Raw genomic sequence first — 143,810 nt, forward strand, 5'->3', positions numbered from 1 at the left:
CATTAGTCTCACCTCTCTTTCTGCAGTCTACCCACACTCTGTACTGGTGTTATATTTGCAATGTTCTCATGATTACCTCAGTCCCTTTCTTACACCTTTTAAAAACTCCCTTTCTCCACAAACTACACACACCTTTCCTGATCTGGTTTCCATTCCCCTCGCCCCAGTCCTGGTTCTTGCTACATATAAAACCTTAAAGCCCTACACCCTAGGCTTCAGCCACAATGAACATCTTGCCTTTCCCTGAATATGCTCTGCTTCCATGTCCATGTCAGTCTTTCTGCAATGATATCTTTACCCTTGGTCTTATTCAGTCTGCATAACAAATCACCATGGACAGAGTGGCTTATAAAACAGAAATTTCTCACAGTGTCAGAGGCTGGGAGTTTGAGATCAAGATGCCAGCATGGTTGGGTTCTGATGAGAAGCCTCCTCAGAGTTGCAGGCAGCTGCCTTCTCATTGTATGGAAGAAGGGTGGGAGGACAGAGGGAGCTCTCTAGGGTCTCTTTTACAAGAGCACTAATCCCATTCACATGGGCTTCACCTTCATGACCTAATTACCTCCCCAAAGCCCCTCCTTCTAATAGCCTAAATTAGAAGTTAGGATCTCAGTATATGAATTTTGGATGGGACACAGACATCCAATCCACTGCACCCCTCACCACCAACCGCAGTCCAGTTGTATTGTTTTGTATCATGTCATCTGTTCTACTTCATTGTACCTAGTAAGCAGCATGGTCTTATCAACACTTTTTAACCCCTAACACCCACTACAGTACCTGGCGTATATTAGTCTGCATCTCAGAGTCCAAGCTAGATGTTTCTTCTAAGTGACACGAAGGTGGGTGGGAGCATAGAGAGTGGCCTTGTGAGAGGCACTGGGGATGCTCAACCGAGGTCATGAGAGGACAGTTCAGCCAGGAGTCAGGATGCCCAGGGATAGCAGCTGAGAAATTTCAACTCAGGAACAGACACCCAGAAGTAAGAGTCCAGGATTTTACCAGGCAGAAAAATCAAATAAGAAAGCAGGTGGAACAGAAAGCAGGATACGTGCAAAAAATAAAAGCCAAGGGACTGTAGCAACCTGGGAGGATGGGCTGGACAGCACACAGGGCACAGACCAAGCAAAGGCAGAGCCAGGAATTCTGGGCAGTCAAGAACTAGGTGACTGATGGAAAGGATTGGCCAGAGGTAGCCAAGTGGACAGGTAGCCTGAGGACAAAGACTGCTTTTGAGGTGCTGGCTCGGAGCGATCAACCTGCCTAACATCTTGACTCAAAAGCACTCTAACTCAGTGCAACCAGGAAGATAAATTACCTTCAATATGAGTATCTTCACCCTTAGAAATTCTTCATCCTTTGAAGTCGTATATATTATTTTTTAGAACAATTTTATTCAACACCAAGTCTGGTGAATGAGATGGGTGACCAAGTTCACAGACACTCTTTGGGGGCAGAAACAAGGTGTGACTATAAAGCAATAAGATTGATTTTCCTCTGTGGCTCCAGCTTTAAAGGCATTTCAAAAGAAAAGTTCCCTGGAATCACTGAAGACCTTAAGATTTAGAACCACATCACAGAAATAAATGAACAGCTTCCTAAGGTGACTTCTTCCAAATGGTACAGAATATACTTGGATTCATATTTTAGTGTATTTTCTTAAAAATCAGTCACATTACCATAAAGAGCTTTCCCCTGCAGGTACACTGTAGAACATAAGGTCCAGTGATGTTGGGCAAAATGTTTCTGTAGTTTTTAAGTTTGGAAATAATGAGCTGAGTAAAGTCTTTTTCCTGGAGCTCTTTTCCTGGTCTTTTATATGAGGGTGCACACTATGCCTCCTCCCGTATGCTAAGCACACTTTGTTCACGATTTGACCCTTCACAGAGCATCTCATAGGACAGGGATTCCACCGAACACTCTTTGGCAAAGAGCTCCTGCAGACCAGATCACATTCTAAGTCTTAGGTAAGTCATTTCCCAAAATACTGAGTCAAAATTGGACAGCAAACTTCACAAAATTACATAAAACATTTCTGTGCTTCATTTTCTTTCTTAAAAAGTGGCATAATAGTAATACCAGCCTCACTGATGTATTGACAATCACATGCATTCATATATGCCAAGCACAGTGCCTGGCATACATTAAGTGCCCAATGCATGTGAGCTATTTTTATTTTGACTGATGCTAAGGAGAACAGAGAACTGGCACTTAGAGCCTGAGTGAGAAAGTAAAGTCTGAGAAACTAAAAATGTGTAAAAGAGAATATACATGTGTGCACGAGAGAAAAAAACACTGTTGACACCAGGCAAGGAGAATAAAAAAGGAAGGCAAAAGCAGTCCATCCTATCCCGTGCCGGGATTCAAACACACTTCGCCATAGCACAGCCAAGAATCTAAATTACCTTTAATATGGGTACCTTCATCCTTGGAAATTCCTTATTCAGTTGAAGCTTTAGGCACGAGTTATTCTTCACATAGGACTGTGGACAGTATAGTTCATGAGTTCTCTAACTTTTCTAAGCAGAGCCTGCTGATTATAAAGTCAGTAGCCTTCTGCAAAGTACAAGCTGAGAGGAGATGAGAAAAGGTCCAGTGGACCAGCCAGCAAGCCCAGGGGCCTGCCACTTGTCAATTAAATCCCTGTTTATCAGAAACATTCCTTCAGGTTACAGCGGCAGCTTCCCTGGGCAAGTCCCAGAGGGAGCAGAGAGGCCCGCATTTGAAAGGAAGGGGAGGATGCAGGGGGGAGAGAGCAAGAGAGTGGAAATGTGGGTCATTTTCTACCCAGAAGAAAAGGTCCATGGAGGGTCTGGGCAGCCAGCAGACCACAGAAGGGCACTGGGTGTGTTGGGCCCGAGAAAGTGGAAAGGATGGAAGGGGAGATGAAGGGACGTGGCCTGGAGACCATGGGGGTGCAGGGCTGGAGGCATCCGTCACTCTGTTGGTATCCAGGGCTGATTCAGTTGACCTGGCTCAGATCCTCTTCTTCGCTCACCTTCAGGCATGTCCTTACCAAGGCTATAAGAACTAATTTTATAATGCAGACATATCATTTTTTGGCCAAAGATAGGAGAAGAATAATCCCTTGCTAGGACTTTTCAACAAGCCTTCCAAACCACTTTTTAGACTCTACAGAAGCCACTGACAATTTTGCTTTCCTGAGTACCTATTCTGTGTTTTGTATCCCTTAGCTCACTTAATAAAAGAAGATTCATTATTATTTCCATTTTCAGAGAAGGAAAGAAGATCAGAGATGTTAGGTAAGTCTATTCAATATCACCCAGTTAGGAAATAATAGAGCTGAGAATTAAACCCTAATGTGTTTTACAAGTCCATGATTCATTCCATCAATGGACAAGCAAACTGTCTCCTTAAATTTGCCTGGGATTATAATTTGCTGAGGAACATTTGCTGAATACTTGGTATCACAAAGTGTTTACCAAAGAATCTTTGCCTTTTTTACTACACTGATGGACAGTGACTACAATGGAGTATGGGGGGGACTTGGTAATAAGGGGGAATGTAGTAACCACATTGTTTTTCTTGTGAAGCCTTCATAAAATTGTATATCAATGATACCTTAATAAAAAGATAAAAAATAAAAGAATCTTTACCTTGTAGAGACAACAGAGAAGAATAAACAAGTCAGGGAGATAAGCCAGAAACCCCTAAGTAGATTGCTCCCCAAATTCAAACCAATAATTGCTAAAGGCTATACCCATAACCTGTTGCCACAATAATGATATGCCCTACAAACCACCTTGAAAATGAAGTGACTTCAGGCAATCAGCATTTGCACACCTCATGCATGTGCTGGTCAGTGATTTAAACTGGTCCCTGACTCCCATGCCTGGCAGTCAGAGCAGTTCAGCTATTCTAGGATGGCCTTCTCTGGGGTGACTGGGGCAAGCTGTCCCCCCTCCTGCATCATCCTCCAGCAGTTCTCCTGGGGCACGGGGCAGTGGGGCAGAGAATCAAGACAGCAATGATAACGCATGTCATGCTTTGTCAAGCCTTTGCAAATATCCCATCTGCCAAAGCCAGTCACACCAGCTCAGATAAAAGGTAGAGAAATGGACTCCAAACCTATGATGAAGAAGACAGCAAAGTCACATGACAAAGACCACAGATACAAGGGGGTGAAGAACTGAGGCCAGAAGTGCAATCAAGCCGCCACGAGAGCCACTGATGATTATAATCAAGTCATCTCCTACCTAAAAGGTCTGAGCGCCTGCAGTGTGCTGGGCCCTGTTCTAAGCACTTCACATACCACCCCCATTTTATGGATGAGGAAACTTAGGCTTAGAGAGGTTACCTATGTAGCCAGGTTAATTATGCAGCAGTAAATGGCAGAGCCTAATTTAAACATGGGCATAACTGACTTGCTTTTTCTCCCAGTTTGGGCTTTATAGACAAAAATATTAGAAAAGTAAAAGGCTGATTCAAAATTAAAAATAAGTTTGAAAAACAATGAAATGTTTTATAAATTCCAATCATAGGCTCTACATTTTTAGAAAGATGTTTCACAGCTATTCTTTAATATTTGATCAATAGATCAAGTCATGAAACATTATTGTGGGATATAAATGCATGAAAACAATGTTACAGATAACATAAATACCAATTCTTTTTTTTTTTGGCCTGGAAGATAGGGACTACTTTGAGTTTTATATTCTTGGCAAATGATTTAAAAGTGCTTGAGAAAATGTGCTGATATGGTTTTACATGTACAAATTCAAGAAGATATTACAACTTATCTTTTTAAGTGAGCTTAAAGTTTCTCAAGTGGTCAGAACACCATTGCATCAAATTTAGAAAAACTGAAGTGGGACAGTCACAAGCCACACCACTTGCCAACACGGTCCATTAGATTCTGTTCATTACTGCGGGGCATTTGTTACCAAGAATAATAAATCACTGGGACTACAGGAAACCTGGCCTCTGAAATAGATCCAGCAGCAAGACTCAGCACAAGCTTTGATCAAGACAAGCCCCACACGGCTAAGAAGTTGTAACTCACCTTTGGCAACAGGATGCTTCGATTTCCTTTTCACACTTTTGTTTCTTATAGCCCTTCACTGTGAGATTGTATCACTTAGGTTTGTGTTACACTCCTCCAACTGCCTGACAAAGCCTGGGAAGAGGAAAATCCTGAGTCATGAATTACTGGCCTTGTAAGGAATGCTAGAGGCAGGACGGAGCTAGGCGGACTTTCAAGAAAAGAATTCTGAAATTGGTTTCCCGGTTGGACCTCTGTTGAGGCCACAGACTGATTGATGAGCCCGGATGGCGGCATAGAGACAAGTCGGCCACAGAGCAACAGCACTGCCACTGGATAGCAGAACAAGGACAATGAGTGTCCCGGGTCAAGTGCACGCCTCAGAAGGTAACCAGCCAAGCAGTCTTGCCAGCACTCCACCCAAGAGGGCTGGTCATCAGGCAAGGAGAGCCCACCAAAGACCCTGTAGAGCAAACCATCAGCCTTGGAGCTGAACGTGTGTACACAGCAATCACAATCCACAGCCAGCTCTCACCCAACCCCCCAAAGAACCCCCACATCCGCCCAGACGGAGCCAGCAAGGGGACTAAGCATCAACAAGACTGCAATCTCTGCCCTGTTAAGTTAAAAAAAAATTTAAATAATTCCTATTCCCTCCTGCCATCTCCAGGCCCAGAGGAGCTCCAAACACAGCGGCAGGAGGTGGGGGGAGGAAGTATGTACAGTCACCGACCACGCTTTCCCTCCCCTTCTCACGCCCTTCAGAGCCAAGTCTGGCCCAGGCCAGGAGGGGGCAAGACAGACAGTTAAGCCATATTAAGATGGTTTTCAATTATCTTAGACTGGACTGAAGTTATTAATATCTGAAAGTGGCTAGAAAGATATGGAATAAACCTAAGATGTCACTGATGGATAGACATGGGAGACTCAGCTGATCATGGTTGAAGGCAATGATTGGAGAAAAATAAAACAGTTTCATCCCTGTTCCCTTCCTAAGTCAGACTTCTAAAGAAATTCATTACTTATTAGTTCAATAAATTAGTTATCTGGGTCCTAATTTTTTCCTCTGAATATTGAAGCCTTTGCAGTTCTGACATCCTCTAAGAGCCAGGCTCTCTGCTCTCCACACTCAGATTTTCATGTGAAATGCAATGTTCAAATATGGCAGGTAATGTGTAAAATAGCCATGTCCCATCTTCCACTGCAGGTTCTGCTATAGTAAACAAAACCACCAGAAATGAGTAATGAACACTGACCGATGTTTACCAAATGATCCTGAACCTCACCCCCTGGGAGTGTGAGGCACTAGGCCAGGTGTCAAAACATGATTAAGTTTGGTCCTGCTTTAGAATAAAATTAATTTCTCAGTCTCTCTCTCTTCAAGTCAATATATGCAGTCAGTTTTCTGACAGTTGCTTACCAGATACAGTGACATTTTACAATATTCTGCTTAAGTAGTTAATAATGCTTCCTGTGTTGAGGTTTACTTTTGGGGGTGTTTTCAGCTTTACATGGGAGGCAATAATGGGCCATTGGTCTCCCGCGAATAGTTACCAAGTCACTTGATGATTCCTCTTGTGCCTGTTTCTGCCTTTATTTAACAGCGATCACAGAAACTTCATTCTGAGAATCCCTTTCCCTGGTGAGAGCGTACTGCATTTTTTATAACTGTCTGGCAAAAAGTACATACATTCATGGTTGTGATTAAAAGGAATCCCACCTGAAATTATTTCATAAAGGAAACCATCCTTAGTTTATTTTCTTTTCTATAAATTCTATTTCCCATTCATTAGGCTGGCAAACAAAATGAAGTTTGGTTGATATTTTTAATGCTCTGTTTTTACTTGAGCTAAGAAATACCAACACCTCAACTGCTAAGGAGGATGTTCTGGAAGGAGGGGCCCCCCCAGGCTCTGGGATGGGTGAAGCAAAGCACACTGAAGGATGAGTCTGAATTGTATCTGCTTTCCCAAACTTAAAGCCTAACAACTGACAAGGAGCTCGTGGTGGTTTGGAAGACAGAGGTCTTTTCTAGCAGGTTACCCTTTATGGAAAAAAGAATTGAAGGCGATGGCCTCACTGAGATAGGAGTAAGTGACTTAATAGCTCAGCCTCACATCCAGGGAAGGCATCAGAGCATTATGGGGTCTGTGTCATGGAGGACCCCACAGAACATGGGGATAAAGAGGCCACGGTTTTCACCCAGATATAGGCAGGCGACATATTGTGTAGTGTAAAACAACCCGGTTTGTAGACTGGGCTAAGTTTTTCTTCCTTGAAATTCTGATCTAACTTAACATTTGTTATATAAGTGGATTTTGGTTTGCTTCCTATTATTTAAGCAAGTGATAAAAGATAGATGCAGCCCATTTTTATTGAATGATCAGCTCACCCAACCCTGGAGCCTGGGCCCAAACACTTTTTTGAATGGTTCCTGGGAAGATAAGGACCTGCTTCTCATCTACTGAAGCTCGTGAGAGCTGGACACACATGTACACTCCCCGCACTCTCAGGGAGGGGCTCAACCATTAAAAGGTCAACTCGATCAAGAAATCCATATGACTCAGTGAATTTAAAACACTTTCCAAATACATAGCAATAATAGATAAAACCCACCCAAAAATGATATTAGCATGGTACTCTGCCCACTATTGAAGAGGAATTCAGGTATAGTAGGGGATTAGGAAAACACTCTCACCCGTATATTACTAATTGTTCACTGCTTCAGCTGGGAGGATATATTTTCATCCAAGGACACAGCTCAAAGTTGTTCTCTGAATGTCTCCTTCTGAGTTACTCTCAGTGGATACCTGGAAGGTAGTAGCACAGAATTTAGACCAAGTGCTTCCTTTTGATTACCATAGATGAGACTAAGCAGATTGGAGTCAGGTGGACAGAGAAGCAGAAAGAAAAGCCTATTGTGAACATAGAACTAGGGGGATTTTTTTCCCCTTAAAAGTAAAAATTTAAGTGAGCAAGGCAACACCAGAAACTCTAAACATGTGCACAGCAATAGGATGTCCGCTAACGTACCAGATTACTGCTTCTGGGCCTGTGCTGCTAGACCAGCAGTCGCCACTTGGGGTCACTCTTTTACTTTGAATCTGCAAGTGCCCCATCAAGAGGCCCACCCCCTCCCACCTACACTTTTGGGGGAAGTGATCTTGCCTGTGTGGCGTGGCGGTACCTGGGCCTGTCCCAAAGACAGTAGACCAATGGGCCTCAGGTTTTCTCACTTCCCAACCTAGAATGCTTCCATGCCATGTGTTAAGTGTTATTTAAACTAATTTTTCAACACTTTTCATTGATTTTTCAAAGTAAAATACGAAGAATGAGCAGTAAACCCATCATTCGTCACTGGGGAGGCACATTGGGAGTATCTCATCTCCGCATGAAAGCCACACTTCACTGGTGTCTGACTTGAGTCCCAGTAAAACGGAATCAAGTCAAGCTAGAGAGGACACACTCATTTATGGGCGAGAAACTCATGTTCCACAGGAGTAAAGAGGCTCAGCCAGTGAGTAGGTTGCAGAACTAGAACTAGAACTCTGGACTGTGGGCCTCCCACCCCTGAATCCCTGCCCCCATTTCAGGCCAGCTCCACCTCTCCCGTTAGATCTACCTGTTAGGTGAGATGTTGGTCTTTTAAGCAACTCCACCCTGATCTGCAGCATTTTCTGGGGGCCACATTATAGGGTCAGCCTTCCCTCCATGTCCCAACATCATGTTTCCTTATGACATCAGGTCCAGTCGTTGTTCATAAACTGGGAGATAACGGGTTATAGGTGACCTCAGTCCTCACTCCTCATCTGGCCCCACCAGATTTTTCACAACTCCACGATGTAACAAGACCTTCCCGTGTTATTCTTTCACTGTACCTTGTCTTCATTCTTGGATTCAATGACTATGAATGCTTTTCCTAATTGGGCTCTGATTCCTCAGGATGGTAGGTTTCCACAGCTCACCTCAAGTTAACGCTCCCCCCAGACTGACCGGGGTTCAGGCTCATCAACCTGATCATCCTGCTGTAGCATATTTTGTTGACACCCCACCCAGGTCACCTGCACTGGGCTGGCACGCCCATCCCCACTGTTGGGAATATGGGGAGCTAATGCCCACGGATGGCCCATTCTCCGGATAATCACCCCTGAATAAGAGCCCCTCCTCTGGAGGTGGAAGGGGAAGGAGAGCAGGGAGGTCCCAAACCTGTGACTGTCTGAGGCAGTGAGCACATGCGGCCAGCCCGTTACCTCCAGGAGGCAGAACTGGTGTGGGGTTCATTTCCTTGACCCTCTCCTCCCCCGTGGACCACGCCAAGACTGGCCTTTCCCTGAGCCCACATCCTCCCTGTGAGCCCTTCTCCTTCCCCTCCTGTTCCCCTCCCTCATCCACAGGTCCCTTCTTGAAGGATTCTCCTTCACCAACTCACTTGTATCCAAACCTCCGTCTTGGACCCTACAGTCTAGCAAACTCCACCTAAGATATACCTGGCCTGGCAAGTTAACCATTGGTGGGCCCAGACCTCATATAGTGGGGCTTGGAGGGATTTAGAATCAAATCTGTTCTGAGATTTACTAGCTACCTAAAATTGGCCAAATTATATAATCTTTGTAAGCTTCCATTTCCTCATCTCTAAAGGAGGAAACAAGTAAAGAATTGTGAGAATTAAAGAATTGTGAGAATTAAAAGTTACAATATTGCTGAAAGTCACCACTTTAACTTAAAGTTCCTAGGCTAGTGTTGAACACATTTCCTCTAACATGTTAACATTAGTAATAATAGTAGCTCATCTTTATTGGGTATTTTCTATGTTCCAAGTTGCAGGTTAAGCATATTACATTCATTATTTCATTTAATCCTCACATCAATCCTCTGAGATCGCCCTATTGCCCCATTGTACAGATGAAGAAACCGAGACTATAATTTGACCTAAGTCTCACAGTTTGAAGGGGCAGAGCCCAGATTTGAAACCAAGTAGTGGAACTCCAAAAACGGTGTTGCACTTTGTCATCAGGGACATTGTATCTGCTTCCCGTAGCCACTTCTTCCCTCTCACTTGCATTCTCATCCCTCAATCCTGCTGCCCACTCATGACACCCACTCATCTGTAGCACCCACAACTAAACACCCACATACCTTGGGTCTCCATCCCCCAACAAAACTCAGCACCCCTGCATCCTGTTCTGCATTAACTGACTCTGTTGGACCCAGGCTTACAGTTCTTACATAACTGAAGACAGTGGTTCTATGTATATCAAGCTCAAATCACTTTTGTGCTTCAAACATGCCCTTTGAGGACATTGCCACAAGAAGTGCATAATGTCCTAATTTCAGGCATCTTAGTGGGTCAGTAGAAAACATATTTGCGGGCAGGAAGTTTATTCCCAATATCTCATAAATCCCCCCATGTTGGTGATGGCCACTTTCTCTCTGTAAAACATTAATAGCTGAAGTATCTCAGAGGGATTACACACCTGATCACGAGGGGATCAATTTTTCATTAGCCCCACTGGACATCTCCCATTCAGTCATCGCTGCCGTTACAAATATTATGTATTCTTTTTTTCTTTTAAGGCAGGAAACATGTTTCTATTTCTTAAAAGCACCAAGGTCAGTGCAAAAGGGAAAAAAAGAAAGATGGAAAATAGAGATTATATAATGTCCTGTCTCTTCTATGTCTCATTTTATTTTAATTCACTTGCATGATTATCTAGATTATGCTTAAGCAGCAAAGCTTCCTTCCTTTGCATTTTCCTTGCAGACGTTTGTATTAGGCAGAGGAAAGAAAGGTTAAGAAAAAGTTCCTCTGAACAAATGAGTCTTTCTATGAAACTTTTCATTAGGCCCACGGCTCGCCGATTCTACTCGGAGAGATTCAAACAAGGGTCACACTTGACCTCAGCCCTCCTCCACTGGGGTGGAGAATGGGAGATCGGCCTGGCCTTCAATTTTGGAAAGTCAATTAGAGCAGAAGTATCCAGAAGACATGCTTATATGGATTATGCATAATGAAATGGGGCCTTTAAATCTGTCTTTTTCTTTCTTTTGTTTTATCCTCACAGGGAACCCGGCAAGTTTCCTTAATAATCAGAAAATATGCTTAGCAATTCAGAAAAGCATTATAGGATCACACTTCAGATATAATGGCTAAAAATCACAGTAAATAAGCCAGAATAGTTGCAGAGTGAAACAAAAGAAATCAGATAATGAAAGTTAGTCACCTTGGATCATTAACTAAAAAAAAGAAAAACAGCAGGCATACAAACAGCAGCATCGTCTCATTTTGGTTAAAAACTGCAGATACGTATGTATATGCATTTTTTCAAAAGTTGTGGGAAAATATGTAATAGTGTTACCAGTGGTTATCTCTGGGCAGCAGGAATATAATTGTTATAGGTTGAATCATTGTGTCCCCCAAAAGGAGATATTGAAGTCCTAACGCCCAGTACCTCTGAATGTGACCGTGTTTAAAAATAGGGTCATTGCAGAGGTAATTAACTAACAGGAAGTCATACTGCAGCAGGATGGGCCCTTAATCCAAAATATCACAGTCCTTATAAGAAGAGGAGAGAAGCACAGGGGAGCAACCGCCACGTGAAGACATAGACCCATGGGGAGAGTGTCACGTGAGGACAGGAGAGCCTGGGGAGACGCCTCTGTAAGCCAAGCACTGAGGAGGGTGGCCAGTGACTGCCAGGCTCCAGGAGGAGGCGAGGGAGGGTTCTCCTCTGCAGGTTTCAGAGGGACATCCTGCCAGTGCCTTGATTTTGACTTGTTGCCTCCAGAACCACGAGCAAGTAGATTTCTGTTGTTTTTATGCCATCCAATCTGTGGTAGTTTGTTAGGGCAGCCCCCGGAAACTAAGACAAGAATGCTTTCAGACTTTTGCTTATCTGTAAGTTTTTGCTCTCAACAAAGCACCTATGTTAGGTTTGTAATTTTTAAAAGGTCATTTTAAGAAAGAAGGAAGGGAAAGGAAGGAAGGAAGGAAGGAAGGAAGGAAGGAAGGAAGGAAGGAAGGAAGGAAGGAAGGAAGGAAGGAAGGAAGGAAGGAAGGAAGGAAGGAAGGAAGGAAGGAAGGAAGGAAGGAAGGAAGGAAGGAAGGAAGAGGGAGGGAAGGAGGGAGGGAGGGAGGGAGGGAGGGAGGGAGGGAGGGAAGGAATGCGTGAGACTGATTTTTTCATCATTAACCACCCTGGATGGTGCCATGGGGTGTATTAAATAAAATAATAAACACCACAGGGGAGCACAGGAACAGAGATGCCAGCAACAGCTCCTGGGGCATCTCTTTATCTCCCCTGGCCACTCCATCTTCCTCCACATAGTTGCGTCTTACCCTCTGTTGAATTCTTCCAGCTACTAGCAGTGGCCTTTCACGTCCGTCAGTCAAGCCCTGTCCATTCTTAGCCCCGCTGCCCCAGGGCCCTGTTCCTGCACGACATCCTCTTTGTCATCTGCTCATCAGTCATTGATTGAACACTACTCTGGGCCAGCCACAGGCTGGAGATGTGAATATAAGTACGACAGGCCTTACCCATGCAGAGGTCACGGTCCAGTGGAGCAGAAAGACAAGAAGTGGGAAGTCCACGGGAGCGCAGGCAGTGCTCTCTGTGGGGAGGCTCGCAGGGGTTCGGGCCAAGGGTGTCATGGGAGATGGAGTGACGCCCCTTAGGCCAGACTTGGAAGGGGCTGGGGTCTAGGGAAGGAGCTAAATTTTGAAACACAGGTAAGAACTAGTCCAACAAAAAGAGGAGAGGGACTCTGCAAACAAAGGAAGAAGCAGAGCTGTGCTGATCCAAAGACGTGAGAGACCCAGGGTAAACGTGGAGCAAGCTTGGGGTTCAGCGGGGCAATGGTGAGCAGTGCCAGCAGCGAGACCCAGGGGCCCAGGGCCGGACATGGCAAGGTAAGAGCTCTGGACTTGACTCTGCAGGCTTATAAGATCAGTCACATTTTTAAAAGATTAACCTAGGAATAGTGTGGAAGACTGTTTGCAAACAGCAAAAATGGAGGCAGATGGAATCATTGGTAAACTGGGCAAGAGTGAGTGTGGCCTGTGTGAGAACAGGAGATGGAGAGGCTGCCTGCAGCAAGGTGACTGAGATGGGGATGCCAGAGCACATCTGGGTATAAATCCTAGTTCTACCATTTACTTGTTGGTTTAAACTGGGCAAATTATTTAGCCACTTTGCACTTCAATTTTCTCACCTATAAAATGAGAACAACATAAGATTTTCCTTATTGGGTTGTGGTGAATATTAAATGTGCCCCATGCTAAGAAATTATGTGGCATGTATTATATATTCATAAATGTTATTGTTCTTGTTCACACACACGCTGTATGTATGTGAGTCAGTAGGCTTTTGCGAATAGACGTGGGACATGAGGGATAGGGACTAACACAGATGTACTTCTGGTTTTAACCCAGGCACGAGTGGTTACCTGCCCTACTCCACTTTGCCCAGCTAACTTCATTCAGGTCTTCTTCTAGATATGACTTCCTCTTAGAAGCCCTCCTGACTGCTCAAGTCTGGATTAAACAATCCTCCCATCTGTTCCCATGGCATCATGCACTGCCCGTCACAGCACTGACCCCGTGGCCCTGTGACAGCTCGTCCACAGTCTGAATGCCCTACTGAACTCTACACTCCATGAAGACAAAAGCCAAGTCCATGGTGTGCGGCACTATATTCCCAGTGCCTAGCATAGTACCAGTGTCTAATAGATTCGTGATAAGTGTATGAGAGTAATTTAATTAATTAATTAATTAATCCAGTTGAAGGGGAGAAGATGGTGAACTCAGGTTTGAACATGTCCAGATTGAGGTACTTGTAAGATATGCAACTGAAATGACCTGATAGATAATTGGACACAGGTGTATGGAGCTCAAGAGCATGTGTTTGGACTGCAAACAGTCAGCCTTAGCAGCCTCTACAAGGTAACAGAATAATAAAGGACCCAGGAAGAAGGAGTCAATGTATTAGAAGAGATTGAGTGAGGGGCAATAGGTTGGTCTGATGTCTTTGCCCTCTGAGGTATCGCCCTGACATTTAATAAAACTAATAGGAAATCTCTTATGGTAATAGGGATTGTCACAAATTATTTTGTAGATGGAAATCTCCTACAGCCCCTCAAAAAAACCCATATAGGCAGCCATTTCTTCTACTTATTCATTAGCCTATCTCTAGTAGATAATACTGATTGATTACTTACTACATACCATGCACTATTCCAAACACTTTACATGTACTGTCCCATTTAATCCTCACACTGCTGTGAGGCAGGTCTGATCCCCATTTCACAGATGTGGAAACTGAGCTACAGAGACCTAGTCAATTGTGGCTTCCTCTTCACCATAGCAGTAGCTCCCTAACTACATAGAAAACCAAATTGTCTAGTTGCTAAAGTCAACTGTCCAGCAGAGGAGGAAGTTGCCTTAGTTGATAGAACCCACATGGTTTATGTAAAGGGTCTGAGGGTTTTAGCCATTAAGATCAATGCCCTATCCTCCCTTAATAAAAATTCCTCCTCGTGACTTTGTCCATTGTCCATGCTTCCCTGGCACCCATTCCTGGCAGCTGATTGAACACATTAAATCAGCCCACAGGAAGAAGTCTAACTCTATTAGTCATTCTGTAAAGATGCTAAGTCTATTTATTTATTATGAGTTATTCATAAACATCAAGACTACACTCTATAATTTAATACCACCTGCAATGGTTCCTGAAAGTGGCAATATTTTACCACTACGATCTGATTAATTGACCTGTTCAAACCGAGCTCCAAATCAAGCATAACTTCCCTTTGACAGAGGAGTATTCATCTTCATCTCAAAGCCAGCCTTCTCCACTCATCAGGGGAGAACAAAACAGCTCATCAGTGGGAATCAATTAAAATCATCTGAAATAATACATACATTCCACTACAGAAATATCTATATGCTCCTAATACTTCCTTTTTAAAACAAATGTATATATACAAAGGAAGGACACACTTCATGATTTCAATTATATAATGTATGAAAACATAGAAGCATTTTTCCTTGGTGGCCAAGGCAGGGAGACCCCAATACCTGGGGTGGGGCATGAGAGGGGCCACTGAGGGGCTGGACATGTTCTGGGTGTGCTGGTCTCATGGCTGCGGTCACATTCTGAAAATTCATCATATGAACAGTTTACTTATATACATTTTACTTCACTAAAATGTTTGCCAGAAATGAAGGAAATGGAGTAATTCTTAATTAGTTAAACCTCTAGCTGACATTGCTGCCTAAGAATGCTACTATCTCAACTCTTCGACCTCCTAGATGCATTTAGATGGGCAAGTCACATTAAACGAGCCTTGATTTGCTCACTTATAAAATAATACCTATTTCACAGATGAAATATGACTGTACATATAAGCAATATGTATAGTTTACATATATAAACAAGGTATATATATACAATGTTAGCTTGTGATTTGCTGTGCAATTAAGCATGTTACTCTTATTATAATTATTACACAATCCTTATTTCCAACAGTGATGCACACCACTCTTCCTGACATAGCCTAAGCAGAGATCAACATGCTGATTTTTTTTCTTTAATTCCTATTTGGGTCATCCATGCAATAATGAGAGGGTTCAACTAAGTATAGATACCACAACTTTGCTACTGCCTATGAATCTTGAAATCTAATTGCCCATGAAATTCCCAGGTAAGGCCAACCTCTTCCTTGGGTGATTAGCAGCCCCTTACACAGGACTCTTCCAGAACTTTTCTTCAAGCAATGAACTACCTTTTGAACGTGAATTGTTCCTGTGATTGACAGTAGAGAATACGGTTCATACTGTGATTATTTGGAAAAGAGAATCCAGTAGAACACTCTCTGCCATTAACACCTTTTCTGAAATTGCCAACTTTTCCAACCTCTCACCAGAGAAGCAGGATCCTTGATGAAGGAAAGACAGGTTTATATCCCTAGAAGACCACTGTCTATCAGTTGTGTGTAGAGAGACATCTGGTCCTTTTAGTACTGGGGTTACCAGTCTGCTGAGAGCCATATTCAGTCCTCATGGAGAACACTGTGAACTCCTAGGACATTTTTCCCCATCAGAAAAAAATCTCATATCTTATGGGACGTGAATTGGTTCTCTTCCAAAGCATCTCAAGAAGCCCCCAAGGGATGCCAAAGCAGCTGGCGCAGGGCCCACACTTTGTGAAACACTAGTCTGCTCTCAAGGTGTGGAACTGCATCTGGCCTGAATGATTTTGGAAGATCTTGAATTGGTTTGGCAAGAATGTAATCTTGGAGACACTAGTAGAATCTGTGCATCCATTTCAAGGAAACAGTGCATAGTTTCCCTCAGTGCCCAAAGGCATTCTCCAGTCCCCGGAGAAAGTCTCAAAGAGCTGAAAACAAACACAAACCCGAGATAGACACTAAATGGAAAAGAATTTATTGCCAAGAGGAAATTACCGTCACATGGACGGTAAATACTCATGCTGCAAATTATCCCACTAACCTTTTATGTAGACCTACATGGGAATCAAATGAGACTCTGTAAGCACCAAATCTGGAAAGAAAAAAAAAAGGCAGTATATGAATTCAGTATTTAATGTTCCAACCTGGCTTAGCACATCCATCTCATATAGCAGAAGCATCAACTCTCAAAATGCAACATCCTCTCTACTGAACCCAGTAGGAAGCCAGCTCCATCCTTGGGAATGGAGATATTCAAAGGCTAAAACTCACTCCAGTCAGAACTGTCCATGTATGCTGAAAGACACCACATTTTCCTATATTTCCACAAACAAGTGCCTTCAGATTGACTTGTTATTTTTAATGATCTCAATATAGTCAAATAGTTTGCATTCAGCAATATTCATTCCACAAATGATTATGAATATGTGTTAGGTGCTGAGGGCACTACTGAAGAAATCCAGTAAGTTCCCTCTAGGCTTACAGTCTAGAGGCTGGGAAGGGTTCATGGTTGGGGCAAGTATGGTAAACAGTGCATACCATCCTAGATCCCCTTATCGGAGATTCACAATGTTCAACAGGAGTAAACAGGTCCATTAACTCTCTTTCCCATCCTGTCTTAATCTCACTGGATGCTTTTATCATGGTGTATCCATCAACTCTTCTGGAAACCTGAGAAACAGTGATAAAGATTAAAATAGCTCCAAGAATTCAGGAAAATCTGAGAGCAGTAAAGATGCTATAGTCAGGCTCACATAGAGGAAATGAGGCATGCCGGGGTAACTTAATTCTTGTTTTCAGACAAGTTTGCCTTCAAGCATTAAAGATGAGTTTCAGTCTCTGTTCTACTAAATCCTTCAATGTAACAAGCTTGGAACTTAGTTGGCTCCCCAAGGAATCTTAGATCCAAGCTCCCCTGTACAGCAGGAGTGACCACCTCTAGCTCTGGACCTGCAATGAGGCAGGAACCTGGATGAGGCAGCTTGCCAAGGAGGATGGGGAGAGGCTGCAAACAGAAGTCACCTAGAGCCGGTCTGGTGGCCAAATGAGGCAACCCATCACAGACAGGATGCCAGGAGCTAACACTTCTCCTGCCACACCTAAAATGCAGAAAATCACCTCACCTGGAAAAATGTATTTGATCACTTCAAATATGCTGATGAGCCCCATAAAAGGAAAGAATTATTCATTCACCAGAAAGAGGTACTTTTTTAGTTAAGAGCAATTCCATGATCCTTCATTATTCTACTTATGAGTTTTTCTGCCTAAAAAAGACTTTAAATACTATCTAGCCTAGTGTTTATGAAACTGTTGATTGCAACCACCTATGAGTGAAATCAGTTCAGTGAGTCTCAACCAGCATTTTTCTCTAAATGAGATAGAATGGAATGGAATGGATTAGAGAATATTAGAGCATCAGATACACCAAGAGTAGTTATTTTTTCACAAAACTTGTATTTATGTTTATATACCTATTCATATATGTATATATGTGTACTGGGTTAGAATGTGAAATATATTTCTTTTTATTGAATTATCATTGATATACAATCTTAAATTGTTTCAAATGTACAATACAGTGATTCAACAGTTATCCATATTATTAAATCCTCATCCCCTCTAGTGCAGTTACTATCTATCAATATAGAAAGATGTTACATGTTACAAAATCATTGACTATATTTTCCATGCTATACTACCATATCTATGACCAACTTATATTGTGATTGCGAATTATTATCCCCCTCACCCTCCTCACCCATCCACCCCAACCCCTCCCCCTTGGTAACCACTAGTTACTTCTCAGTGTCTATGAGTCTACTGCTATTTTGCCCCTCCTGTTTTGCTTTGTTTTTAGATTCCACAAATAAGTGACATCATATGATATTTCTTCCTCCACCTGGCTTATTTCACTGAGCATAATACCCTCTAGGTCTATCCATGTTGCTGCAAATGACAGGATTTCTTTTCTCTTTACGGAGGAAAAATATGCCATTGTGTATATGTACCACAGCTTCTTTATCCATTCATGTATTGATGGACACTTAGGTTGCTTCCATAACTTGGCTATTGTAAATAATGTGGTGATAAACATAGGGGTGTGTATGTCTTTTCAAATCAGGGATTATGGTTTCTTCAAGTAAATTCCTAGAAGTGGAATTACTGGATCAAATGGTATTTCCATTTTAGTTTTTTAGTTTCATATGAATTTTAGATCTGTTCTAGTTCACTGAAAAATGCTGTTGGTATTTTGGTAGGGATTGTATTGAATCTGTAAATTGCTTTGGGCAAGATGGCTATTTTGACATATTAATTTTTCCTATCCATGAGCATGGGATAAGTTTCCATTTATTGGTGTCTTCTTTAATTTCTCTCATGAGTGTCATAGTTTTCACAGTACAGGTCTTTCACCTCCTTGGTTAGGTTTATTTCTAGGTATTTTATTCTTTTTGTTGCAATTGTAAATGGAGTTGTGTGCTATAATGTGTCATAAGAAATACATATTTGGTCATTCATATGACCAAATACATATTTCCCAGGTATATTTGGTCTTCATCCACAGTTCCTGAAAACACTGCAGTCTTAAAGGTGAAACAGGTGTTTTGCCATGTTAATGAGAGACTTTTGGACCCCCACCCAAGGGCAGGGGCTAGAGACTGAATCAGCCAGTAGTCAATAATTTAGTCAATCATGACTATGCAATGAAGCCCTCACAAAACCCATGAGAAGGGCTCGCTCTGTCTCTCTCTGCTGTGCTTTGCCTGCACTGCTCAGGTGGATCCTGCTTCTTGGCCAGAGAGAGCTTCTGTGCTTGGGGAACCAGAACGCCTCTACGTACCACCGAGCCAGGCCCCAAGCTCCGCAAGGATAGAAGATCCTTTAGTTGGGCCCTTGTCCTATGTCTCTCTTCATCTGGCTGTTAACTTGTATCCTTTATTAAAATGGTAAACAGAATTGTTTTCCTGCGTTCTCTGAGCCACTCTAGCAAATTAATCAAACCTAAAGGGGAGGTGGTGGGAACCTCCAATATGTAGCCAGTAGGTCAGAAACACAGGTAACAGCCTGGGGCTTGCGACTGGCTTCTGGAATAGGCAGGGTGGAGAGCAGTCTTGTAGGATGGAGCCCTTAACCTGGGAATCTGGTGCTGTCTCTGGGAAGATAGCATCAGAATTGAGTTGAGTTCTCCAAGACCTTGGTGGTATTTGAGAATTGCTTGGTGTAACTATGTGTGGGAAGACACCCCTCCCACATATTTACACACATTGAAATCAGGTCCTGGTACCCAAATAAAGTTATACTATTACTGTTGTGTACGATATTGTAACTGTTATATATATATGTAGGGAAAAAAACACAGCATTGCATTTGGTTTTGAATGGGGTGGTAATAATAACTTGTTTTCCTTATTACTCTTACTGCTAGTTCATTGTTAGTATATAGGAATACAAGTGATTTCTGTGTATTAATTTTGTATTCTGCAACTTTGCTGAATCCAGTTATTAGTTCTAATAGTATTTTGGTAGAGTCTTTAGAGTTTTCTATGTATAATCTCACGTCATCTGCAAACAGCAATAGTTTAACGTCTTCCTTTCAAATTTGGATGCCTCTTATTTCTTTGTCTTTTCTGATTGCCAAGGCTAGGACCTCTAGCGCCATCTTGTATAAAAATGTTGAGAGTGGTCATCCTTGCCCACTTCCTGTCTTTTTCCTAATCTTAGAGGGATAGCTTTCCATTTTTCATCACTGAGAATGATGTTGGCTGTGGGTTTGTTGTATATGGCCTTTATTATGTTGAGGTACTTGCCCTCTATATCCACTTTGTTGAGAGTTTTTAGTATGAATGGATATTGAATTTTGTCACATGCTTTTTCAGCATCTATTGAGATTATCATGTGGTTTTTATCCTTCTTTCTGTTAATATGGTGTATGATCTTGATTGATTTAAGAATATTGCCGGTCGGGGGCGGAAGATGGCGGCGTGAGTAGAGCAGCGGAAATCTCCTCCCAAAACAACATATATCTATGAAAATATAACAAAGACAACCCTTCCTAGAATAAAGACCAGAGGACACAGGACAATATCCAGACCACATCCACACCTGAGAGAACCCAGCGCCTCGCGAAGGGGGTAAGATACAAGCCCCGGCCCCGCGGGAGCCGGGCGCCCCTCCCCCCAGCTCCCGGAGGGAGAAGAGCAGGCGGAGCGGGAGGGAGACGGAGCCCAGGGCTGCCGAACACCCAGCCCCAGCCATCCGGGCCAGAGTGCAGGGCCCTCGATACTGGGAAAACAGGGCAGCAAGAACAGTGAGCAGGCACTGGAGGCTGGGCGACAGAGGACATAAGAAAAGCGCGCGACCATTTTTTTTTTTTTTTTTGCTTTTTTGCTGCTTTGTTTTGGCGAGCGCTTTTTGGAAGTCTTAAAGGGACAGGGACCCCAATATTAGGGAAACAGGGCAGAAAGACCGGTGAGCAGAGGCCTGAGGCTGGCACCGGAGAATAAAGAAAAACGAACGACCACCTTTTCTTTTTTTAATTAAAAATTTTTTTTTTTTTTAATTAAAAAAATTTTTTTTCTTGTTTTTTTTTTGGTCGTTGTTTTGTTTTGGCGGGTGCTTTTTGGAAGTCTTAAAGGGGCAGGGCGGGCCACTTAATCCAGAGGTAGGGAATCCGGGATATCTGGGCACCCTAACCCCTGGGCTGCAGGGAGCAGGGAGGCCCCTTATGGAGATAAATAGCCTCCCAGCAGCTCCTGCTCCAACGCGACTCCACCATTTTGGAGCAGCTGCCTGAGCCAGGCCACGCCCACAGCAACAGCGGAGATTAACTCCATAGCAGCCGGGCAGGAAGCAGAAACCCTGTCTGCGCGCAGCTGCGCAGCACAAGCCACTAGAGGCCGCTGTTCTCCCAGGAGAGGAGGGCCACAAACCAACAAGAAAGGAAGTCCTTCCAGCCGTCACTCGTCCCAGTTCTGCAGACTATTCCTATCATCATGAAAAGGCAAAGCTACAGGCAGACAAAGATCACAGAGACAACACCAGAGAAGGAGACAGACCTAACCAGTCTTCCTGACAAAGAATTCAAAATAAGAATCATAAACATGCTGACAGAGATGCAGAGAAATACGCAAGAGAAATGGGATGAAGTCCGGAAGGAGATCACAGATGCCAGAAAGGAGATCGCAGAAATGAAACAAACTCTGGAAGGGTTTATAAGCAGAATGGATAGAATGCAAGAGGCCATTGATGGAATTGAAATCAGAGAACAGGAACGCATGGAAGCTGACATAGAGAGAGACAAAAGGATCTCCAGGAATGAAACAATATTAAGAGAACTGTGTGACCAATCCAAAAGGAACAATATCCGTATTATAGGGGTCCCAGAAGAAGAAGAGAGAGGCAAAGAGATGGAAAGTATCTTAGAAGAAATAATTGCTGAAAACTTCCCCACACTGGGGGAGGAAGTAATCAAACAGACCACGGAAATACACAGAACCCCCAACAGAAAGGATCCAAGAAGGGCAACACCAAGACACATAATAATTAAAATGGCAAAGATCAAGGACAAGGAAAGAGTGTTAAAGGCAGCTAGAGAGAAAAAGGTCACCTATAAAGGGAAACCCATCAGGCTAACGTCAGATTTCTCAACAGAAACCCTACAGGCCAGAAGAGAATGGCATGATATATTTAATACAATGAAACAGAAGGGCCTTGAACCAAGGATACTGTATCCAGCACGACTATCATTCAAATATGACGGTGGGATTAAACAATTCCCAGACAAACAAAAGCTGAGGGAATTTGCTTTCCACAAACCACCTCTACAGAACATCTTACAGGGACTGCTCTAGATGGGAGCACTCCTAGAAAGAGCACAGCACAAAACACCCAACATATGAAGAATCGAGGAGGAGGAACAAGAAGGGAGAGAAGAAAAGAATCTCCAGACAGTGTATATAACAGCTCAATAAGCGAGCTAAGTTAGACAGTAGGATACTAAAGAGGCTAACCTTGAACCTTTGGTAACCACGAATTTAAAGCCTGCAATGGCAATAAGTACATATCTTTCAATAGTCACCCTAAATGTTAATGGGTTGAATGCACCAATCAAAAGACACAGAGTAACAGAATGGATAAAAAAGCAAGACCCATCTATATGCTGCTTACAAGAAACTCACCTCAAACCCAAAGACATGTACAGACTAAAAGTCAAGGGATGGAAAAACATATTTCAAGCAAACAACAGTGAGAAGAAAGCAGGGGTTGCAGTACTAATATCAGACAAAATAGACTTCAAAACAAAGAAAGTAACAAGAGATAAAGAAGGACACTACATAATGATAAAGGGCTCAGTCAAACAAGAGGATATAACCATTCTAAATATATATGCACCCAACACAGGAGCACCAGCATATGTGAAACAAATACTAACAGAACTAAAGGGGGATATAGACTGCAATGCATTCATTCTAGGAGACTTCAACACACCACTCACCCCAAAGGATAGATCCACTGGGCAGAAAATAAGTAAGGACACGGAAGCACTGAACAACACAGTAGAGCAGATGGACCTAATAGACATCTATAGAACTCTACATCCAAAAGCAGCGGGATATACATTCTTCTCAAGTGCACATGGAACATTCTCCAGAATAGACCACATACTAGGCCACAAAAAGAGCCTCAGAAAATTCCAAAAGATTGAAATCCTACCAACCAACTTTTCAGACCACAAAGGCATAAAACTAGAAATAAACTGTACAAAGAAAGCAAAGAGGCTCACGAACACATGGAGGCTTAACAACACGCTCCTAAATAATCAATGGATCAATGACCAAATCAAAATGGAGATCCAGCAATATATGGAAACAAATGACAACAACAACACTAAGCCCCAACTTCTGTGGGACACAGCAAAAGCAGTCTTAAGAGGAAAGTATATAGCAATCCAAGCATATTTAAAAAAGGAAGAGCAATCCCAAATGAATGGTCTAATGTCACAATTATCGAAATTGGAAAAAGAAGAACAGATGAGGCCTAAGGTCAGCAGAAGGAGGGACATAATAAAGATCAGAGAAGAAATAAATAAAATTGAGAAGAATAAAACAATAGCAAAAATCAATGAAACCAAGAGCTGGTTCTTTGAGAAAATAAACAAAATAGATAAGCCTCTAGCCAGACTTATTAAGAAGAAAAGAGAGTCAACACAAATCAACAGTATCAGAAACGAGAAAGGAAAAATCACGACGGACCCCACGGAAATGCAAAGAATTATTGGAGAATACTATGAAAACCTATATGCTAACAAGCTGGGAAACCTAGGAGAAATGGACAACTTCCTAGAAAAATATAACCTTCCAAGATTGACCCAGGAAGAAACAGAAAATCTAAACAGACCAATTACCAGCAACGAAATTGAAGAGGTAATCAAAAAACTACCAAAGAACAAAACCCCCGGGCCAGATGGATTTACCTCGGAATTTTATCAGACATACAGGGAAGACATAATACCCATTCTCCTTAAAGTTTTCCAAAAAATAGAGGAGGAGGGGATACTCCCAAACTCATTCTATGAAGCTAACATCACCCTAATACCAAAACCAGGCAAAGACCCCACCAAAAAAGAAAACTACAGACCAATATCCCTGATGAACGTAGATGCAAAAATACTCAACAAAATATTAGCAAACCGAATTCAAAAATACATCAAAAGGATCATACACCATGACCAAGTGGGATTCATCCCAGGGATGCAAGGATGGTACAATATTCGAAAGTCCATCAACATCATCCACCACATCAACAAAAAGAAAGACAAAAACCACATGATCATCTCCATAGATGCTGAAAAAGCATTTGACAAAGTTCAACATCCATTCATGTTAAAAACTCTCAGCAAAATGGGAATAGAGGGCAAGTACCTCAACATAATAAAGGCCATCTATGATAAACCCACAGCCAACATTATACTGAACAGCGAGAAGCTGAAAGCATTTCCTCTGAGATCAGGAACTAGACAGGGATGCCCACTCTCTCCACTGTTATTTAACATAGTACTGGAGGTCCTAGCCACGGCAATCAGACAAAATAAAGAAATACAAGGAATCCAGATTGGTAAAGAAGAAGTTAAACTGTCACTATTTGCAGATGACATGATACTGTACATAAAAAACCCTAAAGACTCCACCCCAAAACTACTAGAACTGATATCGGAATACAGCAAAGTTGCAGGATACAAAATCAACACACAGAAATCTGTGGCTTTCCTATATACTAACAATGAACCAACAGAGAGAGAAATCAGGAAAACAACTCCATTCACAATTGCATCAAAAAAAATAAAATACCTAGGAATAAACCTAACCAAAGAAGTGAAAGACTTATACTCTGAAAACTACAAGTCACTCTTAAGAGAAATTAAAGGGGACACTAACAGATGGAAACTCATCCCATGCTCGTGGCTAGGAAGAATTAATATCGTTAAAATGGCCATCCTGCCCAAAGCAATATACAGATTTGATGCAATCCCTATGAAACTACCAGCAACATTCTTCAATGAACTGGAACAAATAATTCAAAAATTCATATGGAAACACCAAAGACCCCGAATAGCCAAAGCAATCCTGAGAAAGAAGAATAAAGTAGGGGGGATCTCACTCCCCAACTTCAAGCTCTACTATAAAGCCATAGTAATCAAGACAATTTGGTACTGGCACAAGAGCAGAGCCACAGACCAATGGAACAGACTAGAGAATCCAGACATTAACCCAGACATATATGGTCAATTAATATTTGATAAAGGAGCCATGGACATACAATGGCGAAATGACAGTCTCTTCAACAGGTGGTGCTGGCAAAACTGGACAGCTACATGTAGGAGAATGAAACTGGACCATTGTCTAACCCCATATACAAAAGTAAACTCAAAATGGATCAAAGACCTGAATGTAAGTCATGAAACCATTAAACTCCTGGAAGAAAACATAGGCGAAAACCTCTTAGACATAAACATGAGTGACCTCTTCTTGAACATATCTCCCCGGGCAAGGAAAACAACAGCAAAAATGAGTAAGTGGGACTATATTAAGCTGAAAAGCTTCTGTACAGCAAAAGACACCATCAATAGAACAAGAAGGATCCCTACAGTATGGGAGAATATATTTGAAAATGACACATCCGATAAAGGCTTGACGTCCAGAATATATAAGGAGCTCTCACGCCTCAACAAACAAAAAACAAATAACCCAATTAAAAAATGGGCAGAGGAACTGAACAGACAGTTCTCCAAAAAAGAAATACAGATGGCCAACAGACACATGAAAAGATGCTCCACATCGCTAATTATCAGAGAAATGCAAATTAAAACTACAATGAGGTATCACCTCACACCAGTAAGGATGGCTGCCATCCAAAAGACAAACAACAACAAATGTTGGCGAGGCTGTGGAGAAAGGGGAACCCTCCTACACTGCTGGTGGGAATGTAAGTTAGTTCAACCATTGTGGAAAGCAGTATGGAGGTACATCAAAATGCTCAAAACAGACTTACCATTTGACCCAGGAATTGCACTCCTAGGAATTTACCCTAAGAATGCAGCAATCAAGTTTGAGAAAGACAGATGCACCCCTATGTTTATTGCAGCACTATTTACAATAGCCAAGAATTGGAAGCAACCTAAATGTCCATCAATAGATGAATGGATAAAGAAGATGTGGTACATATACACAATGGAATACTACTCAGCTATAAGAAAAGGGCAAATCCAATCATTTGCAGCAACATGGATGGAGCTGGAGGGTATTATGCTCAGTGAAACAAGCCAAGCGGAGAAAGAGAAATACCAAATGATTTCACTTATCTGTGGAATATAAGAACAAAGGAAAAACTGAAGGAACAAAACAGCAGCAGAATCACAGAACTCAAGAATGGACTAACAGGTACCAAAGGGAAAGGGACTGGGGAGGATGGGTGGGTAGGGAGGGATAAGGGGGGGAGAAGTAGGGGGGTATTAAGATTAACATGCATGGGGGGTAGGAGAAAAGGGAGGGCTGTACAACACAGAGAAGGCAAGTAGTGATTCTACAACATTTTGCTATGCTGATGGACAGTGACTGTAAAGGGGTTTATAGGGGAGACCTGGTATAGGGGAGAGTTATTCGTCATGTAAGTGTAGATTAGTGATAGCAAAAAAAAAAAAAAAAAAAAAAAAGGGCAGTTCCTGTGTGGTCTGCATACGTGGATGTTTTATTGCCCTGGTCTAGCTTGGATTAACACATAGTCTACAGGCACACACCTGATCATCTACATGTGCTCTCTTACAACACTATCTTGTATCTACCTACCACTTCAGCATTTTATTAAAAATAATAATAATAAAGAGAGAAATGTGGTATCCACATATAAATCAAGTATAAAAACCAAATCAGTATTCATATTTGAACTGACTGTTTATAGTTCATAATGTATGAGCAAAACCGAAAGTTTCTGTGATGACTGCCCTTGTACTGTTCACTATGTAACTTATTCATTATGTAAGAATTTGTTCTACATGTAAAAACTTGTTTGTTATGCCTCAGAAGATTGGAGACTGACAAAAATTAGGCTTGGGGTGGAATAATGATTGTACATTGAGCATTGACTCCCCTATACAGAATTTTATTGTCGTTAACAACCATTTGATCAATAAATATGAGAGATGCCCTCACAAAAAAAAAAAAAAAAAAAAAAAAAAAAAAGGACAGACTTCCAATGGTAAAATAAATTAGTAACCGGGATGTAATGTATAGCATAAGGAATATAGTCAAGATATTGTAACAGCCTGGTAGGGTGATAGCTGGAACCTAGAATTATGTATATAAATGTTCTACCACTGTGTTGTACACTTGAAACTCATGTAATGTAATACTGTGTGTCAACTACCTTTCAATAAAAAATAATTATTAAAAAAAAAAAAAAAAAAAAAAAAAAAAAAAAAAAAGAATATTGCCATCTTTGCATCTCTCAGATATATCCCCCTTGGTCATGATGGATGGTCTTTTTTATGTATTTTTAAATTTGGTTCGCTAATATTTTGTTGAGGAATTTTGCAAAATACATAGTATTTCTTACTATGAGCTGTAACCAGAAATATTTATAAGCCAGTGATGTACCCTAATGCCCTCATTTTGTGTAAGTCTGTCAAAGCCCAGCGTAGTAAAGCAGCTTGCCAAAGACATACCAGGGGTTAGTCACAAAGCTATACTTGGATTCTAGTGACTTCTGATTCCTTGTTCTATGTTCTTGGTACTACGCCAAATAATTTTGTTCAGAAACAATTACACTTCATTTCCACCTTTCAAAATAGCACATTCCTGCCAATAAGACTTATTTAAAGATGTATTTTCAATAACTTTCTGTTCATTTTCTTAAAACTCTAAACAAAATAGTAACATTGCCTTTTGCTGAGATCTATGTCAGATACACATGAAGCCTGAGGCAAAACCTGGAGGTGTTTAATTTTTTGCCTTGTAAACTTCCTCACTAAATATGATAGAAAATATAGTTGGAAGCACTGTAGAATTCCTATTAAACAATGTATCTCTTAAACAGGTACTATTTACAAAATAAACTATCATGTCCCATTTTCTCCTTTATGATCCAATTTTCTTGTCAGCAGAGCTTAGATGTTTTTGTCCGAAGATGACTTCTGTTGCAGTAGTGACCTTACCCCCAACCAATGAGAGCTTGTTCCAAATAATAATAATGTGATCCTCCAGGTTTATATAATAGCCTTTATATTGCACACAATTCTCTAGAGGAATTTGAGTCAGAAGAGAAAAAATCAAAAAGATAGCATTTTTCAATTAAACTGCATACTGACAAAAGTTGGTAGAGAAAAGTGGACATGAATTTTTTGGGTTTTTTTTTCTTTAAATCTTTTACAAATTATTAGGCAAGGAATCTCAAGCTACTTAAACAGAACTCTGAGTCTGCAAAAAATAATATTTATGCTCATGTTTCTGAAGAGAAATCTCTAAAACAATAACTGGCATATAGGAAAATACATGCTGACAGGTATTTCCAAACAACATTTATTTTTGTTTTGTTTACCCCCTGCAAGGTGATTTTATGAGCCATCATTTCAAAGATTTCTCTCCCCTGAGGTGTTTCACATATATGCTTTTAAAATAAAATGAAACAGATGCAATTCAAAATGTATGGAAGGGAGAATAGACAGACTAGATTTTATAAGGTCCTATGGTCCTGGCTTGAGTGATGGGAAGGCTTACCACTGCAAGGCCCCAGTCCTCCAAGTGTATGCCATGTCCGGAGGAGGAATCACCCACCTCAGTGTCCATCTCTTACCTGGTTTGTGGGCCTACAGAGCAATTGGGTCAATTTATATGATGGAATGACCTGTATAAATCACTCACCGGGCCCCGACACAGCTCCAATAAAGGCAGGTCCTGACTTACCAACATTCATCTTTCACCTGCTTGCTTTGAATACAGTTATTTGCTACTAGGATCTCATTGTCCCATTAAAAGGCAGGGCACTGCTCATAATAATAACAATTATAATTATACTCAATATTTATTGAATACTTTGTGTCAATCATTGTCCTAAATGCTTTACATATTTGAAATCATTTAATTTTCACACATTGATAAAGTAGATGAGGAAAGCAAAAATGTTTGTTTGGTTCACTGCTTTACCTCCACCACTGAACGTAGTTCCTGGCATACAGAAGATGCTCAGTAAATGTCTGCTTTGGAAACCCCCATTATGTCGTTGAAAAAAGTGAGACACAGAGAGGTCTCCTGTCCAAAATCAAACAGGTAGGAAGTGGCAAAGCCTAGGTGTTATAAAATTGAGCCATGATACATACCTAATGAATCCTAGTGTTATTCAATGGTGATTTGCAGCCAGCTATTTCTACATGCTATGTTTTTCAGAACATCCATTTTTAATAATGTTTGGGTTTTTCTCATTTAAAAGTTCTTTTCATAGAAAATTTTTTAAGTTCTGAAGATATAACTGGCAATAAAATATTTCATCCCACAAATTGAAAGATAACCACTGTTAATATTTTAGAGTGTTTCAAAATGTCTGATAAATTCCTATGAATGTAATTACTAGATTAAAGGATATGATTCCAAAAATAAGCACTCTGACCTTGAAATTGATATGACAGAGCATTCTGTCCACATTAAAAGGCAGCAATGATAGAAAAGGTGTGTAGTTGCCAATAATTCACTAAATGCCTGTTAGATATAATGTTATCATAAGATATTCCAGTTATATGCTTTTAAAATATAATGTTAACAATGTGTTCTATATTAAATAAGCAAAGCTACTTGCCCCTATAGTCAGGACTCAGTCTCCCATCAACCACTTGCATGTAGGAGCCATTTTTTTAAGATTATTTATAATGAGAAAACTTAAATAACAAATTTAAATAATGTAGAAGTGCTTTAGCCTCCTGTCTCAAAGGAGCAGGAAGATCAGATATAAGAGAGAGACGTCTTGATATATCAGCTGACACTAAACTACACCCTCCTCACTTCAGACCTAATATTCTTCCTCCATGTGTTGCTTTATGTTAGTGTAAGATTCATTAGTACAGAGGTTAGGTCACTTGGGAATGGGGCCCAGATACATATATATCCAATGGAATCATAAGCAGCCATTAAAACTGTTCAAGAATATAATATTTTATTGACATGAAAAGATGTCAACAATTTTTTTTATTTATTAAGGTTAAAAAAAATTGGCATCCCCAGGCCAGAAAATAAATACAGAAAAGGGAAATTAACACCCCAAGGGAATACCCAAGGCGCTGCAGTTGAACTTGGCATTCCTCTCTGTTTTTTCGTGGGTCAGACCTGGCTCTACACCTCCTCTGATAAGCTAAAGTTTGCCTTTTCACTTATAAGTGTTTCCTAGAAGTACATCATGCACTCCAAACAGCTTTTTGGTTGGAAACAATTTGAACATCAACACCGAGAATTATAGGCTAATGTAATAATTCTAGATCGTCTGGCCGATGTTGAAGAGCTTGGACGCATCGTTGGACAGCTTCTCCCAATTACTCTAGCCAGTGGCAAGAGGTTCTGATCTTTGGATAATTGGGATTGATAACCCTGAATTACAGGATAATCCCAAAGATTCTAAATCCTTTCATAAATATCCATTACTAAAAGAAACAGTAACAGTCAACCTTCCTAAATAACTGGTAGTAATCCTTTGTAGTAAAAAACACGAGTCTGAGGATTCTTTCCATGTTAATTCTTAGTTAGAACCCTCTGGAGAAGCAGCCTGTCTGACCCGGAGATGTATCCATTCCTCCCAACAAGTTCCCTGGGGACAAGCATCTGTCAATACAACTAAAGCCCAACCCACCCCAAATGGAGCAAAAATCAATAGCTTTGCTTCCGATCTCCTTCAACAGAGTGCTCAGAGCAGGAAAGCAGCCCATGAAAGATTAGAGATAACTGCTTTATCACTTGTCAGCTGCTTGAGCTACAGAACAATTCTGGCCACACCTCTGGCAACCCTAAGTTCCCTAGATACACTGCATCACGCGGAACTCCACGGGATCACGCAGCTTGTAATGCCCCAGCGGGAGAAACAGGCGAGGACCCCATCACCCGTCTCAGAAGCTTCCCCGTCCTCCCAGCTCTTAGGCTAGAGCGCACACCCATAAACCAGCCAGGCAGCCCCATAGCAAAAAGGAAATTGACGTTCCAGGGAACCAATCAAGTGTATATTTAGTTTCACTTCTGAAATGCTGTTACCTGTGGCTGTTAGTTCTTAAAATTAAAAAAGAAAAACACAAAAGAAAAATAAACGGAAGAGTAGCTGAATGTTTCCAGCAAGTATCGCATCTCCAAGCGTCAGCTATTTCCCAAGGGGGAGAAAGAGGACTTCTTGTCCTGAAATTCCAAGAATCACTAATGAGGAAGCCTTAACCTCTTCTGTCCCATTTATGAGAAGTTGCCTACCCCTAGACCATGGCTATGCCAGCTCAATTACCTTCAAAGATTTATCCCCATGATACTTAATCTTCCTCTATATCCTATCCTTCCAAATTCTTCTTGCCACCAACTCTATCTTTGAAACCCTATGGGATATTGGGTATGATATTTTTAAAGAGAATTACTGGGAGAGGAAAGTATTTAATGTTGCACGAGAAGCACCTGAGCGCCATATTTCTATCCACAGGGATTCATTTTCAGCTCTCTGATCGGAGTGTTACTTTTTCCATCAACAGTGGTGAAATCCCCTTCCTCCGATCACTAAAGGTAGATCATGGGAAACACAAGGGCAGATGGCCAAAGTTTTGAGAACAATTGAAGTAGAGGATGAGAAGACTGAAGGGACAAACAACCACTATCCTGTTCTTGGAATAATAATAAATCAACAACTGACAGGTTCCTGGAGGTCCTAGGCTCCAGTAAGAATATAGTAGATAACTATTGTACATAAAATAATGTTCGCCTTCTCCTAAAAACAAAACCTTAGTATTTTCAGCCAACTGGAGCCACAATAGAAGCAAGCAAAACCTCTGGATACACCAATATGGAAAAAGAACAGTACAAAAAGTGTTTCAGAGGATAACCACTATTGATGTAATGGGAAAAGACATGTCCAGATTAGACAAGGCCCCTTCTCTTTACATTCACTCATTGCTTCCTATAAGAGGAAGAATTAGACCCAAGCCCTACTGTATCACTTTTAATTTGTTGTACATAATTATTTTAAGTGTAGAGAAAACTTGTGTAGTTTTCACCCCAGTGTATGAGTTCAGTCATTACAAACCAATATATTTTCACAAATTTCTCAGACTACCTCCAGATATCATGAAAGAGATATCTGAATATGGTGGGTCCAAACGACTACAGCATTCAAGATTCTAGGGCCTGGAGGGGAAGGCATCAACTACACAAAGAATGATAGACTAGAATGCCACCCACCTCCTAATAAAAACTTGAGTAGGGTTTTAATTTGTCTGGGAATGCTCTTTGCATTTAGCTTAGTACTTGGATGCCAAAGATGAGATTCTGATTCTTCTTTCTAAAGCAAGGCCTAGAAAAAAGTTCTATTGTGGAAAACCTCATCTGCTTCTATGAACACGCAAGGCTTCCAGCAAAGGGGAGTTCCTTGTACTGAGTCCACAAGCAGGGTTAGCCACAGAGATATGCAACAGTCTGAGTTTTAACTGGATACTCAAAGCTGTTTAATGAAACAGCCATAGTTTCTCCTTCTCCTCTTGTCTTTTAATGCTTCTAAGTGCTTTGCAGTTACTAATACTCAAACATGGCCACAATTTCTTGGTCAAATACTTATTTTTATTAGTGATATTAGACCAACCATGTTACTGCTACCTCTCTGAAAAGAGAGAACCAATCAGCCTTTTACCTATTTTTTGTAGATACTTTGCTTGGATGTCACATGCTAGCTCCTTTGTAAAGGTATCAGGAACTGTACGGTAGATCCCTAAGTCTTTCATCCAACAAGCTTCTGTGGAATACTTTTCTGTACTAAGGCCCTAGATGCATAAAGGTGAGTTAAAAAAAAGGACCCTGCCCTCCAAAAAATTCTAGAGGAAAACAATTAAAAACACAGATTGCACCATACAAACATAAGTGCCATAATAGAGAACTGGACAAAGGCCGTGAGAACACAGAGAAGTTAGTGATCTGAGTGGCTGGCCCAATGTGACTTACCAGTTGTAGAAAATATTTTGGGGTCTGAGAAGGATTTCTATGCCAGTGCTTAGGGTTCCCCAGGAATGTATCTGCTTTCTCTTGGCAGGGTTTTCCTGCCAGAGAGGATTTTACCGGCTCAGATAAAACAGAATACCACTCTTACTATTCATCAGGCTAAGGGATCATCTTTCTTTGATTCACTTTTAGGCGTTTCCTCTGCTCATTCAATCTCAGTGAAGTCTTTGGCTTCATAGTAATGTACAGCAACAGGGTTATATATGAATTGGTAGATGAATAAGAAGAAGTCATTCCAGACAGTAGACTTTGAGAAATTAGAATGAAATGGGAAAAAGAAATGAGGAGGGTAGTCAATGAGCTCTTTTAGAAATTTATTAATAATGTGCCCAAGACTCCTGTCTGTGCAATCACATCTCCATTTATGTATTATATGCCAGCTCAGAAAGAGGACTGTGAATCAACATTTGAGTCAAATTCTATTTTAAATGTATGCCAGGGCAATTTAAAGAAATAATTTAGTAAATTCCCTTGTAAAGAAGAGACTCTTTTACAATGTGAATGATCACTTCCTCATTTTATGTCTTGTAAGTTGGAATTTTGTCTAATTTGCTTAATGCAAGGCAAACTGCACCTTCTATTTTATGTTTAAAATGTAAGTAGTATGGAGGAAGTGACACACCGGCAGACTTTATGTCCACACACATTCTAGTCATTAGGTTCATGAGATTGGTTGTGATTTTGGATAACGTGCCCAAGGTAGAACAGTATCCCAGGTAACAGGCAAACTAGGAAGGTGGAAATTCTGCTCCAGAAAACCCTGGTTAGGAAGGAAGAAAGGGGACAGAGAAAGAAGGAAGAGGGAAGGAGGAATTATCAAAATCAGCACTTTTCAAACTTTGATGCATATGTGAGTCACCTGGATTTTGTTAAAATGCAGATTCTGGTTTGGGAGTCTGGGAGGAGGGACAGAAGCTCTGCATTTATAACAAGTTGCTGGGGATGCCAATACTGGGGGTCCACTAACCAGACTTTAAGTAGCAGGGATCTAAGCTGAATTTCTAAAATAGATGGTTTAGATGCATATCTTGTACAATGCAATCTCTCAGTGACTTGAACAGCCAAACCATATCAGTGAGGGAAAAGGAGTGAGAGAAAGAGGGAACTCACCTAGCCATTTTCTGTTCCTCAGATATTCTTCTATTGCACTCCTTCCCCAGCCCTAGCCTCTTTTTTTTGGTTAAGGGTGGTCTCTGTTTGGAGCAGGGAGTCAGTTACCACATTTTCAGAAGAGTCTTCCTATTTCAGAACAGCAACAAAAAGGCAAGCTTACTGGAGATGGTCAAAGGGTTTAGCTTTGATCTCATGCAATAGCATTCCACTGAGCCACCCTATGCTCCCTCTCTCAACAAAATTAATGCAAGGCCTTTTATTCTGGCTCTCTCTCTCTCTCTCTCGAGATGTCTCTGGAATAGTGCTGGATACGTAAAGCTTTTCCTTTGAACTTAAGGCAAAAGGATTTCAGAAACCCCAGAACACCTCTGAGCTCCAAGCACTGTATCAATTTTGAAACTATGCAACCATAGTTCTATATTTTGAGAAACACAAATTATAAATATGCCTTTGCACCAATATTTTAAAAGCCATCACCCAAGTAAAGGCATATAAAGAACTTTCCTTTATCTGGGCCTCAGGATAATGTCTACACCTTGGTTTTCTCAACAGCCAAAGAGAAATCCATGATGAGATAAACCTCACAGTTATTATAAGGCTCCTATTTCTACATGGTTTAAAGAACTTCCTAAAACCACAAATCAACCATAACTTCTCTTCAGTAGAAGTAAATTGACAAAAAAGTGCTGCTTAGAAATTACAGACAGCTCTTCTTCCAAGCTGAAAGCAAAGTTTTGAAGTAGAAATAAATCAGTGTAACAGAATTGTTGTTTCAAAGATAGATTAGGCAAAAGTAGGTATACGATAGCAAAAATTCTTACAAAGTAGCATGCCATGTCAATTAATTCTACATTTATTTCTTCTTAAAGTCTCCTGTGTCATGTATGTTTTATGCTTCAAAGAAAATCTGGGGTAACACAATACAATTTCAATCGCCAAATTCCTTTTCCATATAAAACCACTATAAATGAAAATATAAATAAAACACTCAAAGAATATATATATTCACTTAGGATAGATATCAATATTGTATATACTAATATACCCTGTTAATGCTTATAAAAATTAAAGATATACAGGGAAAGATACAGGAACATAAATTTTATGTTAAATTTTTTATTAACGTGGTTTTCTTTATTGTAAAATATAATCTGAGTGTATTTCAATAGATGTGACATAACTGCCCTCTGGTGGAAAGATGGGATTCACATTTCAGGCTGTACTGTTCTGGCTCCTGCAACAGAAATTTGCCAGCAACTAGAGGGACATTTTTACTGAACTAGCAGAAGAGTCTGATTCCCCCCTGACTGGATGTTAAAAAGACACATCCTGGGATCTTTCAGAATAGTCAAACTGGCTTGGCAAAGATACAGTTTCATGAGCAATGAAGAAGCCCTGGGTAAGTGTTCATCCCATGAGAGGTCAGCAGGTGCATGACAGTGTCCTAGAATCCGGGGGAAGGACTAATTTGGGTACTGCAGGCATTCTTCACTCCACTGACCTCTGACCCAAGGAGCTCCAGTCCTGTGGGCTTGTGTTAGGGTGTTAGAAAGCTGAGGGCTTTTTAAATAAAAACTGAGAGATCTATTTTCAGTGTAATTTTGGGAGAATTTAGCAGTGCCTTAGAACCCAGAGGGTGTGACACAAAGCTGAGAGGATGTCCCCTCACGTTATCTGTCAGCACAGTACAGCACTCTCACATCAGGAGGGCCTGCCATCAGGTGGCTCCCGCAGTAGCAGTGCTTCAGCACAAAGCGGTGGCTGCAGGGCCCCTTGGGGCCAGCACAGCACAATGCGCAGGTATCAGCGGATGGTGGTACTAAGAGCGGCTCCACCAGCAGAAGTGCTGGAACCAGGAGCATCACCAAAGCCTTGGCAGGAAATGTCAGCAAGGGTTGTCAAAGGGAAGGCAAAGGAGAATGCCTTGCAGGGGCTAAGAGGATTGTATTCATGAGCCACAGGAGATAGTCTCAGAAGATTCCCTACAAACAACTGGCGTTGGAGATCCTGAGACTGGAGGCTGGGAGAGAGCCAGAAGAGTAATATTCATTATTATTGTAAGCATCTCTTTAAAGCTCAAGCCAGTGTGACCTAATAAAGCTACATCAGTCTTATGCCCAATCAGGAAACCTGTGCACAGTGTCATGGAATTCAGCCTGGTGATTCACCAACATTCAACACAAATATTGTTGCCAGTAAGAGAGCATTAGTTCCATTGAACAAATTAAGGAAACAGAAAGGCTGGGAGAAATGAGCTTGGATAAGATGGAACAACCTAGATCCCAGAAAATAAACCCTGAAGGATCTTCACCTGTCTAAACCTCAGACACACAGAGAACCTGTCAGCATCTCACTGCATTTAATTATTCCCACCACTAGAATTTGCACTGTGAGGATATTTCAATAGAGCTTTTCATTCAGGTATCTGATCTCTCTGTCCCTCAACTCTTTATCACCATTCACATGAAACCTGTCCCTCCCTGACACTTCAGAATGCCATTTCCTTCACAAAGTGTGGCACAGATTAAGGGACCACTGCGTTTTAAAAAAACATATTTCTATGAGTGAAATATTTTTAAGGCACAGAAGGCAAATGGCTCGAAAAACTCACATAGCAATCAGGCTTCTACTTCACACTTCACGCTGTTTCCATCCATTGCTTCAGAATGAGCAGGATGTCAGGATTATGCCAGGAAGAGGACACATCGAAATCACAAGATGCCCAAATTCTCACCCATAATTCCTGCTTTACCCAAGTTTCCTAAAATAAGTATGTGTTGTTTTTAACTTCAAAATAAGAACACAGAACAATATTTCACAGTCTCCTAGCTTAATTATCCTTACCCAAACCATTTCTATTTTACTCTCTGTTAACTTAGGACCACCGCCAGTTTTGACCAGTGTCAAAACCTCAAGTTTTGCAGGATTTTCCCTCTCCCTTTTCCTGACCTCCTATATGCAGATAGTGTCTATATTTCTTTTGGATTTGTGCCTAGTCACCACATCCTGTGAACCCTCTGCTCCAAACAAATAGGTCTGTCCTGAGTCCTCTAGACAAGTCATTTCATGGTCCTCCGTCGCATATCCATGCTCACTCCCTTCCCCACCTTCAGCATTTCCTCCCACCGAGTCTCACCACACCCGACCTTCCTCTTCCTTCAAGGCCCAACCTCATAACAATGACTCTCTTCTCTGAAACCAGGACATTTATGTATTGTCAACATTACACATCTGACAGTCTTCATTAGTGCCACTATGTGTCCCAGTTTTCATGGTACAATCCTGGTTTAGACCTGTATGCCTGGTGAAATACCCCCTTTCATGCTCAAAAATGTATGTATGATAAAACATGATGACTGTACTTATCAAACCCACCTCTGCAAAAATCTCACCTCCTTAGGTGGACTGTAAATGACTCCATGACAAGAACTTTATCACATTCCATTGCACCCCTCTGCACACGCCATACATTTGCCCTTAGCAGCAGCTCAAACAGCTCCTGAAAATCAACTGGTCTTTTTATCTTTATGGACAAGCCAGGAATGCTTATTTTGCTAATAAACAGTCTACCCAGCAGATAATCCTACGGATAACCACGCCACAGTCCCCTACACACACACGAAATCTCGCCAGGGTACAGGTCTAAGCTCCTTCCAGGGACACCATCTTTATAGTGTCATTCCAGGGGGGTGGGGCCCAGGGTGGGGTCTTTTGTGCCTTGGAGAGCCCAGAACAGCATTGCAAGATTTTGTCCTTTCTAGACATTGGTCTGAAGCAAAACTGTAACAGTTTGTCATCAGTGACACTCATTTCCTCTTTTAGCATAACCATTGCCTCCTTCGTTCACAAAACAATTAATAAGCATCTGCTACACACCAGACACCATGCAAGATGCTGTGGACTGAAAAAATAAGCAGACAGTCCTTTCCTTGGGAACTTGGAATTTGTGGCAGAGAAAGACACCCAATCAAGGCACTGCATGATACGTGCTAGTGATCAACAGATCACGTGATAGGGGAACTCAGAGCAGAAAGCACCTAATTCTGATAGGTCTACTTGATGAGTTGGAAATGGTTTCACTGATATGACAGCTGAGCTGAGTGTCCTCATAGAGAATTAGGAATAAAAGATACACCTGGAAGATTATTGCAAAAATATGTCCGAGAAACATGAATCAGTCAAGTGTGCAACTAACATTCCAGGCATGGGCTCTGGATGTGGAGGGGGAAAGGTGCAACAAATGAGGCTGGAAATGTAGACTGGAGCCAGACAGAGCCTTGGATAACATGCTAAGAGTTTGGGGCTTTATCTTCTAGTCAAAGAGAAACCAGCAAAGATTTATTAAGTTGAAGCATGGTGTGACTAGATTGATGTTTTAGAAAGCTTGCCTTGCAGAGAGCTCCAAAATTTATATGCAAGGGGTTAAGGGCTGCTTTCCTGTAAGGAGAGTTTGGATGGGGAGGTTGTGTTTGCAAGTAGACATGCCACTTACACTTAGAGCGCCTGTTCACGTGGGATGGCTGGATGTGGGTTTCATGGGGACTATGAAGAAGCTGAAGCCCTCCAAGTCAGAATGATCATCCATTCTACTGCTTTGGCACCCATCATGTATGCTCTTTGTCATTGGCTGGATTTTGAGGGGAAAGAAGCAATAGTGATGGGGGGAGATTGAAAGAAAGAAAGAGAAGCTTCTAGCATGGGCTTCCAGATGGGTAATGGTGACACTCATAAAGTTGGAGAATCCAGGAGACTCACATTTGGGGAGGTATGATGATGAGCTTGGTTTGGGACATGCTAAGTGGAAGTGTTTGTGGGCACTCCAGATGGAGAAATCGAATAGAATGGTCAGTGTGAGAAATCAGGGAAAAATATGTTCTGAGATGGAGATGGCGCTGTTGTCAGCATAAGAGAACTAACTGGAACTATGGGAAAGGTTGATTTCATCAGGGAAAGGATGATATCATCCATATCAAAATGAAAAGGAATTAAGGACCATAGGAGGCGCCCAGGAAAGCAGACTGGACGGGAGGCGTCAGCCATCACAGCAACTTTGATCCGCTGGTTGTGTCTGCTTGGAGCCCACGAGGCGGATGCTTAGGGCCACACTCCGGGGCCAGGTGGACTCACAGGGTTATTAGTGGAGGAAGAGAAGGCTCAAAGTGGTGGCGGCCACCCCAGATTAAGGAAGCTTCCAGACACAACAGTGCAAAGAACAGCAGGGAAGCACATCAGAAAGGAAGGTTCAGTGGGGCCAGTACCCCAGGGAGACCATAGGGAGGCAAGAGCTGAAAGACAGGCGCTGGGACTTGGGCCTCTGACAACCTTCTCACTGAGAACTGGCTCAGGCAGGTGGCGGGGGCAGAACCGAAGAGGGCAGCGCAATTAAGGGAGTCAAAATTACCTCAGTGAGAAGAGACTGAGCCTCTAGAAATTCCTCAGGCCCTTCTTCACACTCGACAACGTCCACCTTGAATCTCGGCGGAGGTTGTTCACCCCCACCGACCATTTTAGTGTGCGCCATGCTTTTCTATCATTCTCTCCCGCTGTGCCCTAAAGCTTAACTATCCTTTGATAATATAATGAGAGAAATTAGGACTTTTCAAATTTGAAAGACAAAAGCCAAAGGGTATATGTATAAAAGGACACGCACACGCTCACAAGCTCTAAAAGAACAAAAGAGGTGAAGTGAGGCAAGCAGGCAGCGGCCTCTGCCCACCTGGGATGAAGTTTGGGAGGGACAGCAGGAGAGGCAACCCCCCAGGTTCAAGCAGAGCAGGTGAAGGCAACATATTTGAAAACATTCCTAAATTTCAAATTAGAGCTGCCTTTGATTGCAAATGTTTAAACTTATATTAAAGGAAAATGGCCATCAAGGGGACTGCTTGTGGAGCCAGGCTCAGCGTGAAGTACCAGGACTGTTCCCTCATTAGAATGAAGTAGGAACAGAGGCCGGGATTGAAACCTCAAAGATTCAGCTCAGAGGCCCAGTGCTGGCCATTTTTTATGCTGCACTGACCCCTAGAGGTTCTCCCTTTCATTCAGAATGTGCTGGGCACTTGGCCCAGGAGAAAAGAAATAAATAAAATAAGGAAAAAGGTTGCTTTGCTTTCTTAATGTCAAAAGGGGTGTGAAAAGTAGGGAGAAAGGAGAAAGCAGGGTCTCACTGACAAGTGTTAACAATGGAAACCGCATTCATAGAAGCAAACTTGGTCAGTGTATTTCTCATACTCCAAGTTCCTGCAGCTAAGCTTGCTCCAGTATCAGACAGATTGGAAACAAGCACTTGCATTGTAAATATGCATCTTAGATTTCCTGCTCCACGCGGCAGCTGAGACCCTAGGCCAGCTTGCAACAGTCCAGTCCCCTCCCAATACAGGGAAGGCAGTGGCAAGCTGATTCCCTGTTGCACGCCCAGGGCCACCGGATTGCCACATCTCTTGCATCACGACTCGCCTTGCTTCATTTCTCATCTAAAAGAGAAGGTCGAGTCACGCTAACATTGCAGTAGGGTGGGGGGAAGAGAGCCACAGCCTGTCAAGCTGCCCCGAAATACTTAATGACACTTCTGGCAACTGAAATTCTGATTTCTAACCCACGGGCCACTCAGGGATCTGTCCCCCTGCAGTAGAGGAAGAAAGGTAATCAAGCACATGGGATACTGGGGAGCTGACACCCCAAGTCTGCAGGTCTGACTTTGGGGGATGGCCAGTTTTGAGGGTGCATTCCTGGTTTGCAGTAAGGAAGTAATCCCACTCCGGGCAAAGAGTCCAAGTCATCGAAAGGATACGTGCTTGAAAATTCAAACGATCCACAGTCATGATCAAAGAAACTACACAGTATCACACCTGGGGACAAAGGAAAAGGGAAGGGCCTTTGGCAACAATAGCTTTAAAACAGTAACTTGATCACCCTTTTGAAAGACTTTTTATCCTGGAAGCAGCTCAGGCCTACCTTAAAGGTGCCCTGCTCTCCCAGGACGTCTTGGGTTTTAAAGTGGCTTTGCTCCTGGGCATACGTCTGTGCTCAGGGCTACCTGACTTGAGCTGAACAGTGTTCCCCAGAGGTCGTCAGCTGCCCTGGGAGGTCACTGGATCAATGGGAGAAGCAGCTTGGCGTCTGGCTCCTCATTCCCTGATTGTTTTGGTTGTTTTGGTCTGAGCTCGCAGGATTTCAGAGGAGGCCCCTCATCGATTTTCCTCCAGGTAGTAATGGTCTCACCTACCAAACAGCCACCCCAAAGCTCCTTCCTCAGCGGTGATCATCGTTAACATCTCAAGCAAAGGCAGTCTCTCCAGAGCATGCACCTGGGAAGAGGCTGAATTTAGTGAAAAGTGGTGAGCCTGAGAAATAGAATCTCGGAGAAATCTCTTTATCCCTAGGAACTGCCAAAGAAGGATTTTTAAGCCTGTATATACAAGAGTAAATGTTTTTTCTTTTTAAAAATGAATACCTCTAGGGAAGGGGGACATGATGTCTAACCTAGACACCTGATTTGACACCGAAACTGAAAACATGGAGTGTAGATAACTCATGTCCTGTGGCTAAACCAGTTGCCAATTTTATGAAAATTGGTTATGTCTGAGACACTGTCCCAGACACTTTCCATTTGGCATTTCAGGCTGTCTTTCCTCCTGGTAATTTAGTAATGGATTGGGCAATGGTCTGATCTGATGGGTGTCTTAGCTGAAATAATTGGCTTGACCCTTTGCACAGATGAGGAGCTTACAGCCATCTTTCGCCCATTAGGATCTCATGCATTTCCTTCAGTAGCATCATAGAGCTTCATGATTATTCACAAAATTTTCCACCTCCCCAAGGAAGTTGTCACTCAGAAAGTATGCCCAGAAGCTAAGCAAGAGAAATACATAAATACACAGGCACTTAGCAAATGTATCCACTTCCTTGTGGGCAACCTTCAGGAGGCTCTCGGGTTCCTTTGTGTGGAATCCTGAGGCTGTCCCTCCTAAGGCGCAGAGACAACTTGCACCTGCAAACATAGCCCTTTTCCCCACACATATTTTTTGAGTTTGAAATAAGTAACAGAGCAAGCACCTGCTGCCAAATTGTAAGGCTTCATTCAGTGTTCCATCTATAATTTCTGAAAAACTAGGTGAATTGTTTCCAAATTACAATGATGTGATTTATACTTTCCTTCTCAGTTTCGTTTTGTTAGTTAAGTACCTTTTTTGTCCAAGGGAATGAGGCATTTCTTGTTGTCCCCTGGGGTTGGGAGGTAGAAGAAAGAAGAAATAAGGCAGCCAAGTAGGAGCATCAGGCCTGACGCCATCTTCTGTTCCCATACCCACGCAGGGAAGCATCTGCCCCTTGAATCTTTCGGCCTGGAAATGACAATATCGTTGTTCGTTCTCAGCCTGGGGAGATCCCCAGGGTGAAATTCGAAACTGGCACCCATGTGCGGAGGGCAAAGGGAGACCAGGGCATGCCACTCCAGATTGGTAAGTGGCTGTTTCAACAAGCAACGGAACTTACTTACCTATGAGGCTTGTCCTGAGCATCCGCAAGACAAGTTGATCGCCGCACCCACCGGAATCCTAAATGTACATAGAGGCTTTAGCGGGGTTCAGTCAAGTACACAGTCCAGATGGTCTCAACAACACGTTCCTACCTCAAGGCTGCATCCTGACATGGCTTCTGGTATGAGAACAGTGGGTGGAAAGTACACCCCAAGGACAGGGAGGCAGTGAGGACCCTCCGATTGCTGGATCCAGCTCAAAGGTCACTCCGCAGTGACGTCCTCCCGTGACCTCCTCCAACAGTGGTATTTAAAGAAGCCGATAACAATAGTATTGTTCTCCCAAAGCCTACAGGAAAGTAAAGCGTCTATGGAGAATGTCTTTGCCCTCAAAATGCTGGGTCAGTAAGAAACGATCATGACATAGGAGATGGTCTGGTAGAGTTTTAAAGATTGTTATTTGTATTATTCAAGTGATACCTGTTATTCAATTGAGAAGCAATTATCAAGGCCGGTACATCCTCGTCAAACAAAAGGATTTAATTTAAAAGAGGTTCAGGAGTTGCTTAAAGGCATGATTATGGGATCATAGACAGCCATTGACTAAGTGGAAGTGGAGGATGCCCATGCTTTGAAGGCTGCCCAAAGTGACATACACATATGGCAAAAGCTGTTATATCACTTTCAAATTCCTTCCCAATGTAGATTTTGGAAAAAAATGTAAAAGTTACATCAAGGATGGTGAAGATAATTGAGTCTCTGGATACCAATACCATGCCTTGGAACCCTCATGCCTATCAAGGTGAGAAAGGGGAGTCAGTGGGAAGTAAGTAGTTAGCACTCCCAAAATAGGCTCCCTGAATTTGAATCCTGGCTCTTCCGTTTGCTAAATGTATGGATGACCTTAACCTTTGTTGTCTCACTTTCCTCATCAATAAATATTACCTTCCTCAGAGTAGTCCTATGAGGATTAACTGAGTCTATATTTGGGGAGCACACAAACCAGGGTTTGGTACATTATAAGGGCTGTGCAATGCTACGCACACATGTGCTAAATCCAGGGACAAAAGTTACAGCGCTTGTTATTTATTGGAAAGGCATTGGGGGATGAACATAACACCCTTTACCTCAGCCATTAGATGCTAACATCTTTTTGCACATCACACCTGGTGGAAGTGTGCTCACAATGGATGGTAGAGTTACTTTTGGCATATAATTTCAGCAGGTTTTTGGACCCCAAGAACTCTGTAAAAGGGTTCTGTAAAAGAAGACTTGCATTAAACTGAAATCAAGTACACAGTGAACATATGCTGGCACAATGGACATTAACACAAAATACAAGTGTCCACATCTAAGAGGTGGCATTATGTATTTAGGGTGTTACCGACCAAATGGTGTCCCCTGCAAAATTCATGTTGAGTCCTCAGAACGTGACTTACTTGAAGATAGGGATCTTTAAAGGTAATAAAACTAAAATGAGGTCATTAGGATGGGCCCTAATCCAATATGACTAATGTCATTATAAAAAGAAGGTATTTGGACTCAGGCATATAAAGAGGGTGATATGAAGAAACAGGTAAAAGATAGCCATCTATACATCAAGGAGAGGCCTTAGGAGAATTCAAACCTGATGACAGCTTCATCTTGGACATACAGCCTCCAGCACTGTGGGAAAATAAATGCCTATTGTTTAAGCCTTCCAGAGTGTGCTACCATTGGCAAATAACACACAGGTTAACAGTAAAAGTGAGAACAATGCAGTTTGCTGCACCCAAGGATTGGAAGGGTCACAAACAAGAGGAAGAACCCTTACTCTTTTACACTTTGCTGTGTATATATTGCAAAGAGGTGGAGAAAAATAGTTTGGTACATTGTAAGGGCTGTGCAATGCCATATATGTGTGTGTTGAACCCTGGGACAAACGTTAGAGTGCTTATTTATTGGAAAGGTATTGGAAGAGGAACACACCTTTTACATCAGCCATTAGATCCTAACATTTTGCCCTACAAACTTTTCGCATGTCACCTCTGATGGAAGCATGCTCATAATGTATGATACAATAAACTGTTATGATTTCTACCTAGAATTCTTGTTTTGAAATGCTACCTCCTTTGAAATTCTTAAACTATTCCACTGTGAGACTGCATGATAGTGTCCACATGAGCCAACAATGAATACAAATCTTGCACATCCAGATGAATTGCATCATAAGAGGGAAAAAGTGCATACAAGCATGAATGATGCAGATGTAGGCATTTCTGCTGGGTGAAGGGTGGGAACAGGTGGGATGTGTGGGAGCTGTTCTTTGTCAAAACACCAGTGAGTTTTGACCAGAGAGCAGAGACTGCATCTCCCTGCACATGCTCCCCTGTTGCCATGCATTACGGAAGGTAGTGGTAGAGCTGCTGCTCTAGGCAGGTAGGACAGGAATGTTAACCCCAAGTATTGGTTCTAGAACAACACCCCGATTCTGTGCACCAACGCTGGTTATTTTTTCTGTCTTAGAAAAAGTCCTGAAATGGAGCTCCATGTGCTGTGGTTAAGGGCTAAGGAGAGGAAAAAGGAGGAGAGAGAGGGGAGGAGAGGCGGGGAAAGAAGAGCAGCCGCATCATGTGAACAGTTCTCTCTGATTAGTCTGGGCAAGAACTACACACCAGCTCTGGAAAAGAATCGGGCCAAAATCCTGAAAGAGGATGGCAAACAGAACCTCAGAAGAGTTCCTTTAGAAACCCAGCGCTGACTTTTCAGTGCCTGCTGTGTGGAGCACATTTCATTTTAAGTATGTTGTGGACATTGACGAATGAGCCAGCAATGCTCATCTTAAATTTTCTTCAATAAAAACAATTCAGAAACTAGCCTGCATACATCTTTTATATTATTTTTAGAAAGAATGTAGCATTCAGGAAATATATTAAATTGATGGCTTATTCCCAAGAGAACAGAAAGTTTCCCATCTACCCTGCCAGGGTCATTACCTCAGCTTGGCCCAACTGAACCTGAGCTATCTCGACAGCCAGTAAAAAATGAAGGTAATGAGGCTACTTCTCCAACCAAAGGCTAGGAAAAGTGAAGCATTAATGAAATAAAGCATTCCATTTAAGTGAAGATGTTGAAAATGCTGAAGAAGCACATTTTCTAATATTCTGCATGACTTCTTTCCTTCTGTGGCTTCATTCAACATGGGACTGTTGCCCCTATTTTCTTTCAAACTTTGTCACAACCTTTTTCTTTCCTTTGCTCTTTATCATTTCCTGTCCTAAAAAAAAACAAACAAAACTGTTTCTATTCTAAATCATATGTTCTCCCTCTCAGATTCTTTTCTCATTCCCAGGTCCCCTTAAACTCCTCACTTTCCTCTGGTTAGAGGTCATGTTATTTCTCTCAGTCCGGGGGTTTTTACAGGAATGGCGCCTAAAAGGGTGTTCTCTCAATTTAGCACAGTCCATCCCTCTCTAGAATTTTGGTGGTTCCTCATGCCGCTCCTTCTGTAAATATACTAACCTGAGCCACCCAGATAGAATGAAGAGGTGACGACGGTGCCTTGCAAGGTCTCTGGCACCAGGCTGACCCTGGTGAAGCCCTGATTCTGAGGCCTGCTTGCTGAGGGGCCTTGGTGAATGTCCTCTAGCACTCAGTCTCCTCAGCTGCAAAGTAGGAATAGTAATCTCTTTCTCGGAGAGGTATATGAACCTAAAATGAGATCGTATATACATCGGACATAATGAGTTATTTTATCATGAGCTAGTCTTTGGAAGTTCTCCAGCTCCGTAAGAACTGATAAGTCTTTTCCAAGGACATAAAAATGGGTTTCATAGGAAACAACGTAATGGTTATCCTGGAAGTGTCTGGTCTGTCACTTCTCTCTGCACAGGCAGAAAGATGGGGCAGGAAGGGGGTGGGAGGTCCTGCCAAGGTCATTTCCCTTTTCTTGTGCAGCACCTTAATGTGATCACACAGGTGGCCCTGGGTTTGTGCCCCGTGTAGCCTTTCCCCTTCTCATTTGTATCTTCACACAGTTCTGAAAGTAATTGGATCTTCTGAAAGCACATCACTGGGTCAAACTGACATTTATTTAAGTTCATTAGTCCAGTCTGCCAGTTTTCTATTATTTAACTTCACCGTGAACATGAAGTTAGATGTCAGCCTTCTCACTGCAGAAATTAACCAAGAACTTGTTAACAAAAGCATGCAACAGACAAAGAAACTAATCAGCCACCAAGGAAGGAAAAAAAGTAAAACTGGTATTTTCATAAGGAAGACACCACCATAACATAACTTCCACATTTGACCAGCACCAACCAAGATCTATCTGGAAAGTCCACCTCTTCAGAGAACTTCCAGATGGTCACACACTAAACAAATGAAAAAGAAAACACATCATCTTCCAAACAAGTCAGCTGGATCTATTCAGTATGGCAGACATGGCAGCCAGAAAGCCCTCCTTTTCATATTTGTTTAATGTTAGCATGACCAAAGAAATTCTGGTCACTAAGGATGAGGTAGCTAAGACAAGATGAAGGTCACTCAAAACATATTTACTACCATTTGACCCCGGAATTCCACTCCTAGGAATTTACCCTAAGAATGCAGCAGCCCAGTTTGAGAAAAATATATGCACCCCTATGTTTATTGCAGTACTATTCACAATAGCCAAGAAATGGAAACAACCTAAGCGTCCATTAGTAGATGGGATAAAGAAGATGCAGTACGTATACAAAATGGAATATTATTCAGCTATAAGAAGAAAACAAATCCTACCATTTGCAACAACATGGATGGAGCTACAGGATATTATGCTCAGTGAAATAAGCCAGGCAGAGAAAGACAAGTATCAAATGATTTCACTCATCTGTGGAGTATAAGAACAAAGCAAAAACTGAAGGAACAAAACAGCAGCAGACTCACAGAACCCAAGAATGGACTAACAGTTACCAAAGGGAAAGGGACTGGGGAGGATGCGTGGGAAGGGTGGGACAAGGGGGAAAAAGGGGCATTCTGATTAGCAGACATAATGTAGGGGGTAGTAAGGGGAGGGCTGTACAACACAGAGAAGACAAGAGGTGATTCTATAGCATCTTACTACGCTGATGGACAGTGACTGTAATGGGGTATGGGGGGGGCATTTGGTCATGGGGGGAGTCTAGTAACCATAATAATGTTGCTCATGTAATTGTAGATTAATGATACAAAAATAAAAATAAATTAAAATAAAAAAAGAGACATACGCACACACACACAAATATATATTTACTAGGGAAATATTAAAATTAATATCACAATTTAGTCATGATTCCCTAAGAATATCATCAAGACTATACGTTGTTTTCCATGAAGATTGTGATTACTACACAAACCACATTCCCATGTTATGCTGGGCCAACCCAGAGGACAAAGATGTTGGATAACTCATGTATTGCATTCAGAGAGTATTTCATATTCTCATTTATACTGTATCCAGCACATTCCTGGGCATATATTACGGTGAATGGATGCAACTCTCTGAGGCAAAATACAGCATGATTAAACACCGAGCACTTGCCTCATATGTCTATTTGGCTTACAGTGAATTTGGAACTCCACCATGCATAGAATATGAGGCTTCTCTTTTGTTTGATCCTCTCAGCAATAAATAAATCATTTAAGATGTAAGATGATCAAGTTTTACTATTAAAACAGACTCGAATAATATCCTTCAACAGATGAATGGATAACAATGGGTAAACAAACATCCATAGCAACAAAAAAATGAATTTTTGATACATGACTTACTCTCAAATGCATTATTTATACCACATGAAAGAACAGTCCCATAGGCTACAAACTGCATGATTCCATTCATATGACATTCTGGAAAAGGCAGAAGATCAGTGGTTGACAAGGGTTTAAGGTGCGGAAGGGGTTGATGACAAAGCATAGCACAGGGGAATTTGGAAGGGTGGCACAACAGAACTTTTCTGTATCAATTATGGTGGTGGGCACAGACTATCCACTTGTCCACACTCATAGGCCTGTACATCAAAAAGACTGAATTTCCATGTATTACATTTTTAATATGTATATTTTAAAAATTGTAATGGTATGTAATCTTTTAAGCATGCAAGAACATTTTAGAATTCTCTACCCACCCATCCCCACTCACCTCTGGTGAGTGACATTTACCTGAAAGGCAAAATAAAAATGCTCCGATATGTCCACTGAACCTTTTAAAAAGAAAGTTGCTTTTGGCACGAGTGACATCAGTGGAGGCTGTCCTGTGCATGTAGGGTTTTCAGCAGCATCCCTTGTCCTCTACTTGTTTGATGTCAGTAGCAACTGTGCCCTCCACCCATCACTGTGACAACCAGAAGTGTTTCAGCATTGCCAAATGTCCCCTGGGGAGCAAATCGCCCCAGATTAAGAATCACTGCTTTAGACAAATTCTTCGAATTACTGCATAGAGTCAAATATACCAAACTACATGTAGTATATTTTATAGGAGATTAAAAATTTTCAAGGGTAATTTTGACTACATGTATTTTCACCTTATATGCTGACATTGGAACCTCAGGACCCCCCCCAGATATGATGACTCTATTGTAGAAATAATATATGTAAAGACTTGTTCTCCTGTACTACAGACTCACCAAGTTGGTTTATCCCTTTTACTGGGGTCATAAGATTAGAACCAAGAAAGTTTAATGTTATATAGATAAAAGAATGGATTTTTTTAAGTACTAAAATATATTGAATTAAATTAAAGGTAGGGAAGACCTATGACATTATAATTGCTGTAATAATTAAGTATTATTGCTAAAGTTTAATGGAGATTATTGCTTTTTCTTTCCAGGAGGTAGTATTTGCAAAATTAGTCTGTGGCCTTGTTTATTCTTACACCATTTGTTTGCTCTGGATTAGGAAAAAGGAAGGCAATTATGTCTTAATTATCTCATATAATTTGTGAAGAAAGAGCAACAGAAAGATTCTCTTGCTTATTTTATGTGATGAACACAAGGAAGTATTACTTTTACTAAAGTTGATAAATAAGGCTTTAATGGAATGGCACTAAATGCTAATTGCTCTTTAAGTATGATCATTCTGGAGTATCTGAATATCAATTTGATTATCAACAGAACTTTGCTGGAGGTGCTGGTTATAACCAAGTTAATATCTGCTGCCAAATACTTACCACAAAGAGTGTGGTAAAGAATTTGGCCCTGACCAAGTGGAGGAATTGCTCTCGGCTTCTGGGAGGTAATCTATGTCATATTTGAGAGGAGCACCTTTTCTTAGATCACAATAGATTTTAGGACAGGGATGACCACTCGCCACAGTCTGGCAGGGGAGGAGATAGCCACACCAGAAAGACCAACCATGTGCCTTAGGGTGGCGACTTTAGGTCACACAGGATTGCGCATGCTAGAGACAGTTCAGCCACATGGACGATCAATCCATCATGCCTGCATAACAAAGCCCCATAAAGTTTCTGGACACTGAAGCTCAGGAGAGCTTTCCTGGTTAGCAATACCCTGTGCATATTACCACACACTGATGCTGGGAAGGCCATGCATGTTCACTCGACAGGGAGAGGACAACCAAGACTTTGCATTTGGAGCCCTCCAAGACTGTGCTCTCTGATAGTAATTTTATCCTTTTCCTGCACTAACCATGAATTTAATGGTTTTTAGTGAGTTCTGTAAAACCTTCTAGCAAATTAGAGAAACCAAGGGTGATTTGGGGGACTCCCCTAAACTTGCAGTTGGTGTCAGAAGTGAGAGTAGCCTTGTGAGTCCTGTGCCTTCAGACTTAGAGTGAATGCCAGCTGACATTTGATGAACTCATCCTCAAATGCACCCTTTCAACCTTTTGAAAAGTCATTGCTCATGTCCTAAGGAATTTATAACCTAGTTAAGATAAGAAACATTTGAGAAACAGGCAATAATGCATCATATACAATGTGTCAGGTAGAACCATGCTACCAAGAAAGGCAGATTGGAGATAAGAATGTATTTGATAAGCCTCCAAGAAAGAAAGGTGATGCTCTTGGGCTTAAAAGAAAATACAGAATTTGACTGATTGTTATAAAAAGAAGCTAATTCTACAAAGAAACCAGTAAAAAGGAAAGCATGACACAAAAGAATAGTAAGAAGTTTGAAGCCACATGATTACTCTGACCATTTGGTGGTAATCCTAACCCTGTTTCTCAGTGACTGCTTTAGGAATGGGCATGTACCCAGTTCTAGCCAGTGAGGTCTGAGGGAAAGGATTGAGGGGCTTCTACAAAGCAGGCATAGAAGAAACAAGTCTATTTGCTTCCTCTGACCATTGTCATGTCTTAATATGTCATTCGGAACCATCCTGCTACTTGAGATGATAATGAAGCTAATACATGGAGATGAGGTCAGAGCTAGAGGACTACCCAGAAGCAAAGCCAGGGCCCTGATGATCTGCACATGGGATGTGGCTTATACTAGGATTGTCTTTTAAATACAGCTCCTATAAATTTCCTTACTAACTAAACCATTTGAAACAGATTTTTCTGTTACTTGTAGCTAACAGCTTGTGGCAAGCAGAATGCCCCACAAAAATGTCCACGCTCTAATTGCTAGAAATTATAAATATGTTAGGTTTGCATGGCAAAAGGAACTCTGGCAGATGCAATTAAGGTTGCAGAGCTTCAAATGGGAAGATAGCCTGGATTATCCAGGTAGACTCAATCTGATCAAGTGAACTCTTAGAAGCAGAGAATTTTCTCTCGCTAGAGTTGGAGACATACAGCAAACAGGATCAGTGAGATATGAAGCAGTGGAAGGATCTGATCCACTTATCTTGGCATTAAAGATGAGGAGCCACAAGCCAGGGAATGCAGGCAGCATCTGTAAGGTGAGAATGATCTCTGGCTAATAGCCATCAGGAAAAATGGGGACGTCAGTCCTACAACTGCAAGTACCTGAATTCTGCTGACCACCTGAATGCACCTGAAACAGCCAATCCCCCCTCCCCCACCCAGAGACTCCAGATAAAATGTCAGGTCATTCCAACATCTCCACTCAAGACTCAAAAGCAGAGAACCAGTCCATCACACTACGCCAGGATTGCTGACCCACAGAAATCGTGAGATAATAAATGGACGCTATTTTAAGTTACTAGTTTGCAGTCATTTGTTACTGCAGCAATAGACTACTAATACATGGTGTCTTAACCAATCAAGGGTTTAGCTAGAAATATCCACAGATAAGATGTGTAGACCAAGGGCCAGAATGTCACTTGAGGAATTCAGACCTGGTCCAACAGGATAGAAGCTCAGTTAATGTAACCCCAAACATCAGATAACTTAAGAGGTATATAAGAAAGATATGGCAGCAAAATGCAAAATTCAATGGAGCTGGAAAAACTAGAGCAGGGAGAAGAGATAGGAATCCCTGCAGTAAAGGGCTTAACACAAGCCTGGTTAGCATATGAAACCATAACGAGAAAGAACACTTGATAGGGTTTCTGGTGACTAACTGAGTATTCGTGTTGAAAGCTGAGTCTAAAGTTTGGGTAGGCACTGATTAGCAATAGCTTTTAAAAAATTAAGACATGCATTTATTGTATGTTGGTACTGTTGATTTAACAAACAGCCCAGAGGAGGTATTATTGGGAATGGTCCAAAAATTCAACGTCTTTGAGAACCTGGGCTCTTGCTAGTTTTCCAATCCACCATCCTTGCAGTGTTAGCTTTTCATCTTGTTTATCTCTTCAAGGTCACACATGGCTGCTGAAGATCTAGGCATCAGATACAAGTTAGGAGTGTAAGGGTAGCTTAGTGCATCGTGAATGGCTAGTGGATTAGCCAACCTTCTGTGTGAGCCACACATCAGTTGGTTAAAAAGGAACAGAAAAGATAAGAGGTTTCCCTTTTTATTTGAGGATGTGAGCTAAATTCAGTTTAGACATTTGAATTAATAAGAGAGTACTAAGTGGACATGTTTGTGAGAGCATAGTTTTCTTCATTGGTGGGGGTCACACACATTTTTTCCCCAAAACTCTGAGATACCAATCTCCATATCAGGCAGGCACCTCCAACCTTGAGTGGTTTGAATTATCTCCATTCTTTAATATTCACTCATTACTTCCTCTTGCCTCTACTAACCAGTAAGTAGTTCAAGGATATGGCAATGGAGCCTATCAGATTTCCTTTTTTTTTAATTTCAGAAAAACAAAAGATTATGACTATTCCCTAAGTGCATTTAAAATTCCAGGAAAGTGGAATGTGTTTTTGACTCACTGAGTAGTACTGTATGTCCCCAGGGCCAAGTTCTTTCAATGTCAGGTGACTGATCCATCCCTTCTCACAGCAGCTTCTGAAACAACTAAAATCTGGGTTACTCCAAAGAGCCACAGTAGTTTTGAACAATTAAGAGTCCTAGCTATAAGGTTGTGACTTTCTTATTTATAACATCATACTATGTTTTGGGGGAGACAGAGGAAGAAAAGAGAAAGGTTTTAAAAGAAGTATTCATTCCCATCATAAACAACACATGCTTCCATGTTACTATTTTTATCTTTCCCTTTAAGTTTCCCCAAATGTTTCTATTTTCACACAACCAGCAATTGTTGTAAATTATGCTGTGATCAACAAGGCACTCTGACAGCTTGCCATCAACCTCCACACATTCACACACACAAAACTCCCCACTTTGTTTCTCTCTTGGTCCAAGGAGTCTCTGCCCAGGCAGCAAAAATCAGGGTAATTCCTCAAACAGCAGATTCCAATCCCCTAAAAAAAAGTCACCAGATTTTTTCAAAGGAAAGACTTGCTACCATTTATGAAACACATACCATATTCTGGGCACTGTGATATATATTCCCTACGGAGAATTTTACGGAAGTTAAAGATACTACTTCAGGGCACATTGTCACAAAGCTTTGAAAAGGAGGCAGTAGTAGGCTCCTTAACTCCCAGGGCCCAGGAACTCCCGATGAGGAGTCCTGCACTGGGGTAGTAGTCTCACAACTCCTTTAATAATAAACACTTCCAAAAATAAAGGCATAGGTGCCAGATTTATGGATATTTACTCATAAATTACAGTTGACTCTTGAGCAACACAGAGATGAGGTGCAACAAACCCCAACCGTTCAAAAACCCACATAAAACTTCTGACTCCCCCAAAACTTAACTGCTGACAGTACATTGACCAGAAGCCTTACAAATAACATAAATAGTTGGTTAACACATATTTTATATATGTATTACATACTATATTCTTACAATAAAATAAGCTAGAGAAAAGAAAATGTTTTGCCAAACTGTTGCAAACTTCAACAAGTTTTTCCAATATATTTATTGGGAAAAAAAATCCATGTAGAAGTGAACCTGTGCAGTTCAAACCCATGTTGTCCAAGGGTCAACTGTATAGATGTGTTCCACTCTACTAGTATATTACGTGCTTTAAAAAAACACTCAAAAACTTAAGATCCAAAGGGATAAGATGAAGACAAATGTTAAATGACCCACTCTGAGTGAATGTTCTCACACTTACACAGGACCTGGCTGCCCACACCCACCTTCAAGCCTTCCCCAGGGTCTTGGTCCAGCTGCATCTTGCTGCCAGGCTTCTCATAACATCAAGCTCATGAAGCAAAACGCTGAACTTCAGCAGAAAGAAAATGCTACCCCCCTCCCCAGGAAAAAGTAACTCCCAGCATTCTATGACTAAGAAGCTGTATCAGTTCCCACCTCTCGTAAAAGATAATCCTAGTAGAGTTCACCAGGAAGGCTCTGGCTATTCACACATAAAAATCCAGCTTTTCAATAATCACTCTGCTCTATAGTAACTTTCGGGCCACAGGCATACTGTTCTTGATAAACCAAACTGTGTTGTTCTGTCAGAGAGAGGAAGGCAGTAGAGCACTGGAAGGCGTTCTAGAAACAGAAGACCTCTGCATTCGGATTCCTCTCTCTGCACCTTGCTGGCTTGAGTGAGTCTTATAACCTGTCTGCTTCTTAGATTCCTAAATCTTAAGTGGGGCTAACGTGTGTATATATGGCTTACATGTAGGTTAAAATTCCAACATGACATTAATGAAGGTGAAAGTGTTCTATAAATTATAAAATGCTATATAAATTGAGGAAATAAAAATATTTGTCCTCCTGTCATAAAAACAAAGGCAAATAATTGGCCAAGTAACTTACACGTGCCCTTCTAGAGAAATTCAGTGTATAACTTAAAATTTTAGAGTCCACCCCAGACCCTTTGAGACATGCAGATTGACAGCCCACAGCCCCGGTTCCTTATCCCACAGCTATTCCTAGCTAAGCCTGTTGCAAGTGGCTGATGTCACTGCCCCACTCTGTAGAGGCCACTGAGGTCTGTTTCATATAGGGAGTCACATTCGCATCCCAGAACTGAAGGTGGGTGGGACGAAGGAGCTATGACAACCCTGGTGGGGGCTTGGAGGCTGTGGCCTCTCAAGGTCTAGCGTGGCCTCCCCCTGATTATGTGAAGAACCTTTCCATCCTTTCTGTTCAGTAGACATGCTGGCAGGATGACTGAATGTCTCAGTAGCAACCTAAAGTAGGGTCACAGGATTAACTCTGAGAGCGTTGGGGCCCTAAACCCCAGTCTGAAGCCCCCTGTGTCCAGAAAACACAGGCCAAAGAGGTTCTTCAGGCATTAAGTCATTGAAGATGACTTACACAAACATTTTTAAAGTTTCAAAATTTATTGCTGTCCATTTTTGCATAGCACACGATAGAAATACTAACAGTGCAAATATATATTTTGGACTTTGTAGCATGGGAAATCATAAAGCTTTTTGATATCTTTGTAATCACTTATGAAGATCTATGTTATTCAACTTATTTTTAAAATTCAAACAAGTGATCTTACTCAAAGAGATTACATAACGCTCTCTAGAGCTCTTCTCCAGAACAAAAACTGCCCTGGAAATGACCAGGGGTGTTTCTCTCGATAATACATACATCTTGCAACTTGTCTAACTGTAAGACTCTGTTCATTCACAAATTCTTTCAACAAATATTTACTGACAAACTGTTATGTGCCAGGTAGGGTGCTAGGCTCTGGGGACATTAGGATTAAAAGATGCAATCTCTGCCTTCAGGGTGCTTGCAGTCTAATGTAGAAATAGACATGCGAACAAATCTACCATACAATACAGTAAAGTGCTTCCACGGAGGTATTTACAAAGTGCAGTGGGAACTTAGAAAAGGGAAAAAGAAATGTATACCTGGAGAACTCAGGGACAGCCTCCCAGGGGAGGTAGCCACTGAGCTGAGACTTGACTAGTGACCGGGAACTGGGCACTAGTAGTAGTAGACAGGCAGCAGATGGAACAGGCGCAAAGGCAGGGGCCCAAGGAGCATCTGAAGCAGCAGGCAGTGTGGTGTGGTTTTTCTTGCGTTGGAGGTGGATCGGAGTGGCAGGATGAGCTAGTCAAACAGGCAGGTAGCAGATCACGAAGGGCCTTGTGATCATTTGTCCATTCATTCCACCAACATGTAAGAGTGTACTATGTGCCAGGCACCAAACTAAGCACTGGGATTATAACAGGGAACAAGACAGACACATCCTTGCTCTCATGGAGCTTACATTCTAGCAGAAAGAGAGACCAATGCCAACACATAAATAAAATGCAGATTCAGAAGATTTCTACGAAGGAAGTAAACAGGGTGCTGAGACAGAAAACAAAGTTTCCTGGGGTTGGAGGGCAGTTTGGGTTATCAGCAAATGCCTCTTGGTGGTGACACAGAATGGACACTGCAGGAGTGAGAATGCATGCTCCAGCGGGAGCCCCCCCACACGCCAGGCACTGCTACTGCGCTCAGCACTTTATCACCAGTATCTCCTGCAGTCCTCACGACGACCCTCTGAGGTAGGTATTAGTATTCTGACTTCACTGAGGAGGAGCAGGCTTGAAGAGATTAAGTAACCTGACAAATCACACAAATGGCAAGACCAGGGTTCAAACACAGGTTTCCTTCACTGCAAAGGGCCCACTCTTAAAATTCATTCTAAACTGCAGATACAGAGGCGAGGAACTCTGAGCAGAGAAACAACAGTTGCATTTGCTTTGAGGACCATCCTGATGACTGACTATATGAAGAAAAAGGAGGGATGGAAAGGGAAAAAGCACAAGATAAAAAAATAGCAAAGAAGGCCAACGAGAGTCCCGAGGGGAGGAAAGGAAGATGCGTGAAGGCAGGGTCTGTGGGAATAAAGGAGACACAGATGTGAGAAGTGCAGTTAATCATTCTAACAGGATTGATGGAATGGGATGCTGGCGGCAGAGAAAGAGTGGCAACTGGGGTCACTCCTGGCCTCTGCAGTGGGCACCTGGACCAGACGTCTTCTTTTGCCTGAGTCAGGGAAGGCAAGGTGCTGGTCGGTCTTGGGGGATAAGAATGAATTCAACTTTGGACATGTGGGCCTGTGGCTGTATTAGGAACACCCGTATTTATGGGATGGTCTCCAGTTGGACACCATGTAATGGCTTTCATACCTTGTTCTCTACCTGAGCAAAGTACATAAGAGCAAAAAGCAATCTTTGCATGTACATTGTGTTTTTCTTTTGGAAAAGCTGTTCATAGAAGCAGGCTTATCAGGCATTATCATGGTTGGATTGCTTTGTAAAAAAAAATTTGATCACCAGGGTGAAGTCACCAAAGCCTGATAACAAATGAAGACTCATGGGCTGAGGGAAGTCTAAGAAAAGCCTTTGGGCATCCATTCTCACTAGTCAAACCAGTTCTTAAAAAGAAATCAGTATTAACTTCCACTGCCAAACCCACTGGGATAATCTGATGGGCCTGGAGCAGGCGCCCTCTGCCAATATTCTTCCCAGAGCCTGCAAGGGTCCCTGCTTGTTTGCATTCATTGGTAGCCTAAAACCCAGAGCTCAAAGCTGAGTGCTAAATCAGTTATTCCAAGAAGTTATTATTTATGTAGTCTGGAATAGAGTCCAGAGAGACAGCAGTCCAAGCCTCACCAGTCATAATGCTTTGACTGTATTCTCTTCTTTCCCTTTCTCAGGAACCGGAAAGGTGCTGGAGGGAGTGGTAATAAAAGGCACAGGTGACACTTAGATGGAATTGGTCACATCTTGATTGCATCACTTCTGGGTCTAATTTTAAAAGAACTCAGAGTTAAGAAGTATGAAGTTTATGAACCCTTCCTACAGAAAGATATTATTGTTGCTCTATTTCTCAAAATGTGCTTAAATTTGCTTATAACCACCACCTTCTTTCCTTGGTGTCAGATTAACTTAAGTAAGTATGTTTTGATTTTTAAAACTCATTTAATAATGCATGCTTTTCCAGTTTTAGCAATTAGGTATCAAGGAATTTAAGTGGTAATGAAGTTATGCTTATGAGTTTCAACAGAAAAAAAAGTGTTAATTCTTTGGGGGCTGGGTACTGATTAGTAAAGTCTTACCAACTGGTTTGTTAAGCAACTCTGCCTAGAAGGCTGCCTGTCTCGTGGCAAAGGGTCTGACCTACACTTGTCAACTTAGTAAGCTAGCAGACATGAGAAAATGCAAAATGTTTTAGAAAAAAAACAAAAAACAGACATGGATTTCTAGTAATAGCCAAAGGGTACTTGTGTACCTAACTCATGCCCAAGGGAAGAAAATGCCCTGTTTATAGAACTAACAGAAGTGCTAGTCACAGGCAATGAAAAAAATCTACACATTCCAGATGCCAACTTAGAATTCTGGTGATAGCAGTGTAATTCTCAGGCTATCCAGAGGCATACTGCAAATGTATGGATGACTTTCTGTCACCTCCATCTCAAAGGCTAGGCTCCAGGGGTCACAGCTGATCTGTAAGTCAGAAATCCAAAGGAGGGGCTACTTATTGTGTGTGCTCTTTAACAGAAAGAATCCCAATCAGTCTGTGAATATAATCATTTATTTGTCTTTACAGTGATGATGGAAGAATGTACAGGTGTCCTCTTTCAATAAAGTATAAAAATCTGTTTATATACAGTGAAGTCACAATAATCATTAATTGGGAAATTTATTTGGTACTCCTGATCTGTTCATAATAAAACTGTAGGGGAAACAAATATTTCATTTAAGTGCTACATTTCCAGTAGATTGCACCTGGCATCAAAGCCCTTCTTCATCATAAGGGTCCTGCTGGATATTAAAAAAGACTAATTTTAAGTCCTAGGACTCAAAATAAACATCATTTTTTGAATAATAGATATATACATCAAAAATACATCTAAAAAGGCATTGGTTAGTGCTATTAAAAAGCTCTATGTGCTCGGGTACATTTTTTTCTTACAGGCAAAACCCAGTGGAAACGTTTTTGTTCAACAAATTTGTTCTTGGGGAAAGTCGGTCAAAAGTTACCTGTAAGGAAAAACAAACAAGTTGAATTAACTTGGTGATTTCTCAGCTAAGGTCAGCAAAACTTGGAAAAGTAGAGGCTACAATTCACTTAGAACCATGTTTTTAAAGCCCAGATTAGCATCTAGTTACAGCACTTTGTACACAAAAGTACTCAATATATCTCATTGTTTCAAGTGTTTTATTTTGATAACCTTTAAAACCCATTTCATTTGCAGAGAAATCCCATGTACCCCTTTGTATACTACTGCAAATATTTTCTATCTATACTTACTTAAATCAGCACAAAAAGAGAAATCATAGGGCATATAAATGAAAAAAATATATAATAGATACAGCCAAGTACAAACATTTTTGAGAAAACTTAGGAAAATTTCTTCTAACAGTGGTTTTACTTCACAATGATTTATTTCAGAGCATTTATAGATGATAGATGAGCACTGAAGTTTTATTACTGTTTAACCTGGATGTGTACCGTGCAATTGCAAACTGAACTATTTCTGTATTTTGTCCTATACCTCATCTGTAGCTAAATATTTTAACACTTTTTTTTAATAGTTGTCTTCTTGCAGTCATTCCCAGAATGTTTGCTAACTTGGGCTCCTCTATGACTATAAAATCTTTGGTAGCACAATAACTTCAATCTATTATTGAGGTTTTATATATATGCTATATATATATGTTTATACACACACACACACACACACACACACACACATACATACAAAACAAAGACACACACACACACACAGAAGAAAACAAGATTCAATGTCCACACAGTATCTTCCTGTCCTCAATAAGGTGGAAAAAAGACTTAAGAAGCACTGAACTGGATTCAAATGGCTCTATGTGCTCAGGTAACTGTGTGACCAGATGGGGCTGCCTTCCCTGAATATGTAAATGAAACACATTCCAGTGATGGCCTGATTCACCTGATTCCTGTCTCGCTGAGGCACCACATGAAGTGAACTAAGACCCAGGCACTGATGGGAAGGGAGCCCCTGCACCAGCGCCCTCAGCCTGGTCCTCTACTGCACGGGACCCAGGCCCCTCCACCCAGGCCTCAAGTGACAGCCTTGCCACTTGCCCCTTCAGCCAATCACCTGGTCAAATCAACTCTATTTCCAAGCACACCTTAAGCTAACTTTTTCCTTTTTCTTCCCACAGCCACAGCCGACACCTGCTGCAGCCACATCCCTCCTGCTGGACCCCAGCAGCCTCCTTACTGGCCTCCCTGCCTCTGAGCTTTCCCTATGCCAATCCCTGTTTTCATGCAGCAGCCACAGAGATCTAGTAAATAAGCAAATCTGACCATGTTACTCAGCCTTCAGTGGATTCCCAATGGTTTTAATGATAAAGATCAAGATCCTTAACAATAATCCACAAGGAAGTATGGCTCAGAGTGATGAGATCTGTCTGCACACATTCTCCCAACCTCCCTAGACTTACATTCCGACCACAGCGATCTCGTCTGCTCCTTAAAGGAACCCAGCTCACCTTGCTGTGCTGCTTCTGATGGTAACACTTTTTACCGGCTTCAGCTCACTCCTACTTGCCTTGCAGACTCACGGTAAATGTCACTCCCTCTGTGGTGGCCCTTCACATCCCACCAGCTCCCTGGCCATCAGCTCTCACGCCTCTGTTTTTCCTTTATAACACTTATGGTCATGTGAGCATCTGTTTAATACACTTATGCTGTTCATCTTGTGAGCACAGGGACTGTGTGGCTGTGTCCACCAGCGTCCCCAGGACCCAGGACTGGATGCAAGAGAGGCTCTCAGGACAAGGGGCGAGTTCCCAGACCGAAAGGGATGGAGAAGGGCTCAAAGGCACCTCCAGGGGCAGAGATTTCCTATCCACTGTGCTCGTTCTCTCTCATCTCTCCTCTCTTCCCTTCACCTCTTCAGCTGGCTTCAAGGATACAAATCAAGAATTGGCTTATGGGTGGCAGAAGGCAAGACAAGGCCTGCCCAAACAAAGCAGGACAGAGTTGAGGCAAAATGCCACACCTCAGGGCATCTGAGCATAACCATCAAGAGAAGATACACCCAGGGGAACAGAGCCTGTGAGACTCGTGGGAGTTCCAGATTTCAGGATAGGTCAAAATTTGTACTTTTCAGGTAAATTATTTATTATACTTTAGTATTTCCTGTTAATTCTCCCACATAAAGCCTGTGCCAGAGAGAACCTAGAAAAAGGAGGGATTTTTGCCGACTCTGTGGCCATAGTTTTGAGGAGGGCGTAAAGAGGCCCTGAAAGCTCCTGCGATGGGAGGACTGCCACGCCCACCTGCCGCGACGCCCCTCCCCACCTGGTGGAGCCCTTTCCTTCTTCCCGGGCTCTTCCCTAGACACCCTGGAGGTGTTCCCCATGGCTAGTAAAGGAAGCTAGAGCCCTTGCAAGTGGCTGCAAGGGTGTGAATGTCTTCACATAATGAGAACAAAATGATGCAATGACTTATATGGTCCTTAAATACACAGGGGGCCAAACAGTGCATGTAGAGGAGAAGGCTTTTTATATACTGCAGAGGAGAAAAGAAAAGAAAACATCTTAAGTCCCACGTCTCTCTCTCTCTCTGTTAGCCCACCTGATCATATTCTTAGGCTTCATCTCCACTGTCCACTTCAATATCCATCTCTTCTGTATCAGCGGCTCGTGACAAGATGTCTGCCATCAGTGCTTCTTCTAATTTCTTACGGACCTGTTGTACTCGCTCTTCCTGTTTCCTTTTAAAAGCAGAATAAAAAGACACTAATAATCTGGCAAGTAAGGGAAACGTGCAGCTGCTACTTAAGTTTATTTTTACTTCAAAATCATGGAAATTCCTCAGAAATACATTTTCTTCTCCTCAGACTTTGCAAAAGTCATGTCTACACTCACAAAACCAAATCACACAAGGGAGGAGCCTTGCCAAAAAGAGGGGCAGATATTCAGACAGGCAGGTGACCCTCACCTTACAGATAATTCCAGAAGTGTAAAGATTTATTTCAGTGACCTTTTCTCCAAGTTCAAAAATTTCAAGTATGTGAGGATTTGGGGTGATTCCTCTAAAGGATAATTGGTAATAACTTGAAAGCAGGCATAGAAAAGGGAAGTAATATGGAAAATGAAGAACGAAAAGAGATTTGTTCACTGAAGCTCTGAGAAAGATGGAGAATTAGGGGCATGATAAACTGGGGTTTAGTTTGGCATTCTCTGGCTATGTCAGGGGAAAGCCAGTCAGAGCTCCCTCCCGGGTTCCAGGCCTGCTGGCAACACGCCATCACGAAGGAGGCAAGACCACATGATCCTATTTCCAAGGATGGAAACTGAAAAACATCTCTTCAGCTGAGATGATCTGAGTAGGTTGAGAACACGCCACAGTTTGTGTCTTGGGCATTGCAACAGGAACCCAAAAGTGAGTTAATAAAGCCAAGTCATAAAAAAAGGTTCCAAACCCTTAGATGGAAAACAGCACAGAAAGGTTACTGGTATGCACTTTATCTTTAAAAAGCTGAAAAAAAAATTTGAGAGAGCGGCTCCCTGACAGGACAAGAGAAGGATTCACACAACAGTCTTAGCAAGAAAAGACAGTAGATAGAAATTCACACCCAGAAGTGGAGAAGCAAAGGCCCAGGTGCAAGGCTTAGCCTTGACTAGAAAACAGGACAATTCGCCTCCCAAGGCCAAAGGAAAGCTCGTTATGATGGACACAGAGTGGGAGATGGAGCCGCCCAGAGACACAGCAAGGAATATCAGGGGTCTGCTGAAGAAAAAAAGCGATTTTCTCTACCAGTAATTGAGGAAGACATATTGCACCACTGCTCCAAACCTGGGAAAGGAGAAGGGTCAGGGAGCAATTTTCTAAAGACTCCACTGAGCATTCACTCCTTGGGTGCTCACCCAGTTGTGAAGTTACTACACTTCCAGCCTGTGTGTCACTTTATCTCATGAGACAGCATCCAAGGTGAGAAGTCACCATAATGTGTGTAACCACAAAACCTTTAGATGTCATCTTTATTACTCTAAAAACAGCACAGCGTTAAGTAATACAGACTCCTATTTTTTAAATGAATTTTCAAGTAGAGGGAGGCTGTCACTGGGTTAGTCTGAGAACTATAGCCTCTGTCATATTAAAAGAAATGAGTTGAACACATTTTCATGTAGTGGAACAAGGTCAAGAAGAGTTAGTCTTGCTTCAGGCTCAGGGACTCAAGGCTTATGACAAATGGCACATCAGTCTCACTGGCAGGCTCTCATTCTTAACAGCGAATAGGAGAGTAAACTTATTACGAAGACAAAAAAAATAGGGCAAGTGGTGCGTCTACCAGAGAAGTATATCTTTAATTCGCAGCTGATCCTCTTTTGTCAGGAGCATTACCCACCACATTTGTGAAAGCTTGTGCCCAGTGTGGTAGGCAGAATTCCAACACAGTCTCCAAAAAGCCCGTCCTCCACTCCTGTGCCCACTCCTTGTATAACCCCTTCCCTTAAAGGCAGGCAGAACTTGTGAATATGATTGGGTATTACTCATTAATTAGGTTACTAATCAATTGATTAGGAGATGATCAAAAGAGATTATTGCAGAGGGCTTGACCTAAGAGCCCTTAAAAGGGGCCGGTCCTTCCTGAAAGAAGTTGGAGAAGGAAAACGGAGGAGGCCACGGGGCAGGACCTGCTGTCAGTCTCTAACTGCTGAGAGCAGCCCCATCCCACAGCCACGAGAGAAAAGGGCCTCAGTACTACAGCTACAAGGAAATGAATTCTGCAACAATCACAGGAGCTTGAAGGAGGACCCCAATGTCCAGAAGGGAATGTAGTCTCACCCACCCTTTGATTTCAGTCTTGTAAAAGCAAGGGCAGAGAATCCAGCCGTGCCTGGCCCAGGCTTCTGACTGATAGAACGTGAGCTGTAAACAAGTATTGTTTCAAGCTGCTAAATTTGTGAGCATCTGTTACTCAGTATTAGAAAACAATTACACCCCTAGATGAAAATACCATAAAATGTGCAGAAAAAAGTATACACTGCATGTTGAGAGCTTTAGTTGAAGGTTTAATGAAACAATAGTGGCTACACAATTGAAAAAAGGATAACAATTCCCATTTGCATTAAATTTCTCTGAACCTGTACTAATTCAACATTTCTATGACAATGAAATCAAGGGGCAATTTGTTAGACAAGTTTACCCTGAAAGGAAATCATCCAGATCTGACTCTGAGATAGTTTCCTCTGTAATCAAAAGATCTGGGGTTGAGGCTTTCGACATTCCCACGATATCACGCACAGAACTCAGTCAACACCCATAATGGCCTAGTGAAATCCCTGCTGTTTAACTGGGTACTAAGACAGGTGAGAACTTGTCTTCCAAGTAATTTCCTTCCTCAAGGGTAAGAATAATCCAAAAAAAAAAAAGCAAGGTGATTTTTTTCCTTGATTCTACATTTTGTTTTTCTTAAAAAATAAAGCTGATTATAAATTCCACACAATCAAGGCATACAAATACAACTTTGAACCCTTTTACATCTTTGCAAAAGGAATGACTTAAAACCCAAAACTTTAAAAGGACTTTCTGATTATAAACTCATGAATTTAAAAACATTTCCATGCTAACTTTTTATGTATTTAGAAAAAAGTACAAATATAAAACATATTCAAAAATTATGATTCAGAAGTGCCACCTGCTGGTTTTGTCTAGGACTGATACTCTAGTTGACCACATAAGAATTTCTGGTCTTAATATCTGGAATAGTTTTGCTTCCTCTGGGCAATGGTTTGTTTATACCTCTGGGCATTATCAATTTATGTTGTATGTTTTCTTTTCCCTATTTTCTGCTAAAAACCTAATTTGTTGCCCAGCCTTAGAAAGAGTAAAAGATGTTAATAGAAGCAGCCTGTGGCCTCTCATCTGGCAGAGAGAGAGAGAGAGAGTGTGTGTGTGTGTGTGCGTCTTTAGACTCACCTTAAATCTTAACTTGAAACAAGGTCAGTGTGTGTGTGTGTGTGTGTGTGTGTGTGTGTGTGTGTGTGTGTGTGTGTGTCTTGTGTGTGTGTGTGTGTGTGTGTGTGTGTGTGTGTGTCTTTAGACCCACCTTAAATCTTAACTTGAAACAAGATCAAGTAGAGATAATAAATCTCTAACTTGAGCTTAACTTGAAACAAGGTCAGTGTGTGTGTGTGTGTGTGTGTGTGTGTGTGTGTGTGTGTGTGTGTGTCTTTAGACCCACCTTAAATCTTAACTTGAAACAAGATCAAGTAGAGATAATAAATCTCTAACTTGAGCTTAAGCGAGGTAAGAATAATCAAGGTAAGTAAGTTGAATTCTGAAAACACAACTGAGCTTAAAGCAGCATGGCTCTGATCTGCTTTAAAGAGGGATTGGTGTGCAGACACGCCAATGCAGGAAGCGATTACAAAGGGCCTAACTGAATGAAAGGGGTTCTTGAGAGCAGAGGGCTGAACCCCAACTTACAAAAGACACTGCCAAAATGACATGCAGAGAATGCCATTGATCTGCCCTCAGCACGTGATTGTGATGATGTCCCTGGTAACAACAGCACTTCTACCTTTTTCAAGAGCACATTTGCTCTAAACATTCTATATCACCTTCCATTCATTAAACAAAAGATCTGTTGAAAAAAAAAGTATAACTTTTGGATTAATTCATCACTTACTAGATGTGCCACCAAAGCTAATAGGCAGTATAAAATTTATCAAATTTTATAAATTGTTAAAACCAAGGTTTCGAAGTTACGTTACACCACCTCACCTAATGTCTTCATCTGTGACGATGAAAGCCTTGCAGAGGGGTTGAGATGTGTTAAGCCAGACAGCGGGGTTCTTCTCCACAGCCGCGGAGACCTGTCCTGTGATTGGCGCAGAGCTTGTGTGCAAAGCACTGGCAACAGCAGATAAAAGGGTCTCGTCGTTACTACCTGGACCAACTCCTGCAATTAGACATAAGGACTAATTACAGGAAACTTCCAGATATGCTAAGAAAACTTTATATAACCTAAAACAATGGATATTCTTCTGCTCCTTCAGGATCATATTTAAAACTGACACAAACCAAAGTAGCAATGGATAATATAGGTACTTTACAATTATTACACACCAAAGAATCAACATTTAAGAAACAGTAACAAAACAGCTGAGCATTTTAATAAAACTGAAACATAACTCTAAAATACATTTTCCAAAGTACTATACTTTCTAAAAGTTGGCTACATTTCCTCAAGCAAGGTCAATTGTTTTAATGACCTAAATCCTTACAAAAGTCTTATTATACTCAAGTATCTCCATGAAGTGTCCCTGGAGTCCTGGAATAGTTTCTCTTGCAGCTTTTAGCATTAATTTCCAGTAATATCTCAACACTTATTGCCTTTGTTTCGGGACTTCAAAGGGAAAGCTAGTGTAGGCATGCCACACTTTGCAGCTTTTAACAGCTTTTTCAAATATCTAACAAAATATGCAAACTAACAGAACGAATAATTGCACACCCTGGCTACTTGGAGGAGACCGGCACCATGGCCACATTCAAATGCACTGCCTGAAGTCCTAAATTTGCTAATAAAGCAGTGATTTCCAAGAACATAGATGAATGAGACAATATGCTAACCATGAATTATGAGGATTTTTGAGCAGTCTACACTCTATCAAGATGTAGAAGCCTAAGCTCTAATACTTGAAGAATAATGTTGCTCTAGAACTTGGAATTAACAGATGATATGACAGGTACACCAGCAACTGAGTTCTCGCTCCCAGATCCCACTTGTTGCTGTTACCGGACCAATGTGCACCTGTTCCCGCTGTTTGCGGCAGCAGTTACAGGAGAGACAGGTGAGCTGTTAGTGGGTTTTTTGATAAGAGGAGGACAGAAAGAGCAAGTGCTGGGGCCAGATGCTGCTCGGAACAGGAAGCTTGGGAAATTCTGCCACTCAGCTGCATGGGTTCTAAAAGTAGCACATGGGTTAACTTATATGATGAATCTAAATGAAAGCCAAAATTTCTACAGAGAAAAAGTCTTTGGTAACAACAGCATGGAAGCAACCCTGAAACACACACGCTTTTCAAGGACATTTTCCCTGAGCATACTAAACACAAGAGGTCTATCACTCAGCACCGCACACGATGCCCCAAAGTAAAGACTTTGTCTCAATCATGTCTGAACCCACAGCCTCTAACACAGAGCCTGGCACACAGCATGTAACTGCTCAACTGAACTTGGATAATACCTTGAAGACCTTTAGGTAGTTCCATGGTTTTTATAATTTGTTCTGTTACATCTGATGCACTAAGTCCTTGTAGCCTCTTCTCCCAGAAAAGCTGTAAGGCAAAACATCACTGTTAATAGATACATTCTTGGAACAAGAAAGTAGCGCATCGATGCTGTTGAATAATGAAATTGAAATAATTCCAATAGTTGCCTAATTTCTCCATTTTCTTTCCATACAGAAAGCTAAAGGATACTCCAAAAATGAATTACTCAACATACCGTAATTCTTTCAAATGATATTACTCAAAAAATGCTGGGCTTTTTTTGATTTTATGAAACTTATTTGCATGTTACAATACTAAAGATTGTAATCTGCTGTCTTCTATAGAGAGTTCTTTACAAGGTGTCTTCCAGAGAATGTAACTTGAATTTTTTAAAGACTCATTCGGCACAAAAATTGAATGTTATCATTTATCAGGGAAAAGAAAACAAATTATATTATGTAATACCCCTTTACCCAGTATCATTCAGGAAAGAATTCCACCACCTACTGATTTTTTTCCAAGACCCTGAAGTTTCATCCGTTGGCATACTTTAAGGAGAAATGGGGCCATTTTTTATGGAAACTTTTCTAAATGTCTTACACACTTCCTTGTTGTTTAAACAGGGTATCACACTCATGGGTGACTTTCTCCCTGTTGCACAGAGCCTGCGTCACCTTAGTCACTCAGTAGCCCCAGGTCATCATTCTGGGCTCAGTGAGCACACCGAAGGCTCTCCACACCCTATCGGCCTACTGAGTATGCAACTTATTCAAACACTCAATGGTCCAAGACAGTTCTGCTGTTTGATTTTATATCCTTCCTACGCTTTATTTTTTTCTCCCAGTTAACTATTACTTCTTGCTAACGTCATTCATCTACTCAACATGTATTTAGTGAGTTCCTACTATGTGCTGTGCTGGGCCCTGTGGATGCAGCAGTGTTTTTGCCCTCCAGCCTCCTCTCTTTTCTAGTCTGATTTGTATTTACTGCAGCCCCCAAAAAAGCAGATAAATGAATTCCTCAAGACTCTGTGCATAATCCTGGATATCTGGGGCCTGTCACATAGTAGGTACTGAAAAAATATTTGTGTGAATGACTGAATATGGGAGGAACTGGACTCAGAATGAGGAACTTGAGGGACACACAAACCTAAGTTGAAACCCAGGCTCTAGATGTAGAGCAAGTTCTAGAACCTCGGGCAAATTCTACAACCTCAGAAGCTTCAATTTCCTCTTCTGGAAAATGTGGCAGCAATGACTACGACATAAGACTGTCGTGGGGATTAAATATGGCCATATATGTAAAGTATCTGTCACAGAGGAAGGTTTATTATTTTTACTTTTGGCAAATTTTGACCATTCAGAGGGCTTTCTGGGCCTATATTCTGACTTCTGGATATATAAAAAATATCAGATGATTGCCATCTAGACAAATGTGAAAATACAGTAAAATAACTGTATGCAGAATAGTAACATGTTGGATTTATATTGATCTCAATGCTAGCACCCAGGGTTACTGGCAAGGGAATACTTCACTCTCCTTTAAGACCTTTAGTATAGGGTGACATCTTCTTATATCTATCTACAAACTATATTATCAGCAGAATAAGTGGTCAACATATATGAGGACATGAATCCATTAACCATCAAGGGAGAAAAATTGGTGAAGGTAATAATTCATACATGTGATAAATGTCCCAAGAAATTGTTTGATTTCTGTTGTGTCCTTGGGGGAATAACACCATTTATACTCTGACTATTACAGTTATATTAAAAAACAAAGAAAACAAAGGCCAGTTAATTCCTAATGAAAAAGTGTTCACGAGAATCAGTGAGTATGAGATTAGTGATTTTATAATAAAATGTTATAAATATGTACATAATTTAATTTTCAAAAAAGTAATCAACATTACCAAAAAATAAAGTATGGAAATTATGTACAGATATGATTAGTAATATTCTACATCTAAAAATTCCAACTCCAGATATCAAAAGTTAAATTTTTACATCCTATAATTTTTAATTCTTAATTTTTAAATCCTATTAATATGAAGGAAAATGATATAAAATTTAGAAAGGAAAATTTTGCCAAATAAATCTTGAGTTAAAAAATGAGTGTCCAGTTCTAGATTATAAATTGGCTCCATCCCATATCAAACAATAGATCTCAACTAAATCTTAAATTGAATCTGGTATATACTGATAATCCCTTTATAAATTAGTCTTATGCCATGAAAATGGAGATACATTAATTTATGTATGTTTGTGTGTGTGTGTGTGTTGTGTGTGTGTGTAATTTTCCCCACACTCCCCACAAATCCCAGAGTTGGTGGGGAAAGTGAGAGAGGTCAGAGGAGGAGGCTAGTTTAAGAAAATATTTAACTGGTCAAGGTCACCACTGCCCTCCTCTCCATCCTTCCCACCACTCATTCAAAGCTAATAAACTCATCTACTTTTCATGAGAACTGAAACAGTTTTCATGAGGTGTCTGCCTGCATCAGTATGTTCCCCTAACTCAGCTTCTCTACATTCATCTTCTCAGGTTCCTACCTGTTTTGTTTTGTTTATTTGTTTGGGGGAAGGAAGGGATTCTTTGCTTTTTAAAGATCTATATAAGGCAGGCATTATGTTGAAAAAGAAGCCAGTCTTTTATATCCTGTATGATTCAATTTATATGAAATTCTGAAAAAGAAAAAGCCATAGGGATGGTTGCCAGGGATAAGGGTGGAGGGAGGTCTGACTACAGGGGGTCAGCATGATGGGGTTTTTCAGGGTGCTGTCACTACATTCTCAGCTTTTTTATAAACACAAACATTATCCATTACATTTTCTTTTTTTTCCAAGCCAATTCCCCAAGGAATGATCAATATGCAATGTCTCCATTCCCCCCAGGCCCATTTCAACTTTATTATCCCATCCCCTTTCCATGAACTTCCACTACATTTACCCTACTCCTCTCACCAAATTCAATGTCCTTTTCTCATCATTCTTTGTCACTTTATAGCCCTGAATGCCTTGGAGGGCTGCAGGTAGGGGGAGGTCTTCCTCTGCCTAAAGTTAAAATTTCCTGACCTATGCACTAAGTTCCACGTTTTACAAAGGTGATTAATTGTGGTCATCTGGAGTTCTTCCTATTGCATTACTTCTTCAATCTTAGAAGTCTAAACACAAAAAGTATTGAAAAGATGAGTCTCCACAAATTTGTAGAGAGTCCCCCTCTGTGCTAGCTATCTAGTCTCTTCCCCCACACTTTCCTAAACACTGCTGCTTTCGTAAACCCTAAGCTACCACTGAAAATGTGATTTCAACTGCTGTATCCAATACTTTCCTCAGCTTAACCTTGCTGCCTGGTGTAAGGCCAAATAATCAGTGTAATACTTTTAAGCGGCAGTGATTTGATATTTGGAGAAACTCCCAAAATGTGCAATCACTCTCAGTTATTCCATCCACTTTTAATCTGTACTAGCCAGACCCTCCAAGGGCCTCTAATATCTTGTTCTCTGTCACCCTCAAGTACGTACAAAGACTGGTCAGCACCCATGTGTGCATCCCGTCACAGTGCCGATGGTGTAGGCTATGCCCCATACCATAAAACCAGCTGGTGGAGGAGCATAGGATGGGATTAAATGTCATCCAAAACCACAAAAGTGCCTAAAATATCAGTGATGGGGCAGTCCAGCTTTAGAGGAACCATCTTACTAGAAACTGGAGCTGTCCCCACACCTTTGGCCCTCACATGGCTATAGGAAACATCCCTCTGACATCAGTGGAGGCACAGCCGCATGTCCGCTATCACCTGACAGCCCCAGAGGACAGCCGTGATGCTGCATTAGGAAAAGCTGCTGCCCTGGTGCGATGAAAGATCAAACCTGTTTCCTGAAAGTAAAACCAACCCAGAATACAACTGTAGCATTTTCTTTTCTTAATTGCTGTGGATTTAACTGGGACTTTGGGGGATTTGTTCAACTTGCCTTACAAAGGCTATCCAAAGAAGAGGGTAAGGCAGGAACAGGGATCACAAACAACTCCTCACAACCACACACACACACACACACACCCATTCTGATGTGCTGGGAACTAAGGCTGGTCAGAGGTGACTATCCTCTGTCACCACGAGTTTATGTACTCTGGAGGGATCTGTGTTCTTCTGGAAGTCAGAACAGGATGGTTTACTGGAAAAAAGTAATTAGATTGATCCAAATTCAATAAATATTCTTTTAATGCCCATTACACACAAGTATTTTGCTGGGCACCAAGGATAATTGGCAGTCACTGCCCTCCAGAAGCTTACTGTTTCGTGGAAAATTAGCAAAACTCCAGAGTCAACTGTGGTAACGGCAATAATGAAGATACAAATTTGACTTCGATTTGAGAGAATTCAAGAAGGAAAAGCCAGCCTTTAACAAATGTGTAAGAATTCCATAGAGGAAGAAAGACCACTCCAGGCCAAGGATACAGCTAAAGCAAAGGTGAGGAGGTGAGAAAGGGAGTACAGGCCAACGTTGCTAGATGTTTTATACAAAAGAGTAAGCAGGGTGGCTTATTTTAAGGCAAATTCCAAGGTCTCAGAAGTTCTGTTCAGTGGGTCTGGGGACAGGGGGCTAGATTATCATTTATTTTTTTAAGGTGATTTGAGGCAGGCCCAGGAATTTCAGCTCGAGAAAGACTGGTTTGGTTTGTGTTAAGACAATGGTAGTGCATGCACACAGCTAGCACATACTCATCACCTGAGATCTCTGGGTTTTACTTCTGATTATAAGAAGGTAAAAATTATATCATTCTATCCTCTCCTTGCAGAGGAAAGGAGGAAAACATGTGCTTTTCTATTTTTCATTGCAGAAGAACATGTGCCCAAGTATTTTTAAGGCCATATGAAACTGTTAGGTGTAAATACAGAAAGGGTTTCCCCAGAGTTCTGGTTATGCCCAGTCACATCCTCTTGATGGAACAAGAGGAGGAGGAGGAGGAGGGCTACCACCACTTACCCATCAGTCCCTTTCCATCGGCAGCACTATGCTAAGTGCCTGATGTACAGTAATTTAGTCAATATTTTCGACAGCATTTTGCAGAAGATATTATTAATCCCACCTACAGTAACTTACCAACGGTTGCACAACTAGTCAGTGGTTCAGCTGGAATTAAAACTCTGGTCATGTAATTAAATGGTTGTAATCTTAACAATTAAAGTTTTGGAAGAACATTAACACGTTTCGCTCTGTGTTAGAGCATATGGTAATAGGTCTCAGACCCTTCCATTTATGAAATCAAACGCTGATGAAAGATCAATAAATGCTAAGAAAATTATCAAATCACTCTTAATCCATTTACCTACTAAGTAATACTGTGTAAGTCATCAATTATAGGTGATCTGTGCTGACGCCTGCCTCCTCATCAAGCAGAAGAGGCCCAGACTCATATTTGGCATTGATTCTTTTAGAAGATAAATCATAATTTGGGCTGGCTCATATGATAAAAACCAAAATATTGGTGTAATACATATTTCTGCAAATTTGCTTTTTTAGAATAAATTGCAAATATCAACTAAATTTTTATTTGGTAGATGTAAATCAAAGACTGAGACACTTACTCCAAGAAAACACTTTCTATAAGTCACACTAACAATGGAGTGGTAGCAGGTTACTTCATAAAACAGGGGAGAGGGAGTGATTTACTAATAAGCATATATAACTGAAGGGTTTTGAATTTTTTTCTATAAGAATAGCATTTTAGGTTAATTATGTTAAAACTATTTCTCATGAATACACTGAAAAACAACTAGCACCAAATATACCAGTATTATTTTTATTTACCCTTATATTTAATTTGAAAAGTATTTACATGCCTGTGTAGTGTTTTTTAAAAATTCACTAACAAAGAAGCCTTGACCTTCTGTGTAGAACTCATGGCCTCAGCTTGGGAGTCAACTAACTCAGAGGGCAGAAGATTTAACTTCTGAGTTACAGAATGAATGGGACTGGGCTTCAGAGTCTGACCCACCTATTGCTTTGTTCAAACCCTTGCTTTGCATATACTAGCTTTTTAAAATTGAATGATGAACTTAACTGTATCAGTATCAGTTTCCAACCTTACCAAATGGGGCAGTAAAATAAATCACAAAGGGTTATGGAAACTAAATGAAGCAGTTTCAGAAACACTCAACATGCTCAAAAGAGAATAAGCATCATTTTATTATTTAGTTTCACCCATGGCTTCTAGCACACTGCTGATCACACAAGCGCTTAATAAGTAGTTTGTCATCTTATTAAAATTAATAAATATAAGGAAAGCAAAAAATAATCAACTCCAAAAGACAGGTATTCACAACTGAAGACTGAGCACATGCATCCAAATCTGTCCTCCCTCCCAATTTTCAGCCGGGAGCTTCTTGCTACTAAACGTATTGTTCCCATCCAAGCCATATGCTTCTCACCTAGAACAGAAGTTGGCTGGGAGAACTTCAGTCAGCAGAGCCAGCTATGCAATTTGCAGGGCCAAGGACAAAATGAAAATGGGAGGCCCCTTGTTCAAAAAATATTTAGAATTTCATGGCAGCAATAGCAGAGCAGTCAACGGGTCCTTCTCACCATGAAGCCCTGTGCAGCTGCTCAGGCCCATGCCTGTGAAGCTGGAGGTGGAGGTAAGTATAGTGGGGGCCAGGAAGGAGGAGAGATGAGTAGAGAAAGGAGGCCGCTGGGCCCTGCCCCAGCACTTTGGGAAACGCTGTGATATAATCTCTTTCTGAGAATTTCTTAAAAGAAGGAGGGCATCAGACAATAGATCTGGCTGGATCTATGCAGGACAAAGGAACTGGCCCTTAACTCCTCGCTTAAACAACCCAAGGAGTTTTCACCCCTCCTGTTGTGCCTCCTTTGCACGACCAGGGAGAGGATCACTGCCGAGGCTCTCCCCAGCCGAGCAGGAGGGGTCAGGGAGGAGGGAGACCCCAGGAATGACGAAACCACAGTGGCGAAGAATGGACTGAAGCTAGAGAAGGGTAAGAATATTGTTCCATTTAAAGTCCAGGGGATAACATGGAGAGCTTTTAATTAAGATTCCTGAAACTATAATTTTGTTATTTATACTCCATCAATTTCCAGGTTGTGATGATAGTAAAACCTTTAGAAAAACCTCAAGAGGGCTCTGAGCTTGTTTCAAGAACAGAAGGTAGGAGAGAATCGGAGAACATAAGCTATTTCTGTTCTGCAGTGAAGCAAGAAGGGGGAAAAAACTAGAACCAGCAGCGATGGCCTAAATGACATTTCGGGTTGGACAGTTCTTTGTTGTGGATGTTGAACTAGACATCCCACTATGCCCACTAGACACCAGGTGCACCACCTCCACTGGGACAACCAATGTCTCTGGACTTTTCCAAATTTCCCCAGGTATACGGGGGTTGGGGAGGGGACGACAAAGTCAGGTCTGGTTGAGAACCACTGGTCCGGAGAAAGGATGAGGGAAGGAGGTCAGAGGGACATAACCAGCTCCATTCTCAACTTTTAAGAACCTGTACCCCAGTTCCTCAGTCCTGGGCTTGGAGGATCCACCCCAAGCAGCCTGGAGCTGGGTGCCTCTTTGTCACTCACAGACGGCTAGGGGCCAAGTAAGACAAAGCAGAAGTTTGTGGCAGAAACATGTCTTACCTTAGGAGCTGAAATCTAACGTACTTCCTGACAGAAACATGGTTATCAACAGTAATTATTTTTGGTAATTCAGACAGACACACTTTCAATTAAATGGTCTTCAATGAGCTGGTCTGGGATGCTAGAGCCATTTAGGATATCATTTCTACTGGAAGATAGAGGACCAAAAAACTGGAATGCGACATTTTATATCCCAAACCGTAAGTTAAAAAAACATCTGATGAACAGATTTTAGAAGATTTTAGAGCTCTCCGTCATGACCACAGGGTCACAGGCACGCCCAAATCTGCCAGTGACTACTGGAAGGCCCAGCTCCTTTCAGAACCACATCAGGCGTTCAGGTATACGCGGCAACACGACGGAGCTGACAGGCTCCTCTTCCACATTAGTTTCCATAAATTCTCAGGATGAAGTTATCAGCAGGACCCCACCAATTCTAAACTAAAAGCCCAGAGAATAAGCACTTCGCCAAACAGAGCCACACAAAAACTTAAATCTTATTTTACCCTTCATCTGTTGTCTTAAAATTCACCTTTCCTTACTTTTTGAAATTATAATCTCCCTTAGAAAAGAATGAACTGATTATATAGAAACACATTGAAATTTCAGTATGAAACCAAGTAAAGTTCATCTAAAACTCCTATACATCCGAACTCCTGATTCTGTTTATTTTAAATACCATTAAGTTGAATATTAGCTCCTACACCAAGAAGCCTGTAATGATCAACTCTACAACCAGCTAGAAAAGCCAGATCAAGCCTCAGCGCTGTGAGCCTCTTCATGCCCTCCCATCCACCTTGGATCTCCCTCTGGACCTTCATGCATCGGCCATCCTGGAGGAGAAAGACTTCCGCTGCCTTCCTAAGAGTACCACTCCTCTTGGACTTCAGCCACCTCTTCCCCTGCCTCCAGATCTTGCCCTATCAATTTGTCCAATTTCTACTCTCACATTTTCCATTCTCCTCCTTCCTCTCTTTGGGATTCTTCCCCTGAAATGACAGATATACCCGAACATCTGTCCCCTAAAAAAATGTGCTTATTCATACTACTTCTCCCTGAAACCCTCTCTATCTTTCTTCCTCTTTCCATGAGGACAGAAACTTTTCGTCTTATTTCCTCACCTTCTATTCAGTCTTTTCCCTCTGACCTGTACTCTACTCCTATGATTATATTAACATGACCTGCCCAGGGTCACAGGAACCTCCTAATTATCAAATCCAGTTCCCTGATTCAGGCCTCCATTGCCCACTGTTGCAATTACCTGCTGTCAGAAGACTTAGGAAAGTCTGCCTTTTATGATGGTCCCTGTGTTTTGTATTACTATTAAAGAACAAATTAAAACTTCAAACAGTGATTGTCAAAGAAATAAGACTGTAGCATTTTTTCCTAATGAAATAAATACTTAAAATGTGTAAGATATGATATACCTTTTAAGGTATATGAGGACAAACATAATTCTTTGTAAAACAGAAGAACCAAATTACCTTTAAAATCTACCATTTTAAGAGTCTTAATTGGCACAGTCTCCATCTCTGTCAAGAGCATGATGCTAGATACCTACTTGGTACTCAAATGTCTGTGGGATGAAGTAGAGGAAGTACAGGGTAACAGAAAGAACACTGGTTTGGGAGCTAAATGCTTTAGCCCTGACTCAACCATTAAGCAGATGTGCTGTCTTAGGTAAGTCACTTCATCTCTCTGGGTGTATTTTCACAAAAAGTACTAACAACTGCCTTATCTAACTCAGAAGGTTAGCAAAACACTGATAAAAAAAATTAAAAAACTCTTTGAAAGTATGAACTTCTATGGAATTGCTCAGAATATTTTCTAATGTTAGGATTTCACAAATTCAATGAGTATCTTACTCATTTTTCTAAGACTTTTGCTAAACCTAATCAAAGAACAAAGGACCTTGTCACATATGGACTAAAGCAAAACCCAGAAAATGTGCACTTTATGTTCACTGACTCAGAAGGTTAAAAGCTAAATATGCAAGACACTGGCTTAGGGCTATACTGGGGAACAAGGTTTCCTGCCCAGGAGGAATTCACTGTCTAGTTTATAAGCTTCTCAATTTCCAATCAACCCCATATATCTGAGTTGACTAGTTCTGGTCAGCAAAAACCACTTACCTTAAATACCACAGCCTGCAAACATCAAAAGCCCAACAGGAGCTACCCCCTTATTTTGTAGGACTGGCCTAGGAAGAAAGGGCTAGGTAATAACAAGAAAATTATTATGTAAATGAAAGAAAAGCTTGATTTATGTGCCTACACAAACTATAGTGAGATCTCTTGTCAGGGCAAAGAATAATAACTTGGGCTTAATATGATGGATGAATGAAGAAAGGGCAAAAGTTATTGTTGAGGATGGAGGTGCAGTAACCATCTGCTGTAACTGCCTGTCTAAATTTTGCCATAAATATGCTCTACTTTACACAAAGTAGGCATATAATACTTGGCAAAAGCCTGAATGGGTACCATGGAATAACAGTACTCACTGATGATGCCTGTAAGTTTTCCATGTACTACTCCCAGAGGAAAAGTTATAATAATTATTTTCTTCTAACACATGAGCCCATATATGGGCTTACATATGCACTATGTTCTTTATTTCATTTATTTGTCACATTTCCACACACTTGGAATTATTTGTTCAGTGTCTGTTTTCCTTATTAGATTGAAAGTTTCAAGAGGACAAGGTGCATGTCTGACTTTTGTGCTATATAGCACTGGTAATATAATCAGCTGTTGAATAAATGAATTAATATGATTTTAGAACACACTCAACTGCAAGAACTTTGGTCTCTAATAGAGAGCTATTATTAGTTTTTTTAATCAGAAGAGCTGCCCTTCAGAAAAGCTTTCTTGAAATTCATTTCAGTAGTGTAAATTAATTCCTCAGTTTTTTATAGTGGGACATTAATGGATACTATTTCCTATTTAATACTGATAAATGAGATGAGAAGTACATCTGTACTATTTAAAATATGACATTCAGCAACCACTAGAACTAAAATCAGGTTACAAATTCTCAAAACTATCAGAAGTATGGACTTAAATGGAAAACCTAGACCATAGAGCAAAAATAGAAATACCAGAAAAACAGTATATGAACACAGTTACAGAATCAAAACCAAACATATCCATAATAATAAATGTAATGGTAAACTCACCTATAAAAGAAAAAAAGACCCTCAGACCACAGGGAAAAAAATCAACTGCATGTTTTATGCAAGGGACATATCTAAAAATAAAGGGAATCAGAAAGCTGAAAATAAAAAGAAAGAGCAAGCAAATACAGATTAAGAAAACAGAGGTCCCAATATTACTATAAGAGTACTTCAAGACAATGTGTCAAATAAGACAAAGCATAACCCATCTACAAATTAAATGTTATCTTAATAAATTTGATGATAAAATGGAACTTTAGATTTCCATGGGGAAAAGAGCATGTATAGATTGAGGTCAAAACTTGTCCAGAAAGCCCTCCCAGTCCTTCATTCCACCCTCAGCAAGATACTACCAGTATCAGAGAAAAGAGGATATCACAACAGATTCTACAAATACTAAAAACATCACTAGAAAGTATTATGAACAACCTTCACCATTAAATTTGAAAATTATGAAATGAAATGTACAAATCCCAAGAGAAGTACTTTCTCAAAGTTGGTATAAGAAGAAATAGGAAACATGAATATTCATATATGTACTATTAAGTAAGTTGAATTTGGTAACTTATAACTTCAAGGTTTCCTGTTAAAAAAAAACAAATAACTTAGGCTCAGATGGCTTCACAATTAATTCTTCCAAACACTTAAAGAATAGTGCCAATATTACATAAACTCTTCCCAAAACTATTAAAAGAGGGATCACCTTCCTCTATTAATATATTACAAGACCAGCAAAACCTTGATACTAATGCTTGAGAAGAAAACTTCAAGAAAATAAAACTGTCAGTCAATTTCTCTTGTGAATATAAATGCAAAAAATCTTAAATGAAATAACAGCAAATCTAAACAACATTAATAATAATAATACATCATGACCATACAGGCTTAATCCAGGAATTCAAGGTTTGTTTAAAATTCAAAAAACAAGCAATGCAATTCACCATATAAACCAATTACTATAAATCACTATATTACCAGAATAAGGAATAAAAATCATTTCATCATTTGACTAGGTAGAGAAAAAGAATTTGATAAAATGTAATACCAATTGATAAAACACTGTTAGTAAATTAGGAAAATAATTGAATTTCTTCAATCTGAAAAAAAGGCTATTTACCAAAAAACCTACAGAAAGGATTGTATTTAATGGAGAAACATTAAAATATTCCTTAGTATCATCAATGAGACAAAGATATCTGTTATCACTTTAAGATTGTATTGGAAATCCTAGCGATGAAATAAGACAAGGAAATAATAAAGTAAAAGGTTTAAGGATCATCAAAGACATAAAACTCATTTGCAGATGATATGTTTCTTTGTTCATGTATAAAATCAAAGTGATTTATATGATTTATATGATTATTTAATAAGTATATTTAGAAGATAACTGGATACAAAGTCAGTATAGAAAATCAACTTATTTCTACATATTAGCGACAACTAGAAAATACAAAAACCATGAATGGAGTCATTTAGGGTAGCACCAAAACCAACAAATATCTAGAAATCATTTAAGATCTCTAGGCTGAAAACTATAAAATTTTAGTGGAGGGATATATAAGGTTCATGAATTATAAGACTTAATATTATAAAAATGCTAATTCTCCCCCACAATGATCTATACATATAAATCCTAGCAGGTTTTAGAGAAGACTGAAGAAGCTGAGTCTAAAATTTAGGTGGAAATGGTAATAGCAAGGACTAACCAAATTCTGAACCAAGATTAACAAAGCTGGAAAACTTACACTATCAGATATCAAAACTTTTTTATAAAACTATAGTAATTAAGACAGTGTGGCATTGGGAAAGAAGAGAAACAGACCCATGACATAGAATAGAGTATAGAAATGAATTCATGCATACAAACAGACCAAAAAGTGGAACTGGGAGCCCAAAAACTGACTTTTGTAGACTTTCACACTTTGCATCTCATTTATGACAGAGGTGACAATACTGGGCAATGAAAAAGAATGGTCTTTTGGGAATATATTTATAAATGATTTACCCTATAAGGGGTTAACATCCAAAATTTATAAAGAAGTCATACGCCTCAACATCAAAAGAAAACCCACAAATAACATGATTAAAAAATGGCAGAGGACCTCAACAGACATTTTTCCAAAGAAGAAATACAGATGGTCAACAGGCACATGAAAAGATGCTCCACATCACTAATCAGCAGAGAAATGCAAATCAAAACCACAATGAGGTATCACCTCACACCAGTTACAATGGCTACCATCCAAAAGACAAGAAATAACAAGCGTTGGCAAAGATGTGGAGAAAAGGGAGCCCTCCAACACTGTTGGTGGGAATGTATATTGGTGCAGCCGCTATGGAAAGCAGTATGGAGGTTCCTCAAAAAACTAAAAACAGAAATACCATATGACCCAATAATTCCCCTTCTAGGAATTTACCTGAAGAAAACATAATCCCTGATTTAAAGATACATGCACCCCTATGTTTATTGCCTCATTATTTTCAATAGCCAAGATAGGGAAGCAACCAAAGTGTCCATCAATAGATGAATGAATAAAGAAGTGGTACATATATATATATATATATATATATAATGGAATATTTTACAACCATAAAAAAGAAATCTTATTTGTGACATGTTTGGACCTACAGGGTATTACGTTAAGTGAAAAAAGCCAGGCGGAGGAAGACAAATACCATATGATTAGACCTATCTGTGGAATCTAAAAACAAAACAAAACAGCAGTAGACTTATAGACATTGAGAAGTGACTGGTTGTTACCATGGGGGAGGGGTTGGGACAGGCGAGAAGGGAGAGGGAGGGGGATAAAGGGACACCAAAATTCTCAGTCACAATATAAGTTGGCCATGGGGATGGAAGTGCAGCATGGAGAATATAGCCAGTGGTTCTGTAACATCTTTCTGTTTTGACAGTAGTAATTGCACTAGTTGGGGTAAGGATTTAATAATATGGGTAGCTGCTGAACCACTGTTTTATATACTTGAAACCAATATAAGATTGTATATCAACTATACTTCAATTTTTAAAAATGTCTTTTCAGTAAATGGTGCTGGGTTGACTAGCTAGCTATATGGGGAAAAAATAAATCCACCACATATCATGCACAAAAGTCAATTCTAGATGGATTGTGGACCTAAATATAAAGGTAAAGCTTTTACAGTATGACACATAGGAATATACTGATAACCTTGGATTAAGCAAAATTTCCTTAAACATGTCACAGAAATACAAAGAAGAGATTGATAAAGTATATTCTTTACTATTTCTCAATCTTTATTGAAGGATTACATACAGAAACCTATAAAAAAGAATAAATATACAGCTCACTGAACTTTCACAAGTAAACACACTTGTGTAACCCCCTCCCAGATCAAGGGGTAGAATATTACTCCGGCCTAGTAGCCCCACTCCTGCACCCTCCCAGTCTCTATCCCACCTCCTAACTCTCTTATAATGATTAATTTGTATTTATCAAAGGATACCTTTACAAGAGTAAAAAAGGTAAGTCACAAAGTGGGAAAAGAGATTTATAATATATATCTGACAAAGGACTCATAACCAGAATATATACAGAACTCCCACAAGTCAATGAAAGAGACAAACCAATAAAAAACAAAGCATAAAAGACCTGAACAGGCACTTCAGAGGAAAGATTATCTATATGGCCAATAAACAGAAACAGTGCTCAGTCATTAGTTAGCAAGGAAATGCAAATTAAAACTATAACAAAATACCCCTAAACACATACCAGAATGTTTAAGATTTTAAAGAGTGACCAAACCAAGCACTGATAAGAATTTGAAGCAAGTGTACCCTGCAGATTAAAGTGTAACTTTGTATAACCACTTTGGAAAACTATTCCATATATATTTCACAAAGCTGAACATTTGCATACTCTCTGACCCAGCAATCCTACTACTAGATATAAACCCCAAACTAAAAACATGTACTAGAATATTCACTGGAACAACACCCGTAACAGCCAAGAAGAAAGACACAACTTAAAATAAAGAACAACAAAGCAGTTAATGCTGGGAACAACAACAACAAATCAAAGAAATAAAAAATATACCTGTAACTAATATTGTCAGAGAGGTAGGAGTATCCATAAAATAAGGATGGCAAAATTTTACATATAAAAGCCAAGAAAGAGATGTTTGAAATTAAAAATACAGTCACCAAGATAAAAAAATCAAAACAAGAGTAAAGTTAAAATCTAGAAAATATCCCAGAAAGTAAAACAACAATAATAAGAAGGAATACAAAGTAGGTGGAAATAGTAAAATTCTAAGATGACTAATATCTAACAATACAAAGAGAGTAGAAATTTGGGAGGTTCAGAAGGAAAGAAATGACATGAGACAATATCCCACACAAAGGGTAGGTCACCTTTATCACCTACTGATAGGGTGCCAGTGAGATAGAGGGAGAAGAAATTGGAAAATAAACTTCAACGCAGAAGCTCAGTGAAGGAAATCCCTAGAGTTTCACCTCAAGGCAAGACCAGAGAACTAACCTAGCCTGAACAGGAGCAGAGGTGACACCAGCAAAAACACCAGAAGGAGCCACATGGATTTCAGCATAATGGAAATATTGATGAGCACATGGCAGCTATGTTAAAGCATTAGAAAGATCAACTCTAAGAAAACCTAGCATACCGTGCTTGAGATCAACCACAACAACAAAGAACCATGAAAGCAACTCTGGGACGATGATAGGGCATTACTATTACTCGCCCGGCGCATGAGTACTTTCAGTCATGATAATGTAAACCCTGACTATTTAACCTATTTAACTCAAAATGTGACAGAACTATGTTGGGAGTGTGAGAGTAGAGAAAGAACTATGTACTCATCTACCATTGTAGGAAGTCAAGAAATGTCTAAAACCAAAAAGTAATGAAATAGAGTAAGTATATCATTTGGAAGTACAGGGGTAATTATAAAGGGAAGTGACCAGAATTCAGAATAAATGCTTCTGGAGACAAAATGTAGGAAAATACTGTTTAGAAATGTCATTTTCTTTCATATTTGATTTTGTTTCATCTATATTCCTGTATTACTTTGATAAATGTAAAACTTTCAAAAGATGTCATGGATCTCTCCACCAGATAGTTGAAATACTTTTAAATGGTCTAGAAAAATACATGAAGATTAGAGGCTACTATGAGTAATTTATAGATTCATTAATTTTTAAAAATTCACCCATCATCTTTCAGCTGCAATTCTTAACTTCCAAACTGTAAACTGGTATTTCCTCCAGGGCTCCAATCTATCATCTTTTACTACCTGGATGCCATATGATTGACTTAAGAGTATAAATTTTCTAATTTTCATACTCAATTTATTATTTAAGAAACATATTGAGATGCCCCTCAGTATTTTCATATTCCTGTCAATGACAATTGCTCTTCCAGTGACCTAAATTCTAAGGCACTTCTCACAGTTGACCAGTCAATAAATTCTATCAATTGTTTTATAACCAGCATGATACAAATCTTTGTGTCATGCTGGTCATAAAACAATTTGTGCCCTAACTTTCTAGAACTTCTTCAAAGGTCTCCTAGCCTTACATTAGTCCTCATATTACATTTAACAGCCATATTAAGGAAATGGCCTTACCAGGATGATGACAGAGTTTAGTAAGATCAGTCAGAAGTGCTGGGGAGACTTCCATTTGAAAAATGTTAGTAGATGCCATGATATAAAAAACTGAAGGTCAGGATAAAAATGTAAATTTGGAAATCATTAACATACAGACAATAACTGAAGCCATGAGAATGAATGAAATCACCCATGGAGGGTTTACCTACAGAGAAGAATGCATAATATTCCCTGGGAATAAATAACATGTGTATAAGGCAATGGTAGATAAAATTTTTAAGTATGTAAATATACTATGATAGCATTAGAATTTCAAAAGATGCATTAAAAATACTGAAAGAATATAAAAAATGCATTGTTTTATATCATAATTGTATTAGAAAAAAGGATTTATGAGCATTTTTTCTTTTGTCTATCCCAAATTTCTTTCTCTAATAAAAAAAACAAAGACAACATTTTTAAAACTCTTAAAGATTGACATTTAAGGAAACCCTTGGCAGCATTCTCAGTTCCCACTACTTCCCATGAAACCCTGATCTCCAAACAACCAGTCTCCTCATTCCTTGCCATTCTCATAGAAGAGCTTTCCCGTCACTGCTGTCCTTAACTGGAATGTCCTCTCCTTCCCATTTGCCTTTCTATATCCCACTCAGTCTGTAAAGTCCAGTCAAGGTCCCTTGTCTTTTCTAAAGATTTCCCCAACCTCCTAGCCACAGCCTTGTTGAAGACCTATAGCACTTGCCTGTACTATTCATTTGACACTATGCACATGGCGCTTTCAAAACATCACCCAGAATAATGCTTTCACATAATACAGGACAACATGTCATCTATTTCTTCTGCCCGAGGAAGCCAACTTCTCTGTCTAAAGAAAAGGAATCTAATACCCTTCATGGAACTCCTGGGTTATAATAACTTAACACTGAAATATTTTACAAACTTTATATACACAATGTCTTTAAAGTGTACATGTTTTTAAGATCTTTCATCTGGATAATCTCTAACATTTAAAAATATTCATTCTTAGTTATTACCAAAAAGATAAGAGATAATAAGTGCTAGCAAGGATGCAGAGAAATGGGAACCCTTGTGCACCGTTGGTAGGAAAGTAACTTGGTGCAGCCACTATGGAAAATAGTATGGAGGTTCCTCAAGAAACTGAAAAACAGAACTACCCTATGATGCAGCAATTCCACTCCTGGGTATATATCCAAAGGAAATGAAATCACTATCTCAAAGAGATATCTGCATCCACATGTTCACCACATTATTCACAGTAGCCAAGACATTGAAATAACCTAAGGGTCCATTAACAGATGAATAAACACACAATGGAGAATTATCAGCCATAATAAAAAAGGAAATCCTGCCATTTGCAACAACACAGATGAACCACAGATGGACATTATGCTGAGTGAAATAAGTCAGAGAGAGAATGACAAATACTGTACGATCTTACTTAAATGTGGAATCTAACAAAGCTGAACTCAAGAAACAGAGAGTAGATTGGTGGTTGCCAGGGGCAAGGGGAAAAAGGAAGATACTGGTTAAAGGGAACAAATTTCCAGTTATAAGACCAGTAAGTTCTGGGGACCTAATATACAACATGGGACTATAGTTAACAATACTGTATTGTATACTTGAAAGTTGCTAAGAGAGATCTTAAAATGTTCTACCACAAAAAAAAAAAGATAATTATGTGAGTTGATGGATGAGTTAACTAACCTTACTGTGGTAAACATTTTGCAATATATACATGTATCAATTCATCACATTTTATACCATAAACTCTTACAATATTACAAGTCAATTACATCTCACTAAAGCTGGAAAAAATCATTCTTAAAAAAAAGGCCAATTTCTGAAAGGGATTAAAGGGAAGTTTCCTATCCTTTGAAAGAAGAATTAGCAAACAAAAGAAAAAAAAATCTAGGATCAAATGGAAGATTTAAATCTGCTGCTTCACTGAGTTAAATGTTTATTTTTTGATATTAAAAAAGTGAATATTCTGTAAGAAATGTAATCAATATTCAAAGACTATCAAAAACACCCTGTCTATTAGCAACCTATAATCCAATAATTAGAAGGAAGAAGTAATAGCTCAAAGATGAAGTTTCTTTGATTTGAGGATAAAAGAGAAAAAGCAAGAGACCAGAAAGTGTCAAAGATGACAGCATCAAAGAAATAAGAAACAGAAATGCGAGTTCTTCATAGACTGAAAGAAAAAGTCTAGGATAGACACCCTTAACAGCAAAATCACAACTCAATTAGATTAAAAAGAATTTTGGACATGTTTTACATATCTGGCCAAATAAGACATTCCATTGATCTTACTGTTTGGGATTATAGTCTTATAGTTGGAAGAGTTCCCTCTACCCTACTCCAGGTTTCTTCTTAATCTAATGAAAAAACAGATATTCATTAGATATGCTTATACTATATATAACAATGGCTGGCAACTTACCCTATCATAATAGGATTTTACAAATTCTATCTCTACCTTATGGTTTTAATTATAGGCAGAAACCACTGCTGAATTATGTTTAATGCACTTTTGTTTACATACCCTAATTTGTACTTTTAAAGCTAAGGCATTTTCAAGGAGTCAATAAATTAGAAATTCATAATTTACTTATTTTATAGAATTCAAATTAGACTGTCATTTATATAGTCTGATGAAGCATAGCATGTTTGTTATATAACATTTTCTATGATTGCTTCACATCTAAATTAATCACTTCAAACCTGTTCAACATAGAGCCTAGATTAAGACCCAAAAATATAGTCACAGTTCTAGGTCTCAAAATTCAACACTCTAAGTTATTAGAATACTGCTAGCTTGAATATCTTACTAAAAGAATGTGATATGGATCTACAGGAAGCTCAAAAATAGAAACCTTATTGTCTGTTTTACTTTGTGATCAAAATAACTTCTCCAAATGGAGTATCTGGCAATTCATAATACCAGCCTAGTTGAATGAAGTCATACAAAAGGTAGAAAAATTGGAAAAGTCATTTTTGCTTATGTATCTTTACAAACTATCTCCTCAATAATAATAGCTGATTAGAAGTCATCTGCCATATGGATAGCAAAATATAATTAAAATCAGTATCTTTCTTTTTCTAAAAAATCTGAATCTAAACTGGAATAATCAGGATGACATCATGATTTTAAAAACAAATACAAAAGTTGTCTCTTTACTACTTCCCTGTATTTGCCCAATGGACAATCCTATATTTTGAAATCCTATTAGTGAGAAAGTAGTCAAATATTACCTCAATTCTTACGCTGAATATAAAGAAGGGGGAAAGACAAATGTCTTAGTATAATCAAAACATTCAGCAAAAATTGTCAGGTGATGTAACACAGTTTTGAAAAGCAGTTCAAACTTTTGGAGAAGCAACCTCCTAAATAATGTTAACACTTCCTGTCTATGCAAGCTAAAAGGAAGATAAAATGCTTAAAAGATCTGGGTTAAAATGACATAAGTATTTTTGGGTGAGGGAGAGGAGATTAGCTTTTCTGACACTTTCTTTGGGAACAATCTCTTAAACCTGAATACAAGAAGGAAAACTGAAAACCTCTCAACATACCAAAGAATAAGGAGCAGCTAAGCTGGCTACTTCAAAATAAAAATCTAAATTAAAAACCTAAAGTTACCAGTATCTCTATAGCTAAATAAACGACCAGTAACTACAGTTTTTAAAATCTGTGACTGAAATTAGGTACAGAAAACAGATTACTGTTAAAATGCCCTTAATTTGCTACTCAATTGGCCTTTAACCAAAATATTGGGCTTTTTAGACTAACTTGAGGATGATTTGGCAAAGAAAAGATGAGAATAAAAATCTACTACATACTATCTGTTCTCCATAAGACAACTCTAATTTCCAATATGGAACAAACATTATTAATGATTCCACTTTCTTTATATTTTTGGGCTTTTTGAAGCTCAATTACATACTTCCAAAAATTTCAATTAGTAACAAATCCTTGCAAGGCAACGATTTTAAAATCACCAAAAGCCAAAGGACAAGATGCTCAAGACTTTAGACAATATCTAAGAAAGAATACAATCAGGGGAAGGCTTTACCAAAGTAGGCAAAGTTCAGAAGGACAGAATTCCTTCCCCGTTGCAATGAATATACTAAAACTTCCGGCAGTTTGGTGACTATCACTGGGTGCAGTAGTAAAACAGAAGGGAAAAGCCTGATACAGAAAGCTGAATGGCCCAAAGAAAACCTAAGTGGTGACAAGAGCCTAAAGGCACATGCAGGTATGCATCTTTTATACTGGATGTGATACACTTACATGGCCCCTGTTGAATCTCTTGGGGACCAACAGTAAAGCAAGTTTAGAACTTCAAATCTTGAGACATCTATAGCAAGATGCTGATTCCATGTGGCTCCAAATATCTTCTGTTTTCCTGGCTCACCTGAAGAGGAAAAAACACTACAGAGGATGTGGGAACTGAATTCTTTATGTAGTTTCTTCTAGAGCAACTGTCTGAAAGGTTTGGCCCAATCCTTTATGAAGTCTGGAGAGGAGACGCTTGAGGGACTAGTGAAAAAAAAAATCCAAATGAAAAGGTGGAGTGAGATATCTAAAGGGGGAATACGAGAGCAAAAGATAATGGTTGTAAGTAAATCAGTTGTTTCTAATCTATAACTGGGAGGAGGCAGAGAAAAGAAAGGGAAAAAATGCACAGATGTTTCTCCCTCCACTCCCTCACCCAATTGCTACTAAAAATTCACAACGTACCTAAAAGTTTTGACTACAGTTAGGGAGTGAGTAAGCAAGAGTACTTGGAAGGTTTAAGCATTTGTCAAGTCTCCCTCCCCTGGCTATGGAGCATTATTAAGCAGCAGGGGGGCCTTTCAGATAATACTTTTTTTCTAAGAAAAGATTCTAGTGGACTACAGCTTGAAGCAATAAAGAGAAAAATTAATTCACTTTATAAAAAATTGAAGTCACAGGACAATATACCATATTGACAAAGTTCATTTAATTGTTTTTCAAAAGGGGAGGAACAGCTTTCATGTAATAAGAAATCAGAACAGTTTCCAAATAATAGAAAATATTTTTAAACTAAGCAACACAATCTGCATGCTTCAACCCCTTAGGATTATCATCCCTAATAATTATTATTATCCCTAGAAAGATAATCTTTAAAAAACTAAGGTTAGCAGAACCAAGTCTGATGTACACTAACACACAAAAGCATAAAAATGTAGTCTATATTAATTTAGATTCATTTTTAATTAACTTCTTAAAAAACCATTTTACCTAAATACTGTATTATTATTCTCCAGTAATAATAGCCTAAGATGTAAAGCAATTTTCTTTCCAAATATATTCCATTTTAACCAGAGTGTACTTGAACTATATCTGGCAAAAAGACCAGAATTTTTCTGAAAAACATGATTGGAGAACTAATTGGATCCTTACCTGACGTGGCTGTTCATTCATTCGTTGTGGGTCTGATTTCACTTTATTACTCGGATGATTTGTGACTTTGGTTACTGGTTGTTTGAAAATTGATGCTGTTTGTCTAATTGGCAATGTTGTATTCAGGTCTGGTTTACCCTGTGGATATAAGTGTTTTTTCATTAATAAATATTACATGTAAATCAGATTTTCCAGACTTCTCAATCTCAGCATTTTGAACATTCTACAGTACATTTTAAGCACTTTCTTATGTAATATGTACATGAAGTTTTCTCATAGTAAAATGATTTTGTATACTTCTAAATATAAGAGAACTCCCTATATAAAATTCACAATTAATTTGATTAAGACACTAAGGATTTTAAAATGAATGGATATGTTTAAGGTTGTATTATACCAAAGGAAGGAGACCTTTCAGGACAACAATCAGGACAGCAATCATTTCCACATTCTGAGAATGAAGGAAGTAATGGCATAGTTGGCCATTAAAAATAGTCAACTTGATCAGCTATTTGAAGGCCAGGCTTGCATAAAACCAGGTGACCCTTTTAACTAAAAAAATGATAATTAGAAACAGCAGTTTTAATTTCAGCAAACAGAACTCAATCTAGAAAAATGTAATAAAATATAGAAATATTCCTTATTTTTTGTACCACGTTTAATACTTTTCAAGGAGAGATATAAAATTGAAACTTAAAAGCCAATCAACACCCTTATCTACTTTTAATCAACCAGTAAATAAAATGTAAGATGTGTTCTAGTGAAGTCAAAATGTGGCATAGAATTACTATTAAATTTGCAGTATTCTAAGGGTGGACAGTGGGAGGCAGAGAAACAAAGAAAAAGAACAAAACATGACTTAATCATTGTGCATTCTGATTCTGGCAAAAAATATAAAAGGTCATATATATCTGAAAACAATATGCATCTGATATTTTTTATACAGAAATGTACTTGAAAAATCTAGCTAGTCAGTAAACTTTTATCTTTACAACAATCTCCAGAAAAAAATTGTAACATCAACTTCCCGACTCCAAAACAGTGGTTCGCAGACTTGAGTGTGCATCGGAATCACCCAGGGGATTTATTAAAACAAAACACTGGGCCCCACTCCCAGAGATTCTGCTACAAGAGGTCTGAAGCAGGGCCCAGCAATTTGCATTTCCATTAAGGTCTCAGGTGACCCTGATGTGGTTGATCAAGGGACCACACTTGGAGAACCACTGCTCTAAAAAAAAAAAGGGCACATTGGTGGCAGGTGGACCAGCTCCAACCTAGAGATGTTTTTTGTTCCAGTTTTGGTAGCTTTAAGAAATTAAGCCAACTTCTACAAGTCTAGAGACTTCACATAAAATCTGGAATTCTATCTTCTCTTAAAAATGCAAAGATCTAGAAATATCAGACTTGACTTGGCCACAATAAGCCATGACTGATTAGTACCATCTGCCCATGAGAGGTCTCAAGGCTTCTCCTTTTGTGGAGTTCCCCAACAACTCACAATTGTGCTACTTGAATCCTGTAGGTACTGCATTTGTCTGTCACCTTTGCTTAAAGAATACTAGCAATGTCTAGAAAGGTAAACATCACAATAAAATAACCTGGCAATTACTGCAATTAGAGTATTATTGGACCACCATAAATGTGCCTCGACCACCACCAACCCCCTCCCCCCTCATCTGTCTGCACAGGGCATGCTTGTCATTCTTCATCTCACTCGCTTTTCTTCCAGTGTATGTGCTTATCTTTAAGGGATACACTCATCTTAAATAACTCTTAACAATCCTGTTTCTCAGGCTTTTGGCCTTATCTTCGGATTTTCAAGAAGACATCTGATTTAGAAGTGTGCATGCTTGGTTGACAGACTGCAGATAACCACTTAGGATGTCACCTCTAAAAAGTGAGGCCCAAGAATGAGGTATTTCTAAAGCCCTCCTGGTAATTTTGTGATGGAGACACAGGTTTGGACACCTCTGATTTATGACATCTAGACAGCATCCTGAATTCCTAAGTGAAGCCACCCAATCTACAGTCAACATTCAATCCTGAATAAGTTTAACACATAAATGCTTAGAGAGAACTTTGCCCATCACTGGTTATAATTAGTATGTGCCAATCACTAAACAACACGTTTGGTCTCTGACGTTTCTGTTCTTTAATAAAGAACAATATATACACTGCTGTTATTAGAACAAAGATAGCATTAGTAGACACAGTAATATATTGCAACTGTTTGTATTAACAAACACAGTTGAGCCTGTAAGGTTCTCATTGTTACAAAGGATGACTGGAGGCAGCAGGTACTAAACTACCCTAAACGAGGAATCCTGAATCCAAAGACCAGAAGGAAGCATGGAAGACAAAAAAAAAAAAAAAACTATTGGTTCAACAATGGTAAGATGATACTTATCAACTTATATTTTGGTGCAATAAATAAAAATTAGAAGAGCTGGCTAGAAATATTCAAAATACACAATTAGCTTCCATTATCTAACAATGAGACTATTCATTCCCCACTGGCAAAGAATGATTATTCAAAAGTGGGCTGCATTACTTTTCTCTTGATCTCATTTGGGTTATAATTTTTTCTTCTTTTAAATGGCCTGAAAGCTCTGAGGACAGAATTTTTTAGTAATTTATTTTGTATTTCAAAGTAGTATCATGTAGGTTAATCTGAAAAGCTGGACTAACTGGTTTTCCCAGTAACTGTCACAAAAACTGCAAATTTTATTAGCACTCTTTCCTGAAGACTGCCAAAAAAATCAGTTAATTAATGTACAGTTGTGCTTCTGATTTTCCTAAATAACTACCAATCTGCTATAAAGTTAGGAGCTATAAAGCAAATACTTCTTTATAGGACAAGATTAAAGCTATATTTGAAGTTATTTCCTTTCCATGTAAGAAAAAGTGAAGAAGTTCCTTATAAAATGAAACTGGCAAACACATTCTAATACTTGAACTAAAAGTTTCCAACCTTTGGTAAATCTTCTTACTACACAGGCTAGCCCTTAAATCAAAAAGTAATGTATTTTATAAAAATGTGTATATTAGGCTGGACATATTCAAATAAGCCAAATAATTCTTGAGGGTTTATTCTATCCCCTGGGAGGTGCTGGGAGGAATACAAAAATATATCTTTTTTAAACATTTACTTCATCTTTTTCCGATAATTATCTGGGATATCTGTTAGTATACCCAGAAAGGACAAATATGTGATAAAAATTAATTTTTAAAAATAAAAAAGACAAAGAGAAAGCAAATTTCCTTTTAAAAAAGTTAATAGCGATTAGTAGGACAGCTGAACATTAAATGTGGATCTGGACTTTCTAGGGGCCTGGGTGAGAAAAGAAACATTAAATTACATAGGTATAATGGTCAGAAAAGAGGAAGCATACCAATTAATGAAGTAAAAATGAGGTCCTGCTTTTAAAACTAGGAAAAATTTTAAGTCACTATCACAACAAATATTAAGCAGATTCAAGTATTTTTTTTTTTTTTCCAATGCCCCTCCATAAAAGCTAAGAGCATAATAATTAAAGGACAACTCAGTGAAGGTGATTCTCAAAGGGACTAAGCCAGGGTGGACTAATTATCATGTAGTCTTTCAGTGACTTGGCTTGACTAAGGCTGTCAAAGAGGATAACTGAAGAGGGAGGTGAAGAGGATGTGTCATAAACCAGTGGTTTTGTTTTTGCATTCCTACCCCCTAACATGTTTTGAAAAAAAAATTCCATCTATACTTTAAAATTGACATAAATAATATTTCTTATTTTAATGTAAATAGTTGCAAAGCATGCACTTACTATTTTAAATATGGACACTTTATAAACTGTAACATTACCTTAAAATATATTTAACAAAATCTAAATATACCCACTAAAACTCAGTGATTATACATCTTACATTCCTTTTTCTCTTTGAATAATTCCATTCCCAGTGACTTCCTATTTTAAACCTGAAAATCTTTAAATGATCATTTACATATTGTAAAATTATTGATTAAAATGTTTTGTGACATAAAGGTCTGAGTAATAAAAAAATAATAAATTTCTTATTTTATTAAAATTATTGGTATGTAACAGACCAAAAATGGTAAATCATACATTTTAATAACTACTAAGTATGAGATAAAATTATATATATTTAAGAATTTATTTAAAAATAACTTCATGGCCTTGGCTGAGTTACTACTAATTGCTAGAATTGAGACAAGTATCACTTCTATTTTTACTTTTTTTTTTTACAGATGTAGCACCAAAAAAATCTTGTTCACATAAATAAGTAGAGTGAGTTTTATTCTTGCACTCAATATTTTAACTTCTTTTGAGTTATGTGTCAAAATACCACATAGTGACCATCAAAAATTTTTTAAATCAACAGCTACAATTACAGTCCTAAATTTTGCAGCAAGCAAAGAATTGTGCTCACAGAAAGACTAACTATTATCAAATCATTCATTTTCTCCTATCAACACCAATTATTTCAGATTGTTCCTTTACTGGAGATCAAACATTTTGTTCTGGGGTAATACGGAAGCCAAGTAAGAAACGTGCTCAGGTGTGTGTGCTCTTCTTCCATAAAATGAGAAAAGGTTGATTAGAGAGGAAAACTGGGGAAAAACAAACCTGCACTTCTCTCTCAGGTACATTCTCAGACCAGCTGAAGAAAAGAGCACATTTGGAAGTTAATGATACAGAAACAATTCCTTTACGATCATTCATGCTGTGTGTACATTGTAAAGCTTTCACATAGCATAGTTTGAACAGCAGGACTTAAATTATATAGTCTAAATACTACTTTTCTCAGCCTGGCTTTGCAATAAAGCAGTATAAAGACAGTTCAGAATTGTACATATTCTATGACAAGAGCTGAGAAAAACAAGGAGCAAAGATTTAACTTTTCTAAAGGCACTTTTCTCATCTGTAAATGAAGTTAACTATTCATAAGACTCTTAGAAAGCAAATGAAAAAAATGCATGTATGAAGCTGCAGCTAATGCAGCTTTCATTAGGTCAATCTTGAATATTATGTGCCTACTTTGTATGCTGAGAGCATGCTGGGTGTATAGTGACTTATGAAACACCAAAAACCCTGCCTCAAAGTTACCTGAAGGTAATCAACAAACTAGGTTTCTGGTTTCCAGTCCTGTTGGCACATAAATTCTGAATAAACAGTAGCCACTTCTGTTATCGCCATCAACATGTTATTGAACAAGCTACTGAAATTTAGAAACTTAACTTATTAAGCTTTCCCAGAAGGAAAGCCATTCCCTGGTTCACACAAAGGTGAGCTTGAGTGATATCTTTAGGTCAAACCAAGATTATCCTCAAAAAGTAATTTCAGATTTGCTCCAGAATATGTACAGTAGCCAACAGCTAAATGCCTTTCCACAAAATCAACAGCCAATACCACCAAGTGCATTACAATCCTTCAGTGTTTTTTATTGAGATAATTCACACACCACAAAATTCAGCATTTAAAGTGTACAATTCGGTGTTTTTTAGTATATTCACACGGTTGTGCAACCTTCAGAGGTTTTTGCAAAGTAAAGATCCATGATTGTGTACAGAAATACACTGAGGAACATGGTAACTCTTTCTTAAAGGAGGTCAATGACATCAAAAATAATAGGTGGGCTACACTGGAGTTCATTAAAAAAGGATATACCTATATTTAATTGAAGAGGTGGAGGATTAAAATCCATCATTGAAAACAATTTTTGAAGAGTTCTGCTTGAATACCTTCCTGGAGCTTCAGTTAGTATGTAATTAAAGGACTTAATGGCAAAGACACTATTGAGTTCCCAAGCAGACACCTGAGCCGCTCTACTCAAACTAAAGCCTCTTAGTATGGGATTATCTCCTTTATGGCTAGGTTGGCACTAGCTGTGTACACACCCTTGTGGAAAGTGTACAGTGTACAGTTATAATGTACATCTCTCCTTGTGGAGAACTGTGGAAATTGTCACACAAATGGTTTTCTGTAGGGCTTAATTCTTACTAATCTACAGTTTAAAAGTCAGGTACTCTTCAGGACTTTATATAAAGCTTAGTGAAAGAGACCTCAGATCATAAACAGAAACCTGGGTAGCTGCAAATAACCCTTGCAAAGCCATACCACAGACAACTACATCCCCCAAATCAACTTTCATTATTAGCCCAGAAGTCAAACCCAGGCCCTCTCAAAGGTTCATATATACATTTAGATACATTTGAAGCACTAACTTTATGATAAACCTAATACACTGAACAGATTATTCTCATCAGCAAGCCTATCTGGCTAAAGATCTGCTCACTTTTTGCTTCCTAGCAATCTTTTTCCCAATCGGTATCTAAACACCTTATATCAAATAAGCCAAAAAAATGGTAACACTGTTGTTAGCTGGAAAGTTGTCTGCGTTTACTAGCTCAATATTATTAGCTGAAGAAAAATAAAAATAAATATTCTTTATTAAGTATATTTCTGTATATTCGACAAGAGAATACTAAGCAGATCTAGTGACCTTTGTGACATCTTACCCTTTCTTCACTCATTAAACAAGCACGGTCCACATAACCACCATCCATCCCTGAATAAATACAACAGCCTCCCTTAACTGGCTCCTGACTTCCACTTTTGCACCTCTACAACATTCTCTACACAGCAACTAACCACATTAATCCCTACAAAGTCCAAAATCAGCATTCCATATCATTCCTTCTGCTAGCTTGCCATGCCCTGCCTCTGATTAGGTTGGAGGTCCTTAACTTCACCTAGTACCCCTCTCTCACTCACCAACTCCAGCCATAATGGCCTACTTTCGGCCCTCATGTGCTAAATGTATCCTGCCTTAGCCATTTTGCACTGGCTATTCTCTCTGCATGAAATGCTTTTCTCTTTATATAGCTGACTCTGTCATTCAGATCTCAGCCCAGAAATCACTCCCTCGGAGAAACCTTTCCTGATCACTCGGCCTAAAATTGCCACCCCATCTCTTACTTCACTGTATAGCACTTAATATTTGTATATTAGTTTGTCATATCACTGGAACATATATGCTCCACAAACACAGAATTTAGAATACCTAAGCAACACAGAATGTGCTGAGAAAAAACTATGTGGAATAAAGGGATGCATAAAGTGCCTATTACAGGTAAGGTCTTGTGTTATCCAGCTCTTAATCCTGAATAGTCTCATTTCCTGCCTTTAACTTCAGGTGCTAAGTGGAAAATATAACTTCATGTAACCTATAATATTCATCACAAAATTAAGCAAAGTCTAGAGTCACCTGTATTATCTGCTTCAAGATTATTGATGAAAGAAATCCCTAGACTTGTTCCATCTATTATTATTTGGCATTAAGTTGTGCTTCTAGTGTATGTGACGGCGTCTTTCTGAGTCACAGTCAGGCCTACACAAGCAACCTATGGGGAACTAATCTGCAGTCTACAGATGGTATTTTGGCAATCATAGTGCTGCTGTTCTATGTAATAAAATAATGAGGAAAAAGAAAAAAGTACAAAGACGTTAGAACTCAGCAGACTTCCAACATGAGATAAGGACATTCAAAAGCAACTACATACCTTGGCAGAAAGCATACCATGTTGCTTTTAGAGAACTATGGTTCAGGAAAAATATGCTCTTCAATTATGAACCTGAAAACTTAGATCTTCTCACTGTAACTAACTTGACACAGTAACTTTTCAGCTGCACAGTTAGGAAAGAAAACAGCCTAAAATTTATCATAGTGGTTCTAGACAGAGGAGACTGGTATGGACAATTAATATCTTGGGGCAAAGTGTAAGGCTAATTAATAGGATGCCAATCAGTAAGCCAGAGAGATGGGACAAATTCTCTCTTGGATGAGTTGCTCAGCACATTTAATTGGCAAGAACAATATCAACTTGGAGATAACACGGATACTCATAAACTTTAATGAGAATTAAGCTTACCCCAAACAGTAAACTATTCTCCCTTAGGGAAGTAAGCAAAAAAGGTTAGCCTCATCTGATTCCTACCATCACCATCTGCTCATTTAAAGTTCTCCAACTGCACAGATATTGCCTGCAAGATATATTAACTCCCTATGAGAATTTATTTTTATTATTTTGCTGAAGATATTAAAACAAGCACCTTGAGATCATTTGGTGGAGTACCCAGGACACAGGCGTACAGAATCCAAGGCAGTGCTTATAATCATCATAGTACTACCATAAACTGAAGTAATTCATAAGAAATGAACAATGGCAGACTAATACAACTGATTCCATTTAAGGATTATGCTCTTTATTTTCAAATGTACCAAATATGTACCAACAGACAAATATGATGAAAAGAACTGAAGCTTTCCAAGGTATTAGCGGGATTGACAACCTAAAAACTAATTTGTTACATATCATATTCATATTGTGAGCAATTTGTAATCTGTCACATTAACAGTGGGGAAACTTGTACTTAATTAGTTTCAAGTTATAAACATTTCAGTGTTATTAAGAGCTAGAAACAAGGAATTCAGTTTAATACTGAAACATAAAAATAAAAGGAATTTCTAGCAACAAAACTAAGATACTTGAGTTCCCTAAACCTACCTTGCACTCAGAATCACTCTGTATCCACCCAGTGTTTCCAATTATATACGTTTAAAGAAACTCAGAACTTTTTAAGAAATTAGCTTCCTTCCTAAAATGTTGAGCATCTTATCTCTGAAACCTTGAGACATCTCTTCTTTAAAAACCCAAACTCTGCATAAATGCCTAAGCAATATTCAGGTTTCTAAACAAAGATTTGCTGTCTTCTTTGTATACTGAGAGGCATAGCTCTAGAACTGTGCTGTCCAATATGGCAGCTACTAGGACTATATGATTATTTAAACTTAAACCAAAAATTCAATTATTTAGTCACACTACCCACATTTCAAATTCTTAAGAGCCACCACATGTGGTTGGTAGTTAAAACATTTCCATCAAGAAATTTCTATTGAATAGTGCTGCTCTGTAACTTCTTTTCAGAAAGCTCTGAGAAAGCTGCTCATGACTTCAAACTCTATGCTGATTTCCAAATCTTTCTCTAGTCTTTTTCCATTAACCAAATGGTGTATTTTCAGTAACCTACTTGATATTTCATCTCCACTTTATCAGCAGGAGAGATGGGGTAGTGGCTGGAGGTAATTATGAAAGTGGCAAATCAATAATGTACAATGTAATCAAGAATGGAATTGATTTTCAGGGTAAGGTTAATACCGAGTTTGAGACAAGCAAGAAAAGGCACTGTGAAAACAGTAGTAAATATTTATCAAAAGATAATGTCCACTGTACCCACCCATCCTAAAATAATCAAAAACCACTTTGCAAAGATCTTCAAAAGATACCTTTCCAACCATAACTAAAGTATTATTCAACCAGCAAACTCATCATTGATATGGAAAATATGTTAAGAATCAGTTTACAAATCAGTATGAGCTATAATTTAGCCTGTTTCAAAATTTGTTAGCTACATTTCTAATTCTTTCAAGATGAGTTTAAAAAGGAAAATCTCAAAACACAATAATGTACTTCAGCAAGGTTTACAACTACATAGCAAATTAGCTTAGATTACTGTTTGTCACTTTAAATCTCCCAGCTTTCTCTATACTTTAATTATAAAATTATATAATAGTTTTAATTAACTAGCCACAAATAGGTTTTCTGCTTTATAAAGATATTCAATGTTGGTGTTACTCCAAAAGAAAGCTTATTTTCTTAAAAGAAAAATTCCATTTTCTGACTGCTTAACTAAAATAAAACCAGATACAAAAAAAAAAGACCATGCCACAAAAAATTTGGATAGAAAACTTCAGAAAACGCTGACAATGAAAAGCACTTCCAAAATAATGTATGGTAAAATAATTTATTCAGTAAACAATTATGACTACTGCACATTTCTGGAATGAGGTAGATATTGTATCAAATAAACATGAAACAAACATTTATTAAGTACCTACTGTGGGCTAGGTTTGGACTACATACACATAGAAAAATGAATAAATAAAAGAGAAAGACAATCCCTGCCCTCATGGAGCTCACAGTCTAGCTGAGGCAGACAAACAATCACAAGTACAACAGCAAAGCACCAGGGAGGCATTACGGAAAAGGGACTGGTTCTGCCTGGAGAATGCAGGGCAGGCTTCACAGAGATGGAGGCAACGGAGCTGGGCCTTGGATGAGGAGATCACCGGACGGAGGGGAAGGGGGGAAGCACATTCCAAGCAGAGGAAACAGCACATGAGCAAGCAGCATCTTGAAAGCACATGCCGCGGAGCAGGATGGCGAGCGGTCCAACGCAGCTAGAGCGTAAAGGTGCACACAAACTGAAGAGATGGGTTAGTTTTTGGTTTTTAGTGAATCATCACTATCAGCAAGTATATCTTCATATTACACTTAGTGTAGCTTAACTGTGGTTCTGCTAACAATAGGGTAGTTTGAAAGCATTGCATTCATTTCACAAATATGTGAGCCCCTTCAATATGTCCCTAGCACTGCAGCTAGAGTTTTAAAAAAAGTTTTAGAAAAACAACTCCTAATTTTCCTCTGTACATTTAAGAAGCAAAATAAACCCAGAATAAAGGTTTTCTTAACCTGAAATCACAGAGCTTTACTGATACTGCATCGTCAAGGTCCTAACTTTTGCTAACTTGAGCTCCTCTGCTCCTACACCTGCCTCTTGTCCTTCTTAACACCTTCCTAACTATCACCCAAAGCAACCCCGTAGTTAAGCAACTGCTGCCTCTCTAAACCAGGTGCCTGACAAGGCCCCTGTGGAAACCAACACAAGGCAACCAATGTGACAGATAAGCAGACAGTGCATTCTGACCCTACCAATTTTTGGAAATTAGAAGTATTATAGACAAACTATTAAGCGAATTCTGAATAAAGAGAAATACGAAGCAGAGAAGCTATAACCTTCAGGAAAAGTAAAACATGTGGAGGAAGCAAGCTTGGGTGCAAGTTTCCTACACTGGCCTCAATGCAACACCAGCTACCACAGTAGTTGGGTGCTCAGGAAGGCACAACGGGGAAAGGAAAGTGACTCACATAAGTCGAATACTTTGTTAGATGTTCTCATATAAATTGCTATGTACTCCTGCAATAATGTTAAGGGAAAGATTTTATTATCTTCATTTTATAAATGAGAAATCTAGGGCCATCAGAGGTGAAGAAAGTTGCCCTTGACTGCCTGCCTGAGCTAATGAGCAGTATAGCCAGTACATCAAACCAAGCCTGCCAGGCTCCAAAGCCATGGCCACTCCACACTGCCTCGCAGTTATAATCACAGCACTCCCAAGGCGCGGGCAGGGTCTATTATCAGTCATATCCCTGCAGAGAAAAGCCCTCGCTTTTCTCTCCACTATTTTCAGTCAGTCGGTGTGAAACAATGGTGGTGGCAATGCATGTATACACATATATCCATAAATTTAGAGGAGGAAAAATAGTTATATTACCCTGGGGTTGGGGGAGCTTTCTGTATAAAGATACTGAGTGCTTTCATACAATTAAATTAGCATCATAATTCAAATGCTACCTGTTTAAATTACTATACAATAAACCATCAACTAAGCAGCTCAGTGAAAAGAAGAGTTAATGAAAAAATCTCCAATCCCAGTATTAGGGTGAGATTATTCCTAAAAGGCATTATCTTCAATATCATCAAGTCAAAATAAAAACTGTCCTTTCTAACATCCTACTACTGAACATTGAAAGGTAAGTATAAACTATGTGGTAAGGATACTTTCCACAGTAAAACTTTGCCTCTATTCAGGCAACAGGAACTATTTAAGGAATAAAAAGGGAGACAATTAACATCAACACAGAAATCCTTTGTAAACAGTCCCAAAGGAACAAAAGTGCTACGTGTGTTGGCCTGGAGATACTGACATGTTTTGTACTGTGCACAATTTACTTACTTACACTAAGTACTGCCAACCACCAGAAAAGTAATCAGATTTCTAAGTCAAAATGTTCTAAAGGGGAAGGAAGAAAAACAAAATGGGACATTCAGACAAAAATTCTAGTGACATAAGATACTTCTTTGGAGAGCTTTTGAAATAGGATACATATGCTCTAAGTAAATTAACCAACCTTATTTTGATTGAGAGGATCATTCCGCAGTCTCTGTTTGTTCTTCTGTAATTTACTAGGCATCATCTTTCCAGTTCTGAAGTCAAAACTGCTGAGGTCAACAGCATTTCCCAGGTACCTTGCCAACTGAGGTTTGCTTCTGAATTTCTTGCCACTTGGACTACAAGAAAGATAACTTAAATTGTACAAAAGACAATAATATTCACCCTAGATCTCTACATAAACCTTTTCCTCATACCTTCCTTTCTTCTCCCAATTGTTATCACATCACAATTTTACATATGTTTATTTTTTTCCAAAGAAATGTTGAAGGTTTAAAGGAACTTCATAACTTCTCTGTAGGAAAAGATAATGTGTCACTTAGTATAACACTCCACTCAGCACATCCCTGAAGCACGTGCAGTTGTCACTTCAGAATAACAATTAACATCAACACAGAAACCCTGTGTTGGTCACTGGTCGCTCACACTCAGCAGCCATCGGCAGGATCCCCACGCAAACTGTACACATAGCACACTATGCACACCGCAAATGCTTTCAATCTTACAAACATTTTTCCTAACTGACTTTTGAATGCTATTTTTTTCTGTAAGTATTACCTACATGGTATGTAGGTAAATCAAATAAACATGAAGCAAACATGGCACACAGTATGTCAGTAGTTATTACAATAAACTGCAGAGCAAAGTCTTCCAAAGTCAACAACCCTTGTTAAAAACACATACAAACACAAACACTTGGATTCCATAAAATATTTAGGCTGTCGATTGGAACTCATCACATTTCCAATAGAAAAAAAATTATTTGAATTTTGACAGTATTTAAATGTTTCCTACTGTAACTACTGAAAGGAGGTAACTAAGACACACATTTGCAAACATGTTTGTATGTTGCTGACAAATCCTGTTAGCCAAACTCCAACCTTTGAGAAGCTTACTGAGAATAATTTACTTCTGGTAAGAAATACTGTCAGGGCTAGAAAACTGCTGAAGTGCAAGAATTATACAGAAGGATAAACTAGCCTTTCCTAAAAGTTTTTCTCCTGTGTGGCACTGATTTCTAAGAAAAAATGTATAGGAAAAGTGCCCCGAAGTCTTATCTAATACATATTCAATGCCAAATGTGCTAGAATAAACTGTTAAAGTCAGCATATGTCACCAGTAGAGAATTGCAAGAATTTCAGAATACCTCTCAAAAAGCCAACATGTCATATTTAGAACTTAACCTTGTGCCATCTGACCACAATAAAAGAAAAATAATTCAACAGAAAGACAAAAGAGAATGTTGGCCAGGAAATCAAGCAATAAAATATTCCCTTGGAACAGCAAAACTTCTCTCTGGGTCCAGTCCAAATCAACACACCCTACTTTGTCACAAATTCTATGGTATTCTGCCACCACCAACTTCAAGACAACTGAAGATCATATCGACATTCTTCTTCCACAATCACATGATGCAGTGTTCCTGAAATACAATTCAAGTTACAGAATGCAAACTACAGATGCCTTTAACCACCAACAAGCAGAATTTAACAAAGTGGACAACACCCAGAACACACCAAGGCAAAGAACACAGGAGAGTATACAAGCAGACCTCAGCTCCACTCTGACCCAGATTTCCAAACATGCTCAGTATCACAAAATAAAATACCACATAACCTTCGATACTTCCAAAAGTTGAATCATCTCTGCCCACTGCAAATTTCCATCCCAAACCTGATTTTGAACTGCCATCTATTGTAGCATCATCATCCACCTAACATCTAATTCTCCAAGCTAGAAAGCCACATCACAAGACTTCAGTGCCCCATTATTCAGCCACATCAATACCAAGTTCTGATTGTTCAGAGACTACTCAACAATAGCTTTAGCTCTCCTTAATTAAACATCAAAAGCTTTCAGTCAAAAGCCCCTTAGACGAGGGTTTTTTCCAGACTCTTTCTCCCTGACCAGCTTTGGTATGCTGCATTCAGAACTCAATTGAATCACCAATATATGCCAAGTCAAAGGACTTCCAGCCATGTATTTACAAATAGAGATGAGCACTGGCGTTATCTTGTCTGTCATGAGATCATTAAATCCTCCAAGCCCAGCTAAAATGTTACCTACTCTAGGAATTTGTCTGTGACTCTCCAGTCCTGCTTAGAAATCATTCTAATATCCCTGTAATTCTACTTCATTACTATTCCTATACATTCCTTTGATGAGTCAAACCACCAGAAATTACAATGCTACTTTTTAAAACCCCCAAACGTGATTTATATACTAGCACTGAATAAAGTAACTTTCTGAGAGCAAAAAAACTTCATCAATTCAGTAATAAAGAATATGGCTTTCATCTGCAAATACAATGCAATGGTAAATGCTATCCTTATTTAAGTTATACAACATGGAATTCTAAAAGTGAACTGAAAAATATTTTCATTATTAATCTATTACACTGCATAAGAAATGAAATATTAAAAGACCCAAATTAATTTGAAAACTGGTAAAAAGATTTCTCTGTTGTTACGTCACTTACGTAATTACAATTAATTTTAATTAAGCTAGAATAGTCATATAGTCTTCACAATCAGATACCAGTTAATGGTAAACAAGATTCTGGTCAACTATTTGATGTATCTCAAAAATGAAAAAAAGTCTCTCCACCAAATAAAATGACAATTCCCAATCAGATATCCCTCTAATAAGACATCTCATTAGTGCAATAAAAAGCTAAGCTTAGGAATGGACTTTGTTTCAGTGGACTAATGATCCAGAACATAAAAATAATAAGTTTTCCACTGCAGTGGAAAACATACTAGAGCCTCACCATAACATCCCCCTAGAGGACAAAACTCATTAGAGATCAGTTTTAGACACCCCGGATAAACTAAATTAGCAATGGAGGAAGAAGGTGGAAATAGAGCTTTGGCTATTAACTATCCACAAGGAAGTTAGAATATCAACCCAGTCAGTTCTTATTCATAGTAAATCACTGCCTCCTGTCACAAAGATGGAATTCCATGAAGCATCTACACTGGATAGCTAAAAGTACTGGTCACACACACTGTCACCTTCAGAGTAGTGATAATAAGCCATTTTCTTCTCCGTAACTGCTATGGCTTCAGCTTAGGGCTTTAAGGAAAGTCAACGTGGTGGCCCCCGGAAGCTTTAAGACAGGAGGCCTTCCTCTGTGTGAGATGAAGGCAAGCATACAGAAAGTCAAGGCAAGGGTGTGGTTAAGCAGGAATTCTGCCGTCAGACATAGACCATCTACAGCAAAATGACCCTGGCAGAGGCTGAGGAAGTTACTGCTCGGTGAACAAGAAAATGGCATGTCACTTAAGCTCTGGTCTTACCCAGAGTGTGACTAACCTTATCTGTTTGCCCTCTAAGATGGCCGCTGTCTTACACACACCAGGACTTAACATGACTAAGCTTTTATTTTAAAAGAATCAAGTTGTAATTTAGGGAAACTTTTTTTTTAACTCTAGCAGACTAGCAGTGAAGGATATTACTCATTTTCCATTTTCTCTACCCAAAGTGATTACTTCTAATCCTAGTAATGAAAGACTAATATTTCACTCTCAACCACAAAAAAATTCCCTACCAACTGCCCCCCTATATATACCAACCCTGAATCAACTTTCAATCTCACCTTTAACTTCTCCTACCCTATATTTTTCCAGTTCATATAAGAACATTTCATCACTTGAACTGCCTTTGCTTGCTTTCACTTTGATTAAACTGTCAAAACACCTCTTAAAGTTAACTCTATCTTAGAGATGATTAACTATAGATTATCAAAAAAAAAGAAATTTTGATTTGGCACATGACTTTCAAATCGAAAAAATTTGAGATACCAGAAATGCTTAGTCACCTTAATTTAGCAGTATTCGCATTTTATCATCTATAAACTCACCTGTGATCATCATTACTGAGCTAAACAAGTGTGACATGCCCAATCTATCTTATAAAAACAAACTCTTCTGAAGACCTGCTGCTTGCATGTGAGACTGAACTCACTTCTCTGACAGAGCAGAACATATTTTTCATGTTACTTTGGTAATACAGATTATCATTATGAGGAGACCAGAGGTCTGAGCCAACAACACAAATGTATCTTCACACCAGTTTCTAACAAGATCAACTGTGGGGGTAGCAGTCATCAGAGTGGAACAGGATGAACAGGCCCAGGAGTGACAAGGAGCGTTATAGATGACAGATGGTTAGCTATATGGCCAGTGAGCATGGTCAGGGTGCATCACTCTCCAAAAATATTAGGAAGTACTTTGTGGTAAATAGTAAAAAATCTCTCCACTAAAAATTCTATAAGCTACAGCACTGGAAACATTTAAGAATAAAGAACATCAACTTTCTAATTTTTTCTACCTCTTTATATGTTAAAGCTTAGGTGTTATTTAAAAGAGTTAAGTATTGCAAGAAAAAGATTTCTCTATCTTTAAATAACAATTATCTCCAGAAATCAAATTTCAGCTGGGACTAAAAATTTGAAATAAAATTATCTTTTCTGGGCTTGGGTACAAAATACATAATCAGAAAACTAACCAATTAACTAAAAAATGTTTCTAATAGCTTTAAAACTACATAACATACACACAGAAAAGTCTATAGAGTCAGCTCCCCACTCCCCCTTCTTTAACTCCTTCCTCCCAGAAAAGTCTATAGAGTCAGCTCCCCACTCCCCCTTCTTTAACTCCTTCCTCCCAGAAAAGTCTATAGAGTCAGCTCCCCACTCCCCCTTCTTTAACTCCTTCCTCCCAACCTTTAAGTGTAGGCCTTTCCAAAATGAATTGTCCTCAGTCCTCCACAATCTGTCCCACTACCCCAGTAGATTTTATCTACTCTTACCCATCTTATATCTCCCATCTCTGATGTAGGTACTCAACCCAGTTCCTCCCAAATCATTTCTGAATCCATCCTTCCTTTCCATTTCCATTGCCAGTGCCTAAATGAAGTCTATCATCTCAAGTCTAAATCACCATGGTAGGCTAACTGACGTTCGATTTACTAGTCTTTGCATTCTAAACTATCCAGACTGCTCTTCCTAAAATACCAGCATAACCATAGTTCTAAGTTTAAAAGCCTTCAATGACTTTAACCCACTAGCAAAAGAGAGCCAAAAACCTTAGCCCTACACTGGAGACCTTTTTTCATCTAGCCTCCTCTTAGCCTTTCAACCCTGCTTTCCGCTCCTCTCACCCAGTGACCTTCGTTCCAGTCATACTGGTTCATTCACTCTATTTTGAATAGGCTGAATGGTTTCCCTGTTCAGTCCTTTGCTAACCATGTCTTTTACCTGGTCCTTAATGCTTGTCTCTACCCACAATCCTCAGAAGCCCAGAATCCACCTTAGACCTCTTCCATAAAGTCTCAACAGAAGAAAGTATTGGAATGTTTCCTTCCCCTGAATCATACAGCTATTACAGCCTGCATCAGGCAAATAATCATGAAATGCCTGTTATCATCTCTCATATTCTAGTTTCAAAATACTGAGTCTGCATGGTTATAAAACTCCACAAGTTTAAATCTAACCTTCACAAATTATACACTAAAGTAGTTATTTATGAGTGAAATGATAAGATGTCAGATTTGCTTCAAAATAATGAAGGCTGCATCAGGAGGTAAAGCATTGGAGTATGGAGGAAATAAGATCAACAGTCATGAACTGGGTACTTGGTGGGTTTCGTTTTAAGAGTCTCTCTACTTTTGTATGTATGTTTGAAAATTTCAATGAAATGATTAAAAGATAAAGTATGCAAACTGAATATTTCCCCTGAAAACTGGAAAGAGTTTTTTTTTAAACATGGAAAAGTTGGATAAGTAAATTTGAGCATTAAAAAATTTTCTTAGCAGTTGGGAATGGGGGTGGAAGGGAAGCAGAGGGTTTTTTTTTAATATCGTAAGAAAAAAAAATTTACAATTTGCTGATAAAATGTGACAACATTCCACCTTCTGCCTCAACATATATGTTTAAGCAATCATTACACCATCTTATACAGCATAAAAGACCTTAAGTAAAATTATTCTCATTCTATCAACTAGCATTTGTGTAGCAAATATTACATGTAAAAAAATCAGTGGTAGCAAATTCTATTATCTTTGTATCATGGTTAAGAAAAAAACAAAATCCAGGGTGATCCCCTAAAAAATATAAAATGAGTAAATGTAGAAGTCTACCTAATCTCATCCCACTACCTTAAGGCACTCACTTTCTGAGACAGGAAAAAGAGAAAACACTCGTTATTTTGCTTGAATTGAGGACTGGACACTGCTATGAAAATGCCATAAATTAAATATATCTGGAAATTATTTCTAAATGTAATAGGGAAGGGACTGGATATTGAAGAAACAAGAGTGGCCAGGAGTTGGTAATTGTTAAAAGTAACTGACAAGCACATAGAGAATTCATTACACTTTTCTACTTACTTTTGTTTTTGCATATATTTGAAATTTTTCATAATTAATAATATATAAATAGGTAAGTATACTCAAAACCCAAGCTTTATTTTTAAAAAAGAGGCTAGGGGTCCCCAGGAAAGATCTTTTTAAAGAGATGCATACATGTAAAAAAGAATTTTAAGGACATTCATCCTCACTTTAATCTACAGATTTTCCCAATATAAAAAGAATGGTAAAAACATACACACGTGTCTGTACAGGCACATAGATGAATATATCCAAAAATAGAATGGAAGGCAACATGTCAAAATATTAGCAATGATTCTCTTTAGGACTGTAATAATGATTGTCATTGCTCCTCTCTATACTCTTCCATGTTTTCACAATTTTCCACACTGAGCATGGGTTACTTTTATAATTACGGGGAAAAAATGGAGTATTTTTTAAAACCCTGATGAACATATATAACCTAAGATCTGCCTCATCACATTTCAAAATAAAACACGATACTGTGAATCTTCATATAATTGACAAGTACGTGCTTCTATTTATGGTGGTTAATTAAATAAAGGAACTAATGTTTTATTCATCTACTGACCATCTACTACATGGTGAATGCCTTATAGGTAATTTCATTTACTCTCAAAAAATTCAATGAGGTAGAATTCTTACCCTTGATTTATAGCTGAGGAACCAGAGGCTTATAAAAGCTTAAAAACCTGTTGAAGTTAAAACAGTAAAAAATATTTAAGTCCCAATCTTCTGCCTCAAAAGTCCCCATTTTTATTCTAAACTATAGACTCCCCAAGTGTGGCCTACAGACAGACTTGCTGGTCTTCAAAAAAGTACGGAAGTGAAAGGAAAGCATTTAGAAACTGCTATGGTAATCTGACAGGGTTAAGTTCATAACTGCAGGATTTTAATAGTAAAAAGTTGCAACATGTATTTCGTATGTCCACATTTATATTATCTTTATATTATTTTTTATTGTAGACAAGTACTCTACTTCCGACCAAGACTGTAACAAATGGCTTTACAGTTATAATACAAAGAAATAATAAATTAGTTAAAAGCAAGCAGAAACATCTTGAACATAAGTATGAGCAATTTTTCCCTGCACACATCTCCACGGGCAAGGGTAACAAAATAAAAAATGAAGTAGGACTACATCAAACTAAAAAGCTTCTGTACAGCAAAGGACACCATCAGCAGAACAAAGAGGCAACCTAGTCTGAGAGAAATGTATTTGTAAAGGACTCATCTGATAAGGGGTTAACATTCAAAATACATTAACTCATGTGCCTCAAGACCCAAAAAACAAATAACCTGATTAAAAAATGGGCAGAGGACCTGAACACAGATTTCTGCAAAGAAATACAAATGGCCAACAGGAACGTGAAAAGATGCTCCACATCACTAATCATTAGAGAAATGTAAATCAAAACCACAATGAGGTATCACCTCACACCAGTCAGAACAGCTACTATCCAAAGGTCAAGAAACAACAAATGTTGGTGAGGATGAGGAGAAATGGGAACACTCCCACACTGTTGGTGGGAATGTAAATTGGTGCAACAGCCACGGAGAGCAGTATGGAGGTTTCTCAAAAAACTAAAATAGAAATACCATTTGATCCAGTAATTCCATTTCTATGAATTTACCTAAAGAAACCATAATCCCTGATTGGAAAAGACATATGCACCCCTATGTTTATCACCACACTATTTGCAGTAGCCAAGATATGGAAGCAACCTGGGTCCATCAAGAGATGAAAGGATAGGGGCTCTCTTGTCCCCTCCTGGTGTGAGCCGGGAGCTCTGTCCTTTTACTTTATCTCTAAATAAAAGCCTGTATTTTGCTCTCCTAAAAAAAAGAGAGAGAGAGAGAGAAAGGATAAAGAAGACGTAGTACATACACACAATGGAATATTATTCAGCCATAAAGAGAAAAGAAATCTTGCCATTTGCAATATGGATGGATCCATAATACCAGAGGGTATTATGCTCAGTGAAATAAACTAAGCCAAGAAAGACAAATACCATATGATTTCACTTATTGGTGGAATATAAAAACAAAAGCAAAACAATGAACAAAATAGCAGTAGACTTAGACACTGAGAAATGACTAGTGGTTACCAAGGGGGAGGAGTTGGGGTAGGTGAGAGGGGAGGGTGAAGAGGATAAAGAGGCAATCACAATGTAAGTTGGTCATGGGGATGGTAGTACAGCATGGAAAACATAGTCAATGAATCTGTAACATCTTTCTACAGTGATAGATAGTAACTGCACTAGAGGGTGTGAGGACTTCATAATATGGGTAACTGCTGAACCACTGTGTTGTACATTTGAAATCAATGTAAGACTGTGTATCAATGATACTGCAATTTAAAAAAAAAGGAAGCAGAAACATATCCTCCCAAGATAATGAAAAACAATTCTGATGGTAGATTTTTAAAGCAAAGATAAGATTTTGTTTAATATGAAAAGAGAAATCAAATGTCCTGGAGATTCCTTCAGGTCTAAAAAAATCTATATATAATGCATATGCAAACACTAAACACGCAGAAGTTTAAAGAAAAATAAGAACATATACTTCAGCTACTCAGTATTTGCATGCCTGATACAGTACAACGCAGGATGCTGGGTACAGCAGGGGACCATCTCTTAGTGCAGGCCTATTTACAGCCAGTATTAACCAGAAGTTGTTTGGATCATTTAATAGAGAAATGTATTAACCACTTGCTTCATTCAACAAGTAATTCTTAAGAGCTTTCCATATACCATGGACTGTGCTGGATACTAAAGATTCAAAAATGAATCAGATTCAGCCATTGAACTTGAAGAGGTTCAGAATCTGGTAGTCAACAAGATTCACTAACTGTCCATTACAGCAAATGTGGTAAAGGTTAACATAATAATGCTCCAAATGCCCTAGGAGCTGCCTACATCTGCTAGGGGAGCTTCCAATAAAGGCCTTTTTAAAGAGATACACATATCACTTCATACAAATTAAAAATAATTTTAAGGACATTCATCCTTGCTTTAATCTATGGATTCCTCCACTATTAAAAGAATAAAGAAAAGAATACCAAGATATATTATTTGAAAATCTTTAAAAGAGAATATTTTTCCTCCCGTTTTTAGTAACTTGTAATTGTTCCTGACAAACGCTAGGTGCTCAATTTCTAAAATCTACTTTTAAGTTGTATTTATTATTCTTTATATTCACATACAGCTTATGCATCAAGTTCCCAAACAAATGAGTTTGAATGTATAAGGCAAAGTCATGAGATCCACAAATATTCAAATTTCATTCTTTTCCATACTTTTATTCTCTTTCCTTGGTAAGTTTTAGTTTTTAGAAGTTCTGATGAAATTAAGTAAAACTTCATTTTACAAGTTGACTAGGCATTTCTTAGTGGACATGGCAAATAGCAGTAAGAGATCAACAAAAAGGAGCTTTAGACTATTAATATTCCAAGCTAAACAGTAAATCCATGAAATAAGAGTTGATAATTTATTTCTAATTCACCATGCAGGTCTGGAAAGATCTCAAACATGGGCTAAAAGGTTAGTTAATTTGTTAGTTCCACTATAAAAATCTAAAAAAAAAAATCATCTCCTTTGCAAATCACCTGCTTCTGTTCCACTAATTAAAACTAAATTATGAAATTATGACTATCTCACAAATGGAACTTTAAAAAGCAAGTTGAAAAAAATCATCCATCAATTTCTGTTGCGGATTATTTGAGAATGTACGTGCATCAATTCCTTTTGAGCTATGTATTTCCTCTACCACAGGTACTGTGGGTGTTCTGGCAAGCGAGACTCTGCATGTCAGATTCTAAAAATCAGATGTAGGACAAGTGGCAATGCTGTACCCTAACAAAAATTCCTCTAATATGTCACAAAAAGATGTGATGGTGCAGCTGCACAACTTCCACCACAACTACATGTCTTTTATTTGTGGATCCAGACTTCAATCAAGCAAAATAAAGAAAAAAGACTAAAGCAAGTCAAACTTTCAATTATGCAATAAAGGTTTAATAAATATTTCACATCTTTCCTTTCTCCAACTAGAGTTTTTGTTGTTGTTTTTTAAATTGGTCTGTACGGTATTTCAGCTGTACCTCAACTCTGGAAGAAGCATATGGGCTTTCTGCAGTAACTATATAAACCTACCCTACATTTAACCTGCAAGTTACAAATTGACTTCTTCTAATTTAAGTGAAAGCTTTTAAAATGAAGACCGCCTATAGCTTCTCCTTAAGCAATGTGTTGCCTGTCTGAATACCTGAGAAATAAAATAACAAGGTTAATCCTAGGTTAAACATTTATCAAGAGAGGGGAAAAGGGAGAGAAAGAAGGGGGAAAATATTTCTGAACAAAATGATCACTTTTATTACCCAGAATAAAATTGCTTTAATTATGCTAATTTACCACAATTTTTCCATTTTTTTCCCCCTCCAATATTATATAGAGATGAAAGATCATCTTTTGGTACAACGGCTTCACTACCAAATAGGATTTAAAATTTACACTTTGTCAACGTCAGGATGCAACTATAACAGTAAATAATTGCATTATTTTAGTGGCTCCCCAAGCTCAATACAGTAAATTAGGCATGAGGTGTTGTAATATTTGAGAATACAAGTTGGGAACTCTACACCAGGCAGCAGAGCAAGGTGATAAGAGTTCTGAGGTTAAACCCCTGCAAAGGGATTCTAACTGTGCGCTTACCAGAGGTAGAGCCTCCAGCACATTACTTAATTTCCCAGTTTTAACTTGCCATCTGTAAAATGGAGATAACTGTACCTAAAACTCATAGTGTTATAAGGATCCAGTAAGATTATACATATAAAGCATTTAGCAAAATAATACTAACAACTGCCAAAATTATGAGCGCTTTGGCAGAAAACACACACAAACTAAAAGGCACATGAGACGCTATGCTATACTCTAAACTATATAGTCAATGAAATTCCCATGTTGATTTCTTGTCTCTGTGCACTATAACCATCTTACCATTTTTGCTTTATCTCTAATGAGCATTTTATTTGACATTTCTCTACATCTCTAATATTCATAAAGAAAAAATCTTTCTATTCTTCTGTAGTATTATAGCATGTTATGAAAATCAGTAAACTTAAAATGTTGACTTAATAAAAAACATCTCAACCAGCACACCACAGGTCATATAAAACTAAGACATTACTTATGAGTTGTTTCATAAAATTTTAAGTGTCATAGCACTTAGTAAACACTTACTTAGCATCTGTGTGTTCAGCACGGTGCCTAGAGGAAGAGGGAAGGAAAGAGGAAAGAAAGTAGAACAGCTATGTGGGAAAGCCACAGGTTCCGTGGAAATGAACATGAGAGTTACACAGGTGACACCAAGCTCAACTACACAGGGTTGATCAAGAAGAAAATATTATGGGGAAAGACAGTTTTTGAAAACAAAGAGACCGTAATATTTAAGAACTGTGACAATGGCTCTTTCCCCTGGCCCATTCACTAGTTTTTTTCCAACAAAGACTGCATGATAGTCTATTTTCTTTCTTTCTTTCTTTCTTTTTTTTTTTTTTTTTAAGATCAAAATAAAGGGAAGGGAGGAAGGAAAGGCCTGGTTGAACTTGGCATGTTCAGTGATTCAGAATTCATGTCCTTAAAGCACAATACCAGCCTTTAGTAACAAATACAACCTGAGTTATTTAGTGAATTGTCTTTTTTTAATTAGTCCTTAAACATATCTAAAGCTTCAAGAAATCTATGCATTTTTTTCAGCATTCTGGAATTGAATCCTTAGAATACTATAAGGTGCAAGTACAATTATACACACATTACAAATGGAGAAACAACAGCACTGGGAAACCTAAGTGATGTGCTCAAGGTTGTACCACTGGTAAGCGCTTAGAATACCAACTCCCGACTCTTAACCCCTGACGTCTGCTGCCTTCCCTAGAGACTCCTACTTTTGTCAGATCACTCATGACTTTATAGACCTCAGTTATTTCATTTCCAAGTCCTCTTCTTTTCAGGTCACGGTGAAATCTTTGTAGTCTCTCTTCATGCACCTGCTCCCTGTGATTATTTTAATTTTTCTCTGGTTCCATTGTATCTTTTTTTCCAAAGATGTGATCAGGTGCAAATGCAGCATTATTTTTATAAAAGAATAAAAAATGTTTACTATTATGTCTCCAATATCCAATGAGATATTTTATGGCAGCACTCATTACGGTTTACCATGACTTCCAGGTCTTTAACCCAGTTTTAACCAAAAGTCTAAAACCCAACAAGTTTAAACTTGATAAATTTTTTTTAAAGGAATGAAATAGCTACTAAAGACTCCTATGCAGAGGAAAACAATACTTCCAAAATAACAACCTACAAGTGCAAGGAGTCAAACGCTAGAAAAGACAGAAGCATACCAGTTAGAAAAGTATTATACAAATAATGGGTTCAATGATAGAAAAGAACTTTTTCAGAAGCTGCACCAGTGGATCCAACACTTCACCAAACCACACCCATTTTAAAAACACACACTTTGGATAATAGTATATGAACTGCCTGCCACAGTACTACGAGTAATCCTGACAGAAGGCGTAATTACACTGCTCAACTGGTAACCTGAGGCACACCTTCCTTTGAGAACTTGGCAGTCTCAGGAAACAGTCAAAAAAAAAACTATTCTACCAAAATTTGAGGCTTTCTCGATGAGCTCGATTTCAGTCCAATTAATAAGTATAAGCCACACCTTGGGTTAACAAGAACAGATTCGTTTAAATTAATCTCCCCAGAGGCAGGCTAATTCAGGAGTTAGCATTAGAATCTGTGTGAACAACTGGGTGCAGGTGTTCACATTATCAACGGGAGAGTTAACTCTTAACCCACCTATTAACAGATATGGCCAGTGTTTTGTGAGCTACTTGTTTTGAACAGGTGCATGTATATGGAGATGTGAATATGTAAAGCAGTGACACGGAGGATTGAAAAATAATGTGTTCACCTTCACTATGAGTAGGTGAACTCCATCATTCATTACTCAAAGCAGAAGTCTAACTGCCCTATCGCAAGTACATCATGCTCTATATCCTACTGCCTCAAAATAAAACTTCTAGAAGGAAGTCAAGACTGTTACAATCTTGCAAAGAAACTAACACTTTGTAGTTAGTCAACAAACAATAGGCAACACTCCTACCAGCCCCAAACTAAGCACCAGTGGCATAAATCTGTTCAATGTGTCCTTTCATTTTGCACAAACAAGTAAAAAGCAAATCATGTTGCACTGCTTCATAAAAATACTTCAGTTTTAGAAAATTATCACTATACTCATTTGTGATTCCTTGTAAGATGAACTTTACAAAGTTCGTTTTAAATCGATTATATCAGTTTTTCTACCACAGAACAGCTACTGAGTTTGTATCAATATTGAAAAATTTACAACACATTCAAAAAAACATTAAGTAACTACAAATAAGAAATGCACACTACAGCAAAGCTTTTTGAAATAATTTTCTAGTTACAGCTAAGAAAACAACAAAAACATTTTGCAATAATCCAAACTTAGTTTGAACAAATACATCACCCCAAAACCAAACTAACCATATCCTAGGAGAAATGCTATAGGGAGTGAAATTCAAAGTTTAAGATGCTCTACTGAGAAAAGAGTAGTCATCTATTCCACAGGAGTTCAATCCCAACTACAGAATATTCCTGTCCAATGTAACTGACTACAAGACACCAATACATAGTTCATAGAAAGAAGGCTATACATACTACTGCTCAGAAAGAAATCAGGGGCTGTTAATGAAAGAATATGGGAAAAAGAACATCTGTGAATAGCACTGAATGAAACAAGTGAACTTGGGTGATCATTTGTCCCACAATAACTTTGTTGCTATTATTAAATTTAGTATTTAATGATAACAAGAAAATCCTGTGTGTTTAAAAACAGTGTTCCATTTTATCATTTATGATTTCAAGTTGAGTGGTCTCAAATCAAGGGACAAATAAGTTCTAATGCCAACACTTTTTTTTAAGAGGTGCAATAAATTTCCTGAAACTATTTACCCATATATTTGAGCAACCATCAGGAATATATTAATAATTTACATGATATACCATTGGTGATCACATTCTCATACACAGGAGTGTATTAACATTTTAAATCTACTTGAGTATTCTCAATTCACAAACACTGTATTGTATGTGTACAAGTGAGTGTATGTATGTGTGTGTGTGTGTGTATACACATATACATGTGCACACAAATGTTCCCAGAGATAATGTATTAACCTACTTGATGTTGGAAATTCTTCGTTACATCATTTCAACTGCTAAATGATTCAATCCACAAACACAGTCCTCCAAGCCACTGAATATAACGTGTTTACATTCTCTCCCATAAATTGGATGGTTTATAGAAAAATTAGGAATTTGTTGATAAGAAAATTCCACTAATATCAACAGCCACAGACACTTTCCTAAGCTTACTGTGCTCTCCAAACTAAAGACCTGGTCAGCATGACCAGGATTGCAAGATCATAACAGGCTGAAAACCTTTAATAATTTATACCCAGATTTCTCAACCTTGGCACTGATAATATTTGGGGCCAGACTATTCTTTGTTGTGGGGGCTGTCTTGTCTACTATAGAATATTTAGCAGCATCCCTGGCCTCTATCCACTAGATGCCAGTAGCACCCCCTTCCAAGGTGTGACAACCAGCAATGTCCCCAGACACTGCCCCATGCCCCTGGGGGACAAATTTTGGTCTAGGAGTCTAACAACGTATTATAGTGCTCAGGTTTCAAAAGAATAAGCTCTGTAACACCAAGAGAGTTACAAGAAACTTCAGGCATTCCATATGGTTACTTTATCTGACACTTTCCTACATCCCACGAAGTAACTGAAGCCTTGTTATTGCAGATAGCTGATTCTTCCACATGTGCATGATTAAACACTCTTGTGATGATGAATCTGGGACAAGCTGGGACAAGAGCCAACAGTGACTGGGTTTTATGGTTTCGATGAATTACACCTTCTTTTAACCCTTCAGTGGACTAATCATCCCTGCCACAGTAACTCTTCGCAAACCATTTTCATTTTCCCTAACACTTTCAACGTCGGACGCTCTCCTCCAGTCTCTCACCATTCAGACACTATGCCTGTCACTGCACTGGGGTCAACTCTCACCCACGGGCCCGGGCACCTTCTACCACCAAGCCAGCCCGACCCTACCAATGACCTGGGCTGTTCTCACCCTGACATCCCCCGGCCCAACCAGCTGTTGACCCCTGACCCCGGGTTGACCCCGTCGCCCCCTCCCCCGCCTCCAGGGCGGTACCTGAAGTAGTAGACATCGCTCTTGCCGGCACTGAGCCCAGATTTTCGGATCACTTCCTCCTTCTTCCATCCGGGGGGGAGGGCCGGGCAGTCCATCCTCTTCCCGCACTCCGTGGCCCGGGGTCCCCTGGGCCCCGGCCCCGCGCTCCCCGACGGGAAAGGGACCGGCTCCCGCCGGGGGGCGCCGCCGCCACCGCTGCCGCCGCCGCAGCCGCCGCCGCCGTCGCCGCCAAGGCCGCTGCCGCCACTCGGGGGACGGCCGCGGCCCCGGCCCCGGCCCCGTCCACGGCCACGGCCACGGCCACGGCCTCGGCCACGGCCACAGACGCCGCCGCCCCGGCCCGCCTGCTTCCACCGCCCCCGGCCACGGCCGCCGCCCCGAGCGCCTTCCCTGCGCACGCCGCTCACCGGGGACGGGGCGAGCGCGCTGCCCTGGCCCCCCTGCTCTATGGCGGAGTCGCCGCCAGCGCCGCTGCCGCCCGCCGCGCTCTCCCCCTCCTCCTGCTCCGGGCAGCAGCGGCCTCCCCCCGGGTGCGCGCGCATCCAGCCCCCTCCCCAGCCGGCGCTGCGCTTCTTCCGTAACCGAGCCCTTGGAATCCCGGAGACCCGCCCCGCCCGCAGCGCGGCGCGCGGGGGACGCGCGCAAGCATCATAGAGCGGACGCGCACAGAGCGGCCCTCCCGCCCGGGGCGTGGCCCCGGCCACCGCCTCTCAGGTCCTCCAAGCGCTCTGCGCGGCCATCTTGTCCCCGCCTCCTCGAGAACGCGCCCCCGACCCCACCCACTCTGGCCCGGCCCGCGCCCTTCCGGCCTGACGCCCCCGGGGGTGCGTGGAGCCCGGAAGGCCGCTCGTACCCCAAGCACTTGAGAACTGCGGGGGGTGACCGCGGTTACTTTGTTTTGAATAGGGTTAGCTCACCCCACTATGTGGTTTTGCCCACGTTTGCTTCCCAATTAATGAACAACAAACACGCTAGCTCGTTTTGTATTTACTAACTCGAGTATTCATTTAACGGGATGATGGATCGCCCCTTCCCGGGCTCTCTACCCTAAAGCTTGTCGGGGAGCTCGGATTGGAGGAGTGAGTCAAAGAGCTCCTTGAGCCCAGTATCACTATCCAGGGGCTGGCTTCCGGGCCTTAGGACTCTGGATGGATATTCTAGAACTTTCTGAGGCTGTAATTGGGAACATTCCCTTCAATTACACGCTAAATTCCGAAAATGACCGGCATCCCTGAATCCACCTGGAATTTGCCACATTTCTTAGGCTCGTTTCTTAATTTGGTCTTCCTTTTCTAATGGCCTTTGACAAATATCAGCGACCTTTGGCTTAGTAAATACTCCCTTCTGTTGAAAGACCAACTTAACCCACTGTGACAAGTGTTTAGGAATCTGTGTGGAATTCATTTGGATCTGCCAACTCATCATTCAGGAGTGGCTTTTAAAGAATAATGCCAAATATATTAAGAAAACTGATTTGAACTTTAGGTAAGAACATTTTCTGTATGCCATTTAACATTTATAAAATTGTGCTATCAAAATTCACGAAGATACATTACCAAATGTTAAGAAGACTGAAAAATGTAATCATGTTTTAGCAGACTGATGATAAACTATCCTCAGTTTTTGTTACACATAGGACCTAAAAGTTGAGAACCAAGGTTAATGTATAGAAAAAATAATATAAAATAATGGAAAATCAAATTTATTTTATTTGCCTTTACAATATATGCTGACAAACACTAACTATATACCCAAACTTTTCTGTTTCTGAGCTTGACCTTAGACTTGTTTTAATATCCTTGATTTGATACATGCTAAATTACAGTTTCCTCCAAGAAATTTATCTCAAAGTATATCCAGCAAGGAGTTGGAAATTCAAGTCAAATTCTCGGGAGAGAGTTCAGTTCTGGAGACATGCTTTTTAGAAGTCATCTTGTGAACATGACAGTTGAAGGAAACCCTACAAGGAAAAACATACATGGTAAAAAATAATAGTAAATGAAAGAGGACCAAAACTAAATCTTAAAAAACACATTTATTGCTCAGATGAAGGAGTAAAAGTCAAAGAAAAATTATATCAAAGTTTGGATGACACTCTGTAAGAGAAAGGGCTTTGATTTTCACAGTTAATTACAACTAAAGGGTAAATGAGCTAAAATCTCAGTAGAAATGGTAGTTGAAACAATAGATGGAAAAGATATACTTTCAGAAGTTTTTATTTTTCCATGCTGTGTCTAACAAGGCTATAGATCAAATGATAAAATGAATATAAAAGCATGTTTAAAATAATAAATCACTATGATTTCAAGGTAATTTGACTTCTACCAGATTCCATTTGCTATATATATGTATGTGTACTATATATAATATATATACACACACACACACACACACACTGTTTTATGTTTCCTCCCTTAAGAAAGAAAAATTCCATTTAGGTATTTCAAAAGCTTTTTTGGCCACCTTTGAAATTTTCTGCTGTGATACCATAAAGCAAAGAACGAAAACAAACAAAACCCATTTATTTAGTCTCCTACTAAAAAAAAGAAAACAATCCAAGGAAATAGATTAAATTCTCACAAACACTAGATTGAGACCCTAAAATTGAGAAGAGATGCTAAACACCTAAGAGACAGGTTCGTTTCCCTTAAAATGCTGGAAAAATAATAAATCTTTTATAATTCTGGGAAAATGGATTTTATATCACTCCTTGAAGAAGAATTAGCAACATTGTTTTTCTCAGGCAATACGGTTGTCACCAAAGTTGTCAGTTTTCTCTCTCTTACAAGGGAAAAGATATTGCTGGCTTCACCTTATAGCAAAAGTGAAAGATAACAAGAGAGAATTAAATCTGCTCCATTAAACAAACAATAGAAATTTAACCACCTCTGATGTCTGTCTCCCAGGTGTAAAAGCAGGTGCTGAAACACCAACTGTCATCCTGGAAGACTATCCATTCTTTAAAATATGTTGCCCTTTATTGTTTACCAGTAAAAACTGAGGTTAAGCCATTTTAAAGAAAAAATAGTTCTCAAGAAAAATAGGTGTGAGTTTGGATTTTTATTAAGGCAAATAGAATAAATTCAGGGGATGAAACTTAAAAGAACTGTCAGGAGGGCATGGCTAGTTTGGGGATTCCTATATTTTATTGACAAATATATAACCTGCAGTTGAATTTTTGAATGTGATAGATACTAAATAAAAGAAGGACTTAAATACTGGAAAACCTTATTTTTTCCAGTGAGCATATTACAAGTGATAACAGGGACATCACTTTCCTTCTCTTTAGAGAGTTCAAACAGTGTGGTCAGAATTTATGAAGACTATTAAAGTCAGGGGGTATAGCCAGAAAACATTCTCCAGCTCCAATTAGCAGCTTTTATGATTCACTGAGTTGGCCCAACTACTGTTCAACTAATTCCCAGCTAAAACAAAATGCTTCTGGCATGGCATGTCAGGGGGCTGAATGACACTTTTAAGTTTATGCAGTATAAATAAAGATTTTTTTTATTACCTTCCACTTGGAATGACTACAGAGGAATCTTATCCTGCATAGTTCAAACTAAAAAGAGAAGAGTTAATTACTTAAGGGCAAGAGAAAACAAGGAGAAGTAAATTTTGAACCAAGGGAAATTATTTCAGAAGCTAGTGTCTAGTATTTTAAAAAATATCTGCTAGTTGTTACATTACCCATAGGTAAGTGGCTATAAAATTAAGTGTTTAGGATTAAGGGATGGGGAGATGCTTATTCTATTTAACTTTCTAAAAATAGAAAACACAGTAGTTCTACCACTAGAAAGAAAATGATGTTTAGGTTTTCACAGCCCTAAAATATCATTTAACATGTTAAACAGGTGGGAATGTAAATTAGTTCAACCATTGTGGAAAGCAGTATGGAGGTTCCTCAAAATGCTCAAAATAGAAATACCATTTGACCCAGGAATTCCACTTCTAGGAATTTACCCCAAGAATGTAGCACTCCAGTTTGAAAAAGACAGATGCACCCCTATGTTTATCGCTGCACTATTTACAATAGCCAAGATATGGAAGCAACCTAAATGTCCATCAGTAGATGAATGGATAAAGAAGATGTGGTACATATACACAATGGAAGATTACTCAGCTATAAGAAAAAAACAGATCCTACCATTTGCAACAACATGGTTGGAGCTAAAGGGTATTATGCTCAGTGAAATAAGCCAGGCAGAGAAAGACAAGTACCAAATGATTTCACTCATATGTGGAATATAAGAACAAAAGAAAACTGAAGGAACAAAACAGCAGCAGAAGCACAGAACCCAAGAATGGACTAACAGTTACCAAAGGGAAAGGGACTGGGGAGGATGGGTGGAAAGGGAGGGATTAGGGCAGGAAAAAAGAAAGGGGGCATTACGATTAACATGTATAGTGGGGGGGGGCACAGGGAGGGCTGTGCAACACAAAGAAGACAAGTCGTGATTTTACAGCATCTTACTATGTTGATGAACAGTGACTGTGAACGGGTATGTGGGGGGGACTTGGTGAAGGGGGGAGCCTAGTAAATAATGTTTTTCATGTAATTGTAGATTAATGATACCAAAATAAAACTAATAAAAAAAATGTTAAACAGTGTTTTTTAACCCTAGTTCTGACTGCAAAACATTAGAATGCTAGAACACATGATCCATGAGATAAGGGCTGTTAAGCATGGCTGCTGTTCACAAGGTTAGGTGCGTTAACGAAATAAATCAGAAAATGCACCTTGCTCAGAGATTCGGTGCTGGAGGTGGCTTTCCCAGTGTCTCACATGTCTCAGCAGTAGCAGAGCTAGCATGGAACCCAAGTCTCTGGACTGCAAGTTTAGAACATTTACTGCTTAGCAGCTTTCAAACTGCCGTATTGTCTCTGGCTTCTCTTGAATGTGCTGCTCCTCCGAGCGGAAAAACTCCTCTTGTTTCCACACCCACCCCCACCTCAACACATTTCTTTGGCTTATTCCTACTTCTCCCTTAGCTCTCACCTTAGATGGCATGTCCTCCAAAGAGCCTTTCCTGACTTCTTCCAGCCCCCTCTGCTCCTTTAGCCGCTGGGTTGTGTGCTCTGTGCCGCACGCACTACCGTTAGATATTTCCCCCACTAGTTTATTGTACTTCATTGTAGTTAGTTAGTTAATTGTCCTTCTTCCCGTCTCAGCCTACAAGGCTACTCTTCATGTTCACCACTGCATCCCAAGTGCCTATTACTGGGCTTCTCTAGAATACAAAAGGAGCTGTTATATACCTGATGAATAAATCGAATTAATACCTTTTGTAAAAATTGTGTCCTTTCAAAATAATGAGCAGCATATTTTCTTCTTGATGTACATAATCAATGGATTGTATAAAATCAGTGTGTCAATAGCTGTTCTGGTCTTAGAAAATGTAGATAGGTTTCCATGTCCCAGGAGAAACTTAAGAAATTTGACTTCATTAAAAATGAGGCTTAAGTTCATTTCACAAATATGTTTAAGTTACATAAGAAAATGAGGCTTAAGATATATTGAGGCTAACCAAGCAAAATGAGGCTAAACAAGTTTTATATTTTACATATTTAAGTAACATCAGAATAATAATTTAACTCAACACTGGAGGGAGATGGTCCTCAATAATTTTTGCTTTGTAAAGTGAGTATGTATCTTTCTCAAGTTTGAGAAAAAGTACTTAAATTTGCACTCATGGTCATATTCATATCCTTTCTTCCTATGGAATGAGACTTCTAAGAAATTAATATTTATCTCTGTGACCTCCTACTTCTTGAAATTCTTTCCTTCCTTGGTTTATAAGACATCATACACTTCTGATTCTCCCTTCTATTCCTTTCCAGTTACCTTTGGTATACCTCCTTTTTTGGATAGTTCCCTTTCCCTAAATGATGGTGTTCTTCAAGGAGATGGAGTTCTCCATCTTTAGGAGCCTTGTCCTCTCATTCTACTTGTTCTCCCTTTGTCACCTGACATTGGTCCCCTACTCACCAGATTTAGCCCCAGGAGCTGACCCCTGCCCTCTGATGCCAGCAGGGGTTAGGCACCACTGGCAAGATCATCCTACTCTAGTGGCCTGTAGCAGTTCTCCAGATGAAGAGTCACACTCATGACTACTTGTGAGGTCTTGAGGGTCCCGAAGTCTGGCTCCTCATATGCCGGTCTTGACTAATGACTCTAATTAAGAAACAAGAAAAGGAATAAGAAATGATGTCAAACTAGGACAGAGGATGTAACATACTATGAGAGCTGAATGCGCTTGAACCTAAAATTTAATAGACTAACCTGCTTGGTCAGGACTAGACTATATAGGGTTTATCCATCCACTCTCCAGGGGGGCCCAGTCTTTACTCTTAGTCTTTAAAACAGGGCCAAGAATAATCAAGAACAAATGGGCTGGGAAGGCAGCAAAATACCAAAGAGAAAGAGAAGAAAGGAAGGGACCAGGGTCTCAATATGAGGCTGAGGTAGTTTTCTAAGCTCAGGTGGTTGTTGGCAATACTCATTCCTTGCAGCTATAGAACTCCTGGCAGTCAATTTCTTCAAGAACAAAAGACAAATCTCTGGCTTCTGGTTCTGATCTCTAGACCCTCTTTTAAAGGGTTCACCTGGTTAAGTCAGGCCCACCAAGGATAATCTCCCTTTTGAGTCCACTTATCAGGGACATTAATTACATATGCAAAACCTTTTCACCTTTGCCTTCTGGATGAAACACTTAAACTTCTATTGCTTCACTGGCTATTGAGTTCGTCACTTGGTTCTGACTCAGCTTTTTCTCTCTTCAATTTTAATTTAGAGTTTTGCATGTCTGAACACATAAAACTGTACAAGTAAAAACACTGTTACAGCATGTGTGCCCATTGTGAAATACCAGGCAAGGCTTGGTATGTCTGCTTTTTGTGTGCTTACTATGGGGTAAAAGTTGTGCAATAACAAGGAAATGCACAGCACAGTGAGTTGTGATACTTTCATATGAAACAATTTTAACACTTATTGTAAATTTTTGTTGCTTCTTGCCTGCTTTTTTTGGTAAGGAATGAAATGAACTGTTAGATATTATTAGTGATTCCACTTAGCGGTAAACATTCATTATCATCCTCTCAAGCTTCTGGTTCAGTTTAATTGAAGAAGAGTATACTCGGTTTACAATAGCACTGATAAAAAAAAATACCATTTGAAATTGATTATCTGTATGAATACGGAATTTTGGAAAACTGTAATCCAAACAAGACAAAGAAATGTAGCTAAGGTTGATATGTTAGCAACCATTATCCACAAATCCTATGTGGCAAACCTATGGTTACTATTCTCTATTAACATTGTATTTATTGATAAGAATTAAAAATGTTACCTTGTAAAATAAATACATGATAGCTACGTTTTTTATTTGTAGCAGTAATTGAGGTGGGAGTTTTGAGTGAGATTTTGCTTGATTAAAGAGTCTATTGTGTATGCTGATGGACAGTGACTGCAATGGGGTATGTGGTGGGGACTTGATAATGGAGGGAGTCTAGTAACCATAATGTTGCTCATGTAATGTTGCTCATGTATGTTAATGATACCAAAATATAAAAATAAAAATAAAAAGAGTCTATTGCTTTAAAAAAGTTTGAAACCCACACAAGATAGTACTGGGAAGTCTGGATCTACAGCTAGTGAATGAATCCTAGGAAATTCAGGAGACTAATCAAGTAATAATTTAATTCAATTCTTTCTTTAATAGGACTTATAGAGATGCTAGATAATTTGACCATATGTATACCCACCCAGTCTGATAACTGACATTACCTTTTCCAACTAAGGTTATTCTACATCCAATCAAGACTGCACTCATGCTCTTCTGCAGAGATATACATAACATCCCAGCTTGTGCTGCTGAGTAAGTCTTGTTTGAATAAACAAGTCTCCTACCACCAGGTTTTTACTATGTGCATTTTAACAGACTAGATCAGTTCTTTCAATTGTCAGCTATAGTTTTAATTCTTGTAGGTGGCATAAAGTCTATGACACACTTTTCCAAAGAGTAGATTCCATTATATATGCCTCCTAAGTGACAAAGACTTCCTCTCCTGCAATGGGACCAGGAAAGGACCTATATCTACTTAAATGCTAGGTTTCTCAAGGGTGATACTCCCCCCAAATTACTGCGGTATAATTGAAGTGTACCAAACCACACACATCTGGAGAGAACAGTTTGATCCATCTTCACATTTGCACGTGCCATCATTTCCATCAGCCTCAAAATTTCTTTTGCCTCTTTGTATTCCCTCCCTGCCTCCACTCCCCTTCCGTAGAGAATCACTAATCTGCTTTCTGTCATTATAGATTAACATTTTTTGAAAATTTACACAAACGGTATCATCCAATATGTGCTCTTTTTCTGTATGTGACTTCTTTCACTCAAATACTCATTTTAAGACTCATCCATGTTGTGGTGAACGTCAGTCATCCATTCACTTTTTTGCTAAGTAGTATTCCACTGTATGACTGTATCACAGTTGGTTTATCCATTCATTATCGATGGACATTTGGGTTGTTTCCAATCTTCGACTATTACAAATACACCTGATACGAACTTTCACATACAAGCCTTTATGTGGGCATATGCTTTCATTTCTCTAGGGTAAATAGCTAGGAATGGGATGACATAGCGTAGGTGTTAAGTTTAACTGTTTGGGAACCTGCCGTACTGCTTTCCACAGTCATTGCACCATTCTGAGTTCCCATGAATGATGTACGAGAGTTCCAGTTGCTCTTCGTCCTCATCTACACTTGGTATAGTCAGTTTTTAGAAGTTCAGGTTTTCCTATGTGTGCATTACATTAATGCAATGACTAATGATGTCAAGCATGAAGTGTCTATTCACATATTTTCCCATTTTCTTGGTGTGTTGTCCAATGTGTTTTTAAGAATGTATCTGGAAAAGACTTGGCATTCAAATAACCTATGTCCTCATGTTGGACATTTGGCTCAGGAACTGATGAGTCAACCACTTTGATCTCCACCAAATTCAGGGGGACCTCTGCTTTCCTCTCTCTGTATAACAAGTCTGGTCTGGGCTGCTTGATGTGACACCTAGTAGGTTAGATGTTCTCTACCTCAGTATTTATATCTTTCCTGCCAGAGTATACGCTGCCTGCTACAATGTTCAGTGACAATTTGGTGTTCTCTTTATTTCACATGCCCTGTGGCAGATAGTATTATGGGAGATACAAGCACTAGAATTGGTGCAGGAGCTATTGAAAGCCTCTTTGAAATCAATGTAGTATAAGTGAAAAGCATACTTTGTTTTCTTGTTCTCCTTCTAGGGAGAACATGCCAACTTTAATGGAAAACATTTCTCTAACTGTATCAATAACTAAACGAGATACTGCCAGTAGAAATCTAAGTGATACATTTACCTTGGATGTAGCATTATCTATATAAAATGCAAGATTAATTGAAAAACAACCTCTCTTTGTGCACTGCCATCCTCAGGATAGATATTTTGGACTCTGTTGATAGTGACTTCTATCTTCTTATTCTAAATATTCAATGTCTCCAAGCTGAGTTGTGTGCATAATTGGACTTTGAAATCAATACTGCCTCATAAAACAAAATAGAGATGAAAAAGATGGGGTCACATCCAAAATAATAGTGCTTTATCTATTTTTTTCCAACTATTGCAGGGGGCTGGGAATAGGGGATGTTAAACATTTGCTCTTAATATTTATATCTTAATATTTTAATAACGAAGAGGACGTCTGCTCTACTCTCCCTGAGGCCATGTATTTACTTTGCGTCTCTCTCTTCTTTCTTCATCCTCTCTTTGCTCTTCCCCAAGGCAAGACCAGATATTTATTTAATTAGTGAGGAGGAGAGCCTGTCTATCACAAAGCTAGTTGGGGTTAATGGTGCAGCCTTTAGAATCTTCAGGGACTGCCTCCCCTGAGGCATTATGGGCTCTCTGTGCTTCCAGGTTCTAACCAGTAAACTGGCAGGTGTGCCTGGCCTCCTGCAGGCCCAGACAAGCCTTTGTTCTCTCAGAACCAGCTTCTTACCCTGCTACCGAGTGGAAACGTCATGTTGGCTGTTCCCAATGAGCTGTTTACCTTCAATTCATGGTAGGGAAGGCAATGCAAGAGACGGGGAGAGGCCTCAGGACACAGCTTTCTCCTTTAAACCTAGTTTTACCACCAATAAAGTGGCATACATAATAAAGAATCAAAACATCTATGACTTTGGGTCTGTTTCTGAGTTAGTAGAATCTGGAGGGGATTTGAGCTATGGCTTTGGATTGACTTATATAGATGCATGGCTCCATGCTGTTCCCTTCGTGGAAGCATTGTCCCAGTTCTGAGGACACGTACATGATGTGGTTCATGGCGACCTCCATTTTGCACCTACCCTTCCTGCATATGCCTTCAAGACCAGACTCTCCTCCCGCCCCTGATACTTTGTGAAAAGGCTGAGTGTTACACAAGTATTTGCTGAGACTTGCAAAAAGCAAGTAAAGGAAAGCATAAGAAAAAGAAACAGTAAACTGCAAGGTAGAAAGGGCTGATTTCAATTTAGAGTTACAGTGTGATTACATGATGTTTACATGGTAATGAGACAAGGATCATAAATGTAGCCAGAGTAGGGTGAGGGCCTCCGGAGGGGGCAGGGCAAGATATTTGCAGCCAGAGCAATGTAACTACATGCAAGGAACCCCCCCCTGCTAAAACTCTATGTTAAACATTGAGCTCTAGAATCATTCTTCAGTGAAATCAGTTAATGTTCCCCAGATAAAGAAGAGTAGCACATGTTTTATTATGCTAACCATTTATAATCATGTGTAAGGTTCTCTTTAGCATACTAAATAGCCCAAGCCTATGTGCTACCTTTCTCCTTCAGATCTGATGAAGTGATTTTGCAAACTGGGCAACTAATTTAGCAAGTAAGCCCAGGCATAAACAACACAGTAAAAGGCAGGAAGGATTCCACCTTAAAGATAAGATTGCATTTTAATACCCAAGAAGTTAAGACTTTAGAAATTCTTAACTTACTCTTTAGCAAAACAATACCTCGGCCCACCTTGGGGGCTGAGCAGATGGCCTTGTTTCATATGCCTCCAGACCAAGATGCTGGTATCCCAGGGAGAAATCATCAGAGGAAGTTGCTTGTGTTAAGTTAGTTCTAAATATTCAGAGACCACTTAACAAGTCCACACCCCTAAGTTTTTTTCATGTTCTCGAAAAATCCTCAACTGCCTATAAAACCCCCTAGACACCACACCACTACGGACTCCCTTGTCCCCTCCTGGCGTGAGCCGGGAGCTCTGTCCTTTCACTGTATCTCTAAAAGCCTGTACCTTCCTCTCCTACCTTGACTGTTTGTGAAGCTCATTCTTCGGCTCCGCAAACAAGAACCCCGGCATCAGTAAGCATCTACCTTGGCAGTTTTTCCTGAATAATGGATAAAGGTGATCCAGAAAAAATACTGGAGCAGGTATTTAATGCCAACAAATCCGGTTTGTATCTAAAGCAGATGCCTTCTACTTTTATTTATTGAGTTGAACACATGTATGATATTTTTATGGCATGCATTTTCTCTTCACACTGTATAGTCTTAGTGATCAGGATTGTAACAATACTGGTTTTGCCAACCACAGTACCTTTCAGGAACTTAATCTCCATAATTGATAAAGGATTACCCTATTACTTTAAATTTGGGGTGAAAATATTAAAAAGAGAAAAATAACCCAGTTGAAAATCATGGACTTTCAAATTCTATTATTTTTTGAAATTTGCCTCAGACATAAAAAAACAAGTCAATAGCAACCTAAAACTGACTTTTATCATTCTCATGTTTAAACTTCCATGATTTGTGAGCCAGCTAAAGGCACAAACTCAGATGAGTCCATCTGAGAACTTGATAATCTTCAGGTTTATTATAAATTTCCTATAGAAATATGTGTAAAATCTTGGATCTGGCCATTCAGATCTTCAGTAAGGACAGTGGAATAACTGGTATATGAGCTTAAAGCCTAGCCCTGACAAAAATTTTGGAGGCCCTCTCAGCTCTGATATCCTAGGATAATTATCCAGAACCTTGTAGACTGCAGTGTTTTCTCTGATTGGAACCTAGAAATACTTCCTCATATTATTCACTTGAATAAAATGAAGTTTGAAATAAATAGGGAACTTAATGAACACCTTTGCTATTAGAACAGTTCAAAAATCTTAAATTTGTGAGCTTCAAGCCTAGCTACCCTTATCTCTCAAATTCTGCCATTGAGATTCTATTTGGATGGACACAGAGTAGATTTAACCCAAAGCCCAAGAGGCAACACTCAACACTACAGACAAATTAATCTGTAGCCTATTTCATTTAAAAATGATGCATCTTCTTCAATAACTGCAAATTTAATTTTTAGATCAATATTAAATTGAGCTTAGGCAGGGCTATTCCACTACTAACCTCTTATTCTGTGGTAGCATCTTTGTATTAAAATCAGTTGAGAAATGATTACTGACAGTTTATACTGGCCATTTATTGACCTTGAACTAAGAGCTAATCTGGTCAGATTTAACATAATCCTAGCTATTGACACTTTTACAAAACCTGTATCTCAGTGAATAAGAATGATTTCCAGACAGATATCTCAAATAATGTCAAATAAAATTCAAAGTCACCTATAAGCCTTGTACATTTTTTAAAATCATCTCATTCATTCTAAACTTGTGTATTTTTTTTAATATTCTGCACAATCGGTGCTTTAAAAATATTTGGTCCTTGGGATTGTGCTTTCACAACATCAAAACATAAACTTGAGCAACATGAGAAGTAGATGCTGTCTAGGAACCTGGTTTACTGAGATTAAAAAACCACTAGTTTAGAACCAGGAAACCTGGCTCTGCCAAACAGCTCAATGATCACCAATAAGCGATTTAATCTTTCTGGTTTTTAGTTCTTCATTTGTAAAATAACCCAGTTGGACTGGATAATCTCTATGATCCCTTCCAGCTCTGAATACTTGAATATATGCTGTTTTAAAATACTCTGGCATTTCTTATAAAGCCCTTTCAGTATACTTTATAATTTTATCCTCAAAAGAATCTGTAAAGTAAAAAAAATAACAACAAAAAAAGAAAGAAAAGCAAGGGACTGATTGACCCTAAATCCAGGAGAGTGAATACCTTCCGGGAAGAGGGTGGAGATGTGATCAGGGAGGGTCCTTGCAGGTACCTTCCATGTTCTGTTCTTCACTGGGTGGAAATATCATAAAAGTCCACTTTAAATATTAAAAAAAAAAAGAATCTGTAAAGTAGACAAGGCAGGTAAAGAGGATAGATTGATAAGTTAGCTATCATTTTAGATGGGGTAACTAAGGTTGTGGGAAATTAGATGATTGACAAAGGTCACTATCTGATGAATAGCGCAAATTCGGGTCTTCTGACCCCAGTGAGTTCCTGTAGAGGCCACAAAAAGACAAAAGAGAAAGCCTAACTTTTGGGAATCACTAATTATATGCCCAACTTACTCCAATAGTGATACTTTCTTTAGTTACTCAAACCACATTAAACTCAAAAGTAACTTAAAGAAATAAAAGTAATAAAACTACTGGTGCTCTACTGCGATATGAATATGGGGGTAATTACAAGAGATTGAAAGACACCTGCTGAGCTATGAGTGGATAAATTTGAGGCCACAGTGTGGAGCAAAGTGATGATTTGGGTATGGCCACTCCATACTGGAAATGTAGAGAGAAGACACAAGAGGCACTAGGCAAACAAAGCCATGAGGGAAGATGAGGCACTGGGAAACCCTCACTAGTTAGTAGGGGAAATGGAACAACTCATAGACTAAAAGTGTTTGAAAAACAGTAGCACATGGAAAACATCTAAGTATGTACCATGTTGGAGAGAATGAAGACTAGGCGAGGACGTAAAGTCAATGGTTAGATGGCAATAAAGAAGTGTTAGTGACTGCAGAATTGTATGCCAAAATGAATGATAGGATTTAGGAAACACACACTGCAATATGGAAGGATAAAGAGCATCACATACGGAACCTACTCCCAAATAGTTCAGGAAAAAATTATGTGTATGTGTGTCACAATGTTGAAAATTGATGAATCTGGGTGAAGGATATATGAGAGTATTTTCTACTGCTATTTTTATAACCTTTCTGCAGGTCTAAAATTATTTCAAAATAAAAGTTAATTAAAGAGGAGTGTTAGGAGCATAGCAAATAATGCTGTGTTCACTCGACACTTAAGCAATGTAACAAGACTCTTAAAAGAGCTGAGAAAGACTTCATATAATATTTCATGAACAGATCAGTAGACCTGAATTATAGTCCACATTTGTCCTCTTAAGTAGCTATGCCATTTGGGCTACTCTTTGAAAAGCTGTGGTTTTGGACTAGATCAGCAATTTTAAAACTGTTGTGTGGATTCTGGAAAAGTACTCCAAGCCCCAAAGAGCGAAGCAGGAGTGCTCTCAGCCTGCCTTCCATCCAGGTTTCCATTCAACCACAGCAGCTTCCCATCTTTTTGGATTTACCTAATTCAAAGGTTCCCACTGATTCAAAACAAACATTTCCCCCAAAGTCACTGAACTAGCTGATCTTTAAGAATGATTTCAATTACAAATTCATGCACTTCAGTTGTTTGGTGCAGAAGCTGTGTTGTATCAGAAGTTGGCAAAGCGGGACCCAGGGCCAAATCCAGCCTCTAGATGGTTTTTGTAGGACGCATCAACTGAGAATGGTTTTTACATTTTTTAGTGGTTGGGAAAAAAGAGAATAATATTTTTTGACTCATGAAGTTGATACTAAATTCAAATTCCAGAGTCCATAAATAAAGTCTGATACACAGCCATGCCCATTTGTTTATATATATATGCGGCAGCTTTGACTTACAATAGCAGAGCCAAATGGTTGTGGCAGACACCAGTACCTTACTCCCAAAAAGCCTAGATATTTATTATCTGGTCCTTATAGAAAAAGTTTGCCAGCTCCTGTGTTCTAGAAAAACCAGTATAAATAAAATTTCAGGAAACCCAGCAACTCCTGTGTGCATATTCAGTTCGATAGGAAAGTGGCCTTTTAAGAAAGCTCAGATTAACTAAAGCAAACACTTTGCTCCAACCATGAGAAGACAATGAGCTGCATTTGTTCATTCCTGCATTGTAGGCATCATTTTGGAAGTTGGTCCTGCTTATATAGTTAATCTCTGCCCTTTCCTATTCCTAAAAGGTCTTTGCCTTTTCCCATGTAACCATCCCAAAGAACTTCTACTGCCAATTCTATAACTCCACTCAGGGGGGTATTTGCACTGTAGGAAGGGCTTTACCACAGTCCTTTCCTAGGACTGGGAATTTCAGGCATTTGGGCAGGACTGAGAAACTTGAAAAGGCATCAGTCCTTAGGTGATGCCCCTCAGATTTCCCCTTTCCATGTAAGGTTGGCCTTAGCCTATTGGTTTGCTAGGGCTACTGTAACAAAGTACCACAAAGTGCATGGCTTAAACAACAGACATTTATTGTCTCACAGTTCTTGAGGCTAGAGGCCAAAATCTAAGTCTTGCCAGGCTTAGGGTTCTACTGTGAATGAAGAATCTTCCCAGCCTCTCTCTTTAAATTGCAGATGTGTGTCTTGTCCCTGTGTCCTTTCACATCTTCTTGTCCCTATGTCTGTGTCCAAATTCCCTTTTCTTATAAGGACACCCATCATAATGGATTAAGGTCCACCCTAGTGACCTCATTTTACCTTGATTACCTCTATAAAGGCTTTATCTCCAAATAAGGCCAAATTCTGGGGTACAGGGAATTAGGACTTCATCAAATAAATTTGGAGGTGACACAATTCAACCCATAACATGAAGGAAGCCTTCTTTTGTGAATTTGGGTACAAAGCCCTTTTCTTAAAGACCCCTTGATTTTAGTCAAAGATAATTCTTCCTTCTCCACTGTCTCAATTTCAAGGCATGTCTCATTTCCACCACTAAATCTATCTCATTGAAATGGGGAAGAACAGATGAGCTTGTCCTCCACAGTACGGCAGAGGACTGGCAATGAATTCATATGTGGGATTTGATGGATTCAGTGAACTGCCAGGTGGGATTCCATACCTAGCTTGGTGTTCCAGTCTTTCAATATACGGACCTCTCTCCCAAGAATTTAGGAATAATAGGTGAGAACACATCTTACTACTTTTTGCAAGAGCATAGAGAATGGTAGTGGTGTATGGTTGCCGTTGTAGTGAGGCTGCTGGCTTAGCCACAGAAGACTGCAATCAGAAGCCTCTGGGGATGGGTGTTCACCAGTGTTAAAGGGAAAAATCAAAAAGAACATTTTTATAAGGCACATATCAGTGACAGAACACTTGCAAATACCAGATGTCCATAAGTTCTGTTGGAGAGCACACGTTTTTTTAAGAGACACAAAGCTTTGAAGAAGGCTTTCTTTTTGTGGCTGGAATATCTATAAATGTAAGAATTAGTCTATTTACTTTTAAACATTAAACTGCATTTATATGCTGTTTTAATAAAAGTATTGCAATTAAAATATTAATTACAGCAGCTGGCCTTCTCCATTGTTCCCTGAGCACACCCCCAAAGTTTAAAATATAGTCTTCATTTTTCACTTGTCATGTACTAACATGTGCTCTGCATCTTAATGCAGGCAATCACTGAAAATGTCTTTGAAGCAGTAAGACAGGTTCTACCGAATTCACCTCTTCTGACTCTGCAGCGTTCAATGTTAAACTCTAAATAAAATGAAAAAAAGAAACCCCAAAACTTTTTATGAAACCTTCCCCTCAATTTTTATTCAAGCAGTGACCAGTTTAGTTATTAACTGAAGGCCTCTTTGCTAATAACAGTTGTTCAGTGGTGTTGAAAACTGTGCAGGAAACTATCAGTGAGACACATATAAGAAACTCTGAAATAATCCATAGAAAAGATTGAAAAAATGGATGTTGTTGGTTTCGTGCCTGTGGCAGTTTGAGGGGGCAAAGGCCTGAAAGTGAAATCTTCAGTTATCTTTTGCATTAGCCTGATAGCCAGCCCATGCGTTTGTTTATTTATGAATGTCTTTCCACTGAAAGGGTGCTGTTTAAAGCAACAGTAAGAAATGGTGGTGACAGTCACTGGGCCCAGCAGAATTGAATTATTGGTACAATGAACATAATGAGAAGGAAAGAAACCAGCAGGGACTAGGTAAGTGTTTCACCAACTTTAATGTGCCTATGAATCATCCGGGGCCTCTTTGTTAACAAGCATATTCAGATTCAGCAGGTCAGGGGCAGGGTCTGAGATGCTGCGTTTTTAACAAGTTCTCAGTGACTACTAGCTGCTGGTCCCCAGACCACACTTTGTGTAGCAAGAGCCTAGATCCTTCATATTTAATACTTATAATAAATTTGAGAGATAGATATTAGTACTACCTCTTAAAACAGATGTTGGAGAGGTTAAAAAAATTTGTAAACCTAAAATCTGATTAATAGCTTAGTTCCTACTCCTTCTAGTACTCTTAATACCACCATTGTGGGAATAACAGATGCTTTACTTTAGTTAATTTTTTTAACTTTATGTCTTAATTAGGCAGCCTGATCACCTGTGACATTTGTCTAAAAATTCAGATCCTCTAGCCCCACCCCAATCTATTAAATTAGAATTTCTACATGATTTGCGTAGGAAAACATATTTTAAACCAGTACCTAGGTGATTCTTGTGATCAGGAAAGTTTAGGAAACAATGATCATCTAAGTGACAGTGTAGTTTGAAAACTCAGGTATGGAGCATTGGCATTCTATGTGCTCAGGCAAAGAGGACCCCTCTGAGCCCCTTTAATGCATTTCACCTTCACGGAGAGTGGCTGTGGAGGCACAGGGAATGAAACTTGTTTTCAGGATGTAAGGGATAGGTTTAAACCTGTATCTTATAACAGGGTGCTGAAGTGTAGTATCTAATTATGTCCCTTTTCATTGTAAGGTGAGAGCAACAATTACCACAAAGTTTTATTTCCCTCTTTAACAAGCAAATGATCTTTGCCTACCAGTCCAATAATGTAGCATCTGCATTCTAGGATAAAAGCTCATTTGAGTAATATTTCCCATATCCAAAGACCACAGTGAAATGTTTTAGCAGGAACTCTCAGTGAGATCAGAATAAGGCTGGTTGTTTATCTCTGCTTTAAAAGGGTAACTTTGCACCAAGATTACCCATAAATTTTTCACTACAGTTCTGAATGGTAAATAAAGGGAGAAAGATGTAGACTTTTTAAGGTAAACATTGAGGTACTTCTTTTAGAACACTGATATTTTTATTGGCTTTTAAAAAACACACTTGATATACTGTAATAAAATACATTATTAAAAGGAACTCTAGGGTCATGTTAATGTACTTATTAAATATGTAATTTATTCACTTAATACATTATGATATAAACAGAAATTAGTAACTTAATGACTAGCAGACTTGGATTTTCTGATATATTTCTGTATTTTGAAGAAAATGTAATTATATATGACCATTTTCAAATGAAATATCACATATCCTCTTAAAATTGACAGGATATTTCAAATGTATCAAAAGACTTGTATACTGAAATCTCACTATGACACAATTCACTAAGAATAACTTGTTGCAGGGCAGGTCAACCAATATAAATAGTTAGACATTTGGGAACAGCCTAGTCTGAGTTTTGAAGTTTAGATGGGCTGGTGACTTACCTTTTCAGAGCCTCCATTTCCTCCTCTGTAAAATAGGCATTCCTTGCTGACTTATGTAGTGGACTAGAGATAGATGAATGGACAAGCATTTGGTAGGTGGTTACTGAATGGTAATTATAAAACACGGTATAATTGCTGAACTGTTGAAAGGATCTCCTTTTAATGACTAACACATAAGGTAATCTCAAAGAATGAATTCCCCCATCACCCATTTATCAAAGTTCCTGCATATTTACTTCCTCCATTGGATTACAGTGATAGCACATGACCCCCACATTGTACTTATTCAAATTCAACTATATGCATTTGATGAGAAAGAAAAAAAAAATGAAAAGAGGAAAATATAAAGTTCCCAATTTTAAATTATCTAGGCTGTTTAGTCCAAACAGTTCACTCAATGAGCAAATACTGGCATAAATATAAGATGAAAAGGGTGAAACTTTCTCTCAATTGGTCTCACTTCCAATGGGTCATTCAAAGTACAAATATTTCGCTGTACAAACTATAATTTTAGTAACTTAAGATATATATTTCTGTGCAAAATATTCCTAAAGCACAAGGCAACAACTGCACTTTATCTGCTGCTCAACTGACAAAACAATGGTGTTTCAAAACTGGAGGGTAAGTGGGCTGTCTTGGAAATATTGAGAAATATTATCTCTCTCTCTGAAGTAACAAATTCCTGAGAAATTTTCCAATGCAATATTTAAAAAACTCTTTATTTTGAAATAATTGTATTGATTTACAAAAGTTGAAAAATAGCCCTGAAAGTTGTTCTCTACCCTTTACCCAGTGTTTCTAATACTAACAATTTATATAACCATAATATAATTTATATAACCATAATTAATTATTAATAGCAGGAGATAAACACTGGAACAAAACTATTAACTCAACTACAAAGCTTATTCAAACTTTGACAGTTTTTCCTCAAGTTTCTTTTTCTGTCCCAGAATCTGATCCAGGATCCTACCTTTCATTTATTTGTTAACATTTTTTTAAAAATATAGAATGTTTCACAAATTTGCTTGTCATCCTTGTGCAGGGGCCACGCTAATCTCTGTATCATTCCTACTTTACTAAATGTCCTGCCAAAGCAAGCATCTGTTACATTGTCTCAGCCTCCTCCAGTCTGTGGCAGCTCCTCATTTTCGTCTTTCATGACTTTTGTCTATAACTCTATGGAGGTAAAAGTAAAATACAGTTTAAAAAAATGTCTTAAATGGGTATGGGTTTCTTGGGTAATTCTGTGTAAACCCCAAACCAGGATATTTTCTACAATGGGTTATTTATTAATTTGTCATTATACAAGTGAATGTAGCAGATGCCATTTTCTGGATGAATATAACTGTCTGAGTGACAATGAAGAGAACAAACTGAATCTGTTGGTAATACTCCATTTCTAACACCTCAAATGGATTGGATATTCAGCAATTCTGGCTTCAGGTACTCATTCCCATTGACTTCTTAATAATCTTTCTGGCTTTTATTCAAATGAAAAATAAACTGAAACTTACAGACAAGAATCATCTCACATAGAAACCCTTTTATAAGGAATGATTATCTTAACAGCAGTAATTCTCTGTTTGGTGACAGTATATTAAAAAAAATCCATCAGTTATAAACCCTCAATGGTATTAACTGCAAATATAGTATCTTAGGCGCAGAAATGGAAATTAGCAGTTGGTGCCTAGGTTTGAAAGTTTTGTAAACGTAACTCTAAGGATAGTTATCAATATATATACGTGTATATTTATATCAACATACATATATATATGTTAACTAATAAAGGACAGAATTTTCATTTCATTTCTGACTGGCAGCAACACAGAAGTGTTTCCATACAGCTTTATTGAGGTATATTTGCAGATAAGAATTGTATATATTTAGAGTATACAATGTAATAATTTAATATATGTATAGATCGTGAAATGATTACCACTATCTAGTTAATTAACACAGCCATTACCTCACAGTTACCTTTGTGTGTGTGTGTGTGTGTGTGTGTGTGTGTGTGTGTGTGTGTGTGTGTGATGAGTGTAGAGGACTTTCTTTTTTTTTCCAGTTTTTGTGCTTTTATTTGTAAAGATTTGAAAAAATATTGAGGTTTATTTAGATTCTGGTTCATGATTACCTATTTTTTTAAATAAACTTTTTATTTTGGTATAAACTGATGTTTACAGGAAATTTGCAAAAATAAGTAAGGAGAGCTCCTACATACCCCTCACCATGTTCTCCTGTTGTAAACATTTTACGTTACCATGGTCATTTGGTTAAAATTAAGAACCCAACATTGATACATGCCTATAAGCTTAAGATTTTTATTTGGATTCCACCAGGTTTTCCATTAATATCCTCTGCCTGTTCTGGACATTGCATTTAGTTGTCATGTTTCTTAAGTCTCTTTCAACCTGTGATAGTTCCTTTTACCTTGTCTTTCACGACCTTTTCGCTTTTGATAAATAGTGGTTAACTGTTTTGTAAAATGCCTCTCACTTCGGGTTTGTCTGAGGTTTTCTTATTCTTCCATTGAGGTTATGCATTTGGGGCAAGAATTCCACAGAAGAGATGCTCTGCCTTTCTGAATACATCATAACAGAGGTGGTTGGTATCCATATGATCACTTGGTTAAGGTAGTGACTGCCAGGTTTCTCCATAAATTACTATTCCTCCCTTTCCACCTTCTGTTTTTTGAAAGCAAGTCACTGTCTAGTCTACCTGCAAGAGGGGGAGATTAAGCTCCTCTTGGAAGGGGGCTTATCTACATCTATTATTTGGCATTTTTTCTGTAAGGAATATTTATCTATACAGACTTTTTAAACCTAACATTATTAAGGTACCCAACTGATGTCAAAATAATGCTGTTCATTTACTGCACATATGTTTTTGGTGGATACCAATAAAGCACAAGGCATATCAGGTCCCTGCCCTAATATAATTTATATTCTAGTAGGACAGAGAGATTAAAAACAAGCAAACAGCTAATGAAAAGTTACCTATTGGGAGGATGTGTTATAAATGGTACTATGTTCTGAGAGAATGCTGTGATTCTGGGGGAGGCTATCTGAGAGTGTGGTTTGGAAAAGTCAGTTAGAGGTGTTAACATTTAAACTGAGAACTGGAGAAAGAGAACAAGCCAGTTGTATGAAAAACCTTTCAGATTATAGAATGGCCTGGAGGCAGGAAATTGTCCTGTGGTGGTGAATTTCATGTGTCAGGTTGACTGGCCCACAGGGTGCCCAGATATTTGGTTAAACATTATTCTGGGGCATCTGTGAAAATGTTTCTGCATGAGATTAACATTCAAATCGGTCGAGTACTTAAAGTACATAGCCCCCCACCATGTGCGTGGGACTCATCCAATCTGCTAAAGGCCTGAACAGAACCAAAAGGCTGAATAAGAGAGAATTTACTCTCTCTGCCTGTCTTAGGGCTGGGACCTTGGTCTTTCTCCGCTTTCAGACTGACTCAAGCTGGAATTTACACCATCGGCTCTCTTGATTCTCAGGCCTTCAGGCTCAGGATGGAATTGTATCATCACCTCTCCTGGGTCTGCAGCTTGCTGACTGCTAACACAGGTCCCCAGAATAGAAAGGCAGCTGGTATGGCCCAAGTGCAAGGTAATGTGATGAGCCACTATGAGAAGAAGTGGTGTAGAATAGTGAAGCCTGCCTCCACGGGGCCTGGAGGACCATGGCAGGGAAGGGATTTGACTTTTACTCTGAAGGTTGCGGGAAGCACTTAAAATGTTCTTAGCAGGAAAATTATATTATAGATTCCATATTAAAAGATCATAACACGGCAAAGAGCCGATGTTAGGAGGTCACTGCTGTAAGCAAAGCCAGAGGTGGTTGCATGTGGCTTGTGGGAGGAGTGTGTTCGTGCGGACGCCGAGAGGTGGAGGGATTTGGGAGAACTGACAGGGCTTGTGTACCATAGGGCGCTTTCATGTCGTTTTTATTAATTTAAAAAGATAAAGATAACATTCTTACAGTTTCAGGAGGTTAGATTTGTCCCAGGGAAGGGTGGGATCAAACTCCTTAAGAAGGGCAACAAAGATATGTACAAGAATGTTCATTGCAGCAAAAAGTGAAAATTGTTGTCAGTCTGGAATAGGTAAAACAGTGCATCCATTACAAAGAGTGCAGGAACTTTCTGTGCAAGGAGATGAAATGACGTTCAAGAGATACTAAGTGAAAATATGTGGGGCAAAAGAGTCTGTGCAATTTAAGTGTCTGTGCAGTGTGATCCCACACAGGTGGATTAGAAATGATTATCACTATGTCTACCCTGTAATAAGTATTGCAAGAAAAAGTCTGATGAAGTGTATATATATATATTGTGAATGGTGGTTAGTTAACTCTGTTAACAGTAGTCATCTCACGGAACAGTTACAGGGATTTTTCACTTTATACCTTATACCTTCTTTTGTCTTACGGGATATATTAAACAATGGATGAGAAGGAAATGTTTTTTATTTAAATCAGAGGCAGAGAGGTACTTCTAAGATTAATAGGTACTTTAATGAAGTCTTTGAATTAATTTTAAGAAGTAAGTCCTATAAATATAAATATTTCCTTTAGAGCGTTTATGTTTCACTCAAACTAGGAAAATGGAAAAGATCATTGACTATATTGAAATTATTAACATCTTCAAGATGATGTGGAGACCATATTTATTCTTTTCTTTCAAATTAACAGAAAGACAAGTCAGTGCATAAAGATTTTTCTGTGCCATTTATTCAGACAGTGTATCTCAGAATGGTTTTTGTAGCTTGGTAAAGAAATAGATACAGAAATTTACTTATAAAATTAAAAATCTTTCTTTTTAAGCTGTGCATTATGAAGAGTATTAAAACATGCTTATCTATGAGCACCAAGATCATGGACTATTGTGGACTATTTCCATTTTCTTCTTACCTCCTCTCTGCGCAGTTCCTAATTCTCCATTATAATCATAAATTATGTTGGCAATTACAGTTTCTTTTTTTAAAAAAAATTGCTACATGGTAGATAGATGTTTATAAATTTAACACAGTATACCATATCTATATCAAACTGCTTGCACTTTCTAGATCAGTTCTCTTTATCTCAATGACTGAAGGTTGCAGACTTTATTTACAAACCAGGACCAAATGACTTATATTGTGATCACATTGGTCCCCACCTCTCCCTATTCAAAATGACGAGGCAAAGTCCACTAAGCACGTCCTGACAAGCAACATTTTAAATGTCATTACTAAAACGACTATGCAAGCTTTTCATCAGAGAACTACAGAACCACAAAGGTCAAAGCAAAGAGAAGCTGACTGTTAGCAAACCTCCAGCCTCTTACACCTTCTGTTAGCCACAATCACATGGTATACAGCAAATATTTTTAGGTTACCCAGAGAAAGCTTGAAACTGCAGCTTCGGTACAATGTGATGGGCCAAAAGAAGAAAGACAAGAGGATTTCTTCATGACATCTGAAGTTTTTAAACAAAGGGTTTGAGATCCTTGGATGAAAGTTATTAAGTAAATTGTATGACATGCACATTGTACAACAGTGTATCATAATTACAGTTTGCTTTCAACTATGTCAAGCCTTCCTCTGTTTTCGGGTTTTAGCTTCTAAACCTTGTGAATGATTTCTGACTCATTAGCTTTTCACCCTAGTGGCAACTCACAGGCTCCATAAAAATTTGGCCATTTTTCTTAAATCCCTTTTCTAGCAAATGCATTCTTTGCTTTATAGCCTCCAAATGTAAATTTCTACAGTGAAAAACAGCTAATACTTGTCTCCCTCTCTTATATCATCCTTTCTCTAAAAATGCCATATTTATAATTAAAAGCACATATTCAAAGATGAGTTCTTCATTACAACCAGGGACCTTAAGTTAAAGAGGGAGTTGGGAACAAGATGGTATAAACACTATTAGGCCAGAGTGCCCCAACCCTGGCACTTTGGGCTGGATAATTCTTTATTGTGAAGGGCTGTCCTGTGCACTCAACAGAAATGTTCAACAATTATGACTGGCCTCTACCCACTAGATGCTAAAGTGTAGCGCTCTAACTCCCCAGACATGACCATCAAAAGTGTCCCCAAGATACTGCCAAATATCTCCTAGAGGAAAAAATCGACCTTGATTTGGAACCACCACACTAAGCCAAAGACCTTGCAAAACCAAGCCCTGTGTACCTTTGCCACATTAGCTTGTTCTTTTGACCCCACCGTCAACTTCTACCTACCTAGCTTCCCACCAACATAAAATACGGACACTTACAAATACCCTCACACTCTGTGTTGGAGCCCTTCAACACTGTCTATAGTTCTTCCTCTGAACCAATTTGGTTAGGAAGAGAGAAGCAGGCCCTGCTAACTTTCTCACCCTTCACTGACATGGGTGTTTATGCTTGTCTGTCTACATGTACATAAGGCATACTGAATGAGACAATCAATTTTAAACTCTTAGCCCTGTGCCTAACACGTGTTTTATAAGAGTCTTTTGTTATGCCACTTTCTTTGTTCCCAGCGCCAGCTAAGTCATTTTTCAGATCCAGTGCAAAATGGAAATGAGTGCTCCCTTGTTCATAGTGTCTTGACTTCTGAAGCCCATAAATGCCCCTAGTTCTTTATCCACTGGCCACACACTGCAAGCCCATGCTCCCACATGAATATTGTTTCAACTATAATTTTATTTAATTAAATGTTTATTCTTCTTTGCATTTGTTTTTTCTCATTTGGCACTTAAATATACAATTGTAACCCAGGCTCAAAATTTTTATTTCTTGATTATCCTAGATTAGAGCCAATTATGGAAATTGGGGGAAAGGATTTATAGAACTAAAATTTAAAAAGCCTTCCCTAAATCATCCCATGACAAAGCAACAAATATTAACTCATATAAATTTTATTTTTATGCAATGTATTCAAGGGATGTTAATTCTCCTTCATCAACTTTGTCGGGTGTTGGAAACACTAAGGGAGATGGTCAAAGGGAGTCATTTCCTGTACAGAAGGGATATTGTTAATTATTTTCTGTGGACACCATGAAAAGTGGATTTACCATTACTAGATTCATAATACTGAGTAAGCACCTTAGTCTTTGCAGGAGAAAGATGATACCTATTCTCTAGGGCATACTGAATGAGACAATCTGTTTTAAACTCTTAGCCCTGTGCCTGACATGTAAGGGTTTTATAAGTGTCTTTTGTTATGCCACTTTCTTTCTTTGTTCCCAGCACTAGCTAAGTAATTTTTCAGATCCAGTGCAAAATGTAAATGAGTGCTCCCTTCTTCAAAGTTATTAAGAATGTCAAGACGACAAGAGCAGAACATTAAACCAAGTATGGGGCCCTTCTAAGTGTGGGATTCTTTGTTACTGCATAGGTTGTATATTCATAAAGCCAGTTGTGCTTGCTCCCGCAGGGTTTTCAAGGTTCCAGTTGTCTATTATACCAATTAAAAGCAACTCTTCAATTTGACAATTGGCAGGGAAATAAATGCAACTAAAGAAGGCTTGATTATGAATACTGTTTATCAATGCTGGCTCAATTTTACTCAAGTTGTTGAATGTTAGTGAGGCTCAAGCTCTCAGAAAGGAGCTGTTTTAATCTGCCATGGTATTTCAGTGGTTTGTATCATTCTCCACATGGCGAAATTATAACAAAAAAACTTTAGTTGTCTAATTGGACTTGATGATAGCCCAAGAGGTGCTCTCTGTGGCCAAAGAGGCACTTAATTCAAAAGCTCTTTATCTAGACATATCAAACAGCATTCACAAAGAAAGCAGCACAGTTCTAAAGTGGTGTCCTAGATCCTAGACTGGAGGTTTCTAGAAAAGTAGTTCAGATGTCTAAGAGTTAAATACCCAAACAGGAAGACTTAGTCCCCAAAGCACTGAATCCCAGCTCTGCCTGTTACTCCTTCTCCTTTATGAATACATCAGCTTGTCCTGTCAAGGGTTTCTCAAAGGTTCTCACATTCTACTTATGAGAATAGAAACCTGAAAAAAAAGCAAAAATAAGTGTTGAGAATATATGTATGTATG

At 39.2% G+C, this 143,810-nt stretch overlaps 1 protein-coding gene and 1 non-coding gene across 3 annotated transcripts; both read right to left on the reverse strand.

Annotated features, from left to right (window-relative positions):
* Window positions 1-58,683: 58,683 nt before the first annotated feature.
* MBD2 (methyl-CpG binding domain protein 2) lies at window positions 58,684-117,828 on the reverse strand. 2 transcript variants are annotated; one of them, XM_036918575.2, is made up of 7 exons: window positions 117,084-117,781; window positions 101,336-101,495; window positions 89,248-89,385; window positions 67,359-67,449; window positions 65,894-66,071; window positions 61,736-61,874; window positions 58,684-59,151 (listed from the first exon to the last, which is right to left on the reverse strand). In XM_036918575.2, the coding sequence occupies exons 1-6, from the start codon at window positions 117,623-117,625 to the stop codon at window positions 61,748-61,750; spliced, it is 1,236 nt and encodes a 411-aa protein (XP_036774470.2). In that variant the 5' UTR covers window positions 117,626-117,781; the 3' UTR covers window positions 58,684-59,151; window positions 61,736-61,747. The 2 variants fall into 2 exon arrangements, with proteins under 2 accessions (XP_036774470.2, XP_036774471.2); XM_036918576.2 differs by lacking the exons at window positions 58,684-59,151; window positions 61,736-61,874; window positions 65,894-66,071; window positions 67,359-67,449; window positions 89,248-89,385 and adding an exon at window positions 99,093-99,543 and having other exon boundaries at window positions 117,084-117,828.
* Window positions 117,829-136,780: 18,952 nt separating this feature from the next.
* On the reverse strand, window positions 136,781-136,882 carry LOC118929016 (U6 spliceosomal RNA). Its single transcript, XR_005031442.1, has one exon. It is a non-coding gene; the product is annotated as a U6 spliceosomal RNA (small nuclear RNA).
* Between the last annotated feature and the right edge of the window lie 6,928 nt (window positions 136,883-143,810).

This window comes from Manis pentadactyla, chromosome 6 (assembly GCF_030020395.1).
Source record: "Manis pentadactyla isolate mManPen7 chromosome 6, mManPen7.hap1, whole genome shotgun sequence".
Taxonomy (NCBI): domain Eukaryota; kingdom Metazoa; phylum Chordata; class Mammalia; order Pholidota; family Manidae; genus Manis; species Manis pentadactyla.

What these genes read in the sequence shown, in the direction of transcription:
- MBD2 (XM_036918575.2), bottom strand. Translation starts at nt 117,625, where the DNA reads ATGCGCGCGCACCCGGGGGGAGGCCGCTGCTGCCCGGAGCAGGAGGAG. An exon ending in AGCGATGTCTACTACTTCAG is followed by an intron (nt 101,496 to 117,083) that starts GTACCGCCCTGG and finishes TCTTTCTTGTAG; the next exon opens with TCCAAGTGGCAAGAAATTCA. An exon ending in GTCACAGATGAAGACATTAG is followed by an intron (nt 61,875 to 65,893) that starts GTGAGGTGGTGT and finishes TGCTTTTAAAAG; the next exon opens with GAAACAGGAAGAGCGAGTAC.